A 118,210-nucleotide genomic window follows, 5' to 3' on the forward strand; every position below is an offset into this window, starting at 1 on the left:
TCTTCCACAGATTCCTTTTTACCTTAGTTTTAATCGCTTGGCACGCTTCTCAGAGATGGAATGAAAGCTTTCCATTCTTGCACACTTTAAACCTTCTTCCATTTGCCACAACTATTTGAAGAAGTACAGAAATACATTAAAAATCTCCTTTTTATTTGGTTTTTATTGGAGCATTTTCTTGTAAGTTAAATCCAATACAGACCAGCTCCCATTCCTGTACCCGAATTATCTTTCCTCACCACTAGGAAAGCTCAACAGTATCAGACATCTGCTACTCCAAGGCTGGCCATTAGCTTTTAATATTCTTCCCCTCCTCGCCAACAAGAATCAACTACTGCAGCCCCAAATAACTCCGGCCCGGACACATCACTGAAAGCAAGTGCACTGCAGCCACTTTCCATCTCAGTTTTAAAGAACACTGCAGTTGTTATTATATATTTGGCAAGCAGAATGTGTAGTAGTAGTATGTTTATAACAGGTGTGACAATCGGTACTAAAAAAAGCAACCCCTCTCTATATATACACTAAATGGCAGTTGTCATATGTATTGTATGGTAGGGAGGATGTCACAAGAAAAAAGTAGTAAGGGGTATCTAACCAAAGGCAGAAAGCCCAGGCTGCAAGAGATTGCAAAGAATGCAATAACTACAATGATGAGAGGGCTGGAGCAGCTCTCCTATGGGGAAAGGTTGAGGGAACTGGGCTTGTTTAGCTTTAGAAGGCTTTGGAGAGACCTCACTGTGGCTTTCCAGTACTTGAAGGGAGCATATAAACAGGAGAGGGAACAGCTGTTTATGAGGGTGGATAGTGATAAGACAAGGGGGAATGGCTGTAAACTGAGACAGGGGAGGTTTAGTTTAGATATTAGGAGGAAGTTTTTCACTCAGAGGGTGGCGACACACTAGAATAGGTTGCACAAGGAGGTTGTGGATGCCCCATCCCTGCAGGCATTCAAGGCCAGGCTGGATGTGGCTCTGGGCAGCCTGGTCTGGTGGTTGGTGGTGCACATAGCAGGGGGTTGAAACCGGATGATCATTGTGGTCCTTTTCAACCCAGGCCATTCTATGAGTGTATGAATGCAGAATTATTTAAAAAAAAATAAAAATCACATCAAATAGTTATTAGCATCCCACCTTACCTTCACTTGCAGAAGAATCATATCAAATCCTAATAGACATGAAGATATAAACAAGACAAACATTCATACACGGGTCTGGTGAGCAGTCACCACACCTGCGTATTTCCACCCAAAGTAAAATAAATACCTACAGCTCTTAACAATATCTGTATTGAAGTCAATGGCATTTCTGTACCTCTGCAGGCAGGATGCAGCACTGAATTTAAGCTGTAACACATCGTTTCAAGTTTAGACACAGCCAACTGCAATTAAATGTTGTACAACAAAGTGACACATCTGCACAGGTATGTTTATTTTTCCTGTGTGCTTACAGTGCTTTGATTGTAATTTTACAACATTCAGCACAATTTCATACCAATCTTACATACTTTACATCACAGTACAACAATGTTCAACACGTGTATCTACTAAATCAAATGAACAAAATGGCCATAAACATTTACACTATTCTTCTGTAAACAATTTTGTTTTAATAAACAACGGGGAATGGAATTAACACAGATCACATACGAAAGAGGAATGAGCTTTCCCTTAAATAAATCACTCTGTTTATAAATACTTCAATTCTCTCAATATACATTTACAGACGTTTATTTAAAGCAGGTTACCTACACTTTCCTTTAAAAAGAAAATGTCTATAGATGGACCACTGCAGTTAAAATTCACCTAACATAAGAAGCAAGCATATGATTAGTAGAGTGTTAAAGGTATTACTGCACTTTAACCTCACTTCTGTTTGTTTACACCAACACAGGATTGTCACGTTAGGGAATTTTTACTTGAACTCCAGTAAATTGCAATCGATCTTGTAGTAGACGTATGGGTAATACTCCTGCTGACTGAGGTTTAAGCCTGGAATATCCATAGTTGCCTGCAAATAAAGTTTTGAAGCTGGTTAGACTCTTACAACTCGGACTCCTATTGAGAAATTGTTTTAAGCGTTCAGATGTTTGAGAAGGCAATTGGACAGTCAAGACTTCAGGCTTAAACATTCACTTGGAAATGGAAAATTAAGTAACAAACAAAAAGTAACCGCTTTGAAATATACTTGTCAAAAAATGAACCGAGTGCATCTTCCAGAATCTAAGTAGCTTTCCATCAATAATTCACATCCATTTCATTCGTAAACACACTACTGCTAAAAGGAAGGTAAAGGTCTCCAATTATGTTCTCCTACTACTAAACTCAGCCCGCTTACGCAAATAATGTTATGGGGTACTGACCCAAGAAGCTACATGAAGCTTAGCAACTCACTTCAACCATCTCATGTTCCCTTCTCCACCAAAGGGCCTCAAAATACTTTGGAAAAAACATTACAAGAAATATAACTAAAAGATTTTCTTTTTAAGTAACAACTGAACCCACTATGTGATAATTTCTGCTCTATTTTTAACTATGAAAAGCATTGCTTCTCAATATAAATTTACTGTAGTACTATAAAGCCTCCCAACAAACCAGTTTTAAACATGAATATAAGACATGAAAGTGGAACAGATGACTCCATCTGCACAATTTAGCAGAGAAGAACAATGACATGAACTCAACTAAAGAGAAGATCATTTCAGTATTTTAAGGCCAATATTACCTTAGACAACGGATAATTTAAATATTGCTTTAAGGGTCAAAAACAAGATAGGAAATGCATTCAAGTTTCTAAGTCTAATTTCAGATCAAAATTCTCATCCAGTTTTTCGGGAATGTGAATACGTATCCAGTCTGCAAGACTTCCTTCCATTGGTAGCAGGAAAGAACGCAGTAAGGAGTGAAATAGGACTTTTACACCAGACAGCTCTTCCAACACAGCAGATGTAACTTTACATTCTATCTGCTTCGTGAAAATGTCAGATAGAAACTGCACTTTTATATGGAGACAGGTTTTTGTAGCATGAAAAAAAAGAGATGTAGCTTTTAAAGAAGATAGAAAACCTTTATTTTTCCTTTGCTTAATCACAAGAAACCTAAGAGTAGCAATTACAAAAACACTTACATCAATGATGGCTGCCGCACTGCTGTCAAGATGTTTATATAAGTCATACAAAACCTCCCTCAGTTTCTTCATTGTTTTCTTATTAGGCTGAAGCAGCATCGCTTGGAAGTTCACCGGCAAACCATACCTGAAGAAGTTAAGCAACAACTATGAAAGTGATGAAATAACTTTTCTTCTATGAAACTTATTTTATTTTGAGGTGTCCTTGATAACAACTCTGACCAAATCTAACCTAAAAATACCTTTTGGTTTTCTTACTAAGCTCTTTCTGCTCCAAAAAAAAAAAAAAAAAAAGAAAAAACCTAAAGAAACAGGTCTGTTTGAACTCCTACAGCTATGTCAACTCATTAGCTATGCTTCTGGATGGTTATGAAGAAAAACAAAGAGAAATCTTAAAGTACTGAACAAGAACTGCTGCGTACTAGCACACATTTTAAGATGTCAAACTGCATTGCTACTCAAAGCCTCAAAACTTTTTCGTCTGAACTATACACATTTCTCACTTAAACAAAAATACAATAAGTTCTTTTTACAAGCAGCTCAATTAAGCAAGCTAAAAAGCATAGCAGAAATGCCTTACTACAGTGGACAGGGGAGTTGTCCCCTGAAGCACCGAAGGAACGAGATGAAGTTATCTACCTCAAATGTTCCACACCTGGCAACAAGAGCTATGCCAACAGTTGTTCTTGCTGTCCTACTTGAGTGTTTCCTCCTTTGTGGAAGAGTGGCATTAACAAAACTCAGGCAAGTGAAGCCAAGCTAGATGTGCTTTTCTTCATACAATTTTCTGTTCAGGCCTGTCTCATTACCTTAGAACAGATTCAACAAAAACTCGGAGTGCTTTCACATGAATCCATGCAATGAAAGCTTCACTGAAATTAACTTTCAGCCATCGTACCAGAGGCCCCTGTAAAAGAGAAAAGAAAATCTTCAGAACAAGATTCAGACTACTAAGCACATTTAAGCAGACACTCAATATTTGTAGCATGGCAGATGAACTAAAGGTAGTTTGCTATTGATATAATGGCTCAAGGGTGATTTTGTACAAAGCAAAGATAAATCTAACAAGACTTGTTGTCTCTGCAATACATCATCCCATTCGTCATGGCCTAACTATATAAAGGACCATTTTCATAATATCTGATTATTTCATTCATGCATTTGCCCATTTTCAGATTTCATATAGTTTTAGCTGCAATACCAACATTTGGCTCAGCACAGTTAAGAGCAACTCAGTTATCCCTGAAAAGATTAACTGGGTGGCAGGCTGACTGTGATGTGCCATCCTTGTAATGCTCTCTCAGAATCAGAAGCTCATGAAACTGCTACATAGCAATAACAAGTCTTAGACATCTTAGGTTGCTGTAATGACTAGCTTGCACAGACTTACAAACTGTTTCTTCTTGTCAGTTGACAGTCTATTCATTTCTTCTTTATCAGCTTTCATCTCTTCTTCATTATACTGGAAGTCACGGACCAGAAATCTGCATTTGGAAAGTGAATGAAATCAGAAGTGGCCATCTAGAGATGTTTCAAAGCACAAGAGCACACACAAAAAATAAGACTCACTTGTATTCTCTGGCTTTATGCTTGAAGTCGTCCACTGCCTTCCTGAACAAGGTGACATTACAAAGGTAACTGTCCTGATCCTCAAAGAGCACACTACACAGAAAAATAAAGTAAGGATTAAGGTTCAAGTCACTGAAGATCTGAAATACAATGGTTTAAGTTGTACTTTATTGCTACTTAGACAGGAACATAATTGAAAATAGTCTCACGGGATGAGCTCCCAAATTAAATGCTCACTACAGAAAGTAGCAAAACCTCTAGCAACTGCTATTAATTACTCTCTTTGTAAAGGGTGACACTTTACCATGCAGAAACACTTTATATGTGCATAGGGATTTGTTCAAATTAACATTATTTTATTCAGAAAGGAACTAGATTTTACTTAATACTGTAAAGTTTGGACTATAGAATTCTTAAACACATGTTCTAAAGAAAAAGGGAATAAAGACTGCTGGTGTTAACAAGAGTTATTTAAAGAAGATGCCTACATTTACTATTTTATACTTCCACAGAATAACAGGAGTTGGAAGGGACCTCAAGAGATCATTGAGTCCAATGCCCCTGCTAAAGCAGGTACCCTACAACCCTCCCAGCTGACCTGATAGCAGCCCTTCAGTATCTAAAGGGGAACTACAGGAAAGAAGGGGGCTGGGTGGTAGGACCATCACCATCAGGGTCTGTGGCAACAGGACAAGGGGAAATGGCTTCAAGCTTAAAGAGGGGAGATTTAGGTTGGAAATAAGGAGAAAGCTTTTTATAGTGAGGATGGCAAGGCACTAGAATAGGCCACCCAGAGATGTGGAAACTTTCAAGACCAGGCTGGACCAGGCTCTGAGCAACATGACCTAACTGTAGGTGTCTCTGTTCATTGCAGATGATCTTTAAAGGTCCCTTCCAACTCTAAGGATTCTATCAACTTGCCAGTCTGTCCAGGTCAATATAATAATGCTTATTTTGAGAGTTCACTTTGGGAAAAAAGCTTGAGGAAACTGTTCTTCAGTGCTGCACTGTCTTCAATACAAGCGTTATACAATGGTTTAACCTCTTCTCAATACATGTCTAGGTGATGGCTTCCCAGTAATCAATTCAGAATCATCAACAGATCTCCTACTAAGCTGAAATTGATCCAACTCAAACATGAAGTTTGTCTGAGCAAGTTCTGATTTTGTAACAGGCACAGAGATGGTAACATCAGATCTGCCTGATCAAAACCCCACTCTGCCAGTTCAAATTAACACAGCAATGCTTTCTGCTACACTTTTGCATTTTTGATATGGTAATAAGGTTGTGAAAGTTGCTTAACAACATTAACCCATTCCTGGTGTCAGTTTTCTCTATTACACAACAGTCTGGTAATGGGGACCCTCGCTAGCACACAAGAAGTGACTTACTGCATGCACACAAGACCAAAGTCCATATCTCTGGTTCTTCACCGAAGTCACTACAGATAAAATCACCACATATAAGGTAACCACACGGGATTTCACACTGACAACTTACTTGCTGGAACGTGGTACAACCATCTCTGCTAACGTTTCATATTGCTTAACCCAGTCATTATAGTTTACCCTAGAAAATACACAGGTTATGGTTATTTCTATTATTGAAAAGAAAATCCAAATAGAAAAAGTTTTTCAAAACAAATCAGAAGCATTTAATCATTACATCTTCCAACCCAGCTGTAGGCTGTCAGTAGGCTGTCAGAAATACACAACAACAGTTCTCACTTTAAGATCTACTGTCATTTTGGATGAAGAACAACCTGCTCCCAGAAAACCTTAGACATGACATAAGTACCAACACAATCCTGTTTATCTACTAAGTACAAAAGCAACATCCTACCAACCTGAAAGAGCACAGAGTAAAGTTGCAAAGGGTTTACTTGGTTAATTAAGTGGTGAAAGCCAGCATAGAGCTAATCTGGATAATTCAATCACCAAATCATCTCACAGACGAGAACTCATGTTTTTACTCTGTAATTATTATTTTCATAAGGATATCTTCCACAGCATGAACAGTCAAAACTAACGTCAGGTAAGAAGCAGAAGTATAATCTGCAGTTCCTCAAAATAAAATCATGAGAACCCAGTATTCTTATGAACAATGGAATCTATGCACATGGGCTCATTTGCTATAGGCATCCAAATGTTTTCATAAGTAGATCCAGGAAGATACAAAGCAATTTCAGGCATCCTCTCTTACAGTGTTATAGAACTGTGGGATCTACTGCTTGATTAAAATTCATTATTTTCTTCTGTTAAACAAACTTACTTTGGTACAATCACTAATAACGTGACCAAATATTCTGAATCAAGTACAAAGTCCTCTTTCTTTACAATATCAGCAAGACTTCTGGTTAGCAAGCTTCCCCTGTCGAGAAATAAAGACAGCTACAATAAATGCATGTTTGAAATCTGAGCTGGTATTCACAATAGTTTCTAGTGCCTGATAGTATATGCATTTTTCAAATATATTTCACATAAACATTCATTATTAGCAGAACGAACCAAAAGTTCCTATCTGAACATTACAGCTCACTGTGTAAAGTCACTAGAAGTTTCCACTGTTTTTCTTTTCTTCTCAGTAGCTCCACCACTGCGTGGCATTTCTATATTCCCAGCACCTCACAGACTTACGAAGCCAAGTTCTCTTTTAAAGAGGGATTTAAGACCACAAGAGCCATTAATTCCCTATGAAATTTGTTATTTGGGACTTCAGAGTTACAACTAAGCGACTGCAGACCTACACTCAGAACCACAATGAAAATTTAAAGCAGTGGCATATTGCCTTATTCACAAAGGAATAAGAACCTACAGATATATGAGGCTTAGCTGACAAATTGCTGTGGCTCAAGAAGGCATTTATAGCTCACTCATAAAACAATCATTAATAGTAATGGCAGTGCTAAGTTAAATTAACCCACCATACTTAGACAGAAGTATTGTATCTTGAACGTATTTGAATAATTACATGTACCTGACAGGACAGCGTGGGGTTCTTTTTATTTCATTCTTACTTGCATTTATACAACACCTGTCCCTCTGCTTGTTAATTTTGATGGAAGAAACGTTGAGATGCCTACAGTATGGAGTAAGGACAAAGTTCTCCTTGTTTAGCTAGACATCAAAATAGCAGCGTAACGCACCACTTCAACAGCAAACCCCTCTCAAAGACGTTAGCACTTTATATTATATGCTGTTGCATACTTCACAAGCACTTACCAATCACAAGTGAGCTGTTACCATCAAGTCAGCTGGTAATAAATATTATTCTACGACATCCATTGGCATTCAAGATTGATAAACACCTCCAAAGCACATTAAGCTTACAGCCACAACCTATTCACACAGCAGCAACAAACAACAGATGGGACTTACGCATTCTTTCTCTCCAAATTCTGAAGGTTCCCTTTTAGATTATTGTATGCCGAGGCCCTTGCTTTAAGATCATTGTCAATCTGGTTTACTCCCTTAAAGATTAAGTAAAAAAAAAAGTGACTGAGGAACCGATTCATTAAAAAAATTATTTCTTAATTTCAAAACATCGATCCTTTATCTGCCAGAAAGGGCTTGATGAAAAACACACAAGATAAAATGCTTGTTTCTCTAGGACTTAAAGGCTTCTCTTGAAACTCAGGATATTTTAGGTTATAACTCCTATAAAAGAAAATGAGCCAGCAGTAAGAATTACATGTACTCTTCTGGATTAGTGATGTCAAATGGACACACTACTGTACCCAGCTGATCATTACTGCACCTGCTTACTGTGCTACCACCTTCTAGCTCAGCAGACAGAGAATTAAGATCACCCTCACATGCTAACACAAGTTTACTGGTGAATGCCAAGCATTTATTTCCTTCTGCTGCTTCCTCTATTCTTACACTTTTCTCCCATTAAGTAACATGAATGAAAGTACAGTCTTATAAGTAGGAAAGCAAGCAGTAAGTAACACAAAGCGTTATTGCTTCACATCACCTACAACTTAAGAGACTATATTTGCTTAATGCATGTTTTTTCTTTTACTTCTCATTGAGAAGGACAGCCTTGCTCATTCTGAAAGACAGAGCACCAAAATGTTTCACATACTTGATTCCCAACAGCCATTATTATTTACATTCCTAAGTGTTACCATATTTTTCCCCAGTCATTTGTTTCCCACTTTCTGTATTTTCAAAGGAATAGACAAAACATTTTATCATCACCTCCCTTCATGAACTTCTATGCTGCAATTTTATATATTCGCATTGGCTTACAGACATACAGGAAAGTCCGTTCTACAGATAATTTCTACATTTAATAAGAGCTTATATACTCTGCCCAGGTCCAGCTGCAGGGTAGACAGATGAGCACTATTTCAGACAAACACAGTTTACTCTAAACATTTGCCTAAGCAAGTATTAGTGGCCCAGTTGGGTAATTTGGCAGCAAGCTGAAGAACAAAACAAATTAAGCAGTAAGCAGTTCGTAAGCATCCAAGTCATACTTCAATCAGCAGAAACCCTACGCAATAAAATATTTCAAGTTCACTTAGTGAACAGTTGGATAACTGTAAGAACTTGGATCAGTTCTGCTTTGGCATTGTACCACTGCCTACTCCCTCCTCCACTCCCTCCTCCGCAGTACATTGGAGCAAGCATATGAAAAGTGCCAGGGGCATGTATCTGAACACAAAGCTAAGAGCCTCTCCTTTTATTTGCACCCAGACTGTTGAGAAAACATCTGCCTGCATCCAGCACTTCAGCATACTACAAACAGCACTTCAGCTTGGGGACTCAAACTATTTCTACAGAATAAATCTCTTGAAAGTGCGACACTTTGTTATATAGCAACCTTGTTTATGGTAACACAGGTTCACTTGTCTGTACCGGGAAGAAGCATCAACATCCTGGCAGTTTCATTCGATAACAGGTGAACAGCTCACACTTTTACAGATACACAGCAATGCTTTAAGACAAAATACTCTGAAATAAGAGTTTGCTCTTTAAACATCTCAGCCTTTACAGTTATTTAGATTCTTTGACTGATGTCACTTTTAATGAAGCATGAGGAACATTCTGGCAGCCATCACAAGGCACATATCTTCATGACAACATTCTTGTGCCACAAGTAACAGCACTAGCATGTTTACAGCAAGAAGCCAGCATTAGGAAAGAAGCATCGCATACTGTGCAGCAGGTGCATTTGGATACCTTCCCAGACTGGCAGCCTCCCCTTTCCACTTTTCAACAACCAAAACTTTCAAGAGCTGTTGAAACACATAGTGCTTAATGACAAACCCAGAACAGCTGATACCAAACTTCTTTACGAAGCAGCTCCATTCATTATTTTCCAGTTGTCAACCCTTTAACCGCTCGGTTGTAAAGTCAGTAGCCTTTTAAAAAAGAAATCTCACACTGACTAGCATTTACTGTAAACAAGAAGCAGCTTTGCTTCCTACTGAAGTATCAGAAAAAGCAGAACTACACACCTCAGTATCAAAGGGACTCTTGAAAATATACTTGTGCCTAACAATGGTGAGAGTGACATTTCAAACTTCGTCTTGTTCACAGAATCACAGAATGGCCTGGCTTGGAAGGAACCTCAAGGTTCATGAAGCTCCAACCTCCCTCCCACTCAGGCAGGGCCACCAACCTCCCCATTTAATACTAGACTGAGCTACCCAGGGCCCCATCCAACCCGGCCTTGAACACCTCCAGGGACAGGGGGCATCCACAGCCTCTCTAGGCAGCCTGTGCCAGCACTTCACCAGTCTCTCAGTAAAGAACATCCCCCTAATCTTCCCTCCTTAAGTCTTCCCTTGTTTATTCAGCAATTCTTAGAACATCACTGCAGAATAAGAGAGGCAGACTCGTGGTGCTGCTATAACAGTTATCAAGGTGAAAGGTACACAAAACCATTCAGAGAAACAGCAACCTAACAGTGCTGATTTCAGCCTCAACTTCAGCATTCTCTGTGTTCACTGTACAGCATAATAGCTTAGTGAGGTGCTTAAATTAGATGGTGAAGAAAACAAAAGTCATATTTAAAGTCCAGGTTCTGGAGCCCAGCTTTGTCGCAAGCAGTCACCGACCCTGGGGGTATTCAAGGAACAACTGGATGTTGTGTTGAGGGAGTGTTCATCTAACTAACATGCAACCCCTCCCAATGCTTGTATCCACATATCCAACACCAAAGAATCTCTCAAAGGTATCCTGAGCAGCTGCTGCACCTTTCTCTCTTGTCTACATATCTTATTGATGCAAATATCTCCAGAGCTGTTTGAAGATTACAAAACACAGAAAAGAAACTGGAAAAGCTCAGAAGATATTTAAAGCAAGAATAGCTCACAGAGAACTCCATCACCATTCTAATGCAGTAACTTGGTACTCAAGATCTTCTTCTTCATGCTCACAACAGGTACAAATGAAACGAAATCTGCAAACACTGTGAATGCTTTAGCAGCATGAAGAGAGAGAAGGAAAACAACCACAACAATGAGATGAGTTTTCTTTACATTGAAGGCTTTGTATTCCCTTCGCAACTGGGCACCATAGCTTCCAAAAGGTAAATAAATACTGGGATTTCAATGTTAACTCACAAGGTTTGCTAACATCAGACAAATGTAAAGCTCGTACAACAATACTTAGCAAATTATTTCACTTGCTGTCTAACTATTTGTTAAATTCATGGTCCTAGGAAATAAAACCAGCAAAGACTGCATGTAGCCTTCAGTGAGTGCAGTCTCCAGTTCCTGCCCCCATCCCAAATTACCTCTTTGGTTACTACAACACTAAATGCTATTACAGGCTTACTACTATTTTCAAAGTTAAACAAAGCTGGCAAAATAGAAACAAGCTCTGAACATTGTGCATAAAATAACTTATAAGACTTTATTAACCTTTATTTGTTTAATGATCTTACCTTTGCAATAATTTCTGAGATATTCTTCAGTGATTGCTTTATCGGATATTTGGCCATATCCCACTGGAACCTTGTTATATAGGTGACCAAGTCAACTAAAGTGATAAAGAAGGACTTTAAGACAGACAATACTGTTTACAATGATCAGCAACCTTTATGTTCCTTCAGAAACTAGTGATGACAACCCCAAAGAATCAAAAGGCCTCAGAATGTGAATATTTCATATGCAAACCTATAATTATTTGTCATTTTGGATCCTATCATTTCTTTCATGGCAAATGACTCATAGGAAAACTTACTTCTGTGCTGAAACTAGGCTTTCAGACCATCAAAGAAAAGCAGCAATAAGCGTGTTCCTGGATCACCGCCTTCCCTCCTTCTCTTTTTACAATGCATAAGTTACTGTGAACACTTTACCTCCATTAGCCAGAAGATTTTCCTGAACTTTATCTTTACTGTCTTCCAAAACATCAGCCATATACTGGGCCACCTTCTTTACAACACTGGAAGATGAAAGATAAAGCTATGAATAAATTGTAAAACTTTGCCATTTTGATCAACACCATGAAAACCAAAAAGATGAAACAATCCATGCATCATTATGGATTGGTAAACTGTCAACATAACTGCTCTACTGCTTTGCACATTAGTAACAATAAAATGTTACCTCTCCACAAACGCATCCAGCTTAGCCAGCTCATCTGACAGACCAACCAAAACATCCAGTGTGCCAACCTAGAAGGAAAGATCAAAATGCGTCAGCACTCATACGTCAGCCTAAAAAGATAAAACCAGATAACAATAAAAGCTAAATCTCCTGAACAGGCAGCTTTGCAGAACTACATAAAATACAGCACTCCAATAATTCAGCCTGGTTCATCTAAGAAAGTCACACTTTCCTTCATTCACCTAAGATATCCCTAAAATTCAGCTGCACTATATCTAACTCACTCTAGCCTGGCACACAGTTTCATCATTCTAGCCATGCAAAACATATTAAACTAACTTTTATGTTATGAATTAGCTGCACTTTTAACCTTTTTTTTTTTTTTTAACCTTTTAAAAGGTTTTATCTTTTACCATTTACTGCACTTTAGCTGGCACAATTCCTGTTATCTTCAGGTTTGAAGCAGAAAAGGGAACAACTACTTAAGCAACATCATAAGATCTTTCCCAGACTCACCTTCTTTGGAGCTACAGGCAAGAATAAGGAAGCCAGTGTTTTGATTACTTACAGGACATGGGATAAATGAATCCCTGAGTAACGTGGCTGTTGTTCAGTAGAGACTGTTTCCAATAACAAGCTTTCACTAAAGATTGTCACTCCTAAAATAGTTTTACGAGATACACAGAAGCCAGATTACGTCCCATTGCTCATAAAGTACATTCTTAAAAGGGGCAGAAGCTGAATAATTTTAGTTCATAGGAAATGTAAGAGGAGAAATGAAAACAACTGTTAATAACCGTAATGGCCACATAAGCTTTTAGTATTAACTCTTCTAAATACTTCTGGCTTCTTGTAAGTTGAATATCACCCTGACTCACCTCCAAGGCATTCTGGGGAAGAGACTGACATGTGCTTAAGGCCCTCATTATACTTCTACTAATACATATTCTGAAATAACTCAGGATGGTCTAAAAGTGAATGTTAACCTGGCAAGTGAAGATCCTCTTAAAAGAGGCAGTAAAGCACTGGGTGCTCTGGGTTCATTCACTTGTGGAGACAGGATGCAGCATGACATCACTTGAACTGTTTCATATACATACAGATAGGAGTGGCATCTTTCCCCTTCATTTTTACAAATCTTTCAGTTCTAAGTAGTTGAACTGAGCTTACCATTCTTTTTGTTCAAGAAGCACGCAGGTGTCAGGCAGACCTTTTCTTTATCAGGCTGTCTTCCTACCTTTCTCATCCCTGGTAATAGTAGCTAACCAAGAGAAACCTGCTTTTAGAGGAACAATCCTCTTTCCTTCTCATAGAAACAGCTGAAACATTGTTCTTCCTCTTTTCTGTAAGACATTGGCAGGTCACACTGGAACACTCAGCTGGAGATGATCACTACTCTACCTGAAGAATGCTACTTTGGAACATAAAGGCAGCAGCTGTTTGATCATCCCCCCTATTTTAAATCGACCAATTTCATCACATCTCAGCCAATAAGGACAACTCAGCTTGCTGAGCATTTCAAATTTACAGCATGAAGAATTTCCACCTTAGTTAAAAAGATAATCAATTGTCTAAGTTAATTCTTTGGACCCACACATACTCCAGAGACATCAGCTGTTTATTCTTCTAAAGAGGTTCCAAGAATCCATCACCCACTGATTTAGGGGAAAAAAAAACCCAACCCAACCCAACCCACTACAGAACAAACGTGCTTCCTGTACGTGACAGGGAGCTGACCTACCTTCAGGTCTGGAATATTGAACTTGGAATTAGTAGAGAGATTGTTGTTTTTTGTAGTTGCTGCATGTAATTTCTCCCATGTCTGTTGACAGGTTTTTTCCCCAGGAGCAGAAATCAGCCAGAACTCGGTCATCTTTGTGTCTCCGCTGTGATGCTTTCTGCTTCTGAAGACAGAGGCAAGATGCTAGCAGGAAAAAAGAGAGGGTTGGGGGAGAAAGAATATCTGCCATTAGTTCCTGATTCAAAGCTCTGCTGGGAGAAAAACATCTTGTTCCACGTTGCTGTAGTGCAGCCCCAGCCACCAGATGAGATTCTAATGACGTTACTCACCTGGTTCCATATTCTTTTCCTGTCATACAGGATTGTTTCTACTGTCTTATACATTTGCACAGTTGCAGTCTTAAACTGCCCAACCAACACGTGAAAAACTGAATTTGCAACGTTAACATCTGCAACTCCTACAAAAGATCATATGGAATCTAACTGAACATAGACCCAGTAGCTCAGTGAGTTGGGGCTCCTCAGCCTGGAGCCTCAGCCTGGAGAAGAGAAGGCTCCAAGGAGACCTTCCTGTACCTGAAGGGGGCCTACAGGAAAGCTGGGGAGGGACTTTTTACAAGGGCATGTAGCAAAAGGATGAGGGGAAATGGTTTTAAACTGGAGAAGGTAGATTAAGACTAGATACTAGGAAGAAATTCTTTACTGTGAGGGTCACGAGACACTGAAACAGGCAGTCCAGTGAGGTTGTGAATGTCTCCTCCTGAGAGACATTCAAGGCCAGGCTGGATGAGGCTGTGAGCAACCTGGTCTAATAGGAGGTGTCTCTGCCTGTAGCAGGAGGTTGGAACTAGGTGATCTTAAAGGTCCCTTCCGACCCAAACCATTCTGTGAATCTATGAACATATTTCCCAACCATGTAGACAATGTCAGATTGTCTACATGGTTGACAATGACTGCATTTCAACATAAAGGAGAGCTCCCTTACCCTCGGTACCCCTGCCCTCATCACAGACCTTCAATGAGATCACAGTAATGCAAATATTCAAGTGATTACATGTACTAAACACAAATCATCTTACAGAGCTGGTTTAGGGAAACACTACATGTACTAATGGGCTCCCACGGAAGATCTACAACCAACGTTTTGGAATGGGACAAGATTTTCTCTTATTTTGATCACTTAGATGCGTTATCTTCCCTAACACATGCCAAACTTAGTGAACATCACCAAGTTTACAGTCAACTTCACCCCACGAGGAGACATTGCTGCAGCTTATATGTGAATTAAGATTGGTTTTTGTTGGGAATTGGCTACACCAGGACTTGAAGAGGCTCTGGAACAAATGTTGCATGAATAAGAGGAACGAGTTCAGGTGGCAGTAGCAGCATTACAGCAGCAGTAGTGTTCATAGAAGAGCTGTAACACAGAAGCCCAGGGCTCCTGTTCAGCAAAACAGATGGAACAACACGCTCTCAAGCTTTCCACTAAAAAATAAATAGACCTTCAGGAAAATGTTTAAAGTTTCCACCACTCATATCATCTAAGGAAACTGTTACATGTTGACCATGACTTTGTCTCGTTCACCGCTTCACAGGCTGGAAAAGAAAAACACTTCACCATCAAAAATCTTGATCATTTTTATTCTGGGAAGTGATGTTAACGGATCCACTATAAAGAATGATTTTAAAACTAGTTTTTCAGCCTTTTAAAGAGTTTTCAAAGATTAATTATTCCAATTTCAAGTTTTCTACAAACAAAAACGAAGTTCAAAACACCTGACAGACTTTGGCAAATCTTTTTCCTTGCTTAAAAAACAAGAGCTTGTCTGCTTTCATGCTTTGGAACAACAATCCCAGGGAAAAGCCATGAATCCAGCAAGTACAGAACTGAGAAACAGCAGTGAGAGCTGATGAGAACTTTGGCTTCCAACCTGTACCTGTATAAGTAGCACCGCTGTGACACCCCACTGAGCACAAGCTGTCAGAGTACAGCCTCACCTCATTACTGTCAGCTATTTTTGCTGTTCCTATTATTCCTGAGGCACGCTCATAAAAAAGCAGAAACATTTATAAACAGATAAGCGCGTTTCTAAATGGAACTGCTCACCACACAGACATATCAGCTTAAAACACTCAATGCCACAGCACCAACACGTTGAATCAAATGTTCAAGTCTTCTCCACACTGTTAATTCAGTACTACACCCACAAACTGTGATTCTAAGCAGGTAGGAACCATAGTCCTAATTCTGCTGAATATGGATAAAACTACCTGTCAAGGAGCAATACTGATCAATGGGACTATTGGTACCTTAAAAGTTAATGACAATAGAATAGCTTCACCTTGCAAGACCAGTAACGCTGATCTGACTCAGCCTTGCCTAACACAAAAAATGCAGCCCTCGCTTGTAAGGCCATAATACCACAAACCCATGAGAACACACTTCTCTCAATTCAGACTCACAACACTGTGAAATCCTCGATGCCTTCACCATGTCTACAGCAGGAGACTGAGAGTAATAAAGCCTCCTATATGCTACTGTAAATAGGTTCAGGTAACAAAACCACACTGCCACAATGCTCTGCCTGTCAAATAAGCACAGCTCATCTCCAAAATACTCTTGAAGTGCCCCTTTCCCCTTAAGTTTTCTTCCAGAGCAGCCGTTTTGAGCCCCAGCTACTTCAGCAGCTGCCATCAGCTGGAAATCACAGAATCCCAGAATGACCCGGATTGGAAGGGACCTCAAGGATCATGGAGTTCCAACCCCCTGCCTGGCAGGGCCACCAAACATACACATTTACTAGATCAGGTTGCCCAGGGCCCCGTCCAACCTGGTCTTGAACACCTCCACAGGACGGGGCATCCACAACCTCCCTGGCAGCCTGTTCCAGGCCCAACCACTCTCCTCCAGTAAATAAATGTGGTATTTTTAATGTTCTTGCATTTCTACTTGTAACTGATCCTGCTTAGTTTCTGTACGGAATAGATTTCCAAAGAAAAGAGGCTTGTGCAGAATACTCCAACAGAAAGAAACAAGGCCGAACGCAATCACCTCAACGACGAACACACGGAGCAATGTCAAAATTCAGCCCTGCCCTTCTCAAGAACGACAACTAAAGAGGGAAGTGAAGGCGCTGCACAGGCCGCGGCGGCAGGGGAAGCTCCGAGCCGCGATCCTTCGGGAGCCGCAAGCACAACCGGCGGCAGGGCCGGCCGCGCAGCCACGGGCCCGGCCTGCTCTGCCGTCCTCGCTAGGCCCGGCCGCAGCTCCGGGTCCCGGGGTAGGATTGCGGCCATTCCCAAACTGGGCCCGGCCGCGGCCTCGTTCCCTCCGCCCGCGCGGCGCTCACCCGTCACTGCTCCATCCCGCGCCGCCCGCACACACCTCCGCCTTGTCACGCTGACCAGCGGGTCAGCTGATCTCGCCGCAGCGTCGGTCACGAGACGGCGGAGCGGGGCGGGGCGCGGAGCTGAGCCGCGGGTCGAATCCGGCCTGGCAGAGAGCGGGCGGCAATGGGATGTGTGCGGAGGGTGCTCCAAAAGTCATGCCTCCTATTTATTTCCGCTAAAATCTAACTTATACCAAGAACGCGGTTACGCTTTTTTGATATAGCAAATTATCAGCTACAAAACTGTATATTTTGCACAGTCACCACTATTAGCTCGGCACTTTCACTGGCAATGAAGAGGAGCTTATATACTATGTAGATTTTTAGGTTGGATGTTAGAGAGAAGTTCTTCACTAGGAGAGTGGTTAGGCCCTGGAACAGGGCTTGCCCAGGAAGTTGTAGATGCCCCGTCCTTGGAGTGTTCAAGACCAGTTTGGACGGGCCCTGGCGCAACCTGATCTAGTAAATGTGTATGTTTGGTGGCCCTGCCAGGCAGGGGGGTTGGAACTACATGATCCTTGAGGTCCCTTCCAACCCGGGTCATTCTGTCATTCTGTGATAGACCAGCAGCGGTGACCCATTGTTGCTGTTGCCACTGCTGAAATACACCGCCCACATCTGACATCCACTGTTTGCTCCCCATAAACATTCAGCAGACATCACTGAATGTCATGAGGTGCCATGTTTCCTGCATGGAGGAATTCAGTAGCACGCCTCTGTTTCATACACACTTCCATGTCAGATGCCATTTGTCAGACTGCTCCTCTGCTGCCACAGAGCAATAACATGTAACAGAATATCAGCAGGAAGGTTCAGCCTCTAAGGCAGTAACACCGACACGAGCCTCTGATGTTGTGGGCTGACATAATAAAACAGGAGGCACTACTTTCAGAGCAGCCTCTCGCATATATGTGTGCATTCTGAAGGATATGCATACATATATGAATGCGTATTACTACAATTCCAGTCCTGGTCAGTGCCAATCTCAGACTTGGTAGGCAGAGGGAACCATCTCCTGGCTGAGGCTTCTGGGGCCATCTCGCTTCTACAGGGAGAGGAGGAAAATAGAAGGAGATACGAAAAGGATGACATTTCCTCACTGAAAATGTGTCTGAACTCATCCATTCCATTTGGGAAGACCATCCTGCAGCTTCGTGTCCCATCCTGTGCCCATCTCTTGGCTCTGAATAACCACAGTCACCATGTGGCACGCAGCCACAAGGCCCTGCATGGGCCCAGAGCTCAGCTGCAGCCTCCAGGTGAGGCAGGGAGAGGCTGCACTCTGCCAGCAAGTACACTGGGAGTGGGCTGACGTCTTCCCCTAGGTCTGGGCTTGTGGGAAACATGCATGTGGCTCAGAATGGCCTTGGCTGTGTAGCACCGTGCCTGCAGGACAGAGAAAGATAGTCAGTTTGAAACTGTATGGGTTGATTCTTGCTATGGCTGGCTGACTTTGTCAGATAAGCTCTTGGAAAATATAGACTTGGGAAAATATTATGATAGTTTGCTGATGAATACTATAGGATCATAGTATAGTTAGGTAGGAAAAGACCACTAAGATCATCTTGTCCAACCATCAACCCATCACCACCAGGCCCACTAAACCATGTCCCCCAGTGCCACATCTCCACATTTCAGATGGTGACTCCATTGGGCAGCCTGTTCCAATACCTCACCACTTTTCTGGGAATAAATTTTTTCCTAATATCCTAACTGAATTTCCTCTGGCTCAACTTAAGGCCATCAGCTTTCATTCCTGTCACTGTTATCCAGGAGAAGAGGCTGACTCCCACTTCACCACAGATTACTTTCAGGTAGTTGTAGTGGGCAATATGGGTTCCTCCTCTTCTTCTGACTGAACAATTCCAGTTTCCTCAGTCGCTTCCCGTAAGACTTCTGCTCCAGACCCCTCACAGCTTCACTGCCTTTCTCTGAATACTTGCAGTATATGTGTACTTAATTGCTTTATTGCTTCTGTCCTACAGTAAAAGAGCTGGAAAATGAAGACAGTATGCCTTCTTGCAGACAGTGGGAGAGTTCCAGCAAGAATTATGTCTTAGTGGCTGAATTACTAACATTCATTCAGCTTTCAGTAGAAACTGTTGTGAAACGTAGCAATAAGTACATTTTCTCATTATTATTCCAAGTTATTTCCTGTGAATATGGTAACATATGCCACATACTGACACTAACTAGCAAAGGCAAGTCAATAGCTATGTTATTTTTGGAACAAGATAAGATTTTTTTTTGAGTGATCCATAGCTCTAAGATATCAGATGGAAAGTTGGCATTAACCTCTATAAATAAACAGAGTAGTCAGTGAACTACACTGTTCAGTAGCACAGAGGAATAGCAAGCAACCTGTATAATGGCAACAGGCTTGTTCAGGCATCTTCACCAGCAACCCAGATGAAGAGATAGAGTGCCCCCCACCCAGCAAGTTTGCTGCTGATATGAAGCTGCAAGGAGTGTCTGACATGCCAGAAAGTTGTATTGCCATTCATTGAGACCTGGACATGCTGGAGTGCTGGGTGGAGAGAAACCTGATGAAGTACAAGGGCAAGCATAGAGCTCAATACATAGGGAGGAATAGCCACGTGCATTGATATGGATTTAGGGTACGGCCTTTTGGAAAGGAGTTCTGTAGGAAAGGATCTGGGTGCCCTGGTGGACAACAGGTTGGCCCTTGTGGCCAAGGTCAGCAGTATCCTGAGCTGCATCAAGAAGAGCATGGCCAGCATGTTGAGGGAGGTGATCCACCTTTACTCTGCCCTGGTGAGGTCACATCTGGAGGCTTGTGACTGGAAAGAGTCCAGCAGAGGGCTACAAACAGGATGAGGAGCCTGGAGCACCTCCCTTATGAGGAAAGCACGACCTACCTTTCACGTAGCTGTGCTTGCTTGGCCCAATCCCCTGCATGCCATGGAGAACTGTCGTGGGTCTTTTTGTCCTCACTTGTTTTCTTTTGTATGTTATGTGATAATAATGTCCATAAATCATGGCAAACAAATGCAATGTTTTGTCGAAGAAGACCGACTCTCCACACAGGTTAATGTTCAGTTTTGAATAACGCATCCAAATAACACTTATGCACGGGCTAAACACAAGTTGACCCAAGTGTGCCAAAGAGCACACAGGGTTATTTGCAGATAAAATTACTGGGCCTTTATCATCAAGACGACTTAGCCTAGGAGTTAGGCAAGAGACAGCAGGGTGGCAGTGTTGCCCTTTAGGCCCGATCTTTTACAGCTACACACAGTGAGTGCATTTCTGGATTTGGAGTGAAAATAAGAACACATGAGATGGATAGTGATGGAAATAACACTACCCAGAGATAGAATAGCCCCACAGTGCTCAAATGACCCAAAGCATGTGTGCCATGCCAGGCAGCAATGGGGAGTCCCCAGCTACCAGCACTCTCATTGGAACTCTCACACCTGCTATGTGGGAGCCTTGGCCAGAGAGTCCAATGCAGGCTGAGGTCAGAAGCCACTCAAGGACTCTTCCCATAAAGCCCTGTCATTTACATAGTGAGTTGAGATTTCTACTGTGTGTTCCCTTTCAAAGATGAATGTTTTCAAAATAAACGTAGTGAAAAGATCTTGCCTTTTCCTTCTCCTGCAGTGAACCTTGATAACTCCAAGCATTCCTTCAAGAAATATAGATTTTATTTGAATTGTGACTCTTCACCCATTTTCTTTCCATTTATTTCTTTTGATTTGTACCAAGCTTTTCTGCAGTGATCTTTGCAGAGCTGCTTGTTCTTTGGTGTGTAGATGACATGTGAAACAGATTGGTTTCCCTCACTTTCTGATGTTCTCTGAGGCTAAGTTCTCAGATACTGTATAGAAGTACAAAAGTACAGAATTGCAGGGTTTGGAAGAGATCTCTGGAACTCATCTAGTCCAGCCACCCTGCTCCAGCATAATATTGCCCAATATTATGCAAAGAGTTTTGAGATAAAAATGGCGACTTGGTTTTCTGGCGCTTGTGGGATTTATTTTGTTTGTTGGTTTTGGTTTTGTTTTTTTTTTGCTATCTCGTTAGACTGGAAAATGGAGAGGAAGCAAACTTGTATGACTTTGTTACTTACATTTCTTTTTCCTTGAGGTGGTGATACAAGCTCTGAAAGCAGTTTAGAAAAAGATAGGTATGAAAGCAGATTGCATTTTAATCTTTCTTGGTGTTGCCTGGGAGACACTGGCCTTAAGACTGAAATTTAAACCTTTGAAAAAGATATTTGCAAACTGTATATTTTCTTCAGCCAAGCTTTGTGCAGCAGACGGAGTGTTTCTTCCCTTGCTGCTTCATTGTTTTGATCCAAGGAGACTAGAAAGGCTTCAGAGAAGGCAAGACCTGTGGCACATTTCATCCATGGATCTGTGCAGCTCTTTCATCTGCACACCAGGTCGATGTCAGTCCTGCTCTCATGTAACACAAGGCCAGGGGATGTGCCTTTTGGCCACCATGCCTGCTTCTGCAGCAGCATTCAGTTGGCCTGGAGATGCCAGCAGACCTTTGTGGGTGCACTGTGTTCAGGCAGTTACATGTCTTTCTGTGAGCAGTGTGGTGGGATGCTTTGAGATGTGTTTGAGCAATCAAAGTGTAAACACTGGTGATTCCAAGTGTCACTTCACTGGAGTTTAATGCCTGAACCTATGATGAATCTTTATTAAATAATGTTGGATCAGGTAAATTCAGTGTCACGGAGGAGTATTTCAGTGAATTATATCTCTGTGTATTCCAAGAAACTGAAGTGCCATACAATCACATTTTATGAAAGATATTAAAAACAAAGATAGAAGTGATAATTTAGTTCTACTCCCAGGGCTGTAAGCACTCATTTAAAGAAGCAGGAGAACCCCTATGCCTTTGTAGGTGGGACCTTAGAACACAGAAGTTGCTGTCCAGAGTAGCGATAATCCATGTTACTACCCGGGTGTTTTTGATAGGAAAAACAATAACTCTGTATCATCTCTATATGACTGACCAGAGGATCTTTTCTCAAAACATTTTTAAAAACCCATCAGTTTGACCAACTGTATGTGCTTTGATTTTCATTTTGTTCTTATTCAAAACTTTTGGTTATAACCCCGATAAAATATTTTCCATGTCACAGCACTGTGTTAGAAAAGGTTTTAGGGCCTAGCTTGATAAGAAAATTTGGCAGCTGCGCCAGCCTAAAGAGTCACTGTCTCCCTCCTGTGCCTTTGGCTGTTGGTCCCTAACCTGCATCACTTCCCTTCTGCCCAGGGCTGCACCAGTACAAGCATCCTGCAGCCACACATTGTGCTGATATAGCTGAAAACCAGCCCCCTTTTCCTCTGTTGTTTTTCAGTTGAATCATTTCTTCTACCTGATTTACTCAGTGGCTGTGCAAATGTGTCACTGGGAAGGACAGAGCTGGTGTGAGAATGGGAGACCGAGAGGGCACAGGAGGACTGAGCCATTAAAATGATGCATCTGTCTTTCCACTGACTGCCTAACCACATCTTCAAAGAAATACAACTCTGTATTTTTTTATGATTTATGTAGATGTATGTGCCTTATCCTAACTATAACAATAAATTTGTTCAAATACAAAATTCATGCATCATTTGATCATCTTTGCTTAAAGTTTCTGATAGAGGGCAATGTTAGCATAAATCATTGTGATTCCCAGTCCTGTCCTGGTTTCTCACAGCCTGAGGATGATGGCATGTTTTGCAGACGTGCTGTAAAGCTCGTGTTTCACTCAGGGTTCCTGGGATCTGAAGTCTCACTTTGCTCAGCATACCTCCAAGGCAACTATTCGGACTATGTGACACTGCATATTTATTTTTAATTTGCCAAAAGGGCAGAGATTTACCTGCTTGTACTTTTAGATATTTAAGTATATTCCCCAAGTGATAGTGGAAAATCTGTCACCTTTTCTCACAGCTTTATTTTAGCCAACAAACAAGCAGGCTAAAGAAGTGCTGAAATCCAGGCAGTGCACTGGAAATGCTTGATATGGGAAATACAGTAGGATTGAGCACAGTCTGTTAAAACCAGCCAGGCCACTGTCCAAAGCACAACCAAATCCCCAGCAGACTTGATGACTTGTGGTTTCCTTGCTTGTCTTTGCAATATTCAGGATTTCTGGGTCTTGTTCAGTAAAGAGAAAACTTGCAGGAAAAGGCTCTTGCTGAACTCAGTGTGATGTGACTACGCAAGTGGTTTCTTCAGTGATCAAATCATGAAGAGTGCTGCTGTTTCCTGTTCCTTGGAGCTGATGTTTCTGGACCTAAAAGCAAGAATGATCAAAACTTAAAAGTGTTTTGTAGCACAGTCTTATGGTATCAGAAGATCAATTCCTCCATCTCACCTTTGCTTTCTTCACAGGAGTTTCTTTGTTTTTTTCTGGTTTGGCTGTAGAGAGGAAAGATAATTTAGGGGTTTTGTTCACCTAACAACCCCACAAATGTCTATTGTTTCAGTCAAAGAGAAGGTGCAGGTGCAGCAGCTGTTAAGCTGTTTTTTGATGAAAATGCAGAGAAAGCCTCAATTTTAAGCTGATTTTCAAAAGAAAATGGTGCTTGGTGTAAGTACTGTTATTATTATTATTTTTTTTTTTTTTAAAGCACTTAAGTGAATTCCATCAGTATAACTTTGCACATTGAAATTCTGAGTTCTCTCACGCTGAGATCCCTCAGACCGGGGGATAAGGCTGGGATGGCAAATGTGACCTGCATGGGTCTTTAGTTAAGTCTTAGGCATGGAAGCAATGCCTCATCATTAAAATGGTGATTGGGTCTATGAGAAAGCTGTTGTCTCTGCTGTGTTTAAAGAAATACACATTTAAATCCTGCCACACTGAATCAGCCTCATTGAAAGTATGGGATAGGACTACACCCTTGGGATGCAATTTAAGCATTTTAAAACTGCAATCAGCATGTGTGCAGTAGGTGAATTTTAGCAGCAGGGTGCCAATAAACAAACATTCATGCTGTCAAACCTGCTAACAGTTGCAAGTCATGTCATCCCAGACCTGCTTCGTGGCTGCAGAATAACACTGTATTGATTTTTCCGATCAAAAGGAGACCTGAAACACAGGTTGTGAATGTTGCGCAATGTGAGGTAAAAGGGATTGCAAAGGTAACCGAGTGTTAGCAGCAAAGTTCAGGAGTCCTGACACGACATCTGTTCCCAGTAAAACATTGCCTGTTGGGTATTCATTCCTTTACCAGAATGAAATGATCTCACAGAAGGCACATGAATTCATTGTAGCACTCCTCACTAAAGTTAAACGATCACCCAGCAGTGGCTTTCTGGATATTTCATCTTTTAGTCTATTCTAAAAGAATACTCCAAGGTTCAGACAAGGAGTAGTACATTTTATTCTCTCTTGCTCTTGGTAAATAGAAACACAACAAATATCTTTCAGTTAATTCCATCCCCATCTTTTGCATCATTGTACCTTCAATTTATTTTGCAGCTGAAAATATTGAAGGTCTTCTTTTTACTGGTCTGTTCTGAGTTTGGCTTGAATAATGTGCTGGATTCTTCCATGTCAGATTCCTGTGAATCATGTTTATTCTGATCATGTAAAATGGATTGACTGTATTTTAGTTAAATGGTGAAAATCAGACAGGAGCTTGCTATGAATTCCCTGGGTTTGGAAAATTCAATATGAAACATGACCTTAAGATAAGGCATGTGTTAAGAACAAGATAGATTGCTAGAGCTGTTGGCATTCGTTACATGGATTTGAGGCAGCTGTAAGACAAGCGGGAGCTTTTTCTTGCCTAAAGCACAATTTGGATGCCAAATAATCAACTCTTGTAGACACAGTTATGAGTTAAATGCCAGGTAATGTCTCACACATTGCAGGTGAGAAATGAAATACAAGTTTGAATAGTAACAAATCTTAACAGCAATAATATGTGTTTTAATATGGCTTTCACTCAGAAAGCTCAGAGTGACATGTATTGCTGCCTTCTCTGTTGTGTGGGTGAGGAGGATGAAGAACTGGGAGAAGGGGCTCACTCCAGAGCACCCTGCAGAGCCTTCAGCCATGAGCCAGGTGCTACAATGGCCACATTGGGAGAGTGGCCACCTTTTCCAGGCTGTCTTTTCACATCCACAGCAGAAATTCAGCATTGCATCTGAAATGCGGTCTCTTCGTAGGACTGTTATTTTCTACAGTGCAAAGGCTGACTGAAAGACAGTGAAGAATGGAAAGAGAGCAGAGGAGGCAAACCCCAAGAAGGATGGAAATGATCTTAGTAGCTGAGTTTCAGGTAAAAGTCTGCTCTGGAAGGGTATGGTCGCAAATAGAACGGATGGTCTTCTCTTAGGCCATGACAGAAGGGAGGATAACCCAGCTGGACACTAGCAGTATGGAAAACTTAGGTTTTTCTCATTTAAAAAAAAAAAAAAAAAAAAAAAAAAAAAACATGGGCTTTACACACAGTTAAGTGTTACTGTGGCCTCTTCAGTAGAAACGGTCCTTCTTATAGTTCCATTACATATACGTAACATATGGCTCTGACTAAACTACTTATGTGGCAAAAATCTCATTGTTAAAACCTTGCATTTAGAATTGATCTGGTTAAAGTAGGGCAGGTTTTCTATTATAGGCATGCCTTAGGGCATGGAGAGATGTGAACAGAATCCACGGCTCCCGTTATTTCATTTGAGAATATGAGCACTCATGAAAACCTGACCCTCTGCAATGGGGTCAGCCATGGCTGATCATGTACATAGGTATATAGATATGCATTTATCCATATATATACATATGTATATAGACCACCCCAGTGCCTAGCTCCCTGCTGTCCTGCTGAAGGCATTAGGAAAGCTGGGACTGGCCGAGGGAGCAGCGTGTATTGCTGTGCTTTGTGGCTCATGCTGCATTGTGGGCTCCAAATCCTTCAAAATAAGGAATTTAAAAAGAAAAAATCAACCCAACACCAAAAAGCAAAACCTCAAGATTGCACATTCACATATTTGTCCATGGTCCTTCTTGGTTTTCCTCCTTTAATAAACACGCAGACCGCTTCCTTAAGGCAACCTGGCAGAAAAAACGTGTAATATCACAAGCTCTCACCGTAGCTTAGCAAGTATTGTAACACTGCAGCTGGCTTAGACATTTGTGGAGACCTTTTGCTTCTGCAGCTCGCACATCCCATCATTCTTAATGTCACGCCTCTGAGCTGCAGCATTAACCCAGGCTTTCTGATCTGATAAGTGCTGCTTTTTGCAGGGAAACGGTATCTGGGTGAGACGTGGTGCTGGGTGAGTCCTCTGCTGAGCCCGTGATGTTCATGAACTGCTGGATAGTTCCGCTCAGGTGGCTGTTTTTTAACTTGTCTTCTTAATCCTTGGGTAAGTAATTTTTGTTGAAAGTTAATGCATGTCTAAATGCAACTTTCAGAAGTGCTTCTTTGCAGGGATGGGGCAGCTCATTCACAGGGTTTGACATTTGTGGAATCTTCTTCACAAATGAAGTTTCAAGTTATTCCTGACTCGATAGAAGATGTAAAACACACGAGTGAGCGAGAAGCTGCTCGGAAGGAGTGACACTCTCATGAGGGCTGTAACTATGACAAAGGCACACCAGTTTTTAAAGTGACACACATAAATGTGTCGTATCAGCTGTTTTGTTGGATTAGCCACACGGCTTACACAGCCTTGTAACCTTTCCCTGAGTGTAGTCAGCAGAAGGGGCAAGAAATGTCCTAATCCCGATTAGCCAAGGATTGGTGTAAAACCTGACTGCTTGCAAAATTTCAAACTGTTGCAACTCTGCACGATCTCGTTCATGCCATGCCCTTGCTGAGCCTCACGAAGGTTTTCCTGTTGGTAAAATGAGCTCTGTCCCATTGCTTGTAGCCAATGCCCTCTGGGAAGCCCCTGCACTGCCCTCACTTGGTCACTGAAACAGCTCCAAGTTAAGTCAAGGTGTGTGGTGGCTTGGAGCAATTTGAAAGGAAGAGCAGGCTGTAGAGAGAGAGCTTTCTTGCTTGCAATTCTATGGTTAAGGTGGAAGATTAAGTTTCTGATTTAGTATTCCTATTCTATTCTATTCTATTCTATTCTATTCTATTCTATTCTATTCTATTCTATTCTATTCTATTCCATTCCATTCCATTCCATTCCATTCCATTCCATTCCAGTTTCATTTACAGCTTAGCTGGACATCTGAGCTGAGAGTGATGTGGAAACATTTATTCTGAGGGACTTTCCCCTTAAAGGCAAGCCTGCAGCATTAAAGGTCTCGCAAGCTGTGCAGAGGGCTGGCAGCAGTTTCTGAGCAACAGCCAAAAATATGTTCTTGCAGCAGCATTTCCACACTGATGGCACTACAACAGAGTCAGCTCCACTACAGACAGAGTCGGAGAAACCATGTTTTGGCAGAACCCTGAACTCCAACTGCATAGAAGCAGGGGCAGCCATCATTTTTGCTGTCTTATTGTTCTTTGCCCATAGCAGTGATAAGAATTATGTACATATGGCGATTAGAAACAGTACCAATAAAAATATCCTGGGTCTTTATCCCTTCACTTTTATCTTACCGCAAATTTATTCCAATTGCTTTGAAAAGGTGACGCTCTCTGATGGCAGGAGAGCTGCGTTGTGCTGAAGTTAAGAGTTCAAAGGGAAGGAGAAGAGAAATCCCTGATGTCGCACTGCTCCAGTCTCTCTTTGCTGATGGGGGTGCAAACGAATGCCATGGATGTCACACTCTTTGCAGCTGGGACCGAGAAGTGGTTTCAGATGACTCATGCAAAGGGACTACAGTTTCAGGGTAGCACATGCCAGGAAGGACATTCTCTCCTACCTAGCTAATTCTGAATATATAATGTGCAGCCTCTGGCTGATCCGGGGGAGCCTCACGCTTGCACAGTGCCTGCCTGGCGGTTGACCTAGTTGTGCATGCAGGGAGTCGCACACAATAACCCATCTGTCAAGCCACTGCAGAATTCTCTCCCAAACAAGCAAACAAGAAATTAAAGGAAAGCTCCAGCTTTGCTGATAAGCTTGTAGAGACACACACGGCTTGTTTGTTCAATTTGAGATTTGTTTGATCCTCTCCTTGAACCCAGTGAAAGGGAAGAACTGAGAGCAGAGGCTGCAGGAAGACTCAGTGTCTGAGCACCCACCCAGCACCACGTCCTCCCATGACTGGGAATTCCCTCTGCTGTGATCCCATCTTCCCTGAGAGAGGAAGGCAATGGATAACAGGGCCAGTTTCAGGGGAAATGTGCCCAGCAGTTTCTGGCCAGTTGCTCCCTGGGTAGTATGAAGTCCCTAAAGGATTGTCCATAGACTTGCAGGCACCGATCTAAATCCTTGTTATTTCCAGAAGCAAACGAACACAAGAATTGTCCTGTGCTAGCAAACACAGCTTTCCTAGCCGCTTGTGCTTTGGGACCGTGTAGATTATTCTTATCAGGGTGGTGTCTTACTGAAATGTATCTTGAGATGGCTGGAAATGTCTTCATCAGTTTTTCTTACTGAAAAGAAGACCCATAGATACCCCTTCTCAGTCTGGCTGTATCTGTGAAGTGAGTGCTGCACCTCCTTTGGGATGGCTGTATGGATAGCATTCAGCTCAGGGATCATCAGATGTAGAGCTTCAGCCCAAGGCACACAAAGCTGATCTGCATGCAATATGTTCTCTTCATGAGAACACAGATGAAGGCGGGCTGGCCTTGCTCTGTTACAGCCACATTTATCAGGGTCCCAAAGAATATCACAGACTCTTTCTGCAACAGTTGCATAAGAAATAAATGCTCCAGGACCCATTCTTCCTAAAGGAGACATCAGCATAAATGACACTCTGCAGACAGTCTCCTTGCCACCTGCAGGACAAAGTGCCAGCACAGAGCTGCTTCTTATTTGCAACACATTGCACTGCATGCTCTGTAATCCCCCGGACCTACTTTCCCTCCACAATCAGTGCTTTCATCTCCTGTGACAGTGCAGTTGGGCTCTGCACAGCACTGCTGCCAGCAGAAGGTCTCTGCTTGGCTCCTGCACAGCCTCAGCGAGCTGTGGTGTTCTGTTTCTCCACTTCATGCTATGTGACCACCAGTGTATTAACACTCTTCTGAGAATATTAGTGCAGCAGAGCAGTGAACATTTTAAGCTCACAGGGTCCAAGAAATGGGAAGAGGACTTGGGCTTAAATACCAAATAACAACACTTATTTACTATGCAACGGAAGTATCGTCTGTTAGAGACGGACAGAGATGCTAATATAATGCAAACTCAGTCTGTGCTCCAATACTTGCTACAGCTTCTGCCTGGATGTTAAAAGTCTACCACTCTGCTCTTGCTGGGTAACTGGGTTCTTAGCTTACGGCTGGCAGTGCTGACCCAGGGTCACTCCAACAGCGAGACAGAGTCCTCCACTCAGTGTGAGTGAGGAAAATCCCAAGGCATATGGGAGGAGGAGTCAAAGCAGAGCTGCTGCAGGTTTTCTGCAGGGACGTTGTATTATGAGAGCTGCTCCAAAACCAATGAGCCCTTTGTTATTCTGTCAGAGGCAGACGGTGGTGATGTGGCAGTAGAGGTTGAACCTTCCAGCCAACACTGTGCTACATGTTGTTGCCGTGACAGGTGGCAGCAGAGGGACAGTCTGACAGAATGGAGTCTGACATGGAGGTGCGGATGAAGCAAAGAGGTCTCATTGAATAACTCCATGCAGGAAAAAATGGCACCCACTGACATTCACTGATGCTTGCTGAACATTTATGGAGACCAAAGCAGTGGCTGTGAGCACAGGGAGGCGCTGGGTGGTGCATTTCAGCAGTGGTAACAGTGACATGTAAGCCTCGTTTTGGATGGCCATGCACAGCTGTCACACCACAAAATGAAGAGTCCCAACCAGCTCATCTCTATGAATCAGCTAATGGTGCTGGCTCTGTTGAAAAATAGTGTTTTGTAGCTGAGAACTTGCTCTATCAAGCAGTGCTACTGTGCTCTTTATAGCTGTTGTATTTTCCATGGAAATAAATGGGAGGCATTACTTTTGGAGCAACCTATGTGCCACAGTTTGTGAACGTGGAAATCTCGCCTTTTATTTATTTATTTGCTTTTTTTCCTCCTGGAAGACATATATTTAAAAACAATAAAAATGGCATCTTGTTGTATGTTTTCCTTTGCAGAGTTCATGAGTACAGCGGGGCTTTTTACACATATATCTTCCCCTGTACCACATCTAAACAGAAAGTACTTGCTGTGCTCCTGTGGGGCTTGTTCTGTGGAAGGAGGCAAGTGCAAGGTTTGGGTTTCTTCCCAAGAATTCAGCAGCCGCATTGCAAATAATATCACTACTTACACTGCCCATATTTACATAGTCTAAATATCGCGGAAGAACGTCAGCTGCAAGAATCTGCGTCACAGACGTTCCTTTATCTTACTTTTCGCAATGCACACATCCAGTCACAGTAAGGTGTTCTTTGTTGCAAATTAAGCATTAAGCACAATTAATACTCACGTACAAATCTGGAAATGTTTTCCAAGGAGGATTTCCAACCCAGAGCTTTTACGTTAATCTCGTGTTCATCATCTGTAATCACCGACTCCTCAGTACTGGTCAGATATACATGCAACATTGTGTTTGCCCTGTTTTGAGCCAAAGCAAGGATGGAATACAGCGCAGAGGACTGAACAGGCATTACCGCAAGGTGCTGGTTGTGGTTACCACTGCAATAGCTTTCATTACACGGATCACTCCAGAAGACAGGTAACGTGTGACTGGGCTTACCACTTCTCCATCTGTTAGTAACGTGCTGGCTTGCAGGAGATGAAGCTGGAAAATAATACCATTGTAACTGCAATTAGCAGCACACATCTGAAGAATATCTTGAGCTTGTGCTCCTATTATATTCGGAGTTGTTATGACAAGTTTAACTGTTATGTGGCCTCCGGGCCTGAATTCTGCTTAAATAATGATGATAGTAAAATGCATTTGAAGTATTTTAATGCATTTAATTGATGTATTTTAATTTATTTGAAGCACCTATAAAATTCCTCTGCTGACTGGGGCAGCAAGGATCACCTAAGCTTAAACTACATGGGTTGCTACACAGAAACATTACTTTTTCTTTTGTTCAGAAGTATTTCCTTTTCTGACTTCCACCTAACTACATGAACTACATGAACTACCTATGGTTGTTTGCAGGGTTGTATAAAGCTTGTACTGCATGCTTAGCACTTCTTAACCCAAATCACTGTGAAAGAGGAATTTCATCAGTTCCAGCTGTAATTTCATGGCCCCTCTCTTCTCATTCCCTGCTTCCCAGCACACACAAAACAGAAAGCAGTTCTTTGAAGTTGGTGCTCTTCTGTCCAAAAAGACCATCTTGGAATGATTGCTAATGGATGCTCTGCTTCATATTCCATCTCCTGAAATGCTGCACGTTGATTTTGCAGTTACCATAGTGGATGCTAATATCATTTGCTTTGTTGTTTATGACTTAAGTGATGCTATTTTTAATGGTGTTCTGGCATGTCAAATTGTAAGCGCATTTTTGGCAAGGAGTTGGTGCAGCTCCTGGCTCCTCATGCTGCTCAGTCGTTTCGGTCGATGCAGACACTGCCATTATGGTGACACCTACAGAACGCATTAATGCAGCCTTAATTACTGATACAGCTGCCCTGCCAAGAAACAAGCTGCACTGCATCATCTAGATCATTCTTTGAGGGTGTTTATGCTTATTTATTTTTCCACAGCATAAAACCACTTGACCTTTGGTAAAGTTTGTTGCTTAATCACCGTGTACCAACTCCATACATTCCACTCAAAATGTTCCCCAGAGGTTTAAAAGACGGATCATCTCCACCATCTCATTGCAGAAATCTGGATTTCTGGTCTGGCACTAGGGTTGACTTCTTCCTTTTTTCTGCCCTCCAGTTTCTTTGGAATATCAGGATTCTCATCTTCCTGCAAACTCAAAGCAGTTAAATGCGATTTCAGGCAGTTTTTCTGCTTGAGGGCACGATTTCAGTCTGCTCGTTATGACAGCCTTGCAGTACAAGTTGTTATCTGGCACGGGTAGGTGTATAGCTTTGTATTTTCATTGGAATCTCATTTATTCTCTGTTCTGGGAGTGCTGAAAGCTTAACATGTCATTAGTATTCTTTCTGGTCTTTTGAAAAATATCAGCTGCATCATTATAACCCAAGGAAAATGGGTCTCCCTCAAGTTCCCACCCCCCTATTAGGGCATGCAAACTATGCAGAATCTTCATTTTTGGCCTGAGCTGAAGCAGTTGAACACAGAACTGAACATTAGTGACAACTAATTACGCTGTCCGGAGCCTCAGAGCAGCGGAAGAAAACACTGCTTATGGAGGAGGATGAGCTGAGACAGTGACCTGGTTTTCCCAACTTGTGCTCAGACAGTGCTGGGAGCTGCGGCTGACGAGGAATGCTAATGGTGTCGAGCATGGAGAACAGCCCTATCCTGCAGGCAGCACAGCTGCGTGTGCTCCCATCAGCCCTATGCCCAGCGGCTCCTTGGAATGCTCTGCAAGTGTTCCCTTTGCCTTATATGTTGCTCGTTTGCTCATTCAGAGTGCCAAGCAAATGAACATAGATTGCTCTGTAAGTAGTGCCTCTTATTTATTTCTGTGGAAACTACAACAGCTACAAAGAGCATAATAATGCCATTTGATAAAACAAATTCTCCGCTACAAAATATTTTTTTTTCAAAGTAGTCACCATCATTTAGCTACATGTTTTTACCAGAGATGTACGAGAGCCAGAAGGCTGGCCCCAGAAGTGATCATGGCCTCCTGCTGATCCCTTTACTTGTGTGGGCACCAAGAAGCCTCCCTACTGCAGGAGGAATACAGGAAGAGCAGAGCATAAGTTGTATCCAGTCCCCTTCTACTGAAAGAAGGCTCTGTTTGCTGGATCCTTTCCACCTGGGAAAAAAGATGGAGGAACGGATGGTGGGTCCCTTTCAACTTGGGTTGTGCTATGACTTTCTAATACATGGGGTTTTGAACACATGTTGCTGAGGTGTGTGGCTGTGTAGTGCAGCTTGCTGCCCCAGGCCTTCCAGCCCAGCCATACTCAACCTACCAGGCCCCTTTTCTGGAGACCACAGACCTCAAGGAAACACCAGTCAGGCCAACAGGCGAGCACGAGGCAGGCTGGTATCTGTACAATGGGAGCATTCTTCCTATCAGAATTTAGAAACCAGACAGCTTAAAAAGACAATAACGAGACAGTGCTTTGGAATAAAGAGCCCCAAACACAACAATGTCTTAGCTGTGGTGCCACAAGAAGGCTTGCATCTGCCAAATCTTCTGTTGTGTTTGCCGTTTTTATTCAAGGTGAACAGATTCATGAACACATGATATGTGCGGCAGAGTAAGAAGGATGATTTGGTTGTCTAGTCCATTAATTCTTCTCAGAGAAAAATGGCAAGGTGCCCTTACAAGCCCATCTCTATCACTTTCATCTCACTCATATCACTCTCCATCACTTGGCAGAAAGGACAATCCATGTTTTAAGATTCCTCAGTGACACAATGTCGGAGATATTATGTGTGTCCTGCTTTTGCCACCATGGAATTTCAACAGACATAAAAACAGCAAAGTCTGGTATTCATAAATTATCCCTCATACATCACAGAATTGGTATAATTTGGGCAAGCCCTCTTCCCTGAAGTCTAAGCACTTCTGTTTTACGCCAATGGATGATGGCAGGTGACCTGCTGCTGTTTTTAGTTTTTATTCTGTAAGGCGTGGTATTTGCATTCCTCAGCTGCATGAACAAGACAAGTACTGAAGGTAAGGATTGAAGTGGAAATTCAGAACACAGAGTAGCTGGATTAGCTCTGTGGTTAGCAGCATTGCATTTCAAAGGCTAACAATTCCTACGATCAAATATTTGTATTCTCAGGGACTGTATTCTCTCTTCGTTAATTTGCAGTTGTCGTGATGAAATCATGGTAAATTTCAGCAAGAGGGGTGGGGAGGGAAGTAAGAATTGTTTGGGTTAAACATTAGAAGAACATCTTGATTTTACAAATTTCCAGGAAATGCACTGAAGAATTCTTGCCACAGCCACAAGGGTGTCGTTTTACAGATTCCTTTTCTCGTCATTGTTACATCACATTGTGGTTATTGGTGTTGGAAGGGATGATGATGGAGAAAAGGCTAATTCTCAGTAAATTCCATGAGTATTCAAATAATTCCATGACAGCCCACTGAAACAGCAGGCTCAGCATAGATGAGAGCAAGTCTTTTCAGAGGTCTTATTAACAGTTTTAAGGAGCGTTATATTCACAACACTGTAAGAACATTTAAATTCAGACATTCTACTTAAGAATATACATTCATTAAGCAAATGTAAATTAAAGTCACCACAAAGAGGCGGTGTAATTAAGATTTCTGATTTGTGTAATGATGAGAAATGCACATGAAATTCTTAGTTTAAGAATTCATTGTGAAAGTGATGACTTGGGCATTGACAAGGATGGAACCGTAGATGAAACTCTTTCATAGAATAAGTCTTTTTTTGTTTCTTTTTCCCCCAGACTTGAATAACTCAATTTGGAACTTATCATTTCACCACCGTTTCCAATAGATTTGTTAAATGCATGAGTATGACCATTAGCTTCATATAATAAACGGTTTGTTGTAAGAAATAATGTAGCATATCATCAAAGCAAATAGTAGATCTAATTGCATTCAATTTATCTTTGGCCATGTCCAATCTGGTGTGGTATTTAAAAGCAAACTTTGTCCATGAATTAAATGGAAGCTATTGAAACTAATTACACTTAAGATTGTGTTTACATGTAAAATCTCAGAAACACAATCTCTAGTTTATTATTATAATCAATCTTCTGAACCCTGCTTCTGTTACAAAAAAAGGGTAAGCATTGCTTTGGCTCCTGAGGGCAAACCTGGAAAGAAAAAAGAAAAAGCCTGAAGCCCTGTTCTGTACCCAGAAAGGGATCAGGACATTCAAAATGACAGAAGGATGTGGTGCTGTCTGGAGGCAGTAACTTGCACACACACTGCTTTACACAGCTCTTCCCCATGAGGATGACCAGTTGTGGTGTAGTGCTGTTGCTTTGCCTTGCCTTGGGCACTGTGGAAGGGGAGTAGTGAATTCTGAAATGCACGGGAAAATTATATGAAATGGAGAAGGGCAGAGAAAGAAGTTGGCAAGGAGAGGATGGTGGTGCTTTTACTAACAAAATGTGTTTTAAAGGCTGTCTGCTGAGTGGCATCAAAAAGTGTGGAATTCTGAAAATGTCCCTGTGACCCAGAGAACATGTTCCTGCCACATCAATGCATTTGTGGCACTGTCAGTGCTTGCAGAGATCTCAGTGAGGCTACATCCTTCTACTTCTTTCAAAATAACCCATCTTAAACAATTTGGTGCCTTGAAATCTTTTACTCACAGGAAAATGTATTCTGCAAAGCACTCACTGTTACTTTTTTTCCCACCGTTTCAAGCACGAACAGAATTATCTGTCCCCTCTGCAAACAGCTTTTAACAAAAAAACAGATCTTGTTCTCAGAGCTGCGGACCAGTTTTAGTGGTGATTCTCATGATGGTCAGATGTTGGGGTACTAAGTTGTCACTCACATCTTGCATCTGGCCCAGGAACTTTCCTCACATTTTTTGGCAAAGTGTGGCTGAAGTCCTGAATAAATCAATTGGTTCAGGGGATCTTAATGGCAACAAAATTAAAAAGGGATTTCCTTCCCTGATTTTGAGGACCACAGAAAGGATGAGACAGAAACAGAAATTACAAGCTACAAATCTTAGAGATCAGGGCCAGCCTCAAGAGAACATCAGGTATGTTAACACAGCTTGCTAGCGATGAAAATCCTGCTTGATTGCATCCAAATAGGGACTCAAAATCTTGCTAACAGACAATGTCTTTAGAAGCCCCAAGTGCCAGCAGCAGTGCTGTGACAATTCAGTGCACAGGTTGCAGCTGTGCAGCTCCTTACCTTGCATTGTATGTGCAGATCCTGCAGATCCTTCTGTCTGCTCCTCATTGTGTTATAGGAGTAATTATTTCACGTTGGTCTCTGCTGCCATGCACGGCATGTACAGGTTTTATTTTCTTTATGGAAAAAAAGAATTCCTATTGAGGAAGCCTGTCTTAACTTCTAATGCATGCAAAATTTCAGATGTAGAGCACTTTGAATAGTGCCAGTCTGCTCATCTTACTCCTGCTAACATTAGTAAATCTATTCATGCAAGTAAACAAGATTCATCTTAAGTGGGTCAAATGTTTTTTGTCGAAAAGAAAACGAAGATAATCAGAGGCCTCTCAGATTGACACGAAGTCTTGATAGACACTCTCCCCCTCGCTGCTTGCAGGTCACACAGGAGGGCAGTGGGGGACACTGATGAGTGTAGTGTTCCTTCAAGGCTCAGTTGGGAAACTTCCTCTCTGAAAACTGAGGGAACGTGCTTGACAAAATGCCCTGCCAGCCAGGGGAGCTCAGCCAAACCGCTGCATCTGCTGCCTGGAAAACACAAGAAGAACACATTGTGTGTTTGGCAAGCTGAAAGGTGAGTGACAAGAATTACCAGCAAGCATAAGAGCCTGAGAACACTCCTAATTGTGTGGAGCTGGAATCAAATTTGGTTTGATACCAAACCTACAGGGCTGAGAAAAAAAATTCTTGCAAGTGTAATATACAGCAATACATGTATGGCCAAAAAGCTGGACATCAACCAGCAACATGCTCTTACAGCCCAGAAGGCCAACTGCATCCTGGGCTGCATCAACAGAGGGACAGCAGCATAGGGCAGGAGGGGATTGTTCCCCTCTGCTCTGTCCTCATGAGGCCACACGTGCAGCACTGCAGAACTGCGTCCAGACCTGGGGACCCAGCTTAAGAAAGATGTGGAGCTGTTGGAGTTGTTTCAGAGAAGGGCACAAAGATCATCAGAGGGCTGGAGCGTGCGGGAATTAATCTCTTATGTCTCTTCCAATCCACGCCATTATGTGATTCTATGATACCACTCCAGAAAAGACTCCCTCTGTTATGTAACCACTACTAACAGCATGATACACATTGCTTTAACTCTCATCAGAAGGTCTGGATGGCACACAGAACACTTCATCTCACTTCAGCACTTGGTCTGCTGCATCCGAAAGTTGATGTAGCCTTAGCACTGTTGATTAATCCCCTCTTCTGGGAACAGATGCCTCCTGTTTATCCAGAAAGGAAAACTTCATACCTCTTCACCAATCTAAAGGCATTCATAGTAAGAAAAGATGAATTTCACAGAGGCTGAACCCTGAGCCACTAGCTGATCCTGCAGGTTTTCATGATGATCTATGCTACCTGGACGTGAGGAACTAGAACGTAAATGGTCAATACGCAACTAAATCTCTACTACATAACAAGTCCAAATTGTTTCTAACTTGGGCTGGGCTTAGGACTATTTCCTGATAGTAGGATGTCCATATTCTGTTGCAGGTTTGCAGGTCCTTAAGGCTTTTGAATCTTCCTGCTGTTTACTAGTTAATACAATGTATGCATGAAGTCATTACTGGACTCTGCAGTAATGCTCATATTTGAATATTCTCTTTGATAGCCCTTATTCAGCTGCTAAGATATCTAGTTCACAGGCATTATTCTTTTAGCCTCTGGTCATCCACTCTAGGTTTTCATAGAGGTGAATAACATTTTAGCAACGGACTGACAGAAGGCTATATCTGTAAAAAGCAAAACTGTGTTTATAGCATATTGCTAGGTACTCCTAAATCAAGACTGATTATTTGTTGTTGTTATTCCTTTTTACTTTTGTTTTTTCTAAAACAACCAAAATTCAATGCTACTTATTTATGATACCCTTACACAGTCCTTTGAGCCACTGTTTCCATTAATTTTCCACGTGTCAGATCACCCCACATGCCTCCATAGTAGCTATGTCAGTCAAAGCAATGAGCCAGTATATACTCATTTTTTAACCTTTTCTTTGTTCAAATGACCTAGCTTGAGTATGAGATGTATTCTGTAAAGATTCACTGTGTAAACCAGGCTAATCCAAGACCAGATCTGATTTCTGCTGCAGCTATTTTGATCCTGCAAATACTTCAGCAAACATAGCTGAGAGGCGACTGCTCTGTGTGCTAAGGCAGAGATGTCTTCCTCCCACCACCTCTGGGCTTTTAATAATTACGAACCATTCCTCCAGCTGCTTATCAGTGTTTCTTTCCACTGGACAGGAACAGTGATAACTCTGAAGTATGCAGCAATGAGAAAGGCACAATGATTCAAGTACTGAATGGACAGTACAGCCAGAAGATCCTATTTATACAGACATACATAGAGGCTGCTGGAACTCTGGTACTTCTATAGCACAGTGGGAACAAGGGGTCCTGTCATCTGTGCTTGTTTCTTCCTGTGCCTGCCCTGTGTGCAGCCATTCCTCCTATACACAGCTCAGACCAAAATGAAATTCTGACTGCTTCTTTCCTCCTACCGCAATGGCTCGGTGCTCCTGCTGGACAGCTACAGATTGCTAACTGTTCCTGGCACCGGATGCCTCCGCATGGACGTGAAGCCAAGAAGCCAAGAGAGGAACCGTATTGTCAGGTCCAAGCATTCTGAAATTGCAGTAACCTTTTCCCTAGACAAAATGTGGGTTATTATTTGTATTTATCTTTTGTTGCTCCGTGTTTTCAGCAAACATATTTCAAACTCTTCTCTATGATCATGATCTTTTTCTCAACGGAAGTTGAAATTCTTGCATACCCATATAATTCCTGCACCTGAGGCTTTAAGAAAAAACATCGACGACTGCAGGAGTTGGCAGCAAAGAGAGAAGAGGAAGAGGAGATGGAGGAGGAAATAATCTCATTCTCTCACCTGCAGGAGCGGAATCTGATCCCCTGCTGATGTCTGGTGATAGAGAGTGCATCGGAGAGGGAAAGGAAATGGGAGAACCGGGGGAGAGAAGAGGTAGCCCATAGGAAGACATAAAGAGAAGGAAATACTTTGGGTTAGTGGAGAAGGTCACCAGGCTACACAGCCTTCAGACATCTGTCCAAATCAGTTTGAAACTCCTGACCACGGGGTTACCTCACCGCTGAGTGTTTTTTGCATTCCAAAATGAGTGGTGGGGAAGGGTGTCCTTCCTGCTCCTGTTTATCTGAGTCACAAGGATAAAACCTAATTTTGTCTCTATCCAACTGTCAGCAGTGCGGCAAACAACACGTGTGGAGGCAGGAAAGGAAATGTAGTATAAGCACCTCGCAATTGGAAGTGAGGGCTGTACCTGCCTTTTGTGCTCTGCTGCCTTTTCATCTTACAGAACACAACGTGAGCTGTTACTCTAGTAATCCATGAAGCACTTTGTGCACGTGGAGCCACACAAGGTTACTAATTGAAGGATCAGAACTGAGTGTAGACAAATGTTAATGATTCTGTGTGATTCTGTGAAGCGAAGGAACTGTTACTGAACTTATTACATTCTGCCTATACGTACAAAGCAGCATTAGTTTTGTGTAGCACAATGCTAAGACTACATACACATTTGAGCTGGGACATCAGTTTTCTATTTCTGCATTATTATCACCAGTGAAAGTGGAAACACTGCATGCAGTGCGGGTCCTCATTCTGTCTGTAGTTCACTCTTCAACTGTGTGCCACTTCTTTTTGTTTTTTCAGTAGACTGGAGAGGATGAAGTTTATGTTTCTGTTTTCAGTTGTTGCTTCCTCCACGAGCAGGAAATCCTCCCTCCCTCCATATGTTTTTAAAATAGCTGACAGTGCCCCCAATTAATTGCATATCAAACTGAACTTCTTTTTCCTGGCCTACGTGACTGTCCTCCCCTCCTCAACAGTCAGCCCGTTTTCACGCTCACGGTAAGAATATTAAAAACATCCCCTACCCAGCAAAACAAGAACTCCTCTGGGAAGGTGCATGGAGATGAAATGGCAGCAGCTGATGTGGCAGTCACATCCTTCATGTACTGCTGAGACATCTTCAGCTATTGCCATCACAAGGTAAGAACACAGATAAAATAAATAGTTCTATGTGGAACTCGTGCTGACCTATTTATTTATTTACTTACTTACTTTTAAACTCCTCCACACTTTAAACCAAGCCCTTCTCCTGGTTTAAATCCTTTCCAAAAACACATTTTAAAAAGTCTATCTTCCCTAAGAATACAGCAACCTGAATGGCTCCTCTGGTTATATCCCTATAACCTTTGTCCTCCCTTCTAATCCTTCCTCCCTTTCTGTCTGTTAATGATTCACATTTATGGTACCCTTGTCCATATCTGTCCAAGTCTCTCTTCCTATCTCTCTACAGCTTGCTTTCTTTTCTTTTTTTCCTTGCAGTGTGTGGGTTATATTTTTGGTTTCTCGGTGATTCCTTTCCTCCTCCTGCACTTACTATCCCAGAATAGGAACTCAAAACAGCAGGCGAGTCACCAATGAGGGGTGTAGCATGAAATACACTTGAGAAAACAGCAAACTGCTCTGGTTTTATTCCTAAATGCAGGGTTTGGCGCAAATGTATGCAAGAGGTCCTCTGACTTCAGCATTAAGTGCCTGATTTTACTGGCTGATCTGTATCCTCTTAGTGCTCTTATCAGGAAAGATGAGACTCTGCTCTGAGACTGCATACATTTGTCAGCTCACTTCCTCCTCATTTAAAACGATTCGCAGAAGAGAAGGTGACAACGGATGAAGAGTAAACAAACTCCATCACTGTGTGCTGCAGAACTTCTGTCTCGTTTCATCTCTGAGGAGATGATAGGTGTGCGTCTATTAGCCACTTTCCTACATTCTCTCTCCTACAGAACTCAACAAACCCAGCTTTGCTTTGGAAGGAAAAAAAAAATCCAACCTGCACTAACCCATGGGATTTTGGTTTTAATTAACAAATTAGTATGTTCTTAGACTAGCAGTAACCTTCCGAAACAATTACTTCCCATCCTCTTCTATGGGGTTCAGTAGATTTTAGTGCCTTGGAAGGACTATGAATGCTTGAAGGAGCTTTAGGAACCTGACAACCCTGTGTGCTTTTATAACTAACATGGCAGGTCTGTGGGATCGGAGTTTGGTCCTCAGCTCCTCCATCAAACTCCTTAGTGACCTTTACCTGAGCTCCCTGTCTCTGAGCAGCTGTTTTCCACTTGCAGCACAAGCTTCACTTCCTCACAAGGATGCTAAGAAGTAATAAGGACTTTAGGATGTGCAGATGTACGAGTGCCTAAGCAGGTCAGCTAAATCCCATAGTTCATGTATTTACTTGTCTTGAAATTCACCTAAGAGCGAGGCATGCTAGGTCCCTTCCAACCCAAACCATGCCATGCTCGGTCTCCTCCAGTGTGGAGTAACACTTCATGTACCAGCAGCAGGCAGCGAGCTCCTGTTCTCTTGCTTGAAGAAGGTTCCTGTCTGGCTGTGAGGACCCAGCCTCTGCCACCCGCTCAGAACAGCATGACACCGGCCTGGCCTCATCGCTGTGGGTGCTGTTAGCAGAACAGAGATCCAGGCTATTACACAACACTGCCCGCTCAAAGAAACCCCACTTCAGCAGACGGTTGGGCGCCGCAGTGTGAGGGGCCCCGCTCGGCGCTCGGGCCCCGAGGGAAGCGGCCGCAGCGCGCGGCCCGCACCTGCCCCGTCAGCCGCCTCCACGCCGGCGGATGGGGCACGGCGGGGCAGCGCCTCATCCTCCCCCGGCACGGGGCGGCCGGGCAGGCGGCCATGCCCGCCGGGAGCCGGGCTCGAGGCGGGAAGGCGGGAGCGGCGGCGGCTCCTCCCGCCCCGCGGCCGGTGACGCGCGGTGCCGGTCCCTCCCCGCGGCCGCGCCGCTATAAGAGCGGAGCCGGCGGCGCCCCCTGCTCCTCTGCCCGCCGCGCCGCGCCGCTCCGCCGCCCGTGCTCCGCTCCCGTTCCGCCGCAGCCCCGCGCCCCGGCCCGCTCCGTCCCGTCTCTGTGTGTCCGTGCCCTCCCGTACCGGCGCTGCGCTGCGCTTTCCCCGCCGGTCGCCCCCGCAGCCTATGGCCCTGGAAGGCGCCGCTGCCGCCGCCTGTATTTCTGCTGTAGGTTCCCACATCCCTCTTTAAAAATTCCGCCGAAAAAGAGAAGACGATTTACCAAATCTTTCGGGCCGTTATCTCACGTGAGTACCGGGACCGGGGGCCGAATCGCCCGCGCGGGGTAACCGGGGGGAAGCGGCGCCGGGGCGGGGGCTGAGGCCGCCGTGATGCTGCCCGTTCTCCGCCGGAGCGAGCCCGGCTGCCCCCATCGCTGCCGGCGGCGGCGAACGGAACGTGGCGGGGATGAGTCGCGGCCGAGGTCGCCCCTGTCCGGGGCCGCGTCCCGGGGATGGGGTGGGCGAAGGGAGCCCCGCGCCCCGGCGGGCGGAGGGTCAGCGGGCGCCGCGCTAACATGGCGGCCGGCCGTGCCCGCCGAGCGGCGGGCGGGAGGGGCGGGCCGGGCACCGGGGCCGGGACCGCGTTGGAGCGGCGTCGCGCTGCTGCGGGGCTCGGAAGCGAACGGGCGGGGAACCGCGGCGCTAACGGAGCGGGCGGGGGGCTCGGCGGCCGCGGCGGCCCCAACATGGCGGATCCCCGCGGAGGGGCTGCGTGCCGCCTAACCCGCTCCTCTGCCGGGGCACCGGGGGCGGCGGGGGGAGCGCGATGCCGGCGGGAGGTCCCGGCACCGTGGGTTGGGCCGGGGTCCCTCGGGGAGAACGGGCCGCTGGGCCTGTCAGCCGCCCGCAGCGCTGCGGGCTACCCTGCTGGCCGCGGTCCCGCCGGTAAATGACAGCCGGGAAGGAACGCGGTGTCGCCGGGCGGGCCCGGCTGCCGAGCAGGGAGCTGGGGAAGCAGAAGTGCTGGCGGCACGGCGAGGCGCCTCTCCTCCTTTGCTTCGCAGAGGCCATGTTGTGTGTCTGGAACCGTGGCCATCCATCCGGGTTCCCTCCCGAGCTGTCACACCTCTCCTCCCCTCACCTGAGCCGCTCCTGGGCTGGCCCGGTGTCACCCCGGCCGTCCCTCTCGGTGCGGCTGGTGGCAGCGCGGTGACAGCACGAGGCGGGAGGGTAATGGCACAAGTCATGCGGTGTTGCACAAGTGGCTCTTTCCGGCGCAAGAGCAGAAATGACGGGGCACGTTGCCTCAGCGCCGGGAGGAAAGGGGAGTCCTTTGCTCCGGGTCAGCTGGCGGCGGCCACAGTTGTGCCTTCTCCTAAGAAGACAGCAGAAAAACGCTTGTCTCAGGGATGTGCCGTTCCCCCTCCCCTCGGTCAGTGGGCACAGCTGCAGGTTGGGTGCTGCAGGTCCTTCTGGAAGGCTCCTTTCTGGGGCTCAGCCTCCTCAATGTGTCTATCTCTGCTGGTTGTGGTGGCCCATCCGGCTGTTGCTGGCTGTGCTTTTGGGAAGCGTAGAGCAGAGGGTCGAGTTGTGGCCCAGAGTGAAGTGTTGAGCCTGGGTGTCAGGATGGCCCACGCTGCTGGTCACAGCAAGCTGCCAGCACACTGTGTGTGTAGGGGGTGGGGATGGCGTGTGGATAGGGGGGCTGCAGCCATTGGACACCTGAGATGGCTGAAGGAAGCACTGCAGCTGTTAGTAGGCAGCACCACAGATGTCAGAGACCCGTTCAGAGCCCAAGGAGCTGCATGTCTTTGCCAGGGAACCTGGTTATGGCAAAGAGGAAAGTGAGCTAAAACCTTCCTTCCAGCCCTTCTGAATCCTGCGCAGCCCATGCATGCCAGCAGATGGGAGAAGCATTGAGTTGCAGAGCTCTGCAGCAGTCTCCAGTGACTGGTTGTGTACTCCCAGTTGAAAATAGCCACCTGGCACCAAAACACAACGTCCCACGGAGCAGGTTAGCTGGGGTCTGCCTCCTCTCCCAGGCAGCAGCACTGCTTGCTCTATGCACTGCATGTTGGTGTGTTGGGGGATGCTGCTCAGCTTCAACCCCCACCCCAGCTGTTGGGTTTTTGGCTCTGAAGCCCCGGCACTTGCTGCCATTCTTTCCTTGATAAATGTGAGAGACAGCAGTGCTGGGGGGGGGGACGACAGTGGGGGGTTGTGAATAATAGTAATGGTAGGAGGGGTTTGTTCCAGTCTGGACTGGTCCAGTCTAGTTCTTCTCTTCCTGTCACCCTGTGAACAATGCTGCTGCCGCTGTGGCTGATGCTTGCACCACTGCAGCCCCCTCCCCATGTGTTTGGGGCCATGGTGAGTGTAGGGAGGTGCTCTCTTCTCTCACCCCTCTGCCTGGGGTGGGCTGAGCACACTGACCTCCCTCCCTCTCACTGCCAGGGAAGAGCAGACAGCCACTAGCTCCTGGGATGTAAAACCCATGAAAAAGAGGGATTTCCACAACAATTTGCATGGGATGGCATTGTCTGCTGGTAAACAGCCATGCAAGATTTTCTCCTACTTTACTTGGAGGCAAGAGGAAGGTTTACTGCATCTTCCTGTGCTGCAGCTTCATGGAGGCGATCTGCTTATGTGTTTGGGTTAGTTTGGTGCTGGTGGCTGTTTTCTTTTTATGCTGTATTTGAAAGAAAAAGCTGGTGCAGGTGTATATTGGGAATAATGCTCAGCTGGAGGGTATGATTTGAGAATGATTCAATCTCTCCAATTAAAGGAGAGACAGTGTGCTCTGGCAGGGAGTTTATACTGTCTCTTCCTGAAGGGATGCTTAATCATGTAATGGACTAATTCGGGTTTAATGGCAAATTTCAGTATGAAATGCAGTTGATCTAGTGCAGGAGAGAGTTGATGAGAGAACTGTTGGCAGACCTGCGTGCTCCTTGGGACAGCGAGCACAGCCCCACTTCCCTCACACTGCCTCACAGAAATGCCTTGGCACTGGCCTGGAAAAGACCTATTGTGCCAGAAGAATAGCTTGTGTTATTTGTGGACCTGAGGAGCTGGTGCCTCTGAGTCTGTCTGTCTGCCTGTGTGAGGTCGTTTCTAGATATTTAGGGTTTGGCTCTTAGATATTTTATTTCAGATAATTAGATTATTTTTTTTAAATTATTATTTTTGTTGTTTATTTTGGGTCTTGAGAGACTCAGCGGATCATTTTAGCGAAGAAAATGAGTTATACTCAATTCTGTAGGCCTGTGTGTGTCAGGCTTAGGATCTGAAGGCCATATCGGCTAGAAATGGCTCAGGCTGATGCTCATAGGGCACATCATGCTGACACAGTTGTTTTGGGAAAGCTATGATCTTTGGACAGGTAGGGTTTTTTCTGTTCCTCAGCAGGATAGTGTTGCTTGGTACGAAGTACAGCACTGCTGATCAAGCTGCGTGCAGTCAGACACTAGGCACCTGCTGATGTATTTACAGATGGTACACAAATACATGCATATAGGTGTCACTTGAACATTAGAAGGCAAAGAGCATGCCCACAACTTCAAGCTCACTGTGAAGTGCAGAACACTTGTATACCTACTTTAAAACTCTTATACAGTGGAACTCGTCATTTGTGCTTCATCACATAGACAACATTGGCATTGTCCATATGAATTATGAGCATCTGCTGTGCCTCTGTGGCTTAAAATGGTTGTCCTGCTCTACTGCAGCAGAGCAAACTAGCTCTTTGTTAGTTAAATTACTTGCCTTATGGAGTAAAATTAGTATGCTTTGAAATCATATTTTCATCTCCAAATGTCTCTTTCATGCAGATTTGCCAATATGAAATAAGTCAGACTGTTTTCTATACGCTCGTGTAGATTTTTCAGACAAATAATCTTTGTTTGAAGGAAATTCCAAAGGTCTTTTGGAACTTAGAGCCGTTCATGGTTAACTTGCTACAGAAAATGATTGTGTTTCATTCCAGCTTCATGGAAGCTGTTTTTCTGGATGCTTTCTTCTTGGGCATGTGAGAACATTTATCAGAATAGTCCTGCTGATTATATTTATCCAGAGCGTGTCCTTTAATGTGTTGCGCTAAAGGTCACGCGTTCCCCTTAGAAGTACCTGTGTTCAGTGACTTAATGCACTAGGAAGGTAAACTTGATTCAAAAATCATTGGAATTTGTACAAGTTCTTGAGCACAGTAAGTACAGCATTCCAGCAGTACAGTGGGGCTCCTGGCTTATTTAAAGAAAGTGGTGTTGTATGCATAATCTGAAAACAAAATGTTATCGACTTCTTGCTTCGTGAAAGGGCTGATAAAACACATTGCATATACGTTAATTCTAGATGGCAGAATTCCATAAGCTCCATAATTCAATCGCAGTTTTGTTGATGATATGAAGCTGGGACGAGTGGCTGGCATGGCAGAGGACCGTACTGCCATACAGCAAGACTTGGACAGGCTGGAGGGTTAGACAGAGGGGAACCTAATGAGGTTCAGTAGGGGCAGATGTAGAGCCATAGACCTGGGAAGGGAATAACAATGTGTCAGTACAGGTTAGGGGCTGACCTGCTGGAAAGGAGCTCTGCAGAGAAGGACTTGAGAGTCCTGGTGGACAGAGGGGGGACCATGATCCAGCAGTGTGCCTTTGCGGTTAGGAATGCCAATGGGGCACATCAAGAACAGTGTGCTTAGTGGGTTGAGGGGAATGATCCTCTACTCTGGCCTGGTGAAGCCATATCTGGAGTACTGTGTCTTGTGCTGGGCTCCTCAATTCAAGGAAGACTGGAGAGAGTCCAACAGAGGGCCATAAACATGATGTGGGGCCTGGAGCATCTCCTCTATGAGGAAAAGGTGCGACCAGGGGCTGCTTTTCCCAGAGGGAAGGCTGAGAGAGGATTTCATCAGTGCTTATAAATATCTAATGGATGAGAGTCAAGTGGATGGGGCCAGGCTCTTTTTGGTGGTGCCCAGTGGCGTAACAAGGGGCAGTGGGAACAAACTGGAGCACAGATGTTCAGTCTGAACATGAGGACAAAACATATTTACTTGGATGCTGACAGAGCACTGGTACAGGCTGCACAGAGAGGATGTAGGGTTCCCTCCTTTGGAGATACTCAGAGCTCACCTGGATGCTTCCCTGTATGACAGCTGCAGGGAGCTGCTGTAGCAGGGGTTTGGCTGAGTGATACCTAGAAGCCCCTCCCAACCACTATGATTCTGTGATAATATCTCAAATAATGTTGAGCAGTGAGGCTTATTTTTAATATTATATGCTACAGAATGCTTATGCTAATTTATAGCTAAAGCTGATTTCTCTTTGCTGTGGGAAAAGTTGCTCTCAAGTCAGAGTACAGTAGTTTATCTTAACAGTAGCAAGAATAACTGGAGAAATATACTTTGGTTGTTTGTTTGACTGTAATGGAGTTGAAAAGATGATTGTTTGTGTTAGGAGATTCCCAGAAGCCAGTTCTTTGTAGTCTGCACATGTAGCCTCATTTAAATAATGAGAGCAGCAAAGACTCCTTTTCTTTAAACAACACATTGGTGCATTCTGGATTTCGTGCCATAGACCACAACAAATTTGTGGAAAATTTAGCATATGCTGGTTTTCATACAACTACTTCTTCTGTACTTAGTTTATTTCTGTGAAAGCGATGGTTTCTTTTGGAAGGAATAACTTCTCAGCACGGCTGGTTAGTGTCTCTTGACTGCTTTTTGTGGCCTTCATACTGTTCTGTCATTGCTTTGCTTTAATTTTAGCCGTGTACTTTAGAAAGCTGCTTTGCTGTTGTGTGTAACAGCCTTAGTCTCTATGGGCCAGCTGAAATGTTTCCTCATTCTTGGAGGCCAGCATAGGTTTGCTTCTTTTTCATGTCTTGCTCGTCTCTGGATTTGTATGTATGGTGTTCAGCTTCACTATTTAAAGCACTGATTTCACCCACAGAGCTTTTTTGCCCAGACGCCACCTTGGTTCACAGCAGAGAAAGGGAAGGTGGCAAAGGAATTACAAAGTAGAGAAAGGAAGTGAAGGCAGACCATAACAGTTACAGAGTTACAAGTATTTCTGGGAGGGTGGTCAGACATTGAGGCCTTCCTTAAAGCAGGATCTCTTTGCCTCCAGGTTGAAGATCTGCCAGTTCAGGCAGCAGCAGATGGACACAAGCAGGCAGTTTCAGTTGCCCAGTTAGTACATTTTAGCAGTGTATCGTACATGTGACCTGGTCTCTCTCAGAGCTTACCTTCACTGCTGGAAACGGCACTGTGGGTGATTGTAGGCTTTCCTAAGGGAAAGCCACAGACCTCCTTATATACAGAACTGAAAATGTTCCATGTTTGAAGGTGAAGTTTTTATTTCATTCTGGCTATCAAATTTACCTTTGTATGCTTTTCTTCCCGCAGGGCAAAATCTCTGATCAAGTTTACAACTATCCAGAAGGCTTAGGAGAAGTGCTTTATAGAGAACAGTTCGACTTCAACGCCGAGCCACCTTGGGAACCTAGCTGATGATAGTAGGGTTCCATCTCCTAACTTGTCCATGTAAGTCTTTTTTCCTTGCCCTTCATCTATATACAGGCGGATCAATACTTCCAAAACTGTGAATAGTATGTATTGCCTTTCTGATCAGCAAGATAACTCTATGTAGATTATTGAAAACTTAAAAATAAAAGTGTGTGTGGTGTCCTGGGCTTTCATTCAGTGGAGCTCTGTGATTTCTGTAGGTATGGAATACTTTTCTCAATGGTGTTACTGGTTTCTGTGGGACTTAAACATGTATGAGTAAGCTTTGTAAATAGTTATTTTCTGAGCTAGGACCACTAGCTACAGAGATCCTACAATAAAATGCAGTAGCTTCAGTCTCAGTGTTATGACTTGACACCGCTTGGCTATTAACATCAAATCATGATTTTTCTAAGTACTGTGTGATTTCCGAGGGCATTTTGTACTGAAGTGGTTAAAGTAGTTAAAATCTGCTATTGTAAACAGTAACTTGCTGATTGTGAAGGGTGTGTCTCCCCAAATGCCTGTCTCCATTATTTGCCGCTTGCTGTTCACTTCCACAAATAGTTGTAGTTGAGCTGCTGTAGAAGATGGAATTCCGTGCTGAGTGGATATCATACACCAATTACAATGGCCTTTAAGTTTTAATAGGCGAGCAGTTACTAGAGCAGAACAAAACCCATGGCAAATTAAAGCAAACAAATGCATGTAGCTGATTTCAAGGAGTACAGAAGACTCTGGAATGTGTGAGGTTATTCTGTTCTGTTAACATAAAACAATAACTTCATACAGTTTTAACAATACCCTTAAATCACAGAATCATTAAGGCTGGAAATGCATTTGTAGCATCTGCATTGAGCTGATTTTTGCAACAGTATTACTTCTCTCTAGATTATCTGGTATTTTTAATGCAAAACTTAAGAATGAGAATGGTTAGGTGTGATTAACTGAACAAGGTACTGCTTAAAGTCCATAGCAAGTTTAACTTTTGGTTATGGTAGTGTGTCCCCTAATAAGGGACTTACTTTGACGTTGCCCTATGAAAATAATGTCAATGGCAGCACAGGGTGAGCACAGCTTATCGTTAGTTCTGTCTTTTCTCTCCGGGGATGGGGTTCTTCTGTTCTTTTTTGAGTAAATATAGTTAGCACTGAAAATTCTCTGAATATCGCTGTTGTTTTATTGGTAACTTGATTATTAAGGTTTTGTAAGTGGAAGATCTAAGTAAGTTTTCTTGCTTAGCTTCTGAGCTTCAGTGTGTGGGTAGAACAGTCTTCCATGATGGTTTCTACTTCAACAGGAAGAAAGCAAAGAAGCAGTTAAAAGATAGGAAAGGCAGCAGAATTGTCGGGAGGAGGGAGGCAATGTAGTATAAAAGCTTGATGTACTGGAAAATAATTTGGGTTTCTTAAACTGTTCAGTCAATATTGCTTCCGAAGTTTCCTTCTTTATGGAGAAGGCTGTTCTCTTCACTGAGACTGCAGCAAATAGGGTGAGATGTAGCTTGTCCTAGAATGGAAATACCACTGGATTTTGCTGTATTCTGTGCACTTGCTTTGCTCTAGATTCGCTTATGTCTTCAATACAAGTAAACCGTATATAAATGTAAGTAGTTCAATATTTAATGTAGTGATGATGTATGTAGCAGTGCTCTTTAAATGTTTGCCAGTAAGTCAGTGTGATTTGATGTGCTGAAGCAGGGGAAACAGCTTCAAACGCAGCTGGGAAGTATTTGAGTTAGCAGCTAATTGGTAGTTTGAGTCCTGTTCAACTTGTGATTTAATGGGGGGGGGGAAAAGGTCAACTGAGCTTTTAAATGTAACTATTAATCTTACGTTATGACGGGACTTCTATAAAAAATCTTCTGTCTGAGGGTGTACTTATATTCCCATTAAATTTGCTTCCTTTCTAAATTCTTCCCCTCCTACTTCTGTCCTTATGCTAGAGAACAAGGAAGAACTTGATCTAGTTCTGTCTTGCTTTTGAAGCTCTGACTTCCTGAGCAAACAACCTGGAAGCTGAGGCCTGAAGTATTGGTCTTGGAAGAATCTGTATTGCCAGGTCTGGTTGATCAGAAATGGGGGGAATTACCAATGGAGATACAACCTGTTAACCATCCCTGCCTATGCCCAGTGCAAGTAGCTGTTATTTGGACCGACTGACATTAGAGGCTCTTTTGACTTTCTGTCTAGATGGGGCTGGGTGGCAGTCATGAAACAGGAGAGCTGGGAAGGCAGTGAGGGGCTGGGACCAGTGGGGAGAAGAGACATGACTATGGACTAAGGATTAGGGGGAAGAAATCACTGTTTGTATTATAGGCAAGGAGTGCTAAGATGTTACAGTGCAAGTACCTGTGCATTTCCAAGGCTATTCCTGCTGGTAAGCTGTGCAGCTTCCAATAATGTACTCGAACATGAATGAAGAAGAAAAAAGTTCTCAGAAGTGTCTCTTGCACAAGTCTAACACCTGAGTGGTGCTCTGCCATGACCCTACTGAGGGGCAAATTGGAAATGCAGAATAGCCACCATCATTGTAAACAGAGAAACCTGTGACCTGTGACTTGGTTGACAACTGTGAGTGATTGATGTTCACTGAGTGAAACTGTCTTAGAGTAATTTTTCAAGATACTGTTTCAAGTTTTTTTGGTACTGAAAACAAAGGGCTCGTGTTTCTACTTTTCTGATGCACCTGCTTCAGTATCTAATTGGCTGTGTTAGTGACAAAATGTTTCTACTTTTTAATCTCCTACTCTCAAAGAACTGGAACAGTAAGGAACGTGAGCTGAAGCTCTCCTGCCTCTTTATGATTTTTGCATTGGCATAATTAATCTCATAAATATTTATATTGCCTAATAAGACACGTAGCTGAGAGGCATTATTGGGAACCTGTCTGGTTTGCAGAGACTTTATTCTTTACAGGGGAAGCTTTGAGTGGAGAAAAAGAAAACTTCAGATCAACCAACATGTAGGTCTGACAATGTAATGAACAATGGAGATGATGGTTTTGTTATGAGTTTTTTGCACATTACAAGCACGTGCTTAGGCACTTCTTGGAGTATTTTAATTATCTTGTGTTCCAGATGTTTGCATTAATCACAGTGTTTACACATTTGGACTTTTATCTTGAAGTTCTTATATCTGGGATATCATCGTGTTAAATCCTGAGGGGCTTGAGGATGTATTGCTTCCTTTAGAGAGAGCAGTTTTGTGCCTGCATAGAAATCTTGTACCTTTTGACAGCTTTGTTTGCCCTTATGAAGTACACATCCTGGAGCATGGTGCAGGCTGACATTTTGGGAGTGTAACAGCTGCTGAAGTTTGTAAAAACTATGACTTAGCAATAAGTCAGCATTCCTAACGTGGACTGAACTTTGTGCTCTAATCATTCCTGACTCTATGCTACAGATATAGAAGTCTGAAGTCATTCTTCTGACTTCCTTTTTGCGTGTGATCACTATGTACACCTTCTTGATTTTCTTCCTTCGAGGTTGGGGGCAGAACAAGTGTAAGGTTCTATAGCGTGATCCCTAATAGCTCTGCTTTTGGTACAGAAAAAAGAAATCTCTTTAGTATGCACCATCTTGTGGTGTTGCTGACAGCACTGGTAGGAGTTTTCTCCTTTTCTCCTTGTGAAGTTTCCTTTTTCCTATCTTGCTCTCAACAAGACTGAAGAGAAGTAATTTCTTCTGGTGCAGGAGACACAGAAGAGGAGGGGGGTGAGCTGAGGCAGAGCACACAAGTTGGTAGGCTAACATTAGCTTTTTTTTATTGTGTGGGTTTTGCAAAATGGGAAGTTCGAATGTCACAGGCATGCTTAGAAATAGAAAGTGCTCTTTAGCAGCTTGAGGAAGGTTATACTGAGTTGTTCGGGTTTCTTGCAAGCTGTTTCATTTACCTACAAGTGTATGAATTCCTTTTCCTCTCTACCTCTTGACCGGAAGCTGCTCTTGGTAAAGTGAAGTATAGGAGGCAGCCTCTTAGCAAGTGGCTTGCATCAAAACTACCAACAAGCTCTTGCTGCCTGGTTAATCCTTGCTCTGGTTTAAAGTTGTGATCAATTAGTTGAGTGAAACACAAATGTTTTCACCGTCTTTCATAGAACTTTCTGCTTGTCTGAAATCAGTACATTCGTTTTTGCTCTGGAACATATTTTTCCTCAACTTTTAAGTTGAAAATTAATTTAGATCTTAAGAACACTGGTAAATTTACTTATTGCTTTTGAGTAACTAGTGGTGGTAGAAAGGCTTCATCCCCCTCCATGCTTTCTTTGAACCTGTTCTTTCCTTCTTCCCCACAGGATCTCCCTAGAAGTTAAAAGGTAGTTTTTGGAGAGAAGTTGGCAACTTGTCTCTGTAAACTCTAGGCACCAGAATCATTAACTACAACAACAAAAATCTTTATTTTAAAAGTACTATAAAATTAGTCTGAATCCACTCCCATCTAACTCAATAAATACAAGGGCTTGGAGAGAAAAAAGGCAGCTATTGTTTAGGAGACCAAGCTTGGTGTGCAGTCAGAGGCACCAGCAATTAGCCTGCAGGGTGTGTGCATGTCTGCTGAGTCTGAAATCTATTCAGTGCTTGTTACTGGTGCCATTGAGTGTCCTCAGACCTTCTGACGATGCAGATCTGTGCTTTGTCCCAGAGGGGTGAATGGAGGTACACAGTAGTGCAGCGGAAGGGGCTCTGACTGTCTGCAGGCTTTGGAGTGTTGGAAGTGCCTCGTAAGTACCAGAGAGGTGGGAAAAGAAAATCTAGTAAATACCTTTTTCTATGGAAGTAGTCCTTAAAATAATTCAGCTTTGCTTGTACAAAGTGCCAGGGAATTTGCAGCTTATGGTCAGAAATGTGAAATTTGCCCAACAGTGTGAGGGAAGAAACCCAGCTCAGTTATGAGGCTTCTGTCAGCCCAGTTGCTTCTCACGTGCATTCATTTGGTTGCAGCCAGATAGAGTTGTGACAGATCAGATGTGAGCAGGAGGGATGATGAGAAGCTGGAGTCATGGCAGGTCATCCTTTACAGGGTTGCCCTGCTACAATCTTGCCATTGAGCCTTGCTGAACTTCAGAAGAAGTTATGAGACCATGTCCAAAGGATGCTGTAGATTGACGTGTAACACAAAATAGACTTTTCCCTGAAGTGACCACCCCACAGTGTAACAAAATGAGAAACTTGTGGTTTTTGAACGGCTAGTGTTGCTTACTGTATTTGAATAATCTGCTAAAAATGGAAATGGTTTTGCTTTTGCATGTGTGCAGGATGGTTGTTTACTTATTCCTCTCTTTGGGTGTTTTTCTTGCAGCTGGATGACAAAAGATCTGTTGTAGGAGAAAGAAAGTTTAATGTTCTCTTACGCAACTGCCAAGTTCCTGAGGATGCATGAAGGACTTTAAAACTTAGTTAAACATTGGGCTGCTTAAGTCATAGTGGGAAGGAGTGATTCTAAGAGGTCTAAACTCTGCTTTTAACTTTTTAGATATATTCCAGGGAGGTGGTGGAGTCTCCTTCTCTGGAGATATCCAAGACCCAACTGGACGCCTGCCTGTGTGACGTGGTGTAGGGAGCCTGCTTTGGCAGGGGGTTGGACTTGATGATCTCTAGGGGTCCCTTCCAACCCCTACAATTCTGTGATTCTGTGATTCATGTTTGGTTTTTTACTATTAGTTTTCTAATACTCAATTTCATACTTATAATTTCCTTAGCACACTGGTCAAGATTTCTTACTTTTTCACGATTGTTTTGGATCTCCAGCATTCACTGAGGTGTATGACTCACCTAACACAAGTGTGCTGAGTAAGAAGCATACTTGTCTGTATCATTCATCTCCTGAATGTAACTGGAAGTTCTCATTGCCACGGAGTTCAATGCACCTGGCAGTAAGTCGTTCTCCTGAGGAGCAGAGGTGGCGTGTGCAAAGTGAACTTGTGGATGCCCCGTCCTTGGAGGCGTTCAAGACCAGGTTGGACGGGGCCCTGGGCAACCTGATCTAGTAAAAGTGTATGTTTGGTGGCCCTGCCAGGCAGGGGGGTTGGAACTACATGATCCTTGAGGTCCCTTCCAACCCAGGTCATTCATGATTCTGTACAGAAGGTACACAAAGCTTGTGCTGGAGTTTTCCTTCCTATTGTCTACAATGACAAGAAGGAAGGGCAGCTGCTCCATAGCTGGTTTTCTTTCTATCAGCTGAGTGAAAAGAAGCTTCATCGTTGTTGACAATATAAAGAAAAGTGCTGTTGCAAATTGTGTTTTTATTTATTTACTCTGGGGCGGCGGTGGAACAAACATGAGCCAGAGCTCTTGTCGTGGCCTCGGGATCACTTGAAGCCAGAACTGTTTTCTCTTTTAGGGTCATAGTGAAGTATTTTTTTTTAAGGTTCATCTCTAATGTTTCTGTCAACGTTTTGAATTAGAGAAATGTGTGATTATTTTTTTTTCTGAAGGCAAATACAGATGTGCTGAGAAAACAATCAGCTCTGTTTAACAAACACTGTTCTGTTTCTGTCAAGAGGTGAAGAAAATTCTTTGTGCCTTTTTTCTCATTGACTTATGTTTTCTTTGTACAGTTTGTTGCATAATTTAAGGACCCGGATATAAGGCTTGGAAGCCCATCCCTTGTGTTTCTTGGTTTATGACTGTCGGCTTTGCGGAATACGGCTGAGATGAAAGGATTTCTCGAGGATGCAAATTACTCCATTGGCCTGTTGGATGAAGGAGCAACTCTCGCGGATGTTATTGACAACTGTATTTATGAACATACTCATGTAAGTTTTGTACATCTTCCATGTCTTCTGGTTTAGTTCTCTTTAAATCTTCAAAGTAGGTCAAGGCATTTAGCGCTGGTGAGCTGACAGCAGCAGAGGAGCAGTCGGCAAAACTCACCTTACAGAGTAGTTACCTGTTCTGATTCTGCTTTGCTGTTTGTTTGCTGAAGGCTGAGTTCTGCTGGGGAAATGTGGGCAACAGTTGCGACCTCCTTTAGCATGGCTAGCAGGAAAGTAATCTTGCTGATGTACTAAATGTACATTCCTATCTCATTCCTCCAAGAGATGTTACCATTGGTGGGGTTTAGACCAGGAACCTGAAGTCTGACAAGTAGATATTACAGAGTTAAACCATTTTTTTTGCTTATTCCCTGAAAGTGTGCCAAAGTTTGGGCAAATAACATATGCTGAGCCAGCTTTAAGCCATGTTTAACATTTCTGCGGTCAGACACACTCATATGGTTATATACATTCCCCATCTCCTTCTTTGTGTAAGAAGCACAGGTAGAAGGTACAAGGGAACATTGTGAGGTGCAGCTTTTTTCTTCTAAGGAAATAAACTGGTCTGAAAACTGTTAAGGTTTAGTAACCCACTGGTTATGGTTGTTATGGACTTTGTTTTGTAGACAAGGTTGTAGAAAGAAAGAGCTTTATGAAGAATGAAGTTTCATTAAGCAAGTCCTGTATTCTTAATATGCCTTATCTATGAGTTGTTCGCTTTTTCCCTTGGTTTATCAGAACTAATGTTCCAATGCAAGTGCTCAACTATAGTAAAGCAAATAGCTAAATCCCATGGCCTTCTGAACTCAGGTAAAGGATTCCCAAATCCTGATTCCTAATATTCTTTTTCTGTCTAGCAAATAAATAGGTAAACTACTGGCAACATGTCATGTCTCCAACCACTGGCTGGCTCACAGAGGATAGCTGCCTCCTGCTGCTTTCATTTACTCCTTTAGCTCAAGGGGTAAAGGCGTGTGCCATGGATCTAAAGCTCCAGATCCCATTCCTGCTGGTGACCCGTACAGGGGGTCAGTATGCTTCCACCCGATGGAATTTCTATTTGTGTTTTTTTTTTTAAAACAGAAATAAAGACTTTGTATACAATAAGCCACAACAGAAAAGTTTTGTATCTGCAAAAGTCAAGTGCTAGAATGAACGTGTGATGTACAGTCTTAATTCAGATTGATCATGTATTTTGTGCTGGTCTTTAATACAAAGGAGGCATTTGTTTACAGGATTGTTACTGAGCGCACATTTTGAACAAATACAGAATGATCAGTTTGGATTTAGGTCCTCTACATCGACATCGTGATATTAACAAGGTTATGGTGACAGATGCACAAGAGGGACTGTTGCAGTTTCCAGAGTATTCTGTGCATTTTCTTTAAGGCTACGTACTTGACTCTGCAACCTTAACACGTTGAACTTGGGTCTTGAAGTTCTGCTTCAACTTTGTGCTCCATAAAATGTGGATAAAACAGTCTCAATGCATTTGAATACGTGAATTGGATCTTATCAAACAATTTCTCACTAATAATAGCTAGATGTAATGCCATTATCTTAACATTAGATATACATATATTTTTTTTTTTCCCTGTGTATAATAAGCTGCAAATCATGTTGAGACTGTGGATGCTTTCATCCTACTGGATTTTCTTCCTCCAAAGCATTGCTGACTCCTAAAAGTTGGAAGTGATCTGTAACCTACTCTTTATTTTTAGATAAAAAAAAATCAGTATTTGGCTTTCAAAGTAGTACCTTTTGTCCAGGAATTTCAGAGTATTGTCTAGAAAGCATTCATAGTGTCTTTGAAGTGGTAGGTATTCCCTTTGATTTCAAAGCTAGTTCAAATTGTTAGGTAAAATCTCAAATGAGAATTGAACCTAAGTTTATTAGGAGGACAAAAAATACATGGATTTTTTAATGACTTTTTCATAGGTTGTTTGTGTCTTGACAGCAAACCCACAATGTCAGACATTTTATTTTCCTAATTTTGTTTTTTAGACTGGAAAAAGAGCATTTTATGTTGGTGATCTTGGAAAGCTTGTAAAGAAAAACATACAATGGCAGAACGTGATGGCACCAATAAAACCATTTTATACTGTGAGATGCAATTCTACTCCAGGTGTACTTGAAATCCTGGGAACACTTGGGGTTGGATTTGCATGTTCCAGTAAGGTAAGTTTCCATTTTCTGTGTGTCTGTGCCTTATTTCCTTCCACCTCTCTACTGTTTTAAAATGAGCTTGCTGCTATTAACTCCCATGTTGTTACATAGTATAACTTAAAGTATAAACTGTTATGTAACTGGCTGTTGAAATTCTAAACTTCTATCCAAGGAACAGTTTTCTTCTTGGCTTATTTGAACTATTTCTTACAGTACTGGGATGCATGTAATAAAAACTCAGGGGAGATAGTACATGTGACTGTTGAAGCTTGGTATGTTCCTGTCTTTCAGTCTGAAATGGCATTGGTGCAAGGCCTGGGCATTTCTCCTGAAAACATTATATATACAAATCCTTGCAAGCAACCTTCTCAGATAAAGTATGCAGCAAAAGCTGGAATAAACATCATGACTTGTGACAGTGATATTGAGCTGAAGAAAATTGCACGTAACCATCCAAATGCAAAGTAAGTGTCAGAATTCTGGTTCTGTTTCTTATGTGGTAGAAACTTAATTTTACCACTGTTCTGGGTTGTTTGTTGAGCTGCAACGATGATACTTAGGTCTTTAATGCAATTTACATCTATTTATCTTCTCTTTGATACCTCCCTTGAAGGCAGAGTTTTTTCTCTTCAGTTTTTTTTTTCCTCTGGGTCTCAGCTTTGCGTACAATCATAAACCCCTTGTTTTGAGAGGAATCATACAATTCATATGATAATGTCAGACGATAAGCTTCACAAGTTTCACACCTTGTCATCTGCAAGTCCATTCTTATTCTGTGTTATGCTGGCTTTATGTTCTTCTAGAATATTCTGTTTCAAAGTCCAGGTGGAGATTATGAGCAAATGAGCTTGTACATTGAGACCCACCTTTGGCTGGGATGTGCCATGAAGTCTATTGAATAACCTACAGATACTTCCCTGCAATTAATGACTCCAGTTCTATTTCTAGTTACTGAAGTATTGACTCAAAAACTTTCTGTAGAGATCATGCAAACTGATATTCTGACTGTTAAGACATTGTTCCCAGTGTGTGGTGGCTCACTTTGGACTGATAGATGCTTGCTCATGTCATTAGGCATCACCTCCCTGGGCTACATCTATTTAAAGTAAACAAGAGCCCAAGTGAATGTTATATCACTTCCTGGTAACACACTTAGAATGTCAGGAATTCCATTTTTTTTAACAGAATTCTTGACTGTAGACAGTCCTTAAAGATTCACATCATCTCAAAAGTGTGGCCATAGCTGAGGAATTGGGAAGATTTTATTGAGTCCAGTGTTCAGGGGACTGCTTACACTGCATGGTTGGGGTTCTGATGGCTTTGTTGTTTTTTATCTCAGGAGCTAATAGTGCTGTTGGTGATGATTACACTTCATCTTCATGGCAGCGTGGCAGTGCTTTGCATGCTGGAGAGTACTTACTGCACAAAGAATATAGTCTCTGATAAATAATTTGAGTATAATTTTGACATACTTGGTGCATTTGAGTGCCTTCATTATGCTAAGGCTGTTGTCTCTGTCATTAGCGATCTACCTGTTCTAGCTGGTGTTTCACTAGGGGTATTTTAATTCATTTCTTCAAATCTTCAAATTCTTCACTAGGAGAGTGGTGAGGCCCTGGAACAGGCTGCCCAGGGAGGTTGTGGATGCCTCGTCCTTGGAGGTGTTCAAGACCAGGTTGGACGGGGCCCTGGGCAACCTGATCTAGTAAAGGTGTATGTTTGGTGGCCCTGCCAGGCAGGGGGGTTGGAACTACATGATCCTTGAGGTCCCTTCCAACCCGGGTCATTCTGTGATTCTGTGATCTTACAGCCTCTTTCAGCGGGTGCTCTCTATCTCACTGGCCACAGCAAGAGTAGTTCAGATGCATGTTTTTCTTGAGACAGGAAAAGTTGCAAAATGGGAGAATGTAATGAAGGAGCTGCCCAGGCTTTACTAATTCCCAAGGATCCCACAGCTTAGGATACTTGAAAGGTTCCTGATTCTATAAGAACTTCAGTAGAAGAATTGCAGGTTGCCATCTGAGTTCTCTAAAACCTGAACTCCAGTTCTTCTGCTTGGTAGAGAGTTGTTTGTACGCCCTTGGTTTGGTGGGTTTTTGTCGTCATTTTAATCGAAATTCACATAAAACTTTGACACTGATTAAAACTTGAATACTGAAGTGACAGCTATGGCTTTTCTTCCTTTTCTTCCTTGCTGTAGTTCCAAAATGTCAAAGTCTTTATATAGTCGTGCTCTTCTGATGTGTGGCAGTTACAGCCAGGCTGTGTCTGTTCACAGAACCGTCTCACTTTGGGTGCAGAGCTTTTACCCTTGGTTTATGCTCTTCCTCTTGGTTAACTGTGATGTGCTCTGTGTTGTCTGTATGTCTTTATCATGGTGCAGATTTTCCACATTGTTAATAAAATGACCCTTTCCTAAGGCTGGGTGAGGTGGGGGAGGCTGCAGATTTTTAGTGAGCAGCAGTTTGATTTCCCAAATGTTGGGGCTATACTTGAAGAGGTTTTGATACGATTGTGCCTTTGATGTTCAGTTTTACTTCAGCACAGCAAACTGTCAATGATTGACACAGCAGTTTGCCACTGCTGCCCAGCTGTCAGCTTTGAGCAGAGGAAGGGTGTTCTTGCTTAGTGCTCATTAGTGCTCATTGCAGTGCTGCTGCACAAGAACCCTATGAGGAGCATGGCGGGGGCAGACCCACCTTGTCAGTGTATCCAGCCAGAAGTGGGGAGTGGGGGAAGAAGAGATGCATCCACAATGTGCTTTGGGTCAGACCTGGTTTCATCAGATGTTGTGTTTAACCACATCTGAGTAATGACTGACTGAAGGATAATCTATGTGCTCTCCTCCTGGGCTACAAAGAGGACAGAGATGGGGAAAGCATATTAAAGTCACTCGTGGTTTTAATGGGAAAGCCTACAATATCAGAAGGTAACATTCTCTTTTATTACAGCACCCAACAGACTCTTGCTGCTACAAAAGAGTCTTAGTTGCTGCATTTCGAAATCCCTTACCCTTGTTGGCTCCATGTTTTAGCCCCTAATTGCTAGTTTTTTCTCTGTACAGGATTGTTTTTACTAGGTTCACTTGACTCATCCATCGATGGAGCTGGAGTGCTGACAACATAATCAACATACTTCTGACAGTCTTCAGGCTTCACATGTGCTGATGATGTAAACCAACTGCCCCAATCATCTTCCCCTTCTCTTAGGCTCTTACTGCACATTGCCACAGAAGACATTACTGCTGATGAGGAGATGAATATGAAGTTTGGCACCACTCTGAAGAACTGTAGGCACCTCATGGAATGTGCTAAGGAGTTTGGAGTTCAAATAGTTGGTGTTAAGTGAGTAACTTCATTGTTCTCTGCTGGCTGAACTGGTGTTTGTGTGATGCTCAGGACTTAGAGCTACAGCACAAAAAGGCCTTTTTTCCCTTCTGGCACTTCTTTTCAATAAGGAATTAAACATTCTAGATCATGAATTTTTGCTTGCAAGCAGAGCACTTGTATCCAAGCAAAAACTAGTATGAAATACAGTAACTATTACTGACATGAGAGCAGTTAGAGTACCTAAATCTTACTACTAGTGTTAAAGCAGGGTTTGGAAGCCTTTCTTCTTCTAGCACATACTCCATCTTTCATGGTAACTTGTTCTGTTTTGTTTTTTTCTGAGCAATTAGTGGCAGATCAGATCTCACGCTCTATCATCGAACACCTGAATGGTTTTGAACGATATGAATACAGTACTGCATTACTTCAGAGCTGGGTCCTGTGTCACAGTTTGGTCATGTCAGGGCACAGTATTCAGATTTTTCACGTGCTGGGGCAGGAGTGAATCACAGTGTTCTGAGAGCATTCAGATGGTCTGTGGAATTTTAGTTTTAAGTTTGACACAAAGATTTCACTGTTGGAAGGAAAAAATGCATGCATGAGTTTGTTCTAATTTCAGCTGCTAGTGTATGCCACGCTCTCATGCTTTCAGGAAGCAATCAAACAAGTAAAACTGGTAGGCTGTCAAAACAGCAAAAAAGTATTTAAAGCAAAAGTCAGATTAAGTCAAAACGAAATGGTTTTAAATCTTCTATCTGTAACTGATGTTAAATTGAAGCATGGAAGTATTAGAATCACTGCAAGTGACGAAGCTGTTTGGGAGTTAGATGATGCTACAGAGAAAATGAACATTTGTTTTAATATCCAGAATGTTTGTACTAACTTTAACCAAGAACACACAGCTCTTACGCATTTCAAGTTTAAGAAGTTAATCATAACCTTTGTCTCAGATTGACATTCCTTGAATAAATGTACTGTGTGGTGGTGCAAGTGGGGATGTGTGTGGTCTGTCCAGGACCAGCACTGTACAAGTCTTTAGAAGCCTGTAGGAGTGTTGGTGCTTGGTTAGGCACCTTGGTTACTATTGGTGTTACTGAACTGTTTGGACAAGGAGTCAGGAGATTCAGGAGCTTGTGGGAGGCATTGGTACCACTCTGCTCCCAGTTACCTGCTCACAGGCCTGCTTTGTCTTGCTATGGGACTAAGACCTGGCCTAGGGTAACTGGATGGTGGGTTGTGCTCCTTAACACACCTTCTTCCCAGTGCTGGGGCCAGTGGATGCTGTGAACAGTAGGGCCTGAGCTTTGGGGAGGGATTTGAATGGCCTGGGAGAGAGGGTACACAAGCAAGGCAGTACAAAGAGGATAAGACAGACAACTTCCATCAGGTACTGTGTTAGTGTTGGCACACATAGAGGAGGACTTTTGCTGCTTTGATAGCAAAGACTGAAACGTTCCGTGATTGTGGCTTTTGTTTTTAAGACCATGATAGGACATTCATAGCAGCATGAGGCTGTGAAGCTAAATGGGCCTTGTGTGCTAATCCAGTGGAAGAGAAAGGCAGTCATGATCTGAGCACGTTCTTTATGCAGTTAATGTGCTGTCACACAAACTTGCCTTGTGCTACTTAAGACTGAATTAATTGCCCTGCCATTGTAGATAGTGAACTTGTTTGCTTTGTCCGAAAGCTGCCAGGCTCAGTGTACTAACTGTGGTTTTCTTCTTACAGATTTCATGTTTCAGGCTCTTGCAAGGAACTGCAAACGTACATTCATGCTATATCTGATGCTCGGTGTGTGTTTGACATGGCTGTAAGTAGGATATTTACTCACATGCTCTTGCTGCTGTGGGGATCCACTCTGCTAATCATGCTAACCAAGCCATTACATTATTGCCTCAATGTATCAAAGTAAGGAAAAGCTTTTAGTAATGGAATAAATGCTTCATTGTGAGACGTGCTAGAGGTAAAGCAGACTTAAGTTCCAAATTGAGGACAAAAGTTAGCGAATGAAATACTGTCATCCTGATAGTAACCCAGTTTGCCGGTAGCCATAAAGCATTAAATTTTTACAGGCAGCACTGGGAGAAGTGTTGATTTGCTCACATAGCAAGTATCTTTGTTGTCTAAGATGACCTACTTTCCTAGAGAAGAATGAAGCAAATGGCTGAAATAAATAACAGCTGTTACTTTTCATTTTAAAAACAAAAAAATTTCCTAGTTTTGATAAAGTTTTAGTTGAAATTCAGCTCTCAATCCTGCAAATGCACAGTTGGCCTTTTCAAGTTGGTGTAAAATGGGAAGCATTGGGATCTTGGCAGTTACTGTGATGGAAGTAACTTGGTGTGTATGTGGTTTCTGAGGTTGTTATGGCACGTAGATGTTAAAGGGGGTCGTATTTTGGTGGGCATCTGAATGTGGGTGAAGACCAGTGGATCGTTTAGGTGCTTCAGATGGCTCATGTAAATAACTGTGCTCTATATGCATTTTCCATCTTGCAAAACCCCCAGATCCCATCTCTGGAGGTATCTGCATAAATAAGCAATTCATATTCTAAATAGAGAAGAATCAGAGCGAATATGAGTTGATCTCTTTGCTGTTAATGTTGCAGTTACTGTGTTACCTATGGCAGGTTGCACACAGAGGGCAATAGAACTGAGATGCTCACTGATCTTTTTACCACCCTGACTGGCAAACACTGAACATAACATCCCATGGGATGGGAATTGACATTTGTGGTTCTTCTATTTGAGAGCTGTGTGACCAGCCTCTATTGACATCCTCGTGCTATTACTACTGATTTTAATGGCATGATGCTAATTGTTACTGTGATACAGCTTGTTCACTAGACTATTCTTTGCTGAGTATCTCAAAGTATAAGTACATGAAACTTGCGCCAAGTTGTGCCAGGGCAAGTTTAGGTTGGATATTAGGAAGAACTTCTTTACAGAAAGGGTAGTTAGGTACTGGAATAGGCTCCCCAGGGAGGTGGTTGAATCGCCATCCCTGGTTGTGTTTAAGAGCCGTTTGGATGTGGTGCTCAGGGATATGATTTAGTGTAGGGTTGTTAGAGTTAGGGTACTCGTTAGGCTGCAGTTGGACTTGATGATCTTCAAGGTCTTTTCCAACCTGGGTAATTCTATGATTCTACATGGGCAGTAACTATGGTAAAAAGCAATAAGTTTGTAGTTACAGTTGTTGTGTACTGACATAATGTTCTGCCTATGCGTTTTAGGAAGAATTTGGCTTTAAGATGAACATGTTGGATATTGGTGGGGGCTTCACAGGTTCAGAGCTTCAGCTGGAAGAGGTAAGCAATGTATTGGAAGTTGATATTTGTTTTGCTTTAGGAAGTCAAAGTGTTTCGCTCTGAAACAACAGTTAACAGTAATAGCTGAAACTCATTCTGAATTCTGTGTTAAGCTGTAATCCTTGAGATCCAAATTACTGGAGATCTTGTATTTACTTTTGTTTTTTAATCCTATTCACAACAACTGAACACTGACTTCCATGATTCATTCTTTGAGATAACTTTTGTAAGGGTGGGTTGGGTTAATAATAAATGTTTTGTGTGGTTGGCAGTTACGTAGCTGGTCATTCTGTTGCATGGTTTGCACGAGGATTGTTCATGCTTTGGGTCATAAAGGGCATTGCCATAAAAACTCCTCACACTTGGTTCATCTTCAGTTCTAAAACAATCTTGCCTTCAAATAACTCTCAGTGTGGGTTTGGACAAACTGGGGCTGTGCTGTTCAGTTCTGCAGACAAAAGAATAACCTGTTCTGACTGTTATGTTTTTGGAAAGACAATGTTCTTGATTGTAGGACAGTGAAAGTCAATAGAAACTTATCAGTGTATGACAATCAGAGTTTTTCTTTGGGAGCTTTGACTGTTCTGTTACAAGTTCTTAAACTTAAGGCACGTACTTATTGAAGACCTGAGCATCGGTATTAAACAACTTACTCTATTTCTCATACAAAAGCTGTCAGAACCAATCACAAAAATGCACTTCTGATGTTCTTCTGTTTCAACACGTAACTTTGTGTCGTGCTGGAAGAAACTTTGAAGTGATTTGTGTTATCTGAGTGTTATCCTGCAGCTTGAACTTTGGCTGGGAGGAGGAGCTGCTTGATTCTCCCTTGTGGTGCTCAGTCCTCAGTGTTCAGTGGAGCGACCTATGTCGAAACAGTCATTGTAAATTTGGCTCTTCTTTAAGGACACTCCTCATTACAGAGGGTCAATTAGCTTTGTGTCATGCTTTTCAGAACTATTTGCTTCCAACTCATTGTATGACTGTATCTGAACTATACGTGTAAGCAGAGTTTCATGTGTTGTACCTGCCTTCAACTTCCCAGGTTAATCATGTCATCAGGCCTTTGCTGGATGTCTACTTCCCTAAGGAATCTGGTATCGAAGTGATTGCAGAGCCTGGATGTTACTATGTTTCATCTGCTTTTACACTGGCAGTTAACGTAATTGCAAAGAAAGCTGTTGACTGTGACAAACTTCTTCCTTCTGGAGGTAAGCAATGTGTTTTACATGCTGTGAAATGACAGAGATGACTGTCCTCTCCAGTAAGAAAGGATTAGTTTGTCTTGGTGTGTATTTAATATATGCCTTACCTTTCTATGCCATGTAATCCATGGTTTTTTGTTCTGGCCCTATGTTATCTGTGAAATGTAACAAAGGAAGGGAGATTATTAGGCATTTCTAGTTTACTTAATAGATTTGGCTTTAGTGGTTAAGCCTAGATCCTGTACTTCACAGAAGGTGTATTGGAAGGTTCTTTATTAGAATTACATGATAAAACATAAAATGGAGTGAGTTTTTTCTCTGCTAAAGTAGACATTGGATTTATATTACTCACAGTGATTATTACTGAAGAAAGTAATTTTATTAAGCCTCACATCTAATGCTACAACTGAATCAATAATCTTGTTTCATACTGCTTACTCTGTTCATAATCTTCCCATTCTAATACACTGAAGTCCATTTTCAGGAGACAACAGTAGATTAAAGTTGGCTTGCATGCATTTTTTTCGTGATTAATAGACTCTTTGTAACCTATATTTTAATTACTTTTTTTAACCTGCAGTGGAGCAAGCTAGGAATGATGATGAACCAGTATTTACATACTACATCAATGATGGTGTTTATGGTTCTTTTGCAAGCAAGTTGTCTGAGAAACTGAATACTAACCCAGAGGTTCACAAGGTGAGTCCTTCTATATTCCTTGAGGATAGACCTTATTGTTGTTACAATTTATAGATTATATGTATGTTGTGTATGTTGTACATACTGTATATACATGGAACTATATATTTATAAAATTATCCTTATGTATACTTGAACATTTCCTTATTGGATATCCTAAAGCCTGAATTGCTGGTATGTTTCTGTACAGAAATACAAGGAAGATGAGCCTCTGTTCGCAAGCAGCCTTTGGGGTCCATCCTGTGACGAGCTTGATCAAATTGTGGAAAACTGTCTTCTTCCTGAGCTGAGTGTTGGAGATTGGCTCATCTTTGATAACATGGGTTCTGGTACCTTAGGTGAACAGTCCACCTTCAGTGACTATCAGAGGCCACTCATTTACTACATGATGTCCTTCAGTGACTGGTAAGAAAACTCTCAGCAGTTGCAGGGTTGTTTTCACCTATTCCAGGAGTGTACTCTTGCATGAATGTTTAGAATGGCACATACTGGAAGGTGGAGATGAGCCCACAGGTGGCTGCATGTTCTTGAGAGTGTGATAAAACTCCAACCTGTCATTAGGGTTGGCAAAGGAAAGCAACATATCTAATGTGGAGTGTATGTTTAGTGGTGGTTGTTCCTGAGTTATAGCTGCCTACTGCTGGACAGCAGCTGTTGAGGTTCCCCTAATAGGATTAGGAAACTGTACAGCTACAGAACTTTGCATTTGCAAACATGCAATTACGAACAACTATGAAATTCCTCATGCGATTCCTAATGTTGACTTGCATATGGTTTTGGCAGCGTAGCTGTTGGCAGGAAGGGTCATAGTGTTGACGTGGAGATGGTACGAGTTACATACTGTTCCAATCCTGAAGTAACCACGTTCCCATATATCTGATGGAGTCACAGCCTTCCTGTGTCAGCCATGTTTAGCATATGGGATTCTCCCTTCTGCTGAGACTAAAGTCAACATATCTAGAGGCAGTAAACTTCAAATGCCATATCCAGTGTTAAGTTGTACTCAAAACTCCGCGTTACAACTCCTACTTTTCTGCTGCAGGGATGAGATGCAAGATGCTGGAATTGCTTCAGACACATTGATGAAGAATTTCTTCTTTGTGCCTTCTTGCATTCAGCTGAGCCCAGAAGACCGCTTTTCCACTGCAGCTTAAACAGGCATTAACGCTTCATTTAGACCTGCAGTTGCAAGTCTGTAGTTTGTCTGGTCAACATTCCAGTGTGGAAGAAATGGAACAATCTCGAATTCAATTCATTCTCTTCAAAACTTGAAAAAAAAATAGTAATAGCTAATGGGGACCAGGCAAAACAAGCTACAGCTACAATTCACCGGGGGGAGGGAGGGTTAGATAATGGCATCCAAATTTAAACTTCTGTTTATTCAACCCCTGAGCGTTTAAATATGCAACAAAATGGATGACTTAGTGGAGATGGAAACCCATCACTTGGGTTCTTCAACAGTTTACATACAAGTACACAGTTTTTATACTAAGGATTCCTGTTAGAAAAGTCTTGTAAAGTTATCGTCTTTCGCCCGGATATATCAAATGTCAGTGGGAGACCAGTGTGACTTCATTAGATGTTTAGTGTATTTAGAATGTGTAAATTTGTGCTTTGAACTGTAGTTTAATAAATGTAAAATTGCATCATAGTATTTGTTGTATTTGACCCTTGATGTATCCCTTGTATGATTGCAATAAAACTTTGTGTAGATTTTAATGTTTTTCAGGCTACCTTTGGGAGGGGGCAGGCAGCAGAGGTAGCTGTAGAGCAGATAGAGATGTCTACGTGACTGGGAAGCCGCCTTCTCTTCAGGCCTTTATTGCAGCTTGGCATTAAACTGTAAATTATTTAAGCTTGATACATCTGTATAAAGTGAAAATGTGAGTACATTTCTGGAAGGCTAAAATGCAAGTCGTGGTGTTTGATTTTGTAGCGTGACTTGAGTTTCAGTTCTGACAGCCAGCAGCAAACCTGCAGCAGATAATAAATGTACACAGAGGAGATAGTAGTCAAGTAGCTGGTGCATGTGTAGTGCCCCCAGGGCACCATGGGTTTGTACAGCTTTACAGGCGCTTGAAGTTCTGTAGCAGGTTGCTATTATTATTTTCAGCGTTCAATGAATTGTCTGACTTTCAGCTTCAACTAACTGTGTAGTCCTAACTCATCGGAAGGGCTGTGCAGGTCTTCAGGAACGTAAGTGCTGTTCTGCACCGGACTTGAACATATCCACAAAATAAAAACAGCAACTTGAGACAGCATGGGGTTACGACTGGCTTTAAGCTGTGCCAGCTCCCTTAGGAGCAGCTGAAAGGATTCCAGCTTTGAGGTGTGTGACTGAGCAGCTCCACACCTGGTGTGCATTGACTCAGAATGCAAGGAAGGGCTGTGGATCCCTCACTGCATGCATCGCTACATTTGTTGGTTGCTCTAACAAGAGTCCTGTACTGGGAGTGCTTGCCCTGGGGCTAGGGAAAAGCCCAACCTGTCAGCACGTGCAGGTCTTGCCCAACAGGCCCCAGTTCCTGATGGCAGATGGTGTGTGTTTGCTTGTGGTGCTGGGAATGGGAACAGCAGGGGGAGGTAGGTAGTGGCTGTGTGCAGATGTGCTTTGTAATAGGCTTGTGGGCTGTCCTCTGAGAGTACCTGTGCCCGTCTGGTGCAGAGCCAGGAGCTGGGTTGGTGTGAGGGTGACGTGCACCCTGCCAGCAGGCTGTATCCTTAGTGTAATGAGCTTTGCTTCACTTGGTACTTTAATCCTTCTGCAGCTGCATAGTCTGTAATCTGAGTTAGGTGTGTTAATAGGTCAGCTGCAGAGGATGAGGCAACGGTGCTTTACAGAGGAAAGAGGGACTTGGGGGTGTGAGCCTTGCAGTCCCTCAGCCACAGGTGGGCTGTGGCCCCTGAGGGCTGCATGTTGCTGTGCCTATACATGAGTTAAACATAGTGCTTTGTGGTGTTCTCTGCCTGGACTGCTGCAGTGTGGGCCCAGCCCCTGCGGGACACGCATTGTGTAGTGATGTTTGCTGCTGTTGCCACCTCAGGACAGAATGGAGACCTGGTATCAAGGAAAAGCAGAACAAGTGGTGTGAGCTCCTGAAGCTTTCAGCATGGTGTAGTGAGTGCAGCATGGCTTCAGATCCTGGTTGTATTACACTTCTTTTGCTCATCTCGGAACATGACCCTTTCTTGTGCTGTCAAGAAAACCTCAGCAGTTTGGCTCTGCTCAGTGCACAGCTGAGCTGAAGTGAGGGTGGTGACAGGATGGGAGCTGATGTGCTGGGTCCCTGCAGCGCTGGTAGGGCCCGGAGCCATCCATGCAGGCTGCAGGCCCAGCTCTGGATGCAGCTGGTGAGGCAGCGGCCAGCAGGGAGCTCCCGCCACCAGCTGCCTCTGGCCTCAGCGCAGCCTGTGCCCTGCCCGTGTGGACTTCCCCATTAGTAGCTCCAGTTTCAACAAGTTATTTTCCAACAAACCCATTTCCCCCCCGGCTTTCTTCAGTCCTTGTAGCCCTCTGCCTGGCCTGGACTCGCAGCCACTGCTGCCAGCAGGGTCTGTGCTGGGGTGTGGGTGCAGCTCTCCTTGCAGCACTGTGTGTTTATCCACTTTTCCCTGTGGGTTTGGGACCCGGTACCTGATGCCCCAACAGGGCTGTGAGACCAGAATAGATTCCATTAGGTCAGATGCTGGGCAGGGCTCCGTTGGCATGGGGATGGGCAGAAATAGGAGAGGAATTCCCCTTTCCAGCTCATTGCAAAGCAATGTTCTCCTGGTGCCTAATGGAAACAGATGCACAGAACAAAGCTGCTTGGCTTCATTGCCGTTCACCATGCTGTTCCTCAGCTGCTCTCTGGAAGAAGGAACTCTGAGCTCTGGTCACTCCTTTCAGGTCAGTTCTCCAAGTCCATATCAGGCAGATAGTGAACATGTTCTAAAGTCTTTTGTCCTATCTAGCCCTAAGGAACGGGTATTTCCCCAGCCTCTTACCACACTCATTGATCCTTGGGTTATCTGCAGGTGGTTGTTCATTCATAGCCTCCATGTACCTCTTGAATCTCCTCACAAGTGTTTGCCTCACTTTGAGAACCAAGATGAAAATGACAGTGCCCGGAGTGGTGAGGGTTCGGCCTGGGAGCTCCCTCACAGGAGCAGCAGGGGCACGATTACCCATCCCTTGTTTGGAGAAAGTCATTCCTTGTTTTGGACCACCACCATCTGCCCTACAAGAGCACACGCTCTGTCTGGTTCCAGTGGAGGCAACTGTGGGAGAAGGATGGATTTTCCCTCTTAATCCACTTTAGCATTTCATCCTTTGTTCCCGTGAACGTGTGAAGTCAATGAGTGCTCTGCCAGCACAGTGCAAAGTCCTCCCTGAAGGGGAACCAGTGCAGTGCAGGTGTGGTGCAGTGCTCTATTGCTCCTATTGAAATCAGGCAGGCAGTAGCGTGGGGCGGGCTGGGACCTGGCAGCTTCTCCTCTCCTGCATAGCGTGCTGTGCTGATACGCAGCGGGGCCCTGCAGCACCTTGTGGCACACCCAGCTGCAGGTGCTCCGTGAACCTCTCATTACCTCAGTGCACGTCCCAGCCTCCTGCTGACGTGCACTGAGGTGAGGTCTCAGGTTGGCTGCATGGCTTTTAGTACCGAGCCAATGCCTGTGGGCCCCGGGGGCACCGTTTGAGATACAAAGTGCAGTGGGAGCAGGGAGCTGAGGAGCCAAGCGGCCTCTGCACGCTGCTGCTGCGTGTCAGCTTCCTGCCGGGGCCACAGAGCAGTGCACAGCCTTTCACCTATAAAGCAGTGTTTACAGATCTCACTCCTCACCTTCTTTTGGTTGCAAACCGATACCTTTCTGTGCGTGCACTGCAGCTGCCACAGCCAGATGGTGTTTTCCTGACGTATATGGGAGCTCAGCTCTGTCATGCTACAGCTGAGAGAGGCTGCAGATGAGAACTAATTTCCGGGACCACGAAGATGATCAGGGGACTGGAGCACCTCCCCTATGAGGACAGGCTGAGGGAGTTGGGTTTGTTCAGCCTGGAGAAGAGAAGGTTGCGGGGTGACCTCATTGCAGCCTTTCATACCTGAAGGGAACTTACTACCCAGGAGGGGAGTAAACTCTTCGAAAGGGCTGACAATAGCAGGACAAGGGGAAATGGTTTAAGTTAAAAGAGGGAAGATTTAGGTTGGATGTTAGGGGGAAGTTCTTCACTAGGAGAGTGGTTAGGCCCTGGAACAGGCTGCCCAGGGAGGTTGTAGATGCCCTGTCCTTGGAGGTGTTCAGGGCCAGGTTGGACGGGGCCCTGGGCAACCTGATCTAGTAAAGGGGTTGGAACTACATGATCCTTGAGGTCCCTTCCAACCCGGGTCATTTTGTGATTCTGTGTGATTCTGTGTGTGACGTCTGATCTGTATAAATAACCACCACAACAAAAAGGCATCTTTAAACTTACACTTAGTGCTGCCGACCTCCCTGCTACCCCTCAGTCCAAATTGATGCAGATCGTGGCTTAGGAGTTTTGTTCTTAAACAAAACAGCAGATGGATGCTGTGATAAATGGGCTGGCTGAGGGAAACGGATGCTATTAGAAAATGCACTCAAACATTTGTATTTTATGGCAGCAAGGAAGGTGTGCTTAGAAATAATTCCAGCAGGGGAAAGTCCTTGCCTTGATGTACCAAAACAAACAGAGTTAGAGCTGAGATTTCCAGATTGTCCAAGGAATTCAGGTGTCCAAGCGAAACAAACCAGGTGAGCATCCAAAGCCTCTATACATCCCTGGAATCCCTCCTGCCTGCGTGCATGGCTCTATGTGTATAAGAGCACATGGATTTATGGGCAGAGAAATTACTGTGCCAGGGATCTGAATCTGCACATACCTCACAATGAACTCCAGCTTGATGGAGGGTATTGAGTGACCGCTCGGACAGTGCATCCTATGACCTGATCAATACTGGTTATTTAACAAGAGTAAATTTGACCCAGAGCCTTCAGCTCTCTAGTACACATGGCAAGTAGGATTATTTAGGGGCATCCAGCCAGAGGTACCACACAGCACTGCCGTAACCAAACAAACCCACCTACGCTGTGATTCTGGGCTATTTATAGTCATTCCGAGAGCGTAGAATTGCACTTGTCCTTTTGTCTGTGTTTGTGTTGCAGCCCCAGTCCCAGGCAGCACTCACTGATGTGAGCAGGGCCCATAAAGAGGACACTCACTACTTGTGCATCTCCATACAAGGCTGAATGTATAAGCAGAACAAAACAAGGCAATGTGCTCACAAAAGGCTTTGCAGATAAGGGGCTGGGGGCTGCTCCTGAGCTCATCTGCTGCTTTCTGTTCCACCTACACTCACACCGTGTGGGAACTGTGTGTTTTGGGGAGGGATCTCTGGAGGTTCCTGGTAAGCACGTGGTCCTGACCACTCACAGTGGAATGAGGCTGTTTTCTGACTGGTGATTATAATCGTTCCAGCTGCAAAACACATGCACATACAAACATTACAACATCGATGTTGCTTTTACAAACGTCTGGTGTCATCAAATAAACAACAACAGCCTTCAAGCACCCAATCTTAGATGAATCCCACCCCCAAAGTGGCTGGGTACAGTTACATTCACTTTGCTGTCTGAACCAGAGAACAAGCTGGGGCTGAGGGCCATGCGGTACAGACTGACCTGCTTCCCAGCTGCTCAAATAAGGGTCCTTTGGAGCAGATGATTTGCACCCATGAAACGAGCAGCACCACGAGGCCTGTGCCGGAGCTCTACCCACTCCCAGGTCTCCTTGGCCTCCCTGCCCAGCACACTCACCAGCACAGGCCTCCCCACACAGCCCTCAGCTGCTGTTTTGCAACAGATACGTGTACGGACACCTGCAGCCTTCCAGGCATTGACCTCATCTGCGGTCCCTTCTTCCCCTTGGGGAGAGGAGACTTTGGACTTAGAGCAGTTGACTGAAGGGATTGTCCCGCTCTGCGCTGTGCAGCCTCACCTGGAGCACTGGGTGCAGCTGGGTGTCACAGCGCAGGAAGGAGATAAAGCTTAGAGCGCATCCAAAGGAGGGTACAGAGATGGGGAGGGGTCTGGAGAGCGAGATGGATGAGGAGTGCTGAGGCCACAGGAGCAGATGCCACCAGTAATGCGTGTTCACCAAGTAGGGACAAGGCACTGCTCTCAGTTTCCCTGTTGTCAGGGCATCACTGCACCTCGCTATGGCTCTCACAGCCCCCTCCTTGCTGCTGCAGCTCCTGCAGAGCGACTCGTGGTGGGACTGGGGTGCAGTGTGATCCCAAGGATGCTGAGGGACAGAGGAACTTAAACCTTGACACAGTGAGCTGTGAGACCAGGGTGTACATCCCCAACATGCTGAGCTTCAGGGATGAGGTGTGTGCCCTGCAGTCTGGGCTGCAGGACCGAAGCCAGCCGCAGGGAGGCTCAGTTCTTGCTGTGCTGCTAGCGACTATCTGAGCTATCAGCGTGGCACAGCCGTGACTCTCATGACATCTCTTTAAATGAGACACAAGGCCTTGAGCTCCCTAACGCATGCCCTTAGTTCTGTGACGTCTCAAGGAAAATAATCAATTACCAACAACGAGATGATTGCTTACTTCTTTATTTGGAGGTGAAGAAATGCTGTTACCTTTGGTAGGAGGAGTTAAGTCCCTGCTGACTTCCATGCCACATCAGTATGTCAATGGGACGCCCTGCTCACACCATCTGCTCCCCTCGAATTCATCCTGGAGATGCAGCAGCTATTGGGGCACTGTGTAACGAGTAACATCAGTTTGGGCAGGGAAAAGCCAACAAATGTGTGATGCTTCCATCGGGAGAAGCACTTATCACAGCATGAACAGGTGGCTCTGTCAGCTGCACGAGCTTGCTCCACAGTGCTTCATCTTAGTTCAGAGTCTAAGGATCTGATTTCTTTCTTCTTTAACAGTAATTTCAATTGGCTGTTGGGTTATATTCAGAATGGTTAATTCAATCATGACACCCATAGAAGTACCCATGGGAGGTTTAAAATAGCCATTCATGCCATTTCATCAGCACAATGTGGCTTATTGTAGAATTGTAGAAGCCCAGTCTCCAGAATAAAGGAGCTGCTTATGGCTCCTCGCAAATTCTATATGCCAAAGCCAAGGTAGGTGGCAGGTGATGGTGTTGTGTAGGGTGGAGCAGAACAGCGCTACAGAGTCACAGAATGACCCGGGTTGGAAGGGACCTCAAGGATCATGTAGTTCCAACCCCCCTGCCTGGCAGGGCCACCAAACATACACCTTTACTAGATCAGGTTGCCCAGGGCCCCGTCCAACCTGGTCTTGAACACCTCCAAGGACGGGGCATCCACAACCTCCCTGGGCAGCCTGTTCCAGGGCCTGACCACTCTCCTAGTGAAGAACTTCCCCCTAACATCCAACCTAAATCTTCCCTCTTTTAACTTAAAACCATTTCCCCGTGTCCTGCTATTGTCAGCCCTTTCGAAGAGTTTACTCCCCTCCTGGGAGTAAGTTCCCTTCAGGTACTGAAAGGCTGCAATGAGGTCACCCCGCAACCTTCTCTTCTCCAGGCTGAACAAACCCAACTCCCTCAGCCTGTCCTCATAGGGTCGGTGCTCCAGCGCTACCACAGAGCGCAGGAGCCAAAGAGCAGTTCGGTCTCCCCATGCTGAGGACTGTTCCTCTCAGTGGCTCCAGGACACAGCACCACGACGACGTTTCCACAGTGCTGTGGTCCCACACCGCCTGTCCCCTGTGGCACAACCCCCCCCTTCCTCCCCATCCCCCGGGGCGCCGTGACCTCACTCGGAGGCTGCGGCCGCCCCCGCCCGTTGGCGGCTGACTCAGCTCCGGGCCACGCCGCGCACAGAGCCGGGCCACGCCGCGGGGCAGCCGCCGATCACGCGCGGGGCGCCCCGCTGCCATTGGCCGCCGACACACACACCTTTACCGCCCATTGGCCGCCGGGACGGCGACGCTCCGCCCGAACGCGAGGGGAGACGGAGCCGCCGCCACCTGAATGGGAGCGGCGGGCGGGGAGAGGAAAGCGGAGCGGGAACGGCGGGCAGCGAGGGGAACCGGGACCGAGCGGGTAACGGTACGGTAATGGCACCGAGTGCGGGGGGTGCGGGAACGGAGATACGGCCAGGGCGCCTCGGGGCGATCCGGGAGAGAGGCACGGAGCCACGGGGAACCGGCGGAGATATGGGGTGGGACGGGCGGGGGAGCGGCGGGTGAGAGCCGGGTACGAGGCGGGGAGCGGCGGGTCGGAGGCGCGGGGCGCTGCCGGCACTGCGGGCGGGGAGCGGGGGGTCGGGCGGCCCCGCGCCGGGCAGCGGGTCGGGCTGAGCGAGCGGCCCCTCCACTGCCGTGTGTGTGTCCGCGGACACGGCCACGCTCCGCTCCGTTCCCTCCCCGCTCCGTTCCCTCCCCGCTCCGTTCCCTCCCCGCTCCGTTCCCTTCCCGCCCCACTCCGTTCCCGCTCCCCGCTCCGTGCTGGGCGGGGCGGCGCTGGCCGAACTGTGCTAAAGGTCGCGTTGCGCTGCTGGCAGCAGCCGCCGATCACGCTTTGTTCGCGTGCCCCCGCCCCGGCCGCGCCTCGCCCTGCGCAGCCAATGGGGGCGGGGTGGGGGCGGGACGGGGTGCGCCGAGGTGACGGTGGCGGGCGCCCAACGGCTGCCGGGGATGGATGGGGATGGGGGTAGGGATGGGGATGGGATGGGGATGTGGATGTGGATGTGGATGGGGGTAGGCTGGGGGACGGAGGGTGTGGGCTCCGTCCCGTGCTGCGTTGTGTTGCTCCGAGCTTTCAAACGCAACAGGATGAGATAAATGAAACCAAGTGGGAGCTGTGAGGTGTCACTGCGCTGCGCCATCCTCACGGCAGGGCACATCTCCACACTGATGACTTAAAGCATCCTGTACAGAGGGCAGTGTAGCCGTACCCTGTGTCACCACGCAGGTTTCCTCGCATGAGGCTCTCGGTGCTGTTTGCTTTAACCACAGAGTTAAAGGCTTATTGAACTCTGCCCCAAACAGGAAGAAGAAATGGAGCTGCTGGCTGAGAAGCAGGGAGATGCTCGGCACTTCTGGAACAGCACCCCTGAGAAAGGCGATTACGAGGCCGTCGAGGCCCTGATCTCTATGAGCTGCAACTGGAAGTCTGACCTGAAGAAGCATCCAGACGTGAGACCCATCACCCCAGCCTCTGACATGTCGGAGGAGAGCGATGAGACCCTGCTTCCTGGAGCGGCTGACTTCAGCACCATCCCCACATTTGTAAGTGCTTCCCATGTACATGCTCATTTCTTGGTGTCTGTGAGGCAGTAGTTGGTAACGCATGACAGCAGGTTGTTAATTGTCTCCCCTGATCTCACCTCTTCCCGCAGTGCCTGACCCCCCCGTACAGCCCATCCGACCTGGAGCTGTCCCACACTACCCCCACACCTCGCGGAGAGGCTGAGCTGCGTGCACCCAGAGCCCTGAAGGCCCAGGCGACTAGCGTTATTCGCCACACGGCCGATGCTCAGCTCTGCAATCACAAAACCTGCCCGGTGAGAACGGCTAGTGTGCTGAAATACCAGGATGGTGCTTCGTGGGACACCGATAGCAAACGGGACAGCAAAGCAGAGTGCTCGGCTATGGCACTGAGCAGAGCAAGCTATGAAAGCAGACGATTGCCTGCTGCAGAAACTGCAGAGCCAGCTGCCAGCCCAGAGTGCTCAGCAAAGCCTGCGGTCAGCAGGCATCCGTCTGTCTCTGGGTCAGCGCAGCAGCCGGCACCGCTGGCAGCCCCATGCCCTGTCCCGGGAAACGGAGCCCCCCCCGTGCCGGTGATCTGCCAGATGGTCCCACTGCCCACCAGCAACTCTGTAGTGACTGCCGTGGTGCCCGGCGCTGCAGCCAGCCGGCCGCCTGCGCTCTGCCAGCCCATGGTGCTCATGGGCACGCAGGTCCCCAAGGGAGCCGTCATGTTTGTTGTGCCCCAGCCAGTTGTGCCAAGCACGAAGGCGCCGATCCTCAGCCCCAACGGCACAAGGCTCTCCCCTATTGCCCCCGCTCCTGGCTTCGTACCTTCTGCAGCCAAAGTCACTCCTCCAGTTGATTCTTCGAGAATAAGAAGTCACGTTTGCAACTACCCGGGCTGTGGGAAAACTTACTTCAAGAGCTCCCATTTGAAGGCTCACGTCCGAACACACACAGGTTGGTCGCTCTTTCTGGCTGTTAAAGTTAATGTGAGGGTGCAGCTGTATGCACCACTTGTTAAGAATCTCGTAGATACTGGGTTTGTTCACGGAGCATATTGTGGGGCAGCAATGAAAGGCTTCTTTCCCATTGTGTGCATTTTAATGCCACCTAATCTGCGAGAGGAAACACCCCGGGGGGGAAGTTGATTCAGCAGTTTGTGCTGGCCTTGCTCCATGTCAGCAGGCAGACAGCAGCGGATCTTACAAGCACTGCGAGCAGGGCCTTGCCCAAATGTAGAAAGGGCTTTTCTGTAGTTACAGATTCCTTATTAGGCTTCTACACAAGAATGCCTCTGTGAGAAGTAGGTTAAGGTTAACTTAGAAGGGATTCTTCTATGAGCAAAAGCAAGTGTCCAATCAAAGCTATCCCCGCTTTGGTTATCTCTGAGCAACTTCTCCGTGTCTCAGCTCTTATTCTCAGTAGCAAAAAAGAGACTCACAGTGCACTGCCAGGGCTGTTACATGGAAATGGGGCCAACGTTGTTACGGGTTAAATTAAGGGGAAGCATGTTGGTCACGCTGAGGCACCATAATCTGTGGCACCCGTGGAGCTCAGAGCTGAAATCAGCCCAGTGTGGAGGCATTGAGAGCATCAGGTGTTCAAGGAACGACTGGATGTTGTGTTGAGGGACATGGTTTAGTGGGAGCTATTGGTAATAGGTGAACAGTTGGGCTGGATGATCTTTTAGGTCTTTTCCAACCTTGGTGATTCTATGATTCTATCTCAGTTTGTTTTCCAGAGGACTTTACACACCTGCGGTACTACTTAGTATTGATGATAGTGAGTCTGCGGTGTTTGAATGTGACAAAAGATGTATGAGCATTTCATATGTATAAAAGTAATGAAGGTTTATATGGCACTTGGTTGTAACAGAAACGCTTTTCTCTGTAAGTCATCTGCTGACGGCCAAGCCAATAGCGCTGGTTGCTCAGTGGGTCTTCATGGCTTTCCTTCTAGGAGAGAAGCCCTTCAGCTGCAGCTGGAAGGGCTGTGACAAGAAGTTTGCCCGCTCGGACGAACTGTCGCGGCACCGCAGAACTCACACGGGAGAGAAGAAGTTTGCCTGTCCCGTGTGCGAGCGGCGCTTCATGCGCAGCGACCACCTGACCAAGCACACGCGGCGGCACCTCTCGGCCAAGAAGCTGCCCAGCTGGCAGATGGAAGTGAGCAAATTGAATGACATCGCCGCACCACCTTCAACGGCGGCCGCGCAGTGAAGGGACTCAGTTGGAGGATGGCGAGTAACTTGTCACTGGGGTATGCCAGTATATACACAAAATAAAGAAAAAAAGAATTAAAAAAAAAGCTTTTGCTGCAGGTCTGAGGGCCTCCAGTGGCAGCTGCTGATGGCTGCGCTGCAGGGAGGCGCAGGAGGTCTGTGTGCAGGGACACAGCGTGGGGCTGAGAGTTGGGCTGGCTGGAATGACGGGTGTCGTTTGCACTGGTGAGGAGAGAGGGAAGGTTTTAGAGCAGAGCAGCATGTCATGCAGGTTTTGAATTCAGCAGATTATTCGTATATGCTATATATATATATATATTTATATCAGTCAGGCATCAGCATTGCTGAAGGTTTGCCGCTGATGCTTGAAACCAGCACAGATTTTAAGTGTTGGTTGCGAATTTCCAGTACAATGTAGATTAAACAGACAGCAATGTGCAGGCACAGGCTAGAAAGCACAGTGTGTATCTGCAGGAGGAAATCCAGATGGGTTTTCCTACTTGTGCTGCCTTTTATTGGCAGGTGGGCTCATTAGATTCCCGGTCCCAGTGGTTCGGTGCCGTGCTCTGCGAGCTGTGGGGCCTGGCCTGCAGTTGGTGCCAGGGGCACCTTGTGGGCAGTGCGAGGCAGGAGGTGGGGAAATGTCTGTGAATCCTCATTGGCTTTGTGATATTTTCCTGGCTTCTTTTGAAAGCTTTGTGATAATTACAACTGGTTACACTGAGGCATCGTACGGTGCTTCTGCTTTTGTGTTGCTTACAGTTTCCTTCGTGCCCTCTCAAAATTCCATAGCACTGCATTCTTTCTTAAGTAGATCCAGTGTGCTGGTAAGGAGAAACAGTGACACTGTGAGCTGCTTGGGTTGACTGAGACACACAAACAAGAGCCTTGGGCTTCTTGGCCGTGTTATCCTTTGCAAGATGGTTTATACTAAAAATGAGGTAAGGATGTGTTATGTATTGTATTACATTAGAAAGTTGTGATTTGCAGAGTTCCACGAGGCAGTAAAGACACGCCTTAGAACTGAAGCTGTATATTTTGTGACGAATAACACGTCAGTTTCACTCTATTTTATCCTATTACGCCGAGGACACCTATCAGAAAGCGAACCATTTGAAAATAGTGGATTAGATACGCTCTTTGTGACTACTTTAAAGATTTGCACATTTCTTATGTTGTACTTTATACTTTGTTTACAATAAAAGCAATTTTCTTTAACATGGACTTCTTTTCTTCATATCAGACCTTGGTCGTGTCCGCCCCTTTGGGGGAGGTTTCCCTCACAGGGAAGTACAGCGCCCATCAGCGCTTGCTCTGCCTGCTGAGCCCCATCTGCCTCACCCTCTGATTTATGAGCTCGGTGAGGCAAACAGGAGTGGAATTTGAAGTCTGCACTTAATGCTTGGAATACTTTTCCCCTCCCTACACTTCGTCCTTCCCCCGCTTTTCCACCAGGCACCCAAAAATAAACATCCTTATGTTTAAGGGTTGCTGCGGTGCTGGTTGCAAGTGATTGTGTTTCTGAGGCTGGTGGAACCGCACCGTCCCTGCAGGGTGACACACAGCCCACGTCACTTGTGGCCGAGCCATCAGGTGGAGGTGGCAGCCACCACCTGTGCAGCGTGGGATGGGGGATTCCTTTGTGATGCTGCCTGGAGCTGATCATGAGCAACACCAAGAGAGCTGCGAGCTGAATTTCCCCCTTCTGTAGGCCTGCCTGCCCGCCCAGAAACCAGCAGTAGAAAAGTAGCAGCTTTCACTGCCTTCTGCTGCTCTGTGCATAAGATAGTGGCTTGGAACTGTTTATGTGAGCTCCTCCACGTCCTGCTCTGATTCCCTCCTCTGTCTGCAGAGATTCCCATATTTCATGGCTGTGTGGCTGCTGACTCACTCTCATTCCCTGTAGGGTAAGTAGCTCCGGGATTGGGGCACTCCTTGCCTTCCCTGATTGATGCGCTGCCCTGTGCAGTAAAACCCTGAGTCATCGTGCTTTCTTCTTGCTCCAGGAGGGAGCACGGCCCTGCAACCCAGTGCAGGAGATGCCTCCCCACGAACAGAGACCCAGTCTTCCCTCTTGCCTCACATGCTGTATTTTACACTTTGGAAGCAGGATCCAAAAGCTCTCATGTACATAGATAAGGCAGAAAGACAGGCCTCACCTTAATGCTCCCTTCTGGCTTTGGTGCAGCCCAGGCTCAAGGGAGCTGCATGTAAACCTGGGTGTCCAGGTGAGTGCTCCGTCTGCCAGCAATGCTGTGAGCCAGCACTGCATCCTGTGCTCCAGGAGTGGAACCTTACAGTGGCCTTCCAGCACATGGAGGGGCCTATGGGAGCATGTAGTGACAGGGTGTGGGGAAATGGTTTTGAACTGGAAGAGGGCAGATTTAGGGGAAGAGTTAGCATAACAGGTGGCCTTCTGCAAGCCCTGGCCCAGACACAGCAATTAATTTGTCTCACCATGTACACATCCACGTGCTGCTTCTTCGCATCACCAGCACATCCATCCCAACATCACATTGCCTGCCAGACCCTAGTAGTTTCACAGAGCTCCTAAGGTGGTCACATTTTCTTTCTTGGGTACATATGTAGCGTCAGACCTCCAGGTGAGGCGGGCCTGTTTAAGCTGGTGAATCAGTGCTAATCACACACCCATGGAGCAGGCAGGAGGGTGGGGGACTCTGTTCAGAGCTGGGATCGCTCACCAGAACAGTGCTGGCAAATCTCAGGCACCGCTGGGAGCCAAATGAAAGAAAGACTTCGCTCTCAGGACATAACAGGAAGGTAGTGCCCCCATCAGCTCAAGGCAGGGTCCTAACAGGGAATTTACCCCATGTGAAGGTTTGCTCCACCAATCAGCGCATGTCCCTGCAGCTGCAGGACCCAAAGAGGAGCCTGGGGTGGGGGCTTATTTCTTTTACCATGGTTGGGTATGGGGGGTTGGGGCTGGTCATGCCCTGAAGCACTGCAGCAGCGCCCACCCCACACCCAGTGTGTCCGTGTGGTGCACGAAGTCTTTATCTCTGCAGAGAGCGTGAGGAGAAAGCTGGAAAAGTCAGAATTTCCCCTGCGGCTGCAAGAACAATAACTTCCATTACAGCATTTGTGGGAGGCCTGGATACTAGACAAGTGAACTCATGCGAGCTTTGCAGGAGGGGTCCTGAGACAGGGCAGCAGGCTGGGAGCTGCGGCCGCTGGCAGGGCTGAGATGCTAAGAAGGGAGAGCTCTGGCTGCAGAGCGCTGAGCCTGGAGGCTTCTTTCCTCCCTGCCATCCTGCAGGGCCACATCCAGCCAGCCCATGGCCCAGCTGGGCGCTGCCGCCTGCAGACGTGGCGTGTGCCCCAGCGCCAGCAGGAAGGGCTGCGCTGAGCCCAGGGCTGCTCCGCATGCAGGGACACAAGGTATCCCCGTGGCAGCTCGCCGCGTCTCCTGCAAATAGATGATTCACTTGTCTGCTTTGGCAACATAACTCCGTCGCCACAGAAACACTTACAAGCTGTCAGAAAAGTTATAACACACAATCAGGGCTGGAGAAATGCTGGATGAATGAACAGGCGTGTTGATGGCTCGCACTACCTGCTGTTCTCCAAAGGAAAGGGCTGGGGAGGATCATATACGGCCACAGCGAATGTTTCCCAGTGGAGCAAAACATGTCACACAGTGCTCTCTTTTCTGGGGTACCTTGACCGGGGCTGCATCCAGTTTGCTCCAAAGGACTTAATCAGCAAGAATAACACACATCTTGAGTCTCCTCATCGCAGTGATGAGGATGTGCAGACAGCCCGCAGATGCATTTGCTGTGCTGCAATATAAATCAGGTAATAACGATGCCATACGTTAAATAACTCAGAACCTTTCCTAGGGTACCAGAGTTTTGGTGGAACTTTATACCGATTTGTGTGCTCCACCATGAAAGGCAAAGTCATCGTGTCACCAGTGTGGACTGGGCTGAATTCCATCCAGTTGTCATCCATGCAAAGGCCGTGATCCCCGCAGCGATAGCTGGGTGCCTGGCACCAGGAGCAGAGCTCAGCCATTCCCAGTGCTCCTGCCTGGGAAGGAGAGTTCTTGGTGCTTAATTACCTGAAAGGCAGCTGGTAATTCCAACCCCTTCCACAAAACAGGGAAGAAAAATAGGGAGCATCACATGCAGACTGCTCAGTGTCCTGCCCTGCTCTGAAGTGAATGGAAAGCTTGGCAGCTATGTTAATTCTTGGTGTACTAAATTGCTCAAAACCACTCAGCAGTGACCTAAGGAGAAGCAATTGCTCTGTCTGTGAGTGCCCCGAGTGTAGCAGGAGGCAGGGCAGGACAGCACAGACTGGGAGGCCCAGGTGGCATCGCCTCTGTCCTGCACAGATCCATCTTAACACTAACCCTTCTGGCGCTGGGGAGGCAGGACATGTTCCAGGTCTTCCATAGGAACACCTCATAAGCAGTTGTTAATGTCAGCTGGGGGGATCTCTCTCTTTACTTCTTTTTTCTATTTGTGCCGGAGACTTCCCTGTTGGAGCGACGGAGCCTGATGAGTCTATGGTGAGTCACCAGGCCAGGAAAATAGCTGCAGGAAGGCCGGACTATTTATAAAAAGCAAAAGAAAGAGAGGAAATCTGTTCTAGATGCAGAGAGATCTAGAAGGACAACCTAACTTTTGGGGGGGACTGTGTGTCCCTGGGCTGTGTGAGGAGTGCTCCCAGCACACAGGGCTGCTGCAGGCATGGAGGGAGGGCCTTGGGTGGTCCTGATGCCTCAGGCCGGGCCAGCAGTAGGGTTGTGCATCACTGCCGCCTGCGGAGCAGACTGTGTGGTGGTGGTGGTGATGCCGTGTGTGTGGTCAGGAAGGCACCACTGAGCCCACAGCCTGGATTCAGATCCCACAGCACAGAGGCAGCTCTCCTGGCTCTGCTTTGTACAGCTGTGGTGGTTGCGGCTGCTGTGGGACGTGCTGGGGTGGAGGTGTAGGGAAGGAACATCAAAAATGCCACCACTGTCAGCTGAAATTCTGCCAAGGTACAAAAGGGTGGGTTTAGTTTTGCAACAGTGCTGCTCGGGCAGAGGATTCTTCAGCCCCGGTGGGTCTCTGCTGCTTTGGCTCTGCCTAAGAAGCACAGTGCTGGCTATGGGAGCCATGCAAGCACACGTTGAAACCGTTCCAACACTTCAGCACATTTTTAATTGTCCTGAAAGGTGGGGTTTTCCTGAATCACTTGAACTGAAATCGTCAGCGCAGCAAGGAATCAGCTCACTCCACGTCCATACACCGCCAATGCAGTGGTTGGTAGGGCAGCCTGTGGAATAAAGCAGTTATTTCGCTTGAGCAGTGCAGTCATGTCTTGCTCTGCTGTGCTGGTACAGCCCTGAGCATCAGCAGTGTGCAGTGCAGCACTGAGTGTGATGTCCCTCCTGCTGTCACTGAAACGGAATGAAATGGTTCTCCCAATGACGTGCGCCTCCTCTCGCCCTGCACTTCAGTAGTGCTTTGTGTTTCAGTACTGATGCTCCGTTTCCCCGACTGCTGCCTATTTCCTTCTCTTCAGTATTTGCTGAGCAGGTCCCCACCTGTGCCGCAGTCCCTTTGCCACCATTTCCCGTTGCCCTCAGCCCTGTGCTCAGGCTGACAGCCTCCATGTGCTGGGCTGCTCCTTCAAGTTTTGACAAACACTGATATTCCCCATGGCAACAGCCCCGTCACAACACAGCTCACTTCCAGAGGAACAAATGCAGCTCTGCAGTGCCAGCTGCCTTTCAAACAGATGTTTGACTGCAGAGGAGATTTACAGCAGTTCTTAGTTTGGAGAAATGAATGTCACTGCCTGGAGAATATGTTTTCCTCTTCTTCTTTTTCCTGCCCAACAAGTTATTTTTCTTAGCACAATCTTCTGGGTTGTTCTTCTCACTGCAGAGGTGTCTCCTGGTGCTGCCGTAGACGTCCCAGCCCAGAGTTGGCAGCTGAAACCACCTGGATATGACCCGAAACTGCAACAAGGTGCACCAAGACAGCAACTGGGGCAAAAACGCCCCTGAAGTGCCTCCACATTTCACAACCTGCCTTACTGCTCAGTGCTGAGCAGAGCCTGGAAAACTTGCTGGTTCTAGGGCCATAGGAAGAAGATTTAATCCCTTTTATTCTTTTTCTCCACACAACTTCCTTCAAACAAGAGGTGGCTGTCACTTGAGCTATTTAGGAGCTGTTGGGGTGAGTCTAGAAGAGACCATAGCTCAGAGTCCACTATGATGGAAGACAGAGGGGGCCAGGCTTGTTCAGAATGGAGAAGAGAGGGCTCCAGGGAGACCTCACCACAGTCTTCCAGTACTTAAAGGGAGCTTATAAAAGATGAGGACTGACTTTTTATACAGGTAGATTATGATAGGACAAGGGGGAAAGGTTTTAAACTAAGAGAAGGGAAGTTTGTATTAGCTGTTAGGAGGAAATCCTTCACTTAGGGGGTGGTGAGGCACTGGCACAGGCTGCTCACAGAGGTGGTAAATGTGCCTTCCCTGAAAGCATTCATGGCCAGGTTGGATGGGCCCTGGGCAGCCTGACTGCTGGGTGGTAGCTTCTATGGTTCTACAGTTCTTTACTTTCCTGAATCACCAGGACTAACAGAGCAGCTTGTATTTCAGTGTTCCAAATTAAAAGCATGCAGTAGTTCAAGAGCAGTTCACTCCCACCCCCAGAAGAATGTCCAGAATAGTTCTGGCTTTGCCCGGAGATGTTAGTCAGAACAAGCACATGCGTGGCTCCTTGCTGAGGGGTTCCTGGCGGGGACAGCCATTGCACGTGGTGTTGTGGGAGACACTGTTTTCTAAGGCCTCGTAAATCTCCTTCTGAGGGTGTGGATTTAGGCAGGTTGCTATTTTTAATTTGGGGATAAGAGAGAACAAACTTGAGTTACCACTGCTGAGTATTTGGGCATTGGGGCTGGAACCCTTTCCATTCTGTGATTCTCCCAATGAAGGGCCGCTGAGATGGTTGAATGGTCTGTAGTATCTTTTGTATTAGGGGAGGTCAGCTCAGAATGGAGGAGGCCCAGGGGAATACTTCTTCTCCTTTAAGAGAAACACGCTGGTTTGAAGCTGAAGCCATAGCCCACAACCTCAGCCATGCCAGACCTTGCTGTGTGGGACGTGGCCTCAGCGCCGCTCTGTTCACAAGGCCGGCTTTTCACTTGGATCATACCAGGACCTGGGCACGGTTCCGATCATTCTCTTGGAGTTTCCAGGGGCATCTCCAAGGGATCAAAAATATTGCAAATGCCTCCATGAAGGTCTGTTACAGAGGAAGTTTTTAAGCTATGGTTGGTCCCCACAGACGTGTGGAGCACTGACAGTCTGTCACATGGATGCCTGCACTGGTGGTGTTATTTCATGGTCCTGCTTCACAGACACGGGATTCCTGGGCTAAGCTCTGTGCAGACAGGGAGCTCCCCAGTGTCTGGATGCCTGCAGCTTCCTGATCCACCCTTCTGCGTAGCCCACATGCTACAGAGCTTGGATCTGTTCAGTGCATAGTCTGGAGCGGGGGGAGAAACAGATTCAGTTACTTTCTTTTAGGGCCACAGACGAAGCAGAAAATGATCTTGTGCTGCAGATGTTTCTGTATACTCCTCTTCCTGTATCCAGGATACGGGCTGTGCTTATTTATACCCATGGGCAGCCCCTCAAGCTGCCCCTTCGTTCCATGCAGCTGTCCTAAAGCAAGCAAATAAATAAATAAATAAATAAAAATGCAGGGGAAGAGGAACATCAGAGGGAACATCAGCTGACAAGGCAACAAATCCATTTGCTGTTACAACTCCCACAGCCCAGAAAGCCTCAGCCAAGATTAAGCAATTCCCTCGCTCCGCTTTGGTTCCAAGTGACTGTCAATGTGCACCAGCTGCGTGAGCTCTTAGGAAACTTTTACTACTGCTTTGTTGATTAAAATTGATAATTAAAGAACAAACAACTGTCTTGGAGCTTTGAATGACTGCGGCATTTACTGATGTAGCTGGCAGAAAGCACGAGATCACTTTTGTTCTTTATTTAGACATCTGAAGGTTATTTCCTTACCTCGTTTGCCCTTATTTCAGGTGAAATGCAGCTGTGTTACAGCCCGACTGGGTTCTGGTGCCATGACTTCAGCCCCCAGCACTGAGGAGCTGACTGTCCCATAGCACTGCAGTGGGAGCTGGGCAGCCCACATCCTGCTGAGCCTCTGCCAGCTGTTAGTGTGGGGCTGGGCACAGCTGCGTGCTTCCCATGGACACAGCAGGAACTGAGGAGGAGGTGGAGTGTGTGCAAAAGGGTCTGGGAGCGCTTCCTATAAAAATGCTAATGCTGTCTCAGGCCTCTTGAGGGTGTTCAGTGATGCACAATAAATTGCTTTTATGGGGTTTTGTGAGCACTCCTGAATTTACCGCTGTTTTCAGGGAGCGAGAAGTGTCTCTATAATCACAGGCAAAGAGCCTGAAGAAAACCCATTCCAGTCAGTGAGAGTAAAAATGTCAGCCCTTTACCTTTAGAGTCTTTGTGCTAATGTTTGAAATCCAGCTAAACCCCCATACCCAGGAGAAAAGTAGCACAAACAGTGTCAGTGAGATTTATGCTAATACCAGGAGAGCCTCTGTCTCTTCCAGCACACTTAGTTACCCTTCCTTTTGCATAAATCAAAGGAATACGCTAAAAATGCAAGACCATCAGCTGCAAGCCCACCCCCCCAGCTGCCATTTGCGGTGCCCTGGCACAGGGCTGCCCCAGGCAGTAGGCTGAGAAGAAACGTGCTCCTGGAAGCACCCGGCTGGAGGAAGAATGCATCCTCAGATGACCTCCCACCGCAGAGCTCTGTCTATTTATAAGTGCCCCCGATAAGGCTAGAGTTCAGGAATGCTGCAGCGTATGGAGCTATAACTGCCCTCCGATGCATTCTCCTTGTGCCAGGGAATTCGGAGAGGTTATTTGCTCTATGGGGACGGCCAAAACTGGCCCTCAGAATAACCCTGTGTGACACCGTGCTGCAGAACACAGCAACACGCGGGAGCTGGCGAGCAGCTGTGGCAGAGCTGAACATGGACACGTTGCAGCTGCACAAAGGAGGGCTCTTGCTGTCCCTTCCGTGTGCTGCCAGCCTTGCAGACACGAATGCATGCTGCAGCAGGGACCTGCCTTCCTGCTCCGGAACAGCACCGCTGTTGATTTTGCTTTTAACAAATATTTACACGGGGATAAATTAAAAAACAATAAAAAATAATAATAAAAATAAAGCAGCAGCAGCAGTAGCAGCAGCAATAAATCTGCCACCTAGTGGCAATGTGGCTTTTTTTTGAGGGAGATGATCTCCCGGGCATGCCGCGCTGTGTTACAAGGGTTTTCATCTAGCAAGCTCTCCTCTAAGCAGTGTTTGGAGGATTCTGGTTCCATGCACACTCGTGGGTAGGCCTTGGAACATCCGTAGCATGCGGGTGCTCACAGATCACCCTATCATCTGAGTGACTGTGCTCTGCTACAGAAAAGGTCAGCAGGGCGCTTTGCCCGGCCCACGCTCCAGCACTGCGCAGGACCAGGAATGTCCTTCATCTCCTAAGACATATAACGGAATAACAGAATCTTCAAGGCTGGAAAGGACCTCTAAGATAACCCAGTCCAGCCATCTACCACTGGTATTGCCCACTAAACCAGATATCTCAGTATCACATCTTTACGTTTCTTGAACACCTTGAGGTGGCGTACACCTTCACTACCTCCCTGTGCAGCTCGTTCCAGTGCCTCACCACTCTTTCCAAGTCTTTTCCTAATATCCAAGCTGAACCTCCTCTGGCACAAGTTGAGGCCATTCCCACCTCTAGGGATGGGGCGTCTGCCATTTCTCTGGACCGCCTGTTCTAGTGCCTTGTCACACTTTCAGCAAATAATTTCTTCCTTATATCTATTATAAATCTCTCTTCTTTTACATTAAAACAGCTACACCTTGTCCTATCACTACACTCCCTGATAAAGTGTCCATCCTCAGCTGCAGAGCCTGTAGGGCCCCCTTTATGTACTGGAAGGCCACTATTAGGTTTCTCTGAAGCCTTCTCTTCTCCAAGCTGAACAAGCCCAACTCCATCAACCTTTATTCATAGGAGAGAAACATCCTTGTGTTCCTCCCCTAGCCCACCTTGGACAGGTCCATGTCCTTCTTGCACTGGGAGCCTCAGAACTGAATGCAGTGATTCGAGTGGTACAGCAAAGAAAAATGACATTTCTACAGGTTACATGGAAATAATAGTGATTTAAATGCTGCTGTTAGGCTTGTTCAGTCTGAGCCTCTGCACCTACTGAAGGCAGGAACAAAAGCAAATGTGCTACAACAGGGTTTTGAGTCCAAGGGCAGACAACACCTGCAAACTGGAGATGCTGTTTGTTCAGCCTGGAGCTGGGCTGCCTGCTGCCAGCACTGTGTGTGTGCTAGGGGAGGGCAAACACCTCCTTTGCCACCTACACAACCACCTGGTTAGCCATGTCCCTGCTAGTGCCATACACGTGGCTATTTTCTGAATGGGAAACTTAAAATAGAGCAGGTTGTTCTTCCACATAAAAAGATAAAATGAAATAAAAATTCTTTCATTATCAGCTGCCAAAAATCAGCTAAGCACTAAGAGCCCCTATCAGTGGGAAAAATTGACTGTGGTTCATTGCTGTAAGAAAACACTTTTTTCCCCCCTACATCTTGCTTCAATACCATCCTCCTCTGAGTGTTTCATGAACTGATGGTGCCAGACATTCTCACGCTAGTAACCAGGCATGACATTTAATTACAAGGGAATTAGTCACTGGAGCAAAATGCAAGAGAAGTGCTGGAGCTTGCCACCTGAAGTCTCCACATCAAGACTAGATTCTTCTCTGGAAGTGACACTTTGGGTGCTGATCGGTGGTATAACAGGAGATGATGACACATGATCTGATAGTGCCTTCTGGTCCTGAAATGAGGGAATAACATCATATCTGGTCAATGAAATCAGGATCTCCTCATCTTGGTGAGAGCAGGAGTCTCCCAGGCGCCTCCTTGCAGGGGCAAGGCACGTTTCTATATGTTCTCCAACAGCACTGGGAAAAGTGGGCTACCTGTGCAGCAGTGCATGCTGACCCAGATACACACCAAGCCCATAAAGCTTGAAGTTTATACCAGATATTAAAGAGCTGCTTGGATGCTGAACACCTGCATGAAGCAGCACATCTTGCACTGAGATGAATTACCCACCTGACCTCAGCCAAACCCATCCTCAGCCTCTTGCTGGGACGTAAGGCTGATGGAGCTGTTCCATGAGGATTCTGAGGAGAGGCCTCAGCACTGCTGACTTTGCCATCCTGGCCCAAATGGCAGCAAACAGCACCATTCAGTATGGCTGAAGAAAGTTCAGACAATTCACTCCCTCCCGGCTGTAAACATCCTGAGCTATTGATTCTGCCCTGTGCTACAGCATTTGTCTAATGGGAAATGCTCTGCGACACCTTCTAAATTAAAACCCTCTGTCCATCCAACGAGGCTCTTCCAAGTAGTGCAACATCTGAAAGAGCCAAATTGAGTGGACAAATGGTACTGCTTGTTTTTTTTGCTATTTCCAAGGGAAAGCTGGCTTTGCAGGGCTCCTGTCTGCTGCTCCCACAGCAGCACCTCATTGTGCTGCAGCCCCACATGGACTGGGACAGCCTGTTCTCACCAGCACGCAGCTCCGGGGACCTCCTATGAAATTCCACAAGAGACAGAGCTGGTCCACAGGGCTGTTCTGTAAGAGAACATGGGACACGGTGCAGCCATACTGCTACTCCCCAGGCTCCCATGTGCAGTTCCAGTGTCCAGAGGCATTTTCATCTAACTGGAGTAATTAAATAATCTTGGAAGCCCAGTAGTCCTGTGAGAAAGAGGAGAAAGCTCTGCTGGTGTTCCTCTCCATGAGGGTGTGAAGAAGTTACTGGTTCACTAACAGAGTGAGGAGAGGTGGCATCTCACAGGGAAGGATAGGGTGAGATCTAGGGAAATGCAGACAAAGTTAGAGAAGAAACCAAGGCACTCCATGTTCCAAAGAGCTGGGACTATTCCTCACTAACAGGCCAGCCCATGGTGCTGCCTTGGAATGATTCTCCTTCCCTTGAGGTGATTTCTGTTGAGCCCTAGAAAATATCCCATAGCTCAAATGGAAGTGACGGGATGGAGAGCAGTGCTCTTACTACATGGTTTCATTCAGCTTTTGAAATCTTCGGGATTACAAGCAGCAGCAATGCCTGCTTTAAATCATGCCATCTCCAGCAATGTCCCCAGCCAAGTGTTCACCTGTACCTTTGAGTTTTCAATGAGTTTTTGCTCTTGGCACAACTCTCGCCTCCCCCCTACCTACCCCCCCAACCCCCGCTTTTTGATCCCCAAAATCCTTTGAAATTAGGCTCTCATGGTTTTCTTTTGTTTTTTTTTTTTTTGAATGCTCTGTTTTGTTTTGGGAATGGTGAGGAGAGTTGGTAGTGTCTAGAGATCAACATAAAGGAGCAGAGGGACTACTCAGCTCAGCCCATCCAGCTGCGCCCCAGGAGCTCAGAGCCTCAGGAGACGAGGACAGTGCTTGTGTACTGCTTCAATCTTCACAACGTTGTTAGGCCCTAAAGAGTACATCACTTCATCTTCGCTCACCCCTGGCGGCAAGGTGATCTCCTTCTTGTATTTTTTGTAGTTATACTCCTTCCTTCGTGTGGAGGTGTGGGCCTCCTCGCGCTCCGCCAGCACCTGGACCTTCCTGTCCTTCACTGTCACGGTGACCTCCTCTGGGTCAAAGCCCTTCACATCCATCACTGCTAAAACCTTGCGTTCTTGGGAAGCATTGCACAACCTGTTCAGTTTTCTCCGTACACTACAATAAAAACAAGAAGAGAACCCTTCAGTCCAGCTCATGGAGGAATAGGTGGATCACTATGAGCTCAAGAGAAGCAAATATAAACCATTGGCTCCATCTTCAAACACAGGGTGATGCACAGCACACATGATGGTGTTGGCCCACATCTGCAGGTAGTGGTGGTTGGGCACGTTTCAGTGTGTCCCCTTGGGATGGGACAGCTGGGAAATTGAGATTTTTTTCACTTTAACACAAAGCCCAATGTTCTTTTTTATGCCTTCTGGGCTGTGTGCGCCCATGTCATGCACTGTCCTATGTTGCAAATGAGTGGTTGCAATGGATAATATTTTCTAGATAGGAGAAGGGGAGAGGAGACGCATCTGGCAAAAAATCACAAGAACACTGCTGTGGATCTGGTCTGGAGGCTCACTGACTTGTTAAAATGATTTCTGTCACTGTCAAACAGCAAGTCTGTTGACCAGAAGCGAGGCTCTTGGTCAAACCACGTGTGCAATGCACAACAGAAGGGTTGCCTCTCTTACTGCAGCTGAAGAGGACAGAAGGCACCACACTAAGAGGACAGTGTACCTGGTGAAAGAGGAAATGGGGCCACAAGAGGGGAAACAGGCATGGCCACTGCAGTCAGAGATCCCAGCACTGTTCGTGGCACATTCAACATCAGCATTTAGAGCCTGCAGTGACCAGCGGGGCAGTGTGTGTGAAATGGCCACGGACCTCCCATCCCTCCTGGTTTCTCAGGGCTTAGCCAGGTCTCAGCTCAAGCTGAAAGGCTTCATCCCTTCCTGCAGGGCTGCCTTTTGGATTTATCTGTACAACCTTCATCTCTACTCACAGCCTTCACACCACCACAATGGTGGTCAATTTAGAAAACCTTGCCCCTTCCATGCACACTAGTGTCAACCTGCATCCTCCGGCAGGGGCTCACTCTGACCGCTGTCCCAGACCATGCCACAGCCCCCGGAGCCATTACCTGGCCAGGTCTCGCTCCACATCCTGTGCAGCCATCACAGCCCAGCTGGGAGCTGTGTGGGCCCGTGAGCAGAGGCAGGAAGTTGGTGTGAAGTGGCTGCAGTGGCAGCAGGGCAGCAGCTCCTCCCGCAGCTCCTGCAGGTGCTCGTCCAGCAGCCGCATCTGCCTCTGCATCTTTCTCTCCATTTGCCTAAAATCCCACTCACGGTCCTCCAAAAAGCTACTGAATAGAGACATCTTCAGGCTGCGATAAACCGCATCAGTGCCCAAGTGCTATTTGCACTTGGGAGAGTAAAAAATTGTCCGTAAAGCTGCGGGCAGGCGCAAGCTGCAGAGCAGGGCTGCAGGTGCTCCTGTGAGTCTTGTGACTTAGGAGGGAACCCTGTGACATCATGGACCTGCTGACGTGTCACAGCTCCCTGGTGTCCCTGGAGAGCTGTTCCATGTGTCTCTGGGCTGCAAGTGCACATTACTGGCTCACATCCAGTTTTTCATCTAGAGCCCCCAAGCCCTTCTCTGCTAGGCTGCCCTCAGTCCATTCACTTCCCAGTCTGTATTTGTGCAGCACCTTGCGTTTGGCCCAAAAGGTCCTGTGTGACATCCAGAAAAAACTCACAGGAGATGACATGAACGGGAAATGGTTTCCATTTTGGGAAATTTGGGCTTTAAGGACTTACAGCAGGTTTTGCATCAGCGTGTACTGAAGACTTCAGCAGAGGCAGGGACAGTTAAGAAGTCATCCTGGGGCAGGCGGGCTGCTGGCTGTGCGTGGTGCAAAAAGTCAGCCTGTGTGGTGCAGAGTGGGCACAGAGCTTCCACCACTGCACGGTGAAATCCTTTACCCAGGTTGTGCCGTGCTGAAGCGCATCACTGCCACTGGTGGGGAGGATGGCGGGGACCCTGGGAAGCAAATGGGAGCAGGTGACTGCTGAGGATGTGCAAAGAGCACACACCAAAATGCTGGTGTTTCATTTGCAAGAGTGAATTCAAACATTCAACTAACTTTGATTGATAGGTACCTAATTACATCCACATATGCCAGCAAACAGTTGTTAAAAGCCAAATGCTTCATACATACTTTGAGGGCAGAACTTCTCAGCAAAGCGCTGTTCCCAGCAGTGATGCTCACCAGCAGCTTCTGTCCCGTCATCTCCAATAAGCGCCGCAGCTGAGACACAAACCATCCTCCTGCAGACAGCCACACAGACGCTAATCCCAACCAGAGCAGCAGCATCCTTGCCTCCAAGGCATCTGCAACGCACAGAGGTGGATGATGAGTTGATTTCCCGAGGCAAAGTATGAGTTTGGCTTTTTAATAAATCAAAAAAGCCAGCTTATTTTATATTGAATAATTGTCTCATCTAAAAAAATATATATATATTGAATTGCTTTATGCTTTATTACTCACAAAAGGCATTGCCTTTTTTTAGTCCCAGGATGAATGTTTTATTTAAAAGCTGAATTCAAAGACTGTGAAGAGTCCCTCCTAAAGCAGTTTGCTTGCATTTACTGCAGTGTTATGTCGTTGGCTCTACTGATCTCTCCAGCTCCACATGAAGGAGCCTTTCAGGAGGTCCCTCTCATGCAGCAGGAGCCTCAATCACATATTTCACAGAGGATGTTTTGTTTGCTGAGTCCTATCTGAGGGCCACACAGCAAGCATCGAGAGAACTTCTCCTGTTGCTCTGTTGTCCTGGGAGGCTGCTCTGTGACAGCGGGCCACCACAGCCCCCCTTGCAAATGAATCACCTGGCACTTACAAGCAACAGCTGGCTGGCAAGGGCAGACATTTTAATGGTTATGTTTTTATCTTACGTTTTATGATGTTTGGATAAAGATCAACGTGATGGTGACAATAATCCTCAATGCTACTTCCTAAGCTAAGAGCAGAAGTGTGTACCCGCCTTGGCTGCAACAAGAGGATCTCCTGACTGTCTGTACCTGTTACAGCCTCCAATGGCTCTGCAAGGAGGCTGCTGCCTCTTTCAAGCGCTGAGCTCTGTTTGCGGATTACAGCTGCTGAGTATCACAAAATAAGCTTCAGCATTGCCTCAGCCATATGTGATCTAGGTTGTGGATATCCCATCCCTTTGAAACTAGATGATCCCTATACTCCTTTTCAGCCCAGGCCATTCTACGATTCTATGATTCTCTTCAGCAGTGTCTCCATATAGGTTACTCCTGCAGATGTTATCTTTAGGAAAAGAACCTCAAAAGCAGCCAGCTAAAAGCAGCCAGCTCTGGCTCTTTTGGCACACATTGGCAGGGGATAGGTTGCCTGGTACCCCCTCTCAAGATACCCTTCCTTTGAGTCACAGCATTATATGGTCAAAGTGGTTCAGAGGAACACTGTGGAGTTCACTGTGGCCAGACCTGCTTGCTGAGGAACAGGAAGTCTCTGGAACAGGTGTCTCTGCGCACTTTGTGGGGAAGCCACAGTGTCCATCATGGGGAGCTTCACCTCTTCCCACAAAGCAGAGCTAACTGTGGCCATGCCCTCCATCGCTGGGAGCTTTATTCATCCCACAGAACAAAGCCTGAACAGGTGGAAGATGAAGGTCCCAGTTCCCATCTCTCTGCAGCCTACCTTCAGGCCAAGATGAGGGCAGCCTTGTGTCACCAGACAAGGACAACATGCATGCTCTCCCAGTGAGATCAACTCCCAGCCAGCAGCAACCGTGTCCTGCAGTGACCCCATATGCAAGTAAACAGATGTTTTCAGGGTGGCCAGCCACCACCACTGCACCTTCAGCCTGCAAGGCCACCTAGGGAGCAGATGAGCTGTGGAGGCAGCAGAGGAACCATCAAGAGACGATGCAGATGGGAAGTGTGGCCACGCCAGCTTGAAACAGCTTGTGCCTGCTGCTTTTAAGCAATCTCCGAACATACACAACTCTGTAATGAACGGTTAAGCTCCTGACTCACAAGGAGCATTTAACTCATGGAACCAGCTCACTCCTGACGCAGGCTGACCTGCCATGTGCCAAACAAGTCTTTCTTGATGGGCTGCTTCCAAGTGGACGGAGCCATGTCTGTTCCTTCCTTTCCTCCCTGCTGGCAGCGGGTTGGGCTGTGAGAACCCATCCAGGAAATGCCAGGCAGCGTGAGTAATGCCGCAGTGCCTCTGGGTTGTGTCAGCAGAGATGGGTGCTGCACAAAGGGAAGCAGTGCCGCAGCTATTTCCTGTGACTGAGGGAGAACCCGCCTGCTCCTCTGGGTAATTGTAGGCAGCCTGGCTTGCGTCATTCCGGCAGAGCTGGGGACTTCTCAGCACAGGGAAATGGCATCCAGTTCCTGTGGGCATGCCCAGCTGGCCCAGCTTGAAAGAAGAGCACCAGACACAGCTGAGAAGGCGCGTGATGGATGGGAATTGCTTCTGGCTCTGGTTAAGTCCACCTTAGAGGTGTGCTACCTGTCATTTCAAGAACCAGCTATGCTCCTTTTCCCAGATAGGAGTGAATGCTTCTGTCACCCCATCTGTTACCCCAGCAGCTCATGTGGCAGACCCGGCACAGTGTGTTCTCCCAGGATTCCTCTATGGTTTGCCATGTACTGCCGTGGGTGAGATGTGGGGGCTGCTGCTGGGGACATGCTGACGTGTGAGTGCTGTGTGTCACTGGGAAATGGAGAACTACCAGGTTAAATCTGCTGTGGTGTTTCAAGACATCAACTTCATGAAATCAAGGTGATGCCCACTGAAGTCAAGGTGAATTTTGACTTCTGCTAAGGTCAGGCAATTAAATATATTTGGAGCTGTCAAGTCTGATATCAAGTTCAACTTGCAAAGGCTATTTTGAGATCATTTGTTCTTACCACCAGAATAAACCAGAATAACATATCCTCCTGCTTCAAGTTTGCTGCACACCAAGGCAGCTGAGCAGCCATGTCTGGCCTGGCATGGGGAGGAAGTGGGGTGGGAGGAGGAAGGAGCGCATCTCCCACAGCATCCGCTTCTGATCTGGCCCTTGTCAGTCTCACGGGTGGTCTTGGACTCACTCCCACTGTGATAATAAAGGCAATAGCATTCCAACTCGACTAAGCCAAACACCATTTAGGTTCTTTGTATCTTTGTTTCAGAGCCTTTTATGGTCCCTGCCTTTCAGAATCTTCCTGACACCCATGAAGATGAGAACTTTGCTCTTAAAATTTAAAAGGAGAGTTGAGGGAAAGTCAAAGGTGCCTTTCAGAATGCTGTGGCCCGTTCGGCCTCTCCCTGTCCTCAGTGAGGAGCTGGAGACCCCTCAGAGCCCAGTTCGTCAGGACAGCCCATAGACATTTTAAGATATTCAAAATGACTTGAAAATTGCAGTAAAAAAGCCAGCCAACCCAAACAAACTCAAACCAACCAAGCAACAAACTGCCTTCACTGCTCTTCCAAACACAATGCCTAAATTAACCCCATCTTTCAAAGCATCTCTCGGCTTCCTTTGAGCAAGAACAGATCAAGTACAGCAAGTACTTATCAATTCAAATGGTGTTTGGTCAACATATTTTTAGATGTACCAGCTTCTGACAGCGTGTCTGACATACCGATTTGCAAATATCAACCAGAACCTCTTAAAACTCTGGCCACGTTATTAAGTGTGCTTTAGGGCTCTCTCTTTAAGCCTGGTCTGTAATAACCCTCATGTGGAAAGCGCAATGTAGTTTAACTGAGAGTGAAAGCACAAACAGGGCACTGCAGCCACGCAACGAAAGCAGGTAACCATATGCTCAAATGGATAATAATGATCATTTTCCCCTCTCCTGATTTCCATATGCAATGGAAGTAATTAGCCGTGTAACTGTGCACCTCTGTGCCCAGCCAAGCGGTGCTGAAAGCCTTGGAGCAGACCCAGGCAGGCAGCTCTCAGGCTCAATCCGCTCCTCTTTCGAGGGACGACAACTTCCTGCACAGAATGATGTCCCGGGGATGTTTATTTCTGGATTCCCAATACACTGCTTACGGAAACAGGAGAATCCCTTGGTATCCTCTTGGTTTTACCAACGTATTTAACACTCTTTAATCTTCATGAGAAAAAATATTCTTGTTAGATCAAGAACTGTTTTTTTTTCTTCTGCTTTTCTTCAAGGAATTCTTTCTCCACTTGAAATTCATAATGGAGCAATTGAGTTCCCTCCATTCAAATTTAAATGATTTGTTGAATATTTTATAGTGATTTCTCACTCTGCTGCTCAGCCAATGTTAAAAGAGCTTCGGTCAGGGTTAGAAGGGCTTCCTTTCCCTGACTTTTTCAGTGCTGTCCTAGGGTTCCTTCCCTTTAAACAACACTTCCTGTGACATCTTGGTCTCTCTTTCACTTCTGTGCTCCCACAGGGACTTAGCAGCGAGGATCTGAGAGCAGGGGCACCCTTCCATAACCCAATTCTTCCTCCTGATGAGGTCTAGACACCAGACAGAAGAAAATGAGTGTTACCTTTCCTACTTATAGCAAAGCAGTTAATTAATTGCTGCCTTGCTAATGGTATTTTCAGTCTACACTTGCATATTTGAACACAATTAAAGGAGTGACAAGTCTCTCTCCAGAAGATTTCAGGTCACTGCAGAATCCAGCATCTGTGCTAAAGATGCATTATCTCATTTCTTCATGAGATCATGACTGGAACACCCTGCTGCCTTGTGCCTTGGAGAGAAGCCAGCAGTGTGCCCATCTCGTCATGGCATCTGCACTCATTCACTAAGCTTGCCCTTAGAGCCTCTTCTAACCCCAAATGTCTCAGTATCCCCATATTAGCTCCAGTTCTGCTGGTTCACTGTGGTAGCCTCTGGGACAGCTCAGCTTGGTTGGACTTAGATGATCTTAGAGTTCTTTTCCAACCTTAATGATTCTATGAGTCTCTGTAGTGCAGTGTGGGCCATTTGGAATATACACTCACAGCAACAGCTTCCCGCTGACACATCACGGGGACCTAGGGACGATGCTACAGAAAGGCTCCCCGCTCTCCCTCCCCGCTCTCCCTCCAGACATCCTGTCCTTCCCAGAGGCAGCATCTGAAAGGCGCTGTACTGCTTAAAGACAACAGCCTGCTGCTTACATTGAAATGCCATCCCTCTGCCTCAAACAGAATCGTACCCAGGCTGCCAACATTTCTGTAGTGCAAACAGAAGGACAGCAGTAGTTTTCAGACCCTAAAGCTGCTCTGAAAATCCCCTTGTTTCCAGTTTTGTTTTCAGCCAACATTTCAGTATTCCAGCTGCTCTCATTTGGTTCAAATAGCTCAGAAAACAGCAAGCCTGGAACCCAGAAGCAATTTAAAGTGCGGAACAAACGAAGACAAGCATTGCCTGTCCTTTCCAGCTCTCAGGTAACCAGAAGAGATGTGTGGGTGCTATGCAGCAGCGCACAGCTCACCCTGCAAGGCATGAGCTCAGGACTGGTAACAGGTGCCAAGAGCCAGTGACCTCCAATGGGTTTAGTACAAAGTACATTTGCTGGACCTCATTCTTCCTATGTAGGCATCTTTTCTGCTTGCGTGTAAATAAAGAAGACATTATTCTCTATAAAAATGCATTTTATGTTGCTAGTTAATAGTCCGATATCCACTCTGACATCCGCTTCTACTCAGGACACCCCTCAAGAAATGAAATAGATTGCTGCTGGTGTAGAAATTAATGTGCTAATGTCATATAAGAAAGAACCCTTATTTCTACAATGCCCGTGATTACTTCAATGGAAAAGAGTACATACTTGCATAGCCACCTTTTGTTTTTCTCTCTGCATGATGAAGGTAAGGCCAAGCCACTTGTTAGAGAAATGCCAAGGTTACTTGAATGCTGGGGAAGTCCTTTGCATTTCAATCAGGGTTTTCTGGAAGAGGACCAGGAGCATCTGATGGGATGTGCATAGGTATTCCCTTTGCAGCAGGCTGGCTGGGCTGGCTGCCCTCAATCACTGCAGGCAGAGATGTGCCTGCCAGCAGCATTACTGTGCTCCTCCAGGCTCACACAAGGAGGCTTGAGGTCGTGGCAGTCTCAGAACTTGTATTTTCTGGGGAAATTTGATTATTTCAAACCTCCTTTCACTCCAATTGCAATTCAGTATAAATACTAAAACAAGATTATTGAACCCTTTGCTTAGATGCCAGTGTTTTGATATTTTATGTGACTCAGATGAAGTTGAAAAACATTGAAGGTGCTTAATAATTCTGTTAAATCTCAGTAATAGCTGTGATTATGTGAAACATTTCCAATCTCATTTGTTCCATTAAGGACTGAAACCAAACAACCAGTTCCAATGAGAACTGAGTTATGAAATAACCTTATGTCATTCACCAACACTGACCGAGCACTCCGGACTACCAAAGACGTCTTTTGCTGGTGGCCACATCTCAGCATCTATTTCATGTCATTCCTGTGACAGCTTCTCTCACTATGAATGGAAGAGGCATGGGCTCTAGCAACATAAAGAAATAAACAGACACCCTAATTTTGCCTTCATTCACTCAAATTTTCTTCCCCGATCTGAGAAGAGTGAGCAGCTCTTGCCTGCCCACGGGAAGTAAGGACTGTTGCAGCAAGGTGTAGTGATGGCAGTGACAAAGGGTGAGTAGTGCAGCAGTACATGTCCTATCTCATGACAGGGACATCCGTGCTAGTGGTGAACTGGAAGCTGTATCAGCCTTACCTTCCCCACCGAGTCTGTCCCAGGGCCACAGAGATTTTACCCATGGTATCCTGAAAGCGGCTGTAAATAACACTGTGGTTAAGCTGAGGAGCCCTTATCAGCTTGTTTCTGTAGTGCTAGCAGCAGCAGTGAGCTGAAGGAACAGCTGGTTGATGGCTGTGGAAATACCGCTGGGCACAGGCTGGGCTCTGAGAGATTCAGCACCATGAAAGAAGAGGTTCCTCAATTTATGGATTTTTATTTCATCATATATATATATATTTCTTTTGCTGGCTTCTAATTTTGGGAACACCTGCATAAACAAAAACTGAATCATCCCCAAAAGCAGCCAGATCCAAAGGTACAAGGGAAGGTTCTAAATGCTGTGGAACTTAGAGAAACAGGCTGGAGCGTCAGCAGTGGTACTACAGGCAAACACGTTACTGAACTGCAGTTAGATGCAGAGGACAAAGAGCACAAGACGTCTCCATGAAGTGTCGTTATCCAAGACTTGTATGAATGGATTTTCTTCCTCTGTGGGTAATTATCAAATTAACTGGCTTAAGAATAGAAATTAGAAAAATTCTTTGAGAGACAAAAAGAAGAGCTCAGTATCTTCTCCCAAGAAACCTGTGAAGTCTCTTCTGTAACACGAGAACTATAATTTAATTGTATTATACATCAGGCTGGAAAAAAGGCACAAATCAGGCTGACAAACACTTCCAGACACCTGTGAGTATAAAAATCCCAGCTCACAGCACGAGCCCTCTGCAGTCACATCCAGAGGGCTTTATCTGTGGGACAGATCAAAGACCAGATAAAACCACTGCTCTGATCAACTCCACTTTCAAGGAATTCTGAATCCCTCTATCTGACACTGCGTACAGTTTTAATTATTCCCTTCTGCCTTTGGCAGCAGCACTGCTGGGACACAGAATCACAGAATCATACAATCAGGAAGGTTGGAAAAGACCACTAAGATCACTTAGTCCAAACTGTGACCCATCCCCACCACACCCACTAACTCGTGTCCCTTGGTGCCACATCTGTAAGTTTCTTGAACACCTCCAGGGACGGTATCCACCACATCCCCGGGCAGCCTGTGTCAATATCTCAACATTCTTTCTGAGAATAAATGTTTCCTAATATCAAAGATGAATCTCCCCTGGTGCAACTAAAAGCCATTACCTCTCATACTACTGCTAGTTACCTGGGAGAAGAGGCCAATCCCCACCTCTCCACAACCTCCTTTCAGGCAATTGTAGAGATCAACAAGTCTCCCCTGAGCCTCCAACTCCAGACTGAACAATCCCAGTTCCCTCAATTGTTCCCTATAAGACTTGTGCTCCAGACCTCTCAACAGCTTCATTGCCCTTCTCTGGACACGTTTCAGGGCCTTGATGTCAATCTTGTAGTGAGGGGCCCAGAACTGAACACAGTACTCAAGGTGCAGCCTCACCACGGCTCAGTACAGGGGAATAATTACCCCCCTGCTCCTGCTGGTTGCACTACTGATACAAGCCAGGATGCCATTGGCCTTGGCCACCTGGGAACACTACTGGCTCATGAGGCAGGGCCAGAGTGCAACCTCTCATTATATGGAGGAGTTTAAAATAAAGCTTGCACCCTGATGAACCACAGTGATCACAGCGAATTGAGGCAGCACTGATCTCCCAGATAACCCGCTGGTGTCAGTACCGCGGTGTATTCTGAGGGAAGAGGTAATGCTGCCTATGCATGTTAATGCTGTGGCAATGAACAGGGTTTGGGGATGCTCTGGCATCCTGCCTCTGGTGGCTGCTGTCTGTGCTGGATGCTCAGGGGAAGGGTCTCTCCAAGGAGGACCGTGCTGCTGGCTTGCATCCTGATGTGAGCTGGATGGGCGTCGCTGGGCTATGTGAGCAGCTCTTGCTGCTACATCAGTCACTTCTTTCTTCTGCAACATCTGCATTTTAACCTGCCTTTCCTGTTCTCCTGGCTTCTCAGCAGCTCTGCCTTGGAAGCAGAACTTGCCTGGGTGCTGCTCAGCACCAGGTGAATGAGGGGAGCTGGCAGGTGTGTGGTGGCATGTTCCCAGGTGGCTGCAGAGGTGATTCACACCAGGCGCACAACTTTGCTGTAGGGCAGCTGTGCCTCTCAAAGGGGCACCACAGCCAGCTGGGCAGGGACAGATGGCTCCCACCTGCAGCCAACCATCACCTTGACCAGGCCCACAAAGCCCCCATCAAACCTCTATAGAACACACATCCATTCCCATCTGCATTTCCTTTGAGGCAATGAAGAAAGACTGGTGATCCCAGGGCATGATTAATTCTTGTGCAGCTAAGCCAGTCAGGTCCCTGTTTCTCCCAGCTGGCTGCAAGGAAGGTGCTGAGAGGCAGCTCAGGGGTGGGCACTTACACTGCAAAACAGGTGAAATGAATTCTGCTTTCTGCATCACAAAGTATGGGAGCTGAGAGTTTCTGGATGTAGTATTCCTCTAGCGGACACCATTGGAGAAGCTCTGTGTGCAAGTATGTAACCTTTTTTGACAAGCAGAAAACCTGCCATGAACTAGGAAAGCTCCAGATATTTCTGCAGATCTTGCGAAATGTTGATGTTCCAGAAGATACATTGTAAGAAAAATATATATACTTTTTAGAACTAACAGCTGGGTTTCTGCCACTACAGAACATCTTCGAACCCTTCCTACCCAGCAACACAGTCACACAGCAAACAAGCACTGCTAGACCATTGAGTACAAAGCTAGTCTAAACCTGTCAGTAATATCCAAGGCTGATTCTATGTGTTAATTATATGTTGTGTAAAAAAGGATTTCCTAACAGCTTCTTCTTCTTCTTCTTCTTTTTTTTTAAGTTAAACTGAAGCTTTGGATCTTTTATTTTTATGTGTCGAGGGACTACACAGAGCAGAATGCAGAATCCTTTAACAGCTGCACTTCACATCCTGCATATCAGCACATCTCCTCCAGGGTGCCTCCCTTGCTGTGAAGTGAATCTCTGTGTTTTGAAGGGAATCTTTCTTCAAAGCAGCATCCTCAGGCCTAGCACACATTCCTGATTTCTCTTAATGTATTGCATTCTTTGAAGGAGCGCAGATCCCAAGGCTCAGCTTTTGTATGCTAAGAGCTTTTAACTCTATCAGGTCATCTCAATAAATGGAGGACTGGGGAATGTGCTGGGCAGGCTGTGGTGATATAGAAAGGATGGATGCTGGCAGGAGGGGATTTGCCAGGGCTGCAGCATCACAAGAGTCCCACACATGGGAAGTTCACTGTGACTTCATCCTGTTTTGCTTATGGTGCTCTCAGCATTTATGATTCTCTCACCGTGCCTCACGTCTCATATCTTTGGAAGTCTGTTGAGGAAGTGCACGGATGAGCAATCCTAGCAATACCTGAGCTACAGACGTGTCTTATCCCAGTCACGAGTCGTACTGACGGATTATTAATGATGAATGAAAAATATGTTCTTGATTGTTTCCCCATCTTTCAGATATCAATTGCCTTGAAAAAACAGGCTTGAATGACCATGATGCTAATATGTAGCCACAGGAAAGTAATCCAGAGTTAAGACAAATAAGATATCATAATTATGGCTACTTTGTAGAAATTTGGGCAACAACAGCCATTTGACTCAGTGGACCCGCAGCCTTAACATTTTCAGTTCATTCTCCTTGGCTTTCTGGAGCATCCTTGTGCAGGAAAAAGCCATGTCAGAGGTAGCAACAAGCTCACATGAAACATTTGCTGGCAAAAAACATCCTGAGGCCAAGTGCCACAGAGATGGGGCTCCGTGGGCTTTTCTCCAAAGGGCTGTCCTGACAGAAAGCTACCTCATTTGAATCTCAGTACTGGCAAAGTTACAGCATAATTTACCAGGAAACAAGGATCTTTCCTAAGAACCGAAACAAGATGACTGCAGACATGAGCCAGCAAAGCTTCCTGAGCACAGGGGTCCGGGCTTCCGCAGCAATGTGCGCAGGACCTTCATGTTTGGTCATCAGTGATGGCTTCTGGAATGGTTTACAGCCCCTTGAAGCTGCACGGATTTAACATGGACTGTGAGGCATTTCCTGAGGTTTTCATTTAAGGAAATGAATGCGGACCGCAGTTTTGCACACTATTTTTTGGGAAAGACGCAGGTTGGCAGGTGGTTACAATTCTCCTACAGGTGCCTGCACTGCAGACTTCATAAATGCATTGTAGAGGTTTCCTAGCAACTTCCTTTCATGGTCTTTGTGCTCAAATTTGTTTTGAGATGTGGGCTTTCATAAAACAGCACTTCTGGCTATTTAAACAAGTTCAGTTCTTTTCAGCTGGTAGGGCAAGCACAGTAGCAGCGGTACTGTCTGATTTATATCCTTTTCAGCTGCTCCCTCCGAAACTAACAAACCCCCAAACTATTTATTAGAGGTGGTGGGTTTCATGCTTTTTTTTCACTAACCAGTCCTATTGCTCAAATTGAAATCGAAAAACTCCAGTTTTGTTTGCTTGTTAAAGAAGAAGACATAGGATCAATATCTCCTCCCATCTCTGCATTTATTCCTTTTGCCTGTCTGAAATAACAGATGTTGATTCTGTGCTTTGGGCAGCTCTTTCCAAATATGTGAGAAGCTAAGCAGCTAACCCTTGCTAGCCTTTCTGTGCACACAAGTGTAATCAGTTTAAAACTGTCAGTAGGTTTTACTTAAGTAAGTCTGTCAATGCACTGATAGCGCCCAGGTTTGAAGACATTGGAGTGTTTATCCAGGATGCTGTGCCAGCTCTAACAGTTTGCTCCAACACCCTGAGCTAAAAAGGAAGTGAGAGAGCAGTTTGGCGAGCACACCAAGGCTGAGTTTGGACATGAGGGCATGTAAATTGAGAGGAACCCAAACTGCCCCAGTCTCCTTGAGGAGCTCTGAGACACTGTTTGTTACTGAAGTCATTCACTGAAAAAATGCATGCTTCTTCAAAGATAACAAAAGGGGAAAATATCCCTGCATCATTTAGCAGCTGGAAGATGAATGGCAAGTGCTGTTGTGTATTCATTAGCCCTGTGCTCTTCTGGGAGATCTCCCTCAGCTGTGAACAACTGCTGTGCCACAGGAAAAGTGAGATCAAGTACTCCTGCATGCAGCCCTCCATGGGAACTGCGGCTGCCTGACGCTGAACACACATGTGCTTGTGGAGCTCGCTGTCCCACCTGAGCATGGCTGGGCTTGGAAGCTGTCCTTTCAAAGCCACCCGGTATGAAAACAGGCTGGGCTGCTGCTATGACCGGCTGTTTTGCTCCAATTTAGGAGTGAGGCAAAGGTTCTTTTGATATGTTATGCGCGGCGTGAGATTAAGAAGAAGAGCATTCAAATGTTGATCTGACCAGTTTATTGGAAATAATAGACAACTGAGGGGATGGGGAAGGGAGAGCGACGAAATATCAAAATTAGGGTGATGGGGAAGGGAAAGTAGGCGATAGAAAAAGGTAGAAAAGAGCAAGAATTACGTTAAAGCGGGGAATAGTCACCTCCTGGATGCAGCAGCGACCCATAGCACGTTGTTAACGTTGGTCCGGGGCAAAATAAGCGTAGGGGAGAGCAGCAGCGGAGTAGCAGGCCGCAAGCAGCAGATCGGTGCGGCGCAGAGAAGATGGTCAGAGTACCGTGGTCTCAAGAAGCAGAGTCTCGGGCAGCGAGGTCTCACGGAGCAGAGTCTCGAGCAGCGATCCCGGAAGAGACAGTAGGCAGCAGTAGGACAACGGTGGAGGAATCTGAGGTCAGATACCTAGAAAACTAAAAGGTTCTTCAGCACGCAGGCATCTTCAGCATGCAGGCGCTCACGTAGTGAGGCATCTGATGACAGAAAACCTCCTTGTTTCCGTAGTGAGGCATCTGGTATCAGAAAACCTAAATTCGGGGTTTGTACGTGCTCTTTTTATCCTACTTCTTCCCAGCCTTCGTGACATTTCTGGAAGGCTCGGGTCAGAGTCATGTGAATTCCTCGGAGATGGCCATCATCCTTGAAGTAGGCCCACACAAAAAGACCACTTAAGGGCCATTAATCAGCATCTTATCTCCCTTTTGTAGCTCCCGGACTTGTCCATCTCTTGAACAAAGGGATTTCTTGAACCTTGGTTCCTGTGTGTCTCAGATAAAGGGAGTCCTGGAACCTTGGCCAGGACTTGCCTGAACTTGTCCATTTCAGCAAACTTTGAGACAGTAATGTAAAAAGCATGGCCTCTTACACCGGCTTACCTCTGCATCAGGCATCCTCACCAGAGATTAGCTGTGCATACACCCTTGTGTGCATTGGGAATTTGCCAAATCCTGGCATTTGTCATGCTTCAGTGCTCTAAACCATTGTATTTCTTGCTTAAGACCAATGTTTGCACCAGTGCAGCTATGTCAGCTGCTGCTATCAGTTGCAGAGACCGGGGCAAGATTCCAAAGCAGATCAGGACCTGGATTTCCATCAAAACCCATCTGTTACTGGCTGAGAGTCATTTTCACTTCCTCTATATCTGGGAGGGATGATGAGTTACTGAACTTATGAACCACCACAACATGCAGCTCTCCTTTCCAGAAAGTCATGGTTACTCTTTTATCTTGTGTTGCCAATCCAGAGAGCTGGGATGACTTCTTGATACTGCCAGTTGTTTTCAGAGTTGCTGACACATGAAAAGGCAATTTAATATTTCTCCCATGACAGCCACTTCAAATACTCTGCAAACAACTTGTATTAAACGATGGCCAACAGTCATGACGCTTCTCCAGGCTGACTTTGGATACAGTCTGTGCTGGGCAGGAATTCAAGGCGAGCACTGCAGCAATTTTACCTTCTGTGTCAATGTAAAACCAATAGTTAATCATCGTGTGCACAACGGTTAGCCTCGTGTCACAAGTCTTGTTGCAGGGCAATTGTAATTATTGCTGTGAGGTCTGACGTGTGCTAGTGCAGTACTATTGTTCAGGTGGTTGGCAGTGAGCTGTAGCACAAAGAGTTAACTCCCTGCCGCATGCCTCCAGAAATCTGCATAATGCCTTGCATTTGGCAGCTCATTTGCATAATTTAAAATGACTCTTTTGTCTCGGAAATAAAATCTAAAACACGGCTTCAGAAATAAGTGGTAGATATTAACGTTTCACATAATAAGAAGGTTCAGCTCAGTGTGTTTGTCTGAAGTTCAACCGGGCTTGCAAAACCAATTTTTACAGGGAGCTGTTGTTTCTTTACTAGTGCAGAGCCTTGAGCGTTCTTCCCCGGTGCCATCTTGGCTGCCCGCAGCCAGTTCTTGTGCTCACACTGAGGTGTTCCGCAGTGCCCTGGAGACCCCAGGGAAGGACACAGCTCCCTAGGAGTGCAGTTGACACTGGCTCTGCTGACAGCAGAGGCAGAGTGTGTGCTGGCTCTAAGGGAGATCAGACACCTAAATACAGTCTCTTGTGACTCCCACCCCTAGCTTGGGGGGCAGTTACGAAGTGCTTGCTGCTGGCTGAGCTGTGTGCCTCGAAGCTCCTTGCTCCCTTATTTTAGGAGACAGTAAAACACGGAAACTTCTCCTTGCAGCAACACACTTCTGTGTAGGAGAGGGGAGACTATTAACCTTACCTGGCATTTCAGCATGTTAACTGAAAGCCTAGGAAATCCAAATGGTCCAATACACATTTAACTTTCAGCCTGTCTGGAATGGCACAGCTGATCCCACCTCAGTGCCTACTGTACCCAAACAAATGCATTTTCAGCCCTAGAAGCCAGGCAACACCAGAAAAACATTCTCAGTTTATCTTTCTCACCTCTTTTGTGCCACTCCTCTTCCTCTGGTGCTTTGCCTGGAGGAGCACCCGGGGACAGGAAAGCCTCAGCCCCCTCCCTGCAGGCACACCAAGCAGCTCCTGGGAGAGCTGGAGGCAGATCCAGCTTGGTTTGGGCAGCACGTGCAGGCTGCATGGGGAAAAGGACAAGAGAATGTAAGTAATCCTGAGTGAATAGATCTGTCAAACGCTAACAAGCTTCCGCACAGCACGTTTAGCTCAGCACTCCTTTTGTCTGGTGCTCATAACCCAAATTCAGGTGAACTCCGACCTTCCGTGCGATGCCCTCCTTTCTGAATGCCCTCCTTCAGACTTCAGTGGCATTGCAATTTTTGATAAAACGTTTCAGAGATGATCTGGGAACACCTTTGTCTATCATCACCTTTTGCAGTAGCCAACCCTTTCAACTGAAACCTCAGCCAAAATCTAGCTAAAGGCATTACACAGTGTGAAGAATTTCAGCCCAAATTAAAGCCTGGTACAACTATAAACACCCCAGTTCATCTCAGTTTACAGCATGAGGCAACACTGATTGCAGGTGAAACCACCTGTATATTCAGGTAGTAGCAGATAGTCCTGTATTTGCAAATCTTCCTGTCTTTTCCTGTTAACTATGCACCCGTCTACGCCCAACACGTGCTCAGGTGAGAACCACAGACAGGTGTTGTAATTGCTGTTACCCACAATAAAACGTTCATCCACCACTTAACAGTGTCCCTCCCCACTGCAAAGGGAAAAAAAAAGAAGCTTCTCAGAGTATTTATTCAGGTTTGTTTTACTCCATTCGTTTCAGTAGCTGCAAAAGCAGTTCTCAGCGTAGGTTTCTCTGTACCATCTCTCTTTCTGCTTGGAGCCCCCACTGCTTTTTTTACTTTCCCTTCAGCATCATTACTACAGAAATCCTAAAGCTTCATTTCATGGGACTCCCATCAGTTAGAGCTGTCTCTCTTCACAGGAATCAACATATATTTTTCTGACGTTTAATCACTTGCACAACTGGTTGAGATGACCTGGTGCAATTATGTTCTCAGCTTGGGAATATGCTACTGGGATAGAGGAACATTCAAAAGCCAGCCTTCCTGTTCTGTGTAAATGTGCTTGGTGATTTAAGGGGAAAGAAAACACAAGATTGCTAGCAGAATAGAGAGATATTTCCTGAAAGCAAAGCCCATCATTTAAAGAGAATGGAGGGGTCAGAGAAATGAGCTTTTCACTGTTGGAGTGCTATGTTCAAAACCATACCTGTATGCCCTCAGCCAAAGCCTCTGGCTGACAAATATGGAAGTGTTATTTCAGAAGGGCATGCAAATTTGCAGCCTCTGTGTACTCTCACTCTACAGAGGCTAGATTTCTCCCGAACAGCCACTGTTTATCACTTCTCAAATGACACAGGCTCTGGTTTGCTTAAAATGCCAGCTGTAAATGGAGGCTGCTTGGGAGCTGTTCCACAAGCAGCTCAGCTTCCTCTCTGTGTGCCTGTGTTATCGCTTACATCAGGAGTCTCCATTTGAAGCTGGCCTTCAGCTCACTCCTCTGCTGCCATTTCAATTGGTCTGAGCATTCAGCCTGGCCTCCTTTGGGGTGAGACTGGACAGAAACCCATACTTAAGAAAAGCAACTAAAGCTCTGGAGAAACTGGCAGGTCTTTGGTGCGGGTGGCACAGCCAGACTGCTCAGTATGAGCACCCCAACACGCATGTAGGGTGGGTGTTTGGTCTCTATTGTTGGCTCCTCTTGGAACTCTGGAATTTCAATTATTTTTAAAGTGGAATCAAAAACAAATGTGAGAATCACCTCCTTTTTCTTTCTGTATTACAATTAGCTGCCAGTGGCTAATTGTTTGATGACAGAGACCCAGAAGCCAGAAAATAGATTAGCACACAGAAAGTTAAATCCTGGCTCCACTGGTGCCCATGGAATACATCACTTGATTTTGCACTGCAAGGTCTCCACTGCCAGTAACAAACCGACACTGCAATAATTTCTGAAGATAGTACATGAATCAAGGTGATTCTTTTTCAAGGGTGCCATTTCTGAAGGTAAATATGGCTAAGGCGAACGTAATGAACCCAACCCAATGGAAGCTTAGAGGGATCCAGTTTGATGCCAATTAGCTAAACTCCACTTTTCCATTGCCTGCATAGAAGCATCTGCCCAGGTGACATACAGCCACAGAAATATACCCGCCACACATACCGTGTCTGTGTGCTCTCTACACACTGCCTCCCAAGACTCAAAATGCTGCTGTCTGCAGCCACTGTTATGGGAGAGTTCAGCTCCTGCAAAAAGCCCAGGAAGCCTGGTGAGCTCCTCTTATGCTCAGTCATGCTGGTTGGTGGATGGGTCAGTTTATCATATATGGAAGCCATCACTTGAACTTCGTGGCTGGGCCTGGACAAGAGGACATCCTGGCTACCTGCTCAGAAGGAAAAGGTATTTAGACGTGTCCTTGTGGGAGCTGGCAGAGGGAGATACAGGTCAGGGGCCATTAATAAGGGTGAGGAGCAATACCAAGTGAAGGCTCAGGGGCAGTGAAGAAAAGTGCAGTCTGCCAGATACTGGTGGATCTACAAATTGTACTGAGTACTGGTAGAGACCTCACCTCAATTCTGGACACAGTCCCTAACTGGGAGAAAGTAACTCTCAGCACACAATAGAAAGAAACAATGGGTGCAGGATTCTGATTTCTAATCCAGGAGTCCTTCACTGCAGAACTGGGGGAGGAAATGCCAAGCAGATGAGACAAGAAAGGGGAGATTGGGTATCTGCATTATCACTTGCTTTCAAATGGATGCATTATAGTCTGTGTGCGGTAGTAAGCACTACATGAGCAGACTGTGCTGATGTGTCTGGCTCATCACATTAATTTCTGAACATCTGAGCCTCTTTCAGCCAAGTTTTGGCATAAGGCTGGTCTCAGAGGTCTCTGCAAGCTTCACAAAGGGAAAGGCTGCAGCAGATTTCAATGTTCTTTGGTTACTGGAGAATGCAGAGAGCAGAGAGCCATGGCATGTACTCTACCAGACCCACTGTAAGAAAAAAATTATGGGAAACAAGTTTTCATCAACTCTGAGCCATACTAAGCCACCTTATTTTTTGTGGCCTCAAACAACAAGTTTAAGTATTGCAAAACACACCACTGTGATTTAAAAGCTTCATATTCCCACCCCAAACAAAATACTCCTACTCTGTACCTAGACAGAAGTACAGAGGGACTTTCTTTGCTTGGGTTTGTAGCACAAGGTGCTGGGAACAAGATTTCCTTCTTTGTAGTGCACTTTGCTGATCACTCTAGAAACTTCTATTCAGCCTTGGGAATAATCTGGAAGCTGAAGTTTTATACAGAGCATTCTTGTTGACATTTCCAAGAATGCTGGCCTCATTTCTTCCACAGCAAAATATAATGTGAAGCTGCCAGCCTGATGTCATCTTTGTTGACGTCTGAAGTAAACAGCCTGGAAAACGCACAGTAGGGTCTTCCATGGATGCCTGAGGCTTTTGCTTTTGTTCAGGGCCTCTTCCCCTACATCAGGGTGCCACATCAGCCATGGGTACCGCTGCCGATGGCACACCTGCCACCATCTGCTTCCACTGTTTACAGAACAAAGTCCTTTGCAGCCCTTCCACCCCAATCCTCCCACTTCTATCGAGTCCTCTCCCTTCAGGACTAACAAACTTGCAACAGAAAGCTGTAGGAAACACCACACCTGCAGCTGTGGAATGAGGTGAGCAAGCTGTAGGGAATAACCCTGTCATGTTGCATGTTCTTCACAGGTGGAAAGTTCCCAAACCACCCACTTCAGATGGACGTGCCTTCAGCAGGGAGCTTCTCAAGGTGGCCTCCAGAAGTCCTTCCACACCACACGCTTCTCTGATTCTAAGAACTTCAGATGCTGACAATTATCACAATTCAGTTTCAGACATGACCACAATAAGTCCACAGGAGTTAATTTATATGACGTTTCCAAGCTGACAAAAATTCAAATGAGACAAAAATACCAGCAAGAAACTTGTTCTGCTGGTTGGGTGTTGGTGCACCTTCACAAGGAAGCTTCTTTGGTATCATCAGGCCTGAAAATGGCAGCATTTGTGTGCAGAAGAGACGTGCAACAAAAGGAACTGAATTTCTTAGGCCAAGACGTAAGTCCTGTCTTATCTACATGCTTTGTAAAGCAAGAAAACGTGGCTGTGTTCTTGAGTTTTTTCATGACTTCGTAAGTACAAACTTTTTGATGTTGTCACCCAACAGACTTGGGCATTCTAAAGGTCTTAGGAAAAGTCATTTATTTTGAAGTCCTTAACAAACGTGACTGAACGAGCAGCTCTGTGATCATAAATCCACTCTATGTAGATTCATTTCAGAAGATTCTAAGGTCCAACAAACAGCATCACTGATGTATTTCTTATGTAAGAATCACATCAGTGGATAGTGGGAAGTACTCCAGAGGTCAGCTGGTAAAATGTAGTCACAGTATCACAGTCTTGTGCGGGTTGGAAGGGACCTTAGAGATCATCGAGTCCAACCCCTGGGACTCGAGCCTCCTGTGTAGCAGAGCGGCACTTCTACCACTTGCGCCACAGGGGGGATTTCATCCTTGTCATGGGGTGCTTCTGACAGCATGCTGAACCTTCCATCGTGTTACACATTCACATCAGAATAACAAATGTCAGCTAAACATTAGGATCGATGTCCCCTCATCTACACTTAAGATTACCTGCCACTTGAGACAAGGTATAAACTCTTGGAGCGAACAATAAAGCTGAGGTTTGCATTACTGAAGTTTATTCTGGCTCTGAGCACGAGTTCCAGTGAAATCAATTTTTTCTTCCCTATGCTGAGTGTTTGTGTTGGCAAAGCCACAGGCAACGGCTAAAGCTGAGGTTGTCATAATGTAAAGAAAGCCACAGAAAACGACTGCTTAGAAATGCCAGCAGCAGACTGCTGAGGCCCAACAGACATATGCTTCATTTGGGTCTTTCCAGCTGTTTTCCTGTCCTTTATCTAATAGGTTTCCATACCCCATTAACTTTTAAAACTTGTTTGTGAAGGGCGGAAGGAATAGACTAATTGAAAGTAATTGAAATCTCACCCTTATATCCAGCCCTTCATAGAACTCCATTGAACAAGTCGTGTTATTTGGAAATGTCAGTGCTTCGGAAACTAGGTTTTAATCCTGGGAGCAAACATAAATTAACTGTATCTTCCCAAGTTCTACTAAATATAGTAGAAACATCCCCAAGGATGCAGGGACCACAGTCTGGTGCGGGTTGGAAGGGACCTTAGAGATCATCGAGTCCAACCCCCGGGATTCGAGCCTCTGTGTAGCAGAGCGGCACTTCTACCACTTGCGCCACAGGGGGATTCGAACCCAGGGCCTCAGGTGTTGCAACGCGGCATTGCTACCACTGCGCCACCGGGGCACACAACTTACACGTATCCTTCCAGCACCACAGACACCCGAGAGCGGACGTACGGGGAAATAGAGCAGGAGACCCCGGACCCGGCCGTGGATTCACCCGCGTCCTGCGCACCAGGCGGCTGCGGAGGGATGGGGGAGGGATGGGGGACGCAGGGGGAGGGGCGGAGCGGGGCTCCCTGAGGCGCGGGCCGGGCCTTTCATCGCCCCCCCTCACGTGATCTACTACGTCCCTCGCGCATGACGTCACCGCGCACGGCGCGAGGCTCGCACCTATCGGCGGCGGTTTTAGTGGAACGGCCCCGCCCGGCAGCGCGCCCGCCAATCGGCGCGAGCCTTGCAGCGTGGCGACGCGGCGCGGCCCCGCCCCGCCCGGCTCGGCGCACGGAGGGAGGGAGAAGGGCCCGCTGGAAGTTAAGATGGCGGCGCGTGTGTGAGCGCGGTGTGGGACCAGCCTCTTTCCGGCGGCGCCGTAGCTCGGCCGGCCCCTCCTTCGAGTCCTGCGCGTCTCCCAGCGAGCCCAGCGCTCCGCCGACGGCCTCGAGCGACCCCGGGGGAGGGCAGGAGGCCGAGCGCCCCCCTCCCCCCCGCCCCCATTGTGTGCCCGGCCCCCGCCCGCCCGCCTCCCTCCCTCCCGCCGCCGGGGGGGGCGGCGGCGGCGGCGCCGACCATGACCTCGATCCACTTCGTGGTGCACCCGCTGCCGGGCACCGAGGATCAGCTCAATGACCGGTGAGGGGCAGGCCCCGCGCGGCGGGGGGCGGAGGGGAGGGGCCGCCGGCGCGGCTCGGCCCCCGGCGGGGCGGGGGAGGGACCGGGGAGCTCCGGGCGGCGCCGAGGGATCCCCCGTCCCTACGTGCTGCCGCCCCGCTGCCGTCCCGTGGGGGCTCGGAACCCCCGTGTCTGCGCAGCCTGGGCCCCAAAGTTTGCCCCCCCCTGCTCCCCAGAGGAGCTCCGGGCTACTGGGGGGGCGGGGGAGCGCCATGCGGGGTGGGCAGAGGGGTGTATGGGGATCGCTGTGCTGTGCTCCGCTGTGCTCTGCTGTGCTCCGCTGCTCCTCGCTGCCTGCCGGGCCGTGCGCCTGCTGAGCTGATAAAGGCACGGCCCGTCTCCTCCTGATGGCCGCTGCGACGATCGGCCCGGAGACCTCGTGGGCAACTTTATCTGTCGCTGCGGATGGGGGGAAAGCGGAGCGCTCGGGAGAAAATACATCTTGGAAGCGAGTTCTTCTGCCTGATTGGTGCGGGTTTGACAGCGTTCTGTGTTGCAGCCCGGTGTTTTCCTGCAGTAATCGCGATCAGCCTGCATGGTAGTTTGTAAATGCCACTGCTGCCCTTATCTCGGCATTCTTAAGAACGTGTAGGTCTTAATCTTTGTTTCTCAGGGATATATGTGCGAATAACTTAGGATTTTTAATCGTCTCTGTATAGAGACTGACTTTTTTATTTTTTTTTTACACTGCTGAAAAACGTTACTTGTTTTTTATAGTATCTTCCTGATATTTATAATTTCTGGAAGTGTTGGCTCTTAGTAACGTTCCTCTGGTTTCTCATCTCACCAGGCTGCAGGGTAGGTCGGGGTCCAGCTAACTTTGCTGCTGTTGGCACTTTGCATTAGGAGAAGCGAGGAATCTCTGCTGAGACATCTCTGTTAATGCACAGCTGAGGTCCCAGAGCTCATGGCAAGGAAAATAGGTCAGCATAGAGATAAAACTTCTGCCAAACTGCATCATCCCTGCCCTTTCAGAGGGAGAGGAAACTTGTGTTGATAAAATGGGACCTGGACTTGCAACGTGTTGATGTGATGTGTCTATTCCTTAACCTGCTGATGCGTTTTGCAGGACCTGACCCTAAGGAGGCCTGCCCACTTGTAAGGGGGTTTCTTGGCTGCCTGCTGGATCACACAGAGTCACAGAATGACCCGGGTTGGAAGGGACCGCAAGGATCATGTAGTTCCAACCCCCCTGCCTGGCAGGGCCACCAAACATACACCTTTACTAGATCAGGTTGCCCAGGGCCCCGTCCAACCTGGTCTTGAATACCTCCAAGGATGGGGCATCCACAACCTCCCTGGGCAGCCTGTTCCAGGGCCTAACCACTCTCCTAGTGAAGAATGTGGATGCCACACAGCTCTGGCATGTGGCCCTCTCCCTTAGAGTGACAGACAGGTGATGCTGTGCTAGGAGTTCTCTTTCCTCCTTGGGCTGTTTTGACTTAGGGCGGTGATTGAGGACTTTAAACCTGAAAGAACCCCAGTGGTTTTCCCATATCTTTTATTTTTTAATGTCGATAGACCCTTCAGAAAATATTTAGCATGTAATTATGATGCCTTGGTTGGAGTGAGAGAGCTTGTCATTTTTTTCTTTAATGTCATGTATTGTATTGACTTACCATTTAAAATGGTGGCCCTGAATTCTTCATAATGCTTCCCAGGTTATTTATTGTTTCTACTCTGTACTGCTGCAGCAGCACTTATGACTTCTGCTTGAGTACAGGAAGCTTCATCAGGTGTGGTAATTAATAGATGGCAAAGGCAGCAGAAGTGCCCTGAAGTGTCTTGTTCTGAAAAAAAATCAGGTAGCTCTTGATCTGAGCTGCAAGGCAAACATTTCCATTTTGTAAGTGGGATTTGACAACAAGTGCGGTGGCTGTGCATCAGAACTTGTAGTGTGGTGAAGCTGCAGTGATTAACAGATAGGGTGCTGGAAATACCAGGTCAGTGTTATTGGTAGCTGTTCTGTCCTTATAGGTAACGATCAAGAGGGCTTAGTGAGTTTTCATATTTATGCAGGTAGCATTTAGGATCTTGGAACTTATTTCTGTATGGTGGGATGCCATACAGAACAGGACACAGGGAAATGGTTTTAAGTTGAAAGAGGGAAGATTTAGGTTGGATGTTAGGGGGAAGTTCTTCACTAGGAGAGTGGTTAGGCCCTGGAACAGGCTGCCCAGGGAGATTGTGGATGCCCCGTCCTTGGAGGTGTTCAAGACCAGGTTGGACGGGGCCCTGGGCAACCTGATGTAGTAAATGTGTATGTTTGGTGGCCCTGCCAGGCAGGGGTTTGGAACTACATGATCCTTGAGGTCCCTTCCAACCCGGGTCATTCTGTGATTCTGTGTGATTCTGTGTTCCTTTCATGGATGCAGTAATCACGTTTCAAACCTGTGATCTTGATGTGTTCAGGATACCTGATGGCTTTCGGTATTTTATAAGAACGTATTTGATAACACTATGCTTAATCATGTGTAGATATGGCAAGTGGGTGAATTGAATTTGGAAGGCATGGTTCTGTTGAAGTATTGTTCTGCTCTTGGGCTGTCTGCACAACATGAGGTGGCAGTTCTCTTCAGCTTGGGTTGGTGCAGTTTGTGTCATTTCTGTCCTGCAGCTTTTACTCATTTTCTGTGTAATTATTTGTGCCTCTTGCTCGTACAGCAACTTGGAGAACGGGGAAACGCTTTGCAGCAAAAAAAGTAACGTTAGAACTCTACAATTTGGCTGATGGCACAAGTGTAATGGGACAGTGCTCCTTAATGAGCATTGTTGGGAATGGTTCGCATTGCGCCTTGATGGCACTCATTAGACCTCTCTCTGCTTCCAACATTTGCTCGTTTGTGGTGCTCATTCAGATGTCCAGAAACAAACTAGCTGCACTGGAGGAGGCCCATAGAGTACACTGTTAGCTTTGCTTCTGGAGCTGTTAGGATTCATTCATTTGAAATAAGTGACAGGCTGCACTTGGGTTTTGGATGAGGTAGTTAAGCCTTTTATGGTGGGTTTATTGGGGAAGATGGGCAACCTCAGGTTTCATCCCCTTCCTCCCCCCCATTCCTCCCTCCCCCCGCACCCCGTTAGCAATGTGTTCTATTTGAACTGAATATGAAAGTTTTAAGGTGAGAAAAATCAGGATGACCCGCAGATTAAGAACCAACTCCATAAAGCGTTTGGGACATAAATAATTACTTTAACCTTTGAAAAAGAGATGCCCAGCTTCTGTTGCAGCGCGAGTTAAATATATTTCTTGGTTATCCACCTGTTCCATGTATGTTTCAGGGTTGGGGACTTTGCACTTTGTAAAGGAAGCCTGGCACACAGATGGATGGATAGCGAGTGTTAGTTAATGTTGGGTTTTGTTCTTTTTCTTCTTTTTTAATTTAATGTTAGGGTAGGAAATGGGGGTAATGGTGATGAATAACCGTTTCTTGGCTGTTATGAAACCTCACAGGAGCATCTGAACTTGCTGCTGTGTGAAAAGGGGAGTCTCTCACCTTGCATTAGGCTTTGTGGTTTTCTGAATGCGATCTCCCGTTAAGAATAGGATTTGTCTCAGGGCTTTGCCTTTGCTTTTACTTTATAATAAAAAAAGTCTCATCGGCTGAGCCATTCAAGTTCCAGCATAAAGAAGAGGGTAAGATGCCATTTCTCAAGTGGTTATTGACGCATGGTTAATGGGCTTTTTTCTCCCCTGTGAAGATGAGACCTAATGAATTTAGTTAAACAGGGTATTCGGAATGTAAGGTGAGTGGTGTGTAGAAGGTTTTCTCACAGTAAGCTCTTTGAAGTCAGTAATGGGACTGAGAAAGCTCATTCTGGGCTTCTGCGGGTATTTATGCACAGTCAGCTTTGGGGGAAGAAAGTCTCTTGCTTCTAAGTGAGTTTATTCTCCCTTAATACATTCAGTACCTTTTTCTATTATTTGAACATTACTTAATTTGGGCCGTGTCTAAATTGAGAAACGAACTTGCATTCTAAATTTACCCAGTCCCTGTTGTTTATACGCTCTGACAGTCATCTTCCGTGGAAAAGGTACCTGGCAAGAGGTATTCCTTCAGCCTGTGCCTGTGTATCTCCTTGCTTGGGTACCCACAGAATCCCAGAATGACCTGGGTTGGAAGGGACCTCAAGGATCATGTAGTTCCAACCCCCCTGCCTGGCAGGGC

General features: G+C 45.8%; 6 protein-coding genes across 26 annotated transcripts in view; 3 read left to right on the forward strand and 3 right to left on the reverse strand.

Annotated features, from left to right (window-relative positions):
• Positions 1-1,406: 1,406 nt before the first annotated feature.
• ATP6V1C1 (ATPase H+ transporting V1 subunit C1) lies at positions 1,407-17,426 on the reverse strand. Its single transcript, XM_015856145.2, has 13 exons — positions 17,352-17,426; positions 14,003-14,185; positions 12,262-12,329; positions 12,012-12,097; positions 11,595-11,689; positions 8,072-8,163; positions 6,966-7,064; positions 6,195-6,263; positions 4,695-4,787; positions 4,516-4,609; positions 3,935-4,032; positions 3,126-3,252; positions 1,407-2,009 (listed from the first exon to the last, which is right to left on the reverse strand). Exons 2-13 carry the CDS (start codon positions 14,132-14,134, stop codon positions 1,914-1,916), a joined length of 1,149 nt encoding a protein of 382 aa, XP_015711631.1. The 5' UTR covers positions 14,135-14,185; positions 17,352-17,426; the 3' UTR covers positions 1,407-1,913.
• A 3,750-nt stretch (positions 17,427-21,176) lies between these two features.
• LOC107310425 (ribosomal large subunit pseudouridine synthase B-like) lies at positions 21,177-43,832 on the reverse strand. Of its 5 annotated transcripts, XR_004306286.1 has the most exons (4): positions 43,341-43,832; positions 41,644-41,850; positions 36,350-36,874; positions 21,179-23,655 (listed from the first exon to the last, which is right to left on the reverse strand). XR_004306286.1 is itself a non-coding variant. In XM_032442870.1 (3 exons), exons 1-2 carry the CDS (start codon positions 42,437-42,439, stop codon positions 41,720-41,722), a joined length of 573 nt encoding a protein of 190 aa, XP_032298761.1. In that variant the 5' UTR covers positions 42,440-42,467; the 3' UTR covers positions 36,615-36,874; positions 41,644-41,719. The 5 variants fall into 5 exon arrangements, 1 of the variants encoding a protein (XP_032298761.1); XR_001553589.2 differs by lacking the exon at positions 43,341-43,832 and having other exon boundaries at positions 21,177-23,655; positions 41,644-41,986; XR_001553592.2 differs by lacking the exons at positions 21,179-23,655; positions 43,341-43,832 and adding an exon at positions 33,678-35,286 and having other exon boundaries at positions 41,644-41,986.
• Positions 42,215-67,888, forward strand: AZIN1 (antizyme inhibitor 1). Of its 2 annotated transcripts, XM_015856085.2 has the most exons (13): positions 42,391-42,505; positions 48,606-48,743; positions 55,266-55,463; positions 56,321-56,491; positions 57,468-57,641; positions 57,921-58,093; positions 60,839-60,973; positions 62,687-62,768; positions 64,191-64,265; positions 65,311-65,476; positions 66,051-66,169; positions 66,360-66,574; positions 67,212-67,888. In XM_015856085.2, the coding sequence occupies exons 5-13, from the start codon at positions 57,540-57,542 to the stop codon at positions 67,321-67,323; spliced, it is 1,179 nt and encodes a 392-aa protein (XP_015711571.1). In that variant the 5' UTR covers positions 42,391-42,505; positions 48,606-48,743; positions 55,266-55,463; positions 56,321-56,491; positions 57,468-57,539; the 3' UTR covers positions 67,324-67,888. The 2 variants fall into 2 exon arrangements, with proteins under 2 accessions (XP_015711570.1, XP_015711571.1); XM_015856084.1 differs by lacking the exon at positions 56,321-56,491 and having other exon boundaries at positions 42,215-42,505.
• Positions 67,889-75,072: 7,184 nt separating this feature from the next.
• Positions 75,073-79,852, forward strand: KLF10 (Kruppel like factor 10). 3 transcript variants are annotated; one of them, XM_015856156.2, is made up of 4 exons: positions 75,073-75,265; positions 76,207-76,446; positions 76,557-77,370; positions 78,373-79,852. In XM_015856156.2, exons 1-4 carry the CDS (start codon positions 75,188-75,190, stop codon positions 78,630-78,632), a joined length of 1,392 nt encoding a protein of 463 aa, XP_015711642.1. In that variant the 5' UTR covers positions 75,073-75,187; the 3' UTR covers positions 78,633-79,852. The 3 variants fall into 3 exon arrangements, with proteins under 3 accessions (XP_015711642.1, XP_015711643.1, XP_015711644.1); XM_015856157.1 differs by lacking the exon at positions 75,073-75,265 and adding an exon at positions 75,764-75,868; XM_015856158.2 differs by lacking the exon at positions 75,073-75,265 and adding an exon at positions 75,942-76,097.
• Positions 79,853-91,050: 11,198 nt separating this feature from the next.
• Positions 91,051-92,856, reverse strand: LOC107310467. The gene is made up of 2 exons (XM_015856159.2): positions 92,463-92,856; positions 91,051-91,489 (listed from the first exon to the last, which is right to left on the reverse strand). Exons 1-2 carry the CDS (start codon positions 92,696-92,698, stop codon positions 91,177-91,179), a joined length of 549 nt encoding a protein of 182 aa, XP_015711645.1. The 5' UTR covers positions 92,699-92,856; the 3' UTR covers positions 91,051-91,176.
• Positions 92,857-113,652: 20,796 nt separating this feature from the next.
• The window catches only part of UBR5 (ubiquitin protein ligase E3 component n-recognin 5), a 61,599-nt gene continuing 57,041 nt past the window's right edge, over positions 113,653-118,210 (forward strand). For 11 of the 14 annotated variants that reach the window (XM_015856009.1, XM_015856008.1, XM_015856010.1 and 8 more), the window contains exon 1: positions 114,374-114,510. In XM_015856009.1, coding sequence (XP_015711495.1) covers positions 114,389-114,510 — 122 coding nt within the window. In that variant the 5' untranslated portion in view covers positions 114,374-114,388. Of the gene's footprint in view, positions 114,003-114,373; positions 114,511-118,210 lie in introns of those variants that run through there. The other 3 variants (XM_015856021.2, XM_015856022.2, XM_015856017.2) reach the window with 2 other exon arrangements.

The sequence above is a fragment of the Coturnix japonica genome, chromosome 2 (assembly GCF_001577835.2).
Source record: "Coturnix japonica isolate 7356 chromosome 2, Coturnix japonica 2.1, whole genome shotgun sequence".
NCBI lineage: Eukaryota > Metazoa > Chordata > Aves > Galliformes > Phasianidae > Coturnix > Coturnix japonica.

Excerpts from the sequence above, each read along its gene's own strand:
- LOC107310467 (XM_015856159.2), bottom strand. The coding sequence starts at position 92,698 with ATGTCTCTATTCAGTAGCTTTTTGGAGGACCGTGAGTGGGATTTTAGG. Across the intron at positions 91,490-92,462 it reads GTGGAGCGAGACCTGGCCAG|TGTACGGAGAAAACTGAACA; the intron begins GTAATGGCTCCG and ends TTTTTATTGTAG.
- ATP6V1C1 (XM_015856145.2), bottom strand. The coding sequence starts at position 14,134 with ATGACCGAGTTCTGGCTGATTTCTGCTCCTGGGGAAAAAACCTGTCAA. Across the intron at positions 3,253-3,934 it reads TTTGTTGAATCTGTTCTAAG|GTATGGTTTGCCGGTGAACT; the intron begins GTAATGAGACAG and ends TAACTTCTTCAG. Across the intron at positions 2,010-3,125 it reads GTGCGGCAGCCATCATTGAT|GCAACTATGGATATTCCAGG; the intron begins GTAAGTGTTTTT and ends CTTTATTTGCAG.
- AZIN1 (XM_015856084.1), top strand. The coding sequence starts at position 55,362 with ATGAAAGGATTTCTCGAGGATGCAAATTACTCCATTGGCCTGTTGGAT. Across the intron at positions 60,974-62,686 it reads GTTCAAATAGTTGGTGTTAA|ATTTCATGTTTCAGGCTCTT; the intron begins GTGAGTAACTTC and ends TTCTTCTTACAG. Across the intron at positions 64,266-65,310 it reads CAGAGCTTCAGCTGGAAGAG|GTTAATCATGTCATCAGGCC; the intron begins GTAAGCAATGTA and ends TCAACTTCCCAG.
- KLF10 (XM_015856156.2), top strand. The coding sequence starts at position 75,188 with ATGGGAGCGGCGGGCGGGGAGAGGAAAGCGGAGCGGGAACGGCGGGCA. Across the intron at positions 75,266-76,206 it reads CCGGGACCGAGCGGGTAACG|GAAGAAGAAATGGAGCTGCT; the intron begins GTACGGTAATGG and ends TGCCCCAAACAG. Across the intron at positions 76,447-76,556 it reads TCAGCACCATCCCCACATTT|TGCCTGACCCCCCCGTACAG; the intron begins GTAAGTGCTTCC and ends CTCTTCCCGCAG.
- LOC107310425 (XM_032442870.1), bottom strand. The coding sequence starts at position 42,439 with ATGTGGGAACCTACAGCAGAAATACAGGCGGCGGCAGCGGCGCCTTCC. Across the intron at positions 41,851-41,997 it reads GGAGGCGGCTGACGGGGCAG|CACCCACAGCGATGAGGCCA; the intron begins GTGCGGGCCGCG and ends TTCTGCTAACAG.